General features: G+C 46.8%; 5 protein-coding genes across 12 annotated transcripts; 1 reads left to right on the top strand and 4 right to left on the bottom strand.

The window, feature by feature from the left end:
- Positions 1-9,444: 9,444 nt before the first annotated feature.
- On the bottom strand, positions 9,445-56,288 carry LOC126517872 (calcium-activated chloride channel regulator 1-like). Of its 2 annotated transcripts, XM_050167685.3 has the most exons (9): positions 56,102-56,274; positions 53,371-53,975; positions 50,293-50,447; positions 40,483-42,053; positions 31,567-38,517; positions 27,343-27,497; positions 21,015-24,925; positions 12,543-12,706; positions 9,445-11,014 (listed from the first exon to the last, which is right to left on the bottom strand). In XM_050167685.3, the coding sequence occupies exon 5, from the start codon at positions 36,421-36,423 to the stop codon at positions 33,583-33,585; it is 2,841 nt and encodes a 946-aa protein (XP_050023642.2). In that variant the 5' UTR covers positions 36,424-38,517; positions 40,483-42,053; positions 50,293-50,447; positions 53,371-53,975; positions 56,102-56,274; the 3' UTR covers positions 9,445-11,014; positions 12,543-12,706; positions 21,015-24,925; positions 27,343-27,497; positions 31,567-33,582. The 2 variants fall into 2 exon arrangements, with proteins under 2 accessions (XP_050023642.2, XP_072141489.1); XM_072285388.1 differs by having other exon boundaries at positions 31,567-42,053; positions 56,102-56,288.
- On the top strand, positions 45,406-47,339 carry LOC126517873 (ubiquitin-conjugating enzyme E2 Z-like). Its single transcript, XM_050167686.3, has one exon. It carries the CDS (start codon positions 45,686-45,688, stop codon positions 46,529-46,531), a length of 846 nt encoding a protein of 281 aa, XP_050023643.1. The 5' UTR covers positions 45,406-45,685; the 3' UTR covers positions 46,532-47,339.
- Positions 56,289-58,759: 2,471 nt separating the features above from the next.
- Positions 58,760-73,738, bottom strand: LOC140214288 (uncharacterized). Its single transcript, XM_072285669.1, has 4 exons — positions 72,236-73,738; positions 68,671-68,828; positions 67,977-68,144; positions 58,760-59,648 (listed from the first exon to the last, which is right to left on the bottom strand). The coding sequence occupies exons 1-4, from the start codon at positions 72,405-72,407 to the stop codon at positions 59,370-59,372; spliced, it is 777 nt and encodes a 258-aa protein (XP_072141770.1). The 5' UTR covers positions 72,408-73,738; the 3' UTR covers positions 58,760-59,369.
- A 4,283-nt stretch (positions 73,739-78,021) lies between these two features.
- On the bottom strand, positions 78,022-92,902 carry LOC126518051 (uncharacterized). Its single transcript, XM_050167908.3, has 4 exons — positions 92,795-92,902; positions 83,533-83,691; positions 82,233-82,369; positions 78,022-78,364 (listed from the first exon to the last, which is right to left on the bottom strand). Exons 2-4 carry the CDS (start codon positions 83,663-83,665, stop codon positions 78,143-78,145), a joined length of 492 nt encoding a protein of 163 aa, XP_050023865.1. The 5' UTR covers positions 83,666-83,691; positions 92,795-92,902; the 3' UTR covers positions 78,022-78,142.
- A 4,376-nt stretch (positions 92,903-97,278) lies between these two features.
- On the bottom strand, positions 97,279-129,795 carry LOC140214138 (uncharacterized). 7 transcript variants are annotated; one of them, XM_072285493.1, is made up of 5 exons: positions 129,217-129,752; positions 127,975-128,266; positions 124,298-124,315; positions 103,977-104,104; positions 97,279-99,266 (listed from the first exon to the last, which is right to left on the bottom strand). In XM_072285493.1, exons 2-5 carry the CDS (start codon positions 128,192-128,194, stop codon positions 99,186-99,188), a joined length of 447 nt encoding a protein of 148 aa, XP_072141594.1. In that variant the 5' UTR covers positions 128,195-128,266; positions 129,217-129,752; the 3' UTR covers positions 97,279-99,185. The 7 variants fall into 7 exon arrangements, 2 of the variants coding, with proteins under 2 accessions (XP_072141594.1, XP_072141595.1); XR_011891085.1 differs by lacking the exons at positions 124,298-124,315; positions 127,975-128,266 and adding an exon at positions 108,838-109,088 and having other exon boundaries at positions 103,977-104,113; positions 129,217-129,795; XR_011891086.1 differs by lacking the exons at positions 124,298-124,315; positions 127,975-128,266; positions 129,217-129,752 and adding exons at positions 108,838-109,088; positions 110,038-110,712 and having other exon boundaries at positions 103,977-104,113.
- Between the last annotated feature and the right edge of the window lie 13,842 nt (positions 129,796-143,637).

The raw sequence follows: 143,637 nt of genomic DNA, 5'->3' as shown, positions 1-143,637 counted from the left end.
TTTGTATATGGGATCCACACCTAACGAAGTATAAAATTACAAACCGCTACGTTGCGTATGGGTGTAATGCTTACATACCTCTTTTTTCAGCGACAGCAGCGGCACAGGGTTCTTCTAAAGTGTTTCTCCAGTTACTCCTTCATAGCGCGAAGATTTCTCGGAGATAAATAGAAGTGACGCTATTTACCACATTAAACGCCTTACCTTATTCCATATGTTTGACTATGAAAAACATAAGTAAGGGTAAAACTTGAAAAAGCCCCATAGTTTTAAGTAGCTTTCCTTTTATTTGTCGTACGTTCTCGAGCTTCTCGAGCTTTTCTAGCAATATCGTCTTTTTGAAAATTTTCAGGTGATTTCTATTGCGAACCAAAACGACTCCTCAGACGGTGTTTTTCGCAAAGCAGTTCTCTCCTGAGGAACGAGATGGCGCTTTCGGCGACGCGCTGCACCTTGCCTCAGCGAAAGCGCGCGAACACGAAACCATTACAGCTTCTACCCTGCTTCTATGTGATCAGCTGCCGAAAATGCAAATGAGCGTTCGCTAACGCACTGTGCTTCATTTGTACCGAAAAATGCAGAGTGACAGAGGGAAGACGTTTGCTGTAGTAGGCTTCAAACAGATAGTGACTGGGTTATTAAGAAATTAAATGAATCTGTGTGACTATGTTCACAGACCGCTGGCTACATAACAACTGCAAGTGTTGCCGGCCATTCGTGATGGTTACACTAGAGGCATAGTGCGGGAAGGATGCACGACAGAAACTAGACAGGACGAGCGCTATTACGCTTGTCCTGTCAACCAGCCCAAGCTTATACCCTCCTGAAGACCATGCATGATGCACGGCGTTCCCCAAGGACAAAAAGAAAATTGCACTCGTCCGATAGAGTTGTATAGCTTACCTCCAGAGAAAGGAATTCAACGCCTGAACGTCGGCAAGAGTGAGTACCGCTCGTTACGCAGTGACAACGGGTGTAACGCTGTTTCTTGGCACAGTAAGTTTGTCGCACTTTAACAACACACAATCCACCCCAACTCACACGCAAGCTTGCGCTCACTCTATCGCCAACGTGTCAAGAATAAGTGAATGGACCCACACCTGAATGAATCCGCCGAAGCATATGAATGACGTCGTGCACCGACAACACACGAACGTTCGAAGGTGAACGTTTCGTCATGGTTCACAGAGTTAGTGGGCGAATAGCGATTATACGTCGTTGCCACACGCTACTACAAAGTACAGAACAGTTCTGGAGGATTCGATTAACCACTTCACGATAGTTTCGCTTTCGCATAGACCCCAACGTGTGCGTTAGGTGTGTTTATTTTTTTGTAGTCTCGATGTTCGCTGCACGTGGTGACCAAACGCAGGACGCCGAGGCGTACCTCGACGAGGTGTCCGAACCCCGGGTTTCCCCGTGCGACGACTTCTACGGTCACGTGTGCGGCCGCTGGGGCGACAGGGCGCCCTCGTTCGAAGCTGCGCTGCTGACCGGGGGACGGAGCGCCCTGCGGAACAGGCTGGCCTCCTATCCCAAGGGATCCCACAAGCACTACGCCACCTTCGAGAAGCTCGCCTCGTACTACCGCTCCTGCTACCAGGCGAGCGCTTTGTCTTTCCCTGTAACCCCGCAATATTCCCGACGCATCACACATGTCACGCTACTTTCACACCTGCAATTTCTAGTTGATGCGCGGGAAATGTAGCGTATAGCCTATAGTAGCGTTTTTGATATGCTCGAGAGAGTTTTCTGCTTCGTATAGTTCAACAAATCATAGCTGATTAATTGTGTAGTAATGAAGGTATAACGCAGAAAAACGTATCGCCGATTCTTTTTGCCCAAATCTACTCTAGAATACCAAAAATTAAGGCGAATAAGTTGTTCTCATTTTGCTTAATATAGAACAATATGAAACACACAGTTGACTGCTTCTTTTTTTAAAAGCTGGACCTTCCGTCTAACGCGAGAAATGCAGTTTGGAACGGATACGCTTTCGTCCGACGCCCGCACGACGATTTGAACGACGATGGGGAAAAACGCCGTGCTCGCAGGACATGGAGAGTCGTCACGACATGGCCTACTTCGTGGAGCGCTTCGCGATGACCACCGGTCTCCGCTGGGACACCCTGGTGGCCAAGCGTGGCAGCAGCGAGCTGGTCGACGTGCTGGTCGCCATGAGCGCCCGATTTGCCGTCTCGGTGCTCATCAGGATCGTCACGCTCGAGCTGAAGTACAGCTTCGTCGTGAGCGCTCTCGGGAACGACGAGCTCATCGGCGCCTCCGAGATGAGCGTCCTCCTCGGAAAGGTGATCAGAGCACGTGATGTGTAGCGCACTTGACTAATGGGCTAGTTTGCGCGCGATTGAAGTTCAAGAATGCAGCAAAAGAGACTTGGACGAGAAGGACAGGGGGCTAGAGAAATGCCTCAGCTAGGGTCCTCCCTACACTAAAATAATTGTTAGCGCCAGAAATGATAGCAAGCGTGCCTCTGAAAGCAGTTGATGCAAATGGCCTATTGAATGAAAAAAAAAAGAAAAGACGGGCGTCTGTAACAGTGAAACGGCACCTGAATTCCCATTCGCTGCGACGTCGTGTGAAGCAGTCACGTGACGCGCGTGTGAGTGAGCCACCGTCTGACTCTCGGAACATTTCTCGCACAAACGAACATAGCACCTAGCAGGGTTACAGTGTACTGTGTGCTGCCGCTTTAAAGGCGACAGGGCACGGAAGCAGGCGTTGGCTGCGCGATATACGCCACCGACGTGCTTCCCTCGTGGCGGTTCATGATAGCGATAAGCAAGCGCAGTGGCAGGACACCCGGCTAAATGCTATGTTCGTTTGCACGCGGAGTGTTTGGGAGCGCTGAAATCACGGCGCGCAAGTGGACATGTCACGTGGTATTTTCTTTCTTTCTATTTCGCGGGCATCTGCAGTAAGCGGGAAAACACTAACACTTAGTAAATAGAAAGACAGAAACTGTTTATTTGGACGTTTGCAAACCTCTCTGCAAATTTCTAATTGGATTTTTTTTTCCTAGCTTCATTGCATCAGAATTTATCTTGGCTTCTTTACTTCCTGACAGAATTAATCTTGACTAATTATCTAATTAAGCAAAATACAAAATATAGCGCGACACACTACTTACAGAAGTGAGCAACGTACATTCGGTCGCGTCGCATTACAGTGCATCGGAATGTTTTTAAACTCTGGCTAAGGTTAGATGAAACGCCCTGTATGTACGCCCTGTATGTCTCGAAATGCGGCCGCCGCTGCGGCAGGGCTCCAACCGGCGACATCGAGCTCGACATTCGCAAGGCTCAGTCTGTGACTCTTTTAGAGTTCAATATACATATTCTATCTTCACCGAAGAAAAGAAAACTAGGGTCGAGCAGCCAAAGCTAAAGATCCATGACATCATGGTGAGCTGAGAAATGACCCTCGAAGGCGGCGTTTCCTTTTTTCTTCTGTCCTTGCTCACAAAGCACTCAATGACGTAAGAGTACCGTTTCCTTTTTTTTTTTTTTACTCTAGGAGAACATAGTTTACTAATACAGCTTAAGTGAATTTTCTCTTCCGTGCGCCTTTAAACTGCGACCGTTATGACGTTTTATTATTATTACTTCTTTTACTTGGGTTTCTTCCCTCAACGTCGAAGGTGAGGGCCCTCGCGAACCACTCCGTGGAGGGCTGGCCGCGCGACGTCGTCGGCCGCACGCAGGATCTGCACCAGAAGGTGCTGGAGGCGTACCGAAACCGCGAGAGCAACGAGTCCCGGATCCTGGGGGACGCCAAGACCGTGCTGCCCGTCCTGGGGCTGGGCGACACCCGCAGCTGGCTGCAGGCGGTCAGCCGGCACACGCGCCTCAACGTCACCGAGGACTCCGCGGTGGCCCTCGACTCGCCCAAGCTGCTCACGAGGGCGTTGCAGCTGTTCGCGCTCGCCGACGACCTGGCGCGATCGGTCTACCTGTTCGCGCACGTCATTCACGCCGTCTCGGCCGTGCACGACCTGAACGTCAAAGTAATCGTTCGACGTTGTGGTTTCCAAGGATGCGCTAAACTGTTTTGGCGAAGTGATTTCTGATAAAACAACAAATTAAATTACGGGGTTCTACGTGCCAAAACCATGACTTGATTATGATTATGATTATGATTATGATTATGACGATTCTGAAGCACGCCGTAGTTGGGGTCTGCGGAAATTTGGACCACCTGGGGTTCTTTGACGTGCACCTAAATCTAAGTACACGGGTGTTTTCGCGTTTCGCCCCCATTGAAATGCGGCCGCCGTGGCCGGGATTCCATCCCGCGACACCGTGCTTAGCAGCCCCGCACCATAGCCACTAGGCAACCACGGTGGGTTGTGAAGTGGTTTCTAAGGAGCGGAAGTGTTTTTGCGTTTGTGTAAGAATATCATTCATGGCAATATCAGACAAGTTTTCTTTGCGGGTACATATCTAAGCCTTTTCGTCAGACGTACCCCAGAGAAGTTCAGTCTGAAAATGTGGGCCTAACTTTGTTCACGGCCCTCTTCAATTAAAAAAATAAACCCTTGAAAAAAAAGTGTCGGAATCCATTCGTATACTTGGATAGTTATACTAAATCAGTTTTATTTTAACCCTTGAGGTATCTTGACAACTCCAGTACGTCATAAGCAAGCATTGTTTTTTGGCGATGACGAGCCCAAATAGTGATGGGTACTTTACTCCTTTCCTGATGGTTTCGTGCGTGTAGAGAACACCAAATGGTGTTCTTTTTTTTCAGGGCAAAGGCTGCGGTATGCATTCTATTATCATCAATTCTTTATTGAATCAGATCTTTCGCTCTATTTACGCTGATATTTTGCACTGAGATCTCTTGCTCTATTATTTTGATCAGAACACGCAACAGAAGTCATTATACAGTAAATCAATGTGCAGTAGTTGTTTCTTTACGTACTCCGTAAGTATGAGCTCTCGCTAGAAAAATGCACAAAGCGTCATCCTACCACGATGTTCTCTTTTTTTTTTTTTGTCTTCTTTCAATGAAGTATGTGTGCCTTCGAAAACAAATGTATGTAATTGCTTGACACAATTATCGACCGTCCATTGTAATTCTCAACTGAATGGGTTGACTGTTGACTGTCCGCTCTTGAAAATACGACGTGGGCCCACCGCAGTAGCTCAGCGGCTACGGCGTAGCATCGTTAATCTAGAGGTTGCGGGTGCCATCCCAGTGGCGGCGGCCTGCATTCCGATGGAGACGGAAAGCAAAAAAAGAAACTTATATACCGTGCATAGTGTGCACGTTAAAGGAGCCCTCGCGGTCAAAATAATCCTGAATCCCCCACCACTGCGAATCTCATAATATGATAGCAGTTTTGGCACGTAAAACCCCAAAATTAAACTTTCTTCCTGTGCTTTTTATTGCCGTTGTGTACCCTTAGTTACCTGATTACTTGTATATTGAAGGGAAGGTCTTATTAGCTGACTTCACGTAGATTAGGCTTATCCGGGATATTGGCACCTTTGAACCAGTAAAAAAGAAAATGGCCTTTTAATGCCTCCAGAACGCCTTAACGAGTCACAAGAGGTATCGAAATGCACGTTCTAACGAAAAAAAGTACGTGAAAATTAGTCGCAGAATAGGTAAGGTTAAAGGCACGGGCGTAAGTAGCGTCAATTTGGTCGATAATTGAGCACATTTCGCTATATCACTGTAAAGGGTGCACTGCCGCAAATATAGACATGATGAGGCAAAGCCGCCACACGGTGCCCTTTTGCGAAGTGGAGCGAGATCGCGTGGAATAAGCAGGACTCGTGCGAGGTAATGGTGTCTGGAAGGGGCCTCGAATGCCCACACGAAGCGAGTAGTAGTCGCGCAGAGTAGGTAAAATTATTGGTACGGGAGTAATTAGTGCCAATACAATCGAAGACTTGCCAGATTGCACCGTAGACTGCACTATCTCCGGAATCGGCCCACCTGTCCGTTGGGTCAAAAAAGAAAGGGTCAAGGAAGGTGTCGACGCTAAGCAAAATAAGGTCGACGTACTTACACACGAAATACGATCCGAATAACATGCGAAATAACTGAGTAATGGATATAAAAAGGAGTCATGATAGAGAGATGTAATCATCATTTCATGATCGAATCATTTGAACCACCAGGTACGTTAGGCTTGTCTTCTTCAGCGTCGACACTTGATGAACCCTTTCTTTTCATTCCTTTTTCTGTTATCCTCCTATATATTTTCTTTATTTATCTTCATCCGTCATACCACACTGCACTGTTGCTCCGTATTCTTCAATTATGTTTTTGTCTTCGGTATCAGCAGGTCCTCATACGGCCTCGAGCTTTGAGATCTCCTGTGTACTCGTATAACATGTGTGTTCTGTACACATTGTAGACGTTGTATAGATAAAGCGTTGATTGACTGGCCTGGCACCCCTGTCCTAGGTTGACGGAAGGCCTGACGTCGCCGGCGAGGAGTGCCTGCGGCGACTGGACGCCAAACAGCTGTCCGCTGCCAAGCGCGCGTTCGCCGTCTCCACGCTAGCGCCCGAGCGCACCGTGTTCCGGGTGAAAGAGATGATGTCCCTGGTGACTCTGCAACTCGTCAAGGGCGTCTCGCTCAACAGTCGCCTCGAGGCGCCGGCGCGCATACTGCTCAGCCAGATGCTGCGCGCCTACTCGTACAAGAACGTCTTCTCGGGACCCTACCTGAACATGAACCGGCTCGAGGTCGCGTACCAGGCGTTTCCAGCAGCGCCCAACCTGTACCAGGTCGGAATCCCGCTATGTGTTCATGCAACGTTAATGAAAAGGAAAATCGACATCGACCACTCTTGTAGCACGAAGCTACAGATGAACCCGTATGGGTTTCCTTTGTAGCTTCGTGCTACAAAACGAGTGGAGGTCAGTTTTCCCCTTTCGTTATATATATCAAGAGGCAACGCGTTCTACCTGAAATCTGTAGGCAATCAATATGTCATCCACATTTATTTTCCCAGTTGAACTCCACCTTGAATTAGTAAAGGCAAGGTGCAGAATACCAGGACTCAAGAAGAACACAAACGACAGGACCGGCGCCGGTCCTGTCGTTTGTGTTCTTCTTGAGTCCTGGTCATCTGGGCCTTGCCTTTACTAATTCAAGCATGACCCAACTAGCCAAAGCAAGAGTTTTACTTGAACTCGACCGCCCTTCTCACACACCCCGTGTTGGTGTACAGGATTTGGCGTTGCCCCGCTAAGCCCGACGGCACGGGATCGGGCCCCGGCCGCTGTGGCCGCATTTCGATGGGGGCTAAACGCAAAAAAATGCCCGTGTACCCCACATTAGGTGCACGTCAACAACCCCACTTGGTCAAAAGTAATCCGGAACCCTCGACCCCCCCTCATACCTACATAATCGTATCGGGGCTTTGACATGTATGACCCCAAAATTTAATTGGGATTTCAACCCATAGTTTCGCTGAAAACGTCTCTCTCGTTTTCTCCGCTCACCAGGAGCGCCTCTGGCTCACCCGCTTCCTGGTGCCCGAAGAATTTCTGGACACCTGCGTCGGCAAGGAGTGGTCGCTCGCCGACGTCGATAACGAGGTGTGCGTGTCCCCTGGGGTCCTCCTGCCGCCCATGGTGTACCCGGACGCCGACAAGTACGTCAACTACGCCTCTCTGGGCTTCCTCATGGCCGCCCGCGTACTGCACGCGTTCCTCTCGCCCAAGGCGCACACCGACGAAGAAGAGCGCGCCCTCGCCACGCTCCTCGCCACCGCCGGCGCCTGTCAGCGGAGCACGGGAGACGTCCGGGTCGCCGAGGACGTGCCCGACGCCATCGAGTTCGCTCTGGGCCTCCGGTCGGCCCTCGAGGCGTACCGGTCGTGGGCAGCATCGGCGTCTCGGGTGTCCGAGAAGCCGGCCCTGCTGAGGACCTTCTTCCGCAGGGCCTGCCTGACCTTGTGCGCCGAGTCGCCTACCCGCCCGCCCCACCCCGGATCGAGGTTCAGCTCGAGGCACGCGTGCAACATGGCCGTCAGGAGCATGCCCGAGTTCTTCACCGCGTTCCAGTGCAGGATCGCCACGAAGATGACGATGAATGGCATCTGCACTTTGTTTTAGCTCCCCACGTTTTTCGCTTGCTTGTCGCGACCTGGAAATAGGCCACAGGAAATTTCGTGCGCAGGTATTAAAGCACTTCCAACGTTCATAACTTCAAACGAGGTACATACTATTTTCGCGCAAGCCGCCATGCAATTGCTTGCTGTCACGTTTGAACGTATCAGTAACCGTATTCAAAGCGATGGAGAACGTCAGTGGTTGAAATTACATGCGCCCAGAAAACTTGAATATTCGTTCATTATGACCCCTAAACTAGATATGAAAGCATTCAGGCCCTATAATTGGTGACCCGCCTATCTATGTGAGCAGATACGGTTCGATGAAGTCTACCTTGGTGAAGTTTCTGACAGACGTTTCCTTTTAGGACTATTGTTCATAAAAATCTGTCTTCGGTCACAGCTTCACCGTGATCGTAATTCGCCGTCGGCTTCCTCGAACGTTCTCAAAGACAGCAACAAACTCATGTTTGACGTCGTTTACGGTGTGCCTTGTCAAGGACAATCGCGACAAGAAAGTGTTTGTCAATGTTTGTTCGTGAAAATCTGTCTTCGGTCACAGCTTCACCGTGATCGCAATTTGCCGTCGGCTTCGTCGAACGTTCTCAAAGACAGCAACAAACTCATGTTTGACGTCGTATACGGTGTGCCTTGTCAAGGATAATCGCGACAAGAAAGTGTTTGTGAATGTTTGTTTTGCCTGGTACATATGAGCATGTTTATTTTACAGAGACTATAATTGCGTTCAACGGGAGTTCATCTCGCTCTTTATAAAAGTTGTCAAATATTTTGTGACTTTCGAAGAAAGAATGTCAGTGCTACTATAGCTGAAGCCACGGTGACCGCAGGTGGACCTTGAGAACGTTCTGTTGGTTCGACAAATTTCTGCGCATGTTCAATAGCTGTTTGCGCGAATGAGAACAAAATGACAAGGCTGTATTTTACAATGATTCATTTAGTGTTCTCTTTTGTTGTCGGTTATGCTGAGAGGGCAGGTCTGAGCGGTAATTGAGATGCGGTGAAAACCAAGCCATTGACATTACCTCCACTACCTTGGAGGCAATCTCCTTATAACGGTCTATTTCATTTTCTATTCTTTTGTGACGATACGGCATGCCGAGGAGCCGATACCAGCGATAACGGTGGTGTTGCAACAACTGAGCCACTGGCGACTGAAAAGATTTGAAGATAAAATGATCCTTACATAATAGGTCCCAGACATTGCGCTTATAATTATCCATTTCATTTTTCTTGTTGCGATGGGAGTGTTCTAAACATTGCACCACTCATTTTTTTGCACGCTAAGGAACCACAGATGGCTGGAAATATGGAATTTTCCTTTTTCTTCTTTTTCTTGTATTCCCCGCACTGCCTGAGGAATTCACTGCAGAGAGGGTTACATTTTTGCAGAAACCACATCTTCATTTACACTTGACACTTGTGTATTTGGCAACCATTCCAATGCGTTGTCTGGCTCATCACGCAGGCTTTCTCCAAACAGCGCTATATTTTATTCGGATGAGAAGGCTCCCTACCCACGAGTTGCTTTAAAGTGACGATGACGGTGATGATGATGATGATGACCATCATCATCAACAACAACAATCAACATCTGCATATCTTATTTTCTTTCTCTTCGCATTCCCTCGCTGACTCCGACGTCGTTGCCTCATCATAAGAATCGGGATTGTCCAGACGGTGTTACATATACGAAATGAGAATAGACTATCAAATGAAGGGTTACCAAGTACTGCACCCACCGGCACTGTTTCTGCCAATGCTCTCTTCCCTTTCGTTGCAAAACTCATTTATTCTGAGACACAATTAACAACTCGTTGACACGTTCACATTGTAACAGCTTGCGCTGCACACGAAGCACACTGCGGAGCACATACCTGCGACGCGCTTTGCATAGTTAGATGCAGTCTTGCGCCGAATATCGACCGGCATCGTTCGCGGCAGGCTGCGTATTTGTCAAATGCCTCGCATGCGTCAAAAATCTAGGCAGTTGTCACAACCAGAATCCAACAACCTGACCAACCTTTCCCTGTAGACCAGCTCACACTTTCGTAATTATCGCCGCCTGCCGCATGATTCTGCGCACAACCTTCGGACACCATTAATCACTAGCGACTAAGCAGCACCCAGTCGAATACGATGGTTTCGAAATCGCCAACGAAGTCGTTTAGCATGCGCCGAATTTTATATGCACCGGCACTTTTCGTAGTTATCTTTTCTTTTTAAACGGTTGCATGGTTTCGAGATCGTAGTTAGAAACTGCGAATTCTTGCGCAAACTAAGAACGGCTATGGGCCACCGCGGCGCGTGCTTGAGCACAACACCAAGCTAGAGGCCAAGTGCGTTGACTTGTCAGGCGACAACAAGAAGCAACTACATCACGATTACCACTGAGCATCCCGCAGCCGGTGCAGTTTGTGTCACACAGCCCGGTCGGCTTTCGTTACGGAAGTCGGCGTGTTTCCGTTGACAATATTCTCCTGCACGGGGTGACGAAAGGGCGTTGATTTTGCCAGGCGACAACAAGAAGCAACTACATCAGAATCACCGTTGAGCATCCGCAGCCGGTGTAGTTTGTCTCACACAGCCCGGTCGGCTTCTTCCGCTACGGAAGTCGGCGCGTTTCTGTTGACAATATTCTCCTGCAGGGGAGTAAACGAAGGCCTGAACGACAGAGGCTGTCTTTCCAAGGTTGACTAACCGGGCGTGGTGGACGATTGTGCATCCGCGGGCTCGATAGTCTGCTGCAGACTTGGTGAGAAATTCTGGACATCGTACCCCGAAAAACGTGTTCCGGGCTCTTCTCTTGAGCAGACTTCGGGAACTTCGTTGGAGACAATAACCCACGAGTCTCTGCTGTTCACATCGCTTGCGCTGGAGCACCTCCTCTCTTCTGACGCCTGCATACAGGGAGAAAACAGATAATACGTATTTTTTTTTTTTTACACACGTCGTGGTCTCCCTCTATTGTTGACCTTGCCGCCTCAGAGGAAGAAAAGGAGAAAGCAGTGAGAGGAAAAGCAGGGAGGTAAGAAAGACGAACGTCCGGGTTGCTACCCTACAGTAGAGGTATAAGAAAGGGGAAACAGAGAAATAAAAGAGGGAGAGAGTTAACAATACATGGAAGCGTGATGGTTCACATGACCCCATTGGCTCTGTTGTCACATGTGTAGCGCTGATTTAGCATGTCGCTCTGAAGGTACTTCCGCAGTTTGTAAAGCGCCGTGCAAATATGCACAGCTGGATAAAACATGGCCTTGGAAATCTTCGACGCGCGCATCTTCGTTGCTCGCATAGAGCTTCGTTTCCCATAGTGAGAAACTCTAAGGTTGCTCCATGACAAGGGTCTCGGAGGCCCGTACCTGCTTTACGAAGAGTGGCTCAAAACGTTTTATTGCGACAGCAATTATATGGACCCTCAAGGCGCATTTCTGCCGTCGCCGTCCCTGCGAGGTTCCGTCCAAGGGTGATAACATTGTCCACGCGCGACGTATGGTGTATGTGCGAGTGAAAGCGTGCGAGGGTGAATCTGCGACCGCGGCTCAATCTCGTGCACGCAAGGAAGGAAAGCGCGCAGTCTTCCGTCGCGCGCGAGGCTCCGGGGGCAGGGTAGAAAGGGGGGGGGGGGGGGGGCGTTCTACTCTGGGCAGCCCGTCTGGGCCACCGTATCTTGAAAGCCATCTGAGACAGAGACACAGTTCGTCGTGCACTGTGCTTTCGCGGCTTAGTGAGCGCAGATGCGGAGGCCTCGCAAAGGTCAATTCGCTCGCTGCCACTGCCGCGCTTCCACACTCCAGCGTTTTGACAGCGACTTTCCGCGGTAATCGAGTGCGATGTGTTGATGTTTGCTTGTGCGCGCGTGGCACCGTGCTTGTAAATTTAGTTAGTATGCCTTTGTTTACAAGTTTATACGGCCGGTAAAGTGACTATCCTTACTGCGTATAGCTGTCGACTAATTTGCTATGGCAATTGACGCTTAGCCTTTCGGGCGAAACTGCGACGTTTCTTTGTTTAATTCGGGGGATTTGCCGCAAGGCGTGTGAGGTAAACAACATGAACGCGGCATCAAATAAACGCATGCAGCAGACCTGTGTGACGCAGGTACTGCGACAGCTGTTGTTCGCTATCCAGCGGGTAAAGTTATATGTAACAATCGGCTTTAGTTTGGCTTCCCCGAACATATTGTGCCTAATATCCTCAACATTCGCTAGATGTCAAAGTGTCTCTACACAAAGGCGCACACATGCTTGTCGGCGAGTCGCGCAGATGTCAGCAAATTTAGAACTGAAGTAAATAGGACCAGCCGATAAGCGCACCTCACACATTTCTCGACGAAGAACTTTCAGATCTGAGGCGCCAAAAATTTTATGTTACGGAATATACACTAAGACAAATAAAAATCTGGTGTCAAAAAACTCCGAAACTTACCCTCTTCTTGACGAAATTGGTCAGGATAGATATCAGAACGAGCGCCACCGAGGCCACCACTGCGATACCCACTATGCCATAGATGAGGGACGTTTCCAAATGTGTATCGCCGTCGTCGTCATGATGATCTTCGACTTCGGTGGCCCCGACGCTGAAGATTGCAGCTGAAAATGTATAGTCAATACTGTAACACGTGTTATCTCCCGTAAACTCTCAAACGCGGAGAACGTGCCTCCGAAGTTTTTTAAACGCATGGCCGCATTACAGCCTCGTGAGCGCGGGAGCATATTGGCTACAATCGCCGCGTCAAAGATGTGATTGAGACACGATCTGTCCATCGCAAAAGCAGTTTACAAACTCACGGATCACCAACCCATGCACTCTAGAAATGTAATAAAGCGTGTAGGTGATAGCATGGCCTCTAAGATAACGCGCTTTGAGATATCTGAAGCCTTGTTGATACCATAAAGCTTCCCACAAAAATCATTAGAGTGAAATCTGGCTCTAGTGTCTACGGGAGTTGCAAACAGGGTGGTTAACCGTGCTTGGAAATTATGGATAGCACATGGATTTGCCCATGAATTTGCCAAAATTTAGTCCTTCTGGCTTTAAATGACTTGGTGACTTCGTAAACCGGTCGTCTTGAGCAAAATATTGTGTCATACAAGCAGCGATTTGCCATTATTATGCCCGTGCGCGGAGATTGATTACCGTCATGCGTTTCGAATATTGTGATTACTTGGAAATTTAGAAAAATAAAGCGTTATCAGTAACGAAACAAGAATGCCTGATGCCGGAAGCAGGAATATTGTACAAATTTATGTGCCACTCATAATTTAAGTGGCGTCCCCTTCTTTCACTTTGTCGTTGGTGGTCCGCGTTTTAGTTACAGAAGCGTAAGCGTACTAGATTACTGTATGCTAACTTATAGGATAGATTAGTGAAATCTGGCAGGTCACTTTGGACGTAGTAGTAGTAGTAGTAGTAGTGATTTTAAGATGAAAGGAAGAGAAAAGTGCAGTGCCGTAACTGTCTCTCAAGGGAGGGCACCTCAACAGCACTGCACGGGGTAAGGGGAGTGGGGAGAAAAAGATTAGAGAGAGAATGAAAGAGAGCGAAAAAAAAAAAAAAAACAAGAAGGTTATCCCTGTGTCTTTAGGTACTGCGACAATGGGTGCATGCGTTGCTGCTTTGCATATATTGTGTTTGCTTGACGGCGGATGCCTCGTTAAAGTCGGAATTTCATAGTTCTTCCTTGGTATGTTTATTCCAGTATCAGTTAGCTTTTTCAGCGTCAATCCTTAAAAACTTTCTGGGAAAACCTTTCATACCCTGTCCGGGCCCGCCTATCTAGTTCCAGATTATTATTATTATTATTATTATTATTATTATTATTATTATTATTATTATAATTATTATTATTATTTGCCACGTTTGCGCATGCCCGCGTAAGCAGAGTGACGTTTGTGTTTCGAACCGTTATTTTTCAAATTTATTTTCCACCTCAGGGCCCGAAGGAATTACTGAGGGGTGTGGATGTAATTGGGGACAGCTTCTTTGAATCTGGTGACGTCATTGATGGTAGCCGGAATGTGAACCGTTACCGCCGTTAGCAGTTCTAGGAATAAAGGAGTTAGAGCGATGCTCGACGGGACACCAACTTTGTATCAGTGATCGGTGCGGGTTGACACGTACGATGAAGGATGGATGGTGGTCTCTAAGGACGGGGTTAGGGAAGCATACCTTGTGGAAAAGACGCAGACGCAGTAGTAGTTTACGGCGGGAAGCTACTTTTAATAAGCCGAGGTTGTATTTTTTTTTCATTATTGATATACCGGAGTGACGAGAATAATTCGAAAAAAAAAATAAACTAAGTGAGCTGCTTGGTTCTCCACAGGCTCAATATCTGTAAACGCTGCCTGGATTGAATTCCAAACTGAACACGCTCTTTAGCTGTCGAGTTAATGCACACCTGTGCAGCGTATCTATGCGGCCGATTTTCAAACTTTCGTCACAGGTTGAAGAGGCGACATGTCCAGTAGAAGCGCTGTAGTAACCATGTGCAAATTTTGGCGGGAACTTGATGCTCGCGCGAAACCTTCGGTAACAATGAATCAAAGGCTACAGGGCGGAGCTTCTTCACGTGTGTTATGGCGCCAGGTGGCACGGCATGAGTGTGACAGCGCTTCCAGCATCTTGGAGCAGAGGCTGAATCAGGGTAGCTTCGACGTGCGAAGATTTCGCATTAGGCCGAACGCGTATAAGATAAAAGCGAAATGTAAACCAAATATAAAACTTAGTATATGTGCAATTTCCGCCTTATTTTAACAAAGTCGCAGTAGCAAACAAGACGCTTATGTTTTTGTTCTCCAGCTTAAGCTAACGCGAATGAGACATTGAACTACTTTCAGAATACTGCGCTCTTGGCCTCCGTAGTTTTCACTTCATTGCCGGGGAAGGCTAAAACAACAAATTATGGGAGCTTACGGGCCAAAACTACGATCTGGTTATGAGGCGAGCTCTAGTGGGGGACTCCGAATTAATATTTAACCCCATGGAGTTATTTAACGTGAACCAAATCTACGTACGCGAGTAATTCTACGTTCTGCCCCCATAAGAATGTGGCTGTCGCGACCGGGATCGAACCCACGACCTCGAGCTCAGCAGCGCTACGCCATATGTTATCGGAGAGGTTTGTTGGAAGCGTCGTCACCAGATTACGAACTGCTGTACGGCGTACTCCACTGGTAGTCTCGGAGCGCTCCTGCAAGCGCTTCAAAGTTCGAGTAAGACAGTGACTAAGCTTTACAGTGAACGTGAATGCACGCAGCCGAAAAATAAATTGAAATAAATTTGTATAGGGCTGTCCAAATGTGACCCGATCCTATTGATTTACTGGAAATTATTGAGCAGGGCTATCAGCCCCGCACATTCGCTAACAAACTGCAGTCAAGTCTTGTTATAACCAAACTGGAAGTAACAACATAATGGATATAAAGAAATAAGTGAAATTCCCCTTGATATCACCACACAGAGATCCGAAATGCAGTGCACACAAAAATGAATATAACGAAGTAATGAATGAAGAAATTCTGGCTCTCCCTTCAACTTTGTGATAACGTGACTTTACTGTAATGCCCTTGGGCAAGAACAGTGGTTCTTCTGCGACATAAACATATAGAACACTCCTCACTTCCATTGTTCTCTCTCCCTCGGGCATCCAGTAAGTGCTGTTATTCGTTGTATGTGAAAGAAAAATATATTCTCAATTTCAATTAGTGAATTCTCAAATAGAATACGACTAGAAAAGCAGAGACTATTCTATTTGTATTCGATTCGAGAATTAACTATTCCAAATTGCCGAATTTTTTTCATGTACAACAAATAGCACTCAGCGGATTTGAATTCGAAATTTCGAATATTCGCACATGCTTACCGACTTTCTCCTCATAGAGTTTTCTTAAAACAAATGCGAGAGTTCTCAGGTTCAATACTTACCAGTGGTTGCCGCATTTCGAACACAGAATGTATGACACAAACACGACCGTACACCGACATTTAGAGACATTGAAAAAAGTGATCAAAGCTATATTTGGGAAGCTTATAACTATGGTGTCGCTCATAATGCAGTTATATCTAAGACACGTGGTGATAACGGTAACAAAAAATGGCTAATAAACCATCGTAATACTTACGCGATGTCGTCGTGGTTGCAACCTCCATCGAATTTCATGCGTTGCGCGTAAAATTCAGCACGTCGTCTGCGGGAGGGCGTTGGCTCACATTACTTTGTCAGAGCACTCTTCCAACAAATGGCGCACGGATCCGCCAACGTGATTTGCGGGTATGCTAACAGCATATGGGAACTCCTATCGCTAGTTTTTTGCTTGTTTATTTAATTCGCTTTCGTTCTGCCCCATCGAGAGTCACGCCTGACGAGGTCGCAACGTAATCTCACGTACGAATGCCGCCAAAACATTGATTAACTCACGCAGTTTCCACGCTACCCAGGCCTTCAACGAAACCGATATACGGCCAAATGACTGCGTGCCTTCGGCGTGACCAATTTACCGCTGGGGGCTTCGATAAGCGATAAGAGTGATACTGACATAGACCTTATCTTTTTTCGCTGCACAAATTCAATACTGCAATTTCGCTTCCGCGGCTTCATAACTAGGCCGCTATATTGTACACGTTCGAAAAGCCGACGTTCGATTTCGCCTCGCGCGATTGTCCAGGCTGCCCCGATATCGCGGCCTCGGCCAATCTAGTCCAATCGCGTGAGGCCAATTCGAACATCGGCTTTTCGAACGTGTGCAAGATAGCGGCCCTAGTGTCCGAACGCTCGTCTTCTCATCATGTGGCGAACATGTAAAAAACTTTCTCAACTCACCGCATTCTGCTATCGCATATGAATAGAGCTTAACGCTGCATAAGCACATTCTGACATAATTGCTCGTTCGAGGTGCTAAACAAAGCCTCATTATACTGATTCCAATGGCTGGTCGGTTTCGTAGCCGCCTAAAATTTGCAAGCGAGTGCAGTGAAAGCACTTCGTTATCTCTTGTTGGCAAGACCTTCTGTACGTAACGTAAAGGCGCGCGCGTCAACATTCGTGTCGTTCCCTGCGAAATTTGTTTGTCGTTTTTGGGTACTGCTGATAAGCGCGATGGCCTCGCGGGGCCAACTGTAACAAACAGAAATGTTGGAGTGTCAGTTAGAGGGGCTTAGTTGGGGGCGGGGGGTAGGGGGGAGGAGGTACTAGAGTAAGATCTGAGAGTTTTTTTCTATTTACTTAATTATTTGTGGTACCCTCAGGGTATACAAACGTGTACATTTCAGATGGGAGGCAAAATGCAATAAATAGAACAGTACAATGAACAGTACAAGTAGAACAGTACAATGCCCACAAGAAAACATCAAAATAGCGACACATAACGTGATTGCCAACGGTGAAATTAGGTCAGTAACGGCGTTTCTGAGAAGGCCTTGATCAGACATACCGGTGCAAAAGAAAGGAAGACTGTCCCAGTAACTACCGCTTTTTATGAAGAATGAGTTGGTATAAGTTCTAGTGTTGCTACGAGGTATATTGACTTTGAGGGGATGATCTCGACTTGAAGTAATACATTAAAAGCTACTGGCTGCCTACAAAGAGAGTAGAGAGTATGACGTTACACTATTCCGTGATACAAGCATGCACGAGCAATTATCCTACGCCTTGACAGTAGTTTCATATTTAAAGCCGCTTTCATTTGCGTAACACTGGCTGTTCTGTTATAATTATTCAGTTTAAAGTGTGCTGAACAGTTCTGTACTGCTTCCAGCTTATTTATTAAAGTAACCTCGTATGCATCCCGCACTGATGACCCGTATTCTAGTTGCGGATGAACGTAAGTATTGAAAAGATGAAGGCTTAGCTAAGAAGGCGCAACTGTAAAATTTCATCGGAGATATTCTACGGTACTGTTTGCTTTGGATGCTATATTCTCAGCGTATTGATTCCAAGAAAAGACATGTTATGAAGAGGCCAAGGTAGTGGTATGATGCCACAGACTGCACCGGTGAACTACTGGGGATTTCCGACTCCAAGCAACAGTAAAGGACATACAAGTTGAACAGGTGGGACAAGTGGAACGAAGCGAGGAGAGAGATAAAAAAAGAAGCCACGGGAAGTGGTTAATGCAATGTTTTACAGCTAACTGCGATGTGTATAATTTGATGGTCACAGGTGTATGCACAGGAAAGTACGGCAGGCATCAAGCAACATTTAACGATTCTGCACCTTCGGCGCCACATTGAGATATAACCATTGTGGACATTCAGGACGACGTCGCCTGCCTGTTTACATAAATTATGTTTACTACTCATACCTCTACTTCTAACTACTACTACTACTACTTCTAACTACTACTACTTCTAACTACTACTACTACTACTACTACTACTTCTAACTACTTCTAACTACTACTACTACTACTACTACTACTACTACTTCTAACTACTTCTAACTACTACTACTACTACTACTACTACTACTACTACTTCGAACTACTACTTCTAACTACTACTACTACCTCTAACTACTTCTAACTACTACTACTACTAACTACTACTGCAGAAATAGCAAGTAGCGCGTAGTATGCAAAAGCACAACGGCTGCACTTATACCTACAAGGGAGGCTTGGAAAGCTGGGGTTTGAAAACCAGTCCATGCACTTTTTGTTACGGAGAAATTGCGTGGCCTTTGAGTCGTCGCTCAAGTGTGCGTTATAAGACCAATCTACCAGGAGCAGTACAAGTTTTCATGGCGTACCCATTAATTAACTACTTACCGGGTACAAATGCGGCCAACCAACTCGTCTGTGAAGCCTTAATGCACGGCGCAGTTTTGAATGTGTGAGATTCACCGCGATCTTTCAGCGGACTAATTCGTGCACAGAAAAGCTTATTACCGAAAAAAAAAAAAACAAATTCAACGCGCGAGACTAGTACAACACTGAAAGCAACGCTGTGCAGAAGGAAGTATACTCCAGGAGGCCTACTCTACACTGTTATTGGATGATGTTATTTGCACGAACAAGAACGCGGCATTATTTAAGAGCATTTTTAACCAGCATTACGTACTTATTGCGCCGCCAGTGGTGTTTCCAGGCGGTATCGCACGACGTGAGACCGAAGAAAAAAAATCGTCGGCGTCTGTAACTTAAGCTTTATTGTCTATTCCGCTTAGACCACGCACTGTACACGCACAACCGATCAGCAGTAATGCCAGTGTGTGCGTGTGTACAGTGGCACGCCAGCATTGGAAGGCGGACAGCTGCTCTGTATCTGCTGCAAGGTCAATTGAGCAGGCTGCAACGATACGTCCCCACAGTAAAATAATATACGCCCTTAAAAGTGAACAAGGGTGTAATCGGTCTATAACTCACATATTCAGACGCAATAAGGGTGTAAGAGTGTGAGTTATATACAGAAGTGTAATAAATGTATAAATCGGTTTATAATTCTTACCCTTACACCTTTTTGGATGAACCAAGAAGAGCGTAAGTGTGAGTTATAGACAGAAAATTCGTAGAGGTGTAAATTGGTCTATGGCTCTCCCCCCTACGCCCTTTCTGGGTGTAAGAGTGCCAGTTAAAAATTAAATAATGGGGTTTTACGTGCCAAACCCACTTTCTGATTATGAGGCACGCCGTAGTGGGGGGACTCCGCAAATTTTGACCACCTGGGGTTCTTTAACGTGCACCTAAATCTAAGTACGCGGGTGTTTCCTCCCCTATCGAAACGTGGCCGCCGTGGCCGGTATTTGATCCCGCGACCTTGTACTTAGTAGCCCAACACCATAGCCACTAAGCAACCACGGCGGGTAAGAGTGCCAGTTAGAAACAAAAAGTAAATAGGATGTAAATCGGTCAATAACTCACTCTCTTACACCAAAAATTGGCGTAGGGTGTTAGTTATAAACAGAAAAGTAACAATGGTTTTAATAGGTCTATAATTACCACTCTTATACACAAAAAGGCGTAATAGTGCGAGTTATGAGCCTATTTAGACCCTTATTTACTTTTAAGGGTGTAAATAATTTTACAGCTCATTTTATTTCGTCGTTTCTGCAGCCAAAGGCATTGCAAGTGTGTGTGCCGTCTCTGGAAGCCTAACCCTCCACTCGCGATTCGCGCATAGACTGTAACAGCACGGCGGCAACGAGGACAGAGACTGCGAAAGCGGGCCTCCAGTGTCTGTATAACTGCTAACGCAATAAAACTTAACAAAACGAAACAAAAGCAAGAAGAAAAGATTTTGAGTTTACCATGATGCTCTGATTTCGCTCAAATTTCGCAGCAAGATTGCATTTTCGGGGCCCCCGATTGTTCGCTCTCAGAGTTGACACTGTTACTGACTGATTTGTCGAGAAAAAAAATCATAATTTTGCCTGTGCTTCTCGGGGTGCTTACATCGCAGCCCCCCCTCGGCGATTAGTGCAGACCAATCACGAAAGCCACCCATACTTAGCCGAGCTGACACGCTGAAAGCAACCAGGAGATGTTATCCATATATTTTTTTGTTTGAGCACTACTTGCGATGAGAGGCGCACAACAACACAACTTTGCTTTCTTTCACATTTTCATAGACGTTCACAGATATTCACAGATATTCTTTTGCACGTTTACTATTTGATTGTCCGAGAAGATATAAAATGCGCGCGCTGTGAATTTTGTATTTACCACAATTGCTTGTGGGCTAGCATTCTCAGACTTCTGAGCAATAATTTAGTCGACTGCTTAAGACCTGGTATGACCAACATTAGTGATTAACTAGTGTAGCAATATAACCAGCATATGCGGCATAGATAAGCATATAGCATACTTATCCCTAAATTTATGCGGAGCTTCAGAGCGACGGTGAAAATTCACTTCGATTGTGCATTCAATTGCTATTGCAATAAAACAAAACTGTATTTGCACTTACCGTGAAATCGGTTCCAGGACAGCAATGAGGGTCCCGTTCATGTAATGATCAGCACGGTCGATGTACTCTGGTTCTCATCGTTGTTATGCTGGTCGTTGGTGCCATGTCATTTGTCTAGCTGACGTACTATTTTTTATCGTCTTAACGCTTGCGTATTTATCGTTCTTGGCATGTAGTAGCATGTAGTTATCGTTCTTGGCATGTAGCTCTTGGCGTGTAGTGCTGTTATGGATGGCGCACTAAGTGACTTTCTTCAATAATATTTTTTTTTTCACAATCAAAATCGTTTTATTTAATAGCGTATGTACCGCTACATAGGAAGCGGTGTCCCGTCCCGAGATTGAGCAAAATTTTCTTGCATACGATAAATAGGGATTTGATAAAACAAAACGTGGGGTCCTGTAACGTAAAGCTATTCCAATCTGTTTTCATTCCAATCTCGTGATGTGCAATTTACGTAACCGCAAGTATCGAACGGTGACCCACGGCGTTGTTGGAACCGCCCAATCAAATATTGTCCATGTTTATACGAAGTCACTTTCGTTTGCTTTCGAAAGCTAATAACATTGATCACTTTGGCAGGTTTTTCTTGCCTAAATGGCTGACAACAGGCGAAGAATGAGCAGAAGTGGAGAGAGTTTAGGTGGGTCTGAGCTAGCACAGTGAAAGTATATAACCGGATGAGGAGGGTGGCGCCGGCATCTGGGATTGGCCCGCTTCCCCTGTCCTAGCTTGCGGTGGCTGGTCGAAAATTGCGGCGGCGTGACACCGGAAGGTTGAGAAGTGCCACTAAAACGGATCCTCGTCGAAAAAGAGTTGGCAAAGCGTTGTCGAATACGTGCCGAAAGGGCTCACTAAAGTTATGCTGCCACCTAAAAATTATAATATACGCAAAAAAACTCCGTTCTCTCCGACAGCTCCGAATAGCCAGGGCTAGACTGATCGGTGGGTAGACGTCTTCTATTCCTTTCATAACGGGGCATTCTCCGACTATCACGGAGAAAGCACAGTCTCCTTCGGTATATTAATGCATCTGCAATGCGTACTTTGACGTGTTGAGTTGTCGCTGTGTTGCGACGTCTCGTGACGGAAAAGCGAAGTGGGCGCAGCGAGAAAGCTTGTGAGAAGTAGCGGAGGGTTAGTGGCGAAAAAGGTGTTGAATCAGGAATAATTATTTTTCGTTTGCTCGGTCTAATCATGCATAATCAGTGTGCACACGTAATATCGAATTGGAAGTTTTCGCGGTTTTCGTGACAACGTGTGACAGACAGGCGAAGCACGACAGCCTGAAAAATGTTTGACCAATCGTGGAGGGCTGATTGCAGAAATGGAACCGAAACAGTTTAGAATAGCTTTACGCTTTAGCGCCCCATGACATGTATTGCGGGAATGAAAATATTAAACAATGAATAACACAACAATAAGATATACAAGCGCAAATACGTTCTGGGACATACGTTACAGTAGGTGTAATTGCTTAAGATTGAGCTGTCGACTATCATCAGTGCAAACTGAAGGCACGAAACAGGTGACGCGTGCAAACGTTACGATACTAAATGCGAAATACGGAACCTTCACAAGTTTGGCGAGTCTGATGCCGTTCATTGCGAAGGACAAATATAAACTAAAAGAAGAACCGAGAGATGAATTGATCACTGCAGAAGAGTGCGGAATTGAGCCGGTTGGTTCACGATTCCGAGCAGTAAACAGCGCTAAACAACAGGATAAGAGAGGGACACAGACCACAACACTGACTAACAACCAAGATTGGTTGTTAGTCAGTGCTGCATGTGGTCTGTGTCCCTCTCTTCGTCCTGTTGTTTAGCGCTGTTTACTGCTCGGATGTGACCACGTCCCTTTTCGTTTCTGCAGTGCATCCGGAGACTGGATGTGCTGTTCACACTGGTAGCTCTCGCATCCAGAAGAGGGGCCCACAACACAATCCCTCGAGCATGCCCTCATTGCTCCGACCATTGTCCGCCAACGTCATCCGCACCGGTTCCAGAACGCCACGGGCGGATCGCGAGCGCGGTGTTTCCCTGGCGTAAATACTGGCAGCTGACCCACAAGCCTACACCGTAGGGCCGACACTTCGACGTGCGCCCTTGTCGCCTCCTGAAATTTCTAGATGCCATCGGATCACCCGCCCTAGATTAATCCCTCTCTCTCTCTCCCTTTCTTCAAGCATGTCGGACCCATTCAGTTTAGAAATTAGCACCACATGCGACCTATTTTTTCTCGCGTGGTTCTCAGCATGGTTTAGTTCTTGATAATCTAGTGACCAATGAACACAGTAGCAATCACAAGGCAACGGATGCCGCAATGAGAAGCTCAAACTGCAATAATAAAGAGACAAAGAACTAGTATTGGGACGCAATTGGTTCGAGTCCCATTATGTACATAAGTATAATGCGTGGAGTAGTACACAATGTTAATATTGATTGTCGCAGCTCAGTTAACGACCCAAGACGATAAGAACCCAGCACTGCATCGAGAACAAAGACTAGAAATATTCGAGGGGTTGGAATTTTTTTTTTTTTTTAGTTACAACTACATGAAAAAAAAAAGGAAGGCAATGAAACCAGACAAAGCCTATAGGAGGAATGAATTGTTATGCACGTTTGAAATGTATATATAATAGGGAAGCCAGACGAAAGTACAACTTGCAGTAAGTGGGCAAGCCAACTTCAACAGCTTTCAGCTGCTGAGCGCGAGGTCGCATGTTCTCTCTACCGGCCACCTATTGATGAGGGTAGAATGCTGAAACATCCATGTGAGATTATTGTGGCACGCTTTTAGTAACTACAGAAGTTCGACATCATTCCGGAGCCCTGCCCTTGCATAAGTTTTCGACGTTAGTACCCACACAGTCACTCAAACACTCCAGCGTCATACGTTGCACCTTCACGTCGTGTGACTGATCTGCAGTCATCAACTTGAAAGTCCCACATATTGCCAAACTACCAGGTTTTCTATAATACGCAGTGTTGACACTCATCACTATGCATCAAAGGCAAAATAGAATATAATAGCACGCATTACAAAAGAGCTCAGAAAAGGACAGAGAACAGAGAACAGAAAAACGCGGCACGTGACAGCCAGGCGCCAATTTCACGGAGATCAAAAGTTCGCTTGCTAGACGATCATGTGTCGAGTTCCATGAACGGTGTCTTAAGCATTTATTCAACTCTTATGCGACCTTTCTTCAGTTTTTCTATTGCTTTTTGACATACATTTGTGCATTCTTTCCGTCTTGTACAATTCGCTCTATCTGTTCCTTTCGTCTCTCTCTCTTTCTTTTTTTTTCTTTTTTTTTTCTTTTTTTTTTTTTTGCTCTGGCATCTTACCAACTTGCCTAGACTACAATCTATCCAAGGGACGTGGGCGAATTAGTTTCAATACTCCTTCCTCTTCCACAAAACTTCTTCCTCTGGCGTAGCTAACGTTTATGACCCTCCAACCCAGCCAACGTTTACTGGTATGTGACGCTGTCGACATGCAAACAAACATAACAATTTCAGAATACCGAACAGACTGGCAAACACGTTTACGACGAAGCGAGGACGCCTAATACCCTCACTGCTCATACGCATCACCGTTCAAACGGCCGTCTCGTTTTCCGCAACAGCGGCTTTTGGTGCGGTCCCAACGTCACCCGCTTTCTCCGCCGTGGCGGCGAGAAATGCGCTGAGGGAAGGTCTTCGACTTCCTAGCCGCCTCGAGCCCGCCACAACGCACGGAGGCTCTCCAGTGTCTGACCGCGAAGGTGCAGCTTCGCAGTCGATTACGTTGTTGTCGAGCGAGCCGGCTGTTGTCGAACCTGCCTCCTGGTCTTCGTGACAGAGCATCACCCACGAGTGAGCCCGCGCCGAACTGGTGTTGGTGGAAGAAGTCCTCGCCGCTCGTTCTGCCTGTACACACCGCGCAGCAGTCAACAGGTGAAACCGGCAAACTAAAGCAGAACGCAAAGGCGAGAACTTTGGTGTCACCGTCAACATCTGTTATCAGGTAACTGTTACTCCGTTGCATCAACCACCGCGAACACGACGCTAACCTCGCTGACATGAATCGTAAAGGCAACTATTGTTTTCTTCTAGTCATTACACCGGAGTCATTGAGCTTCGCACTTGGCGCACGACGTTAAAAAAAAATTATGGGGTTTTACGTGCCAAAACCACTTTCTGATTATGAGGCACACCGTAGTGGAGGACTCCGGAAATTTCGACCACCTGGGGTTCTTTAACGTGCACCTAAATCTAAGTACACGGGTGTTTTCGCATTTCGCCCCCATCGAAATGCGGCCGCCGTGGCCGGGATTCGATCCCGCGACCTCGTGCTCAGCAGCCTAACACCATAGCCAGCACGACGTTACGATGTGCTGGGTAACCGAGAGTGATTGGTCATGGGCGCCGCGCCGGGACGAGAGGCAGCATTGCGAAACCTTAACAATTCATTTACATTATTAGGGATAGCATGATGAGAAACAATATAGAGACAGAATAGGGCGGAGCCGTTTATACATCCTTCAAGACGCCTTAAAAGCCCTTAGTTCTCGAAACTTGGAAATTACATTCTTTTCGCGGGTGTAGGCCGTGCCTATTCTACGGATCGGTGGTCAAGGGGCCATTAACGTCTGTTGGGGCCCGTTGCTCCTCTCTAGTTGGGGGCAGAGTAATTACCTCACCCGTGGCTAACACTCTGGTTGCTGAGGGGTTATTTTCCCCTTTCTTGGTGGGCAAGTGGCTCTTTCTTTTTTCGTCGGGGGTAGTCGATTGTCGTCAGTGGGCATCACATCCCACCCAAACACATGAGACACGAGTCATACACCAAAAATGTTGTCGGCATAGGAGCGAGTCATAACATTAGTAACTTAAAAGGATGAAAGTGTGATCCGCTACGAAATAAGCCAGCAAAAAAGCACAGAAAGAAAATCTGCAACCCACCTTTGTATATGAGGGAAATAGAGCACACACCTATCGTAAGTAAACTTGTGCATATCTTGTCTACCCGCTCGCTGTGGTTGTTTGTTTGCTACCTAATACCTTTTACCATATTATCCCTTCAACATGTATATCTGCATGATTCAGGCGAAGATTAGTTGGACGAAAGTGTTTCGCGTAAATGCCTGCGTGGTTTGGGACGTGTTTGCACCGGTTGCCTACCGTGGTATCGGTATTCCAACTCGCCAAAATCAATACCACATCCACCTGTTCCTCTGCTTGGCGTATGCGAATGCTTGTTTTCATAGCCAGCTGTTATATATATCTCGACGTTGTGATTATCTTTTTGCTAATGTCACGGATTAGAGCGTACTTATGCGAAGCTCTATAGCCAAGTGGTGACACAGCTTCCGCTGCTTGAGTGAGCACGTACCTATAGCTTCTGCTACCGTGCATTTCAGAGTACTTCTCTAAAGCTGCTTCGAGCGATGTATACATGTGGTATAGTTAGTGTGCCCTTCTACTTATCTGTTTGTCGCATTGTTTACAAGGCAGTCGTGCAGGAACGCTTCAATTAAAAAAACGTTTTCTGGGTGTCATTACGCCTCCTTTCTTGGGGCTTTTCGAATTATTCGTATTACGACAACACTGTTTACGACGCCTAACATAGAACTCAGATTTTCGATATTCGCGATATTCCAGTAAATTCGACTGCGCAACGATTCTTCATCAGGGTGGACACTTACAGTCCTCACGCAGGTACACGTGTAAGTTAGGTTATGGAGGGTGCGTATTAGGTAGCTAGGTTCGCTGTGCGACTAACGGATGTACAACGTAGCTACATGTTAGGTGTCGAAATAATTCGTATTGTCAACATCTGCAGTTAACGTGCTCCCCTGAGCAACGGCATACAGACCAGGTATATATCCCGATAAATCCTATTTTCTTCGACGCCCGTTGAATGTAACCTGAAATCGAGGGCTGCGGTTCAAACTTGACTTAGCGGACATTTCAAGTGCACTCGTCAATTTCAGTTCGTGCGTCTGAACTGCCAATATATTCAGTTTTCGTTTTCGGTGAGCCATTGACCCGCCTACTTTCTTTTCTCACGGATGGGGTGTACTGCAGTGCTCAGCGATGATTCAAACGAGATAACCGGTCCGCATGACAGTCAGCGTTTTCTGCGCCACCAGACAGCGCTGGCTGGTAGCCGAGGGGCAGTATGCAGTCACATAAAGCGTCACAAAGGCTCTCACTTTCTTCTGCTACCACATCGCGCCATCTCGGCCTCCCCAGCATCCACTGGTGGCGCGGAAAGCGCTGGCAACCACGCGCTCCGACTATCATGTTTCGATCGTTGAGCCCTGTATAGGTGCAATAAAACTTACCTTTCTTTTAAGGGCGTGAGCCGCAACGGCTACTAGAAGAACGATAAGCGAGGACGCCAGCAAGACGCTGATAAGCCCATAGATAATGTAGGCGTCGACATACGTGGTGAACGTGTCATTCTTGATGCCGCCGTCTTCAAAGCCGGAAATGGGCGCTGAAACGATGAAACGTTTTATGACACCTTGTTCCATCTTTCTATATGAATCATCGGAGGCTCCAAACATGCTGCACGAAAGGGTACCGCGGAGATATCAGTATCCTGTATTTTGTTCCCGCGCTAGCTAGACGCCCCAAGGAAGGTGCGAGAAGCAGATGCAGTGCTCCTTATTAGGCCTTATTCAATCAATCAATCAATCAATCAATCAATCAATCAATCAATCAAAACAACTTTATCTCGCAACTTTAGAAGACAAAAAGGGTGGTCGAAGAAAAAGCTGCTACACTGCAGCTTGACTGGGCTCCAGCCACCCATCAGCAATGGAGACGAAACATATTTAGCATTACTAAACCGTCATAAAAAGGCACTGTACCAGACATACAATGAATCCAAGATTACAATCAAACACGCCTCTCTAAGGACATGTAAGAAGTAATAATGAAACAGAAGGGCTAACCACTCATAATATGCATACATAGTACAATGGCAAGACACATGCTACACATTCATCCGTCCTGGTCACTATCACTGCACCTGCGTCTGTAAGGGCAGACAGAGCCTTTCCTCGCCGGTTTCTTCTTAAAACGGGACACCGGTTTCATTAGCCCACGCTCTCAACGTCACCGCCGTACAGTTCTTGGGGAAAAACCGACGAGAAAAAAGATATCTTCTTACAGATGCCGATGACGGCTGTGCGAATCAAGCCTTACAAGCAGGGGAGCTGGACATCGGGCCAAATCTACCGGTTGCAAGGATTCAAGGTCGCGGATTATTTTTCGTTAATTGGGTCAAACGGAACAACAGGCTAAGTTGGCACGAATCACGAGATGACAGAGTCGCACGGGTCGCCATCGCGCTGGCTCACGTAAGCACATCTGCCGTCGTTTCTTCTTTCTTATTTTTTTTTGTTCCCCCTTTGTTATGATGATCACGCGGACATTGTTTCTCCGGGAAGGAAACCTTTTCAAGTGTGTAAGTCCATATTACATTTTGATCCTCAAGCAGGATTAAAACTTCTGTATCGATCTAGCGTGTTTCAATTAACTTGACCCACGCCTTTTTAAAGAAAAAGCAGGTGCGCGATGAGAGAATGCTACCACCTGAGTTTTGTTTACTGTCGCGCTGAACGGCTCAAAAGTTACATATTTACCGATGAGTCATAGTTGGCTACAAAAGTATTAATTAGCTCTCTCTTAGCGTATCGATTTAAACGCGACACCCTCGACGAACAATTTGTAAACCGCGTCGGCAAATATGGAACAAATCAATTTGCGTCCGCGAATGCAATTTGTGCGTTTCATTTTTTTTCCCCGAGCTTCCAAAAAAGCGGCCGAAATCTGATTAAGTCCCTCTCGATCAGGCGCCCGCGCATGGCGATGTTAGCGCCATCAAACAAGTTTCGCACGAACACTCCATTACCAGCTGCGGTGGCTAAGCACGAGGTCACGGGATCGAATCCCAGCCACGGCGGCTGCATTTCGATCGGGGCGAAATGCGAAAACACCCGTGTACTTAGATTGTACTTAGATTTAGGTGCCCGCTAAAGAACCCCAGGTGGTCCGAATTTCCGGAATCCCCCGCTACGGCGCGCCTCATAATCAGATGGTGGTTTTGGCACGTAAAACCTCATAATTTAATTGTTAACCAGCTGCGGTGGTGCTTTAGTTGCTATGGCGTTCAGCTGCTGTTCACGAGGTCGCAGGTTCGTTTCCCAGCCTCCGGCGGCCTCATTGCGATGAAGCTGAATGCAAAGAAGAGATCGTGTACTTGTATTTAGGTGCGCGTTATATGTACCGGACGCGCAAGCTCTCCATATACCAACAGCAGCGCCAAATCACACAGCCTACAGCGAGCGGGGGAATCACATCTTGTAGGAAGCGGTTGCGCATTCACGATGGCATCGCGCCAGCGTTTATCTTAATGTGAGCGTTCACGCGTTCCACATAAACACGTTCCACGTAACATCTTCTACAATGATATCAAATAATATTTAACAACGTAGCCGTTCTGAAATAAGAAGACGGTTCCTTCGGAGACGTGCCGTCAGTGGCGGCGACCACAGGGTGAACGGGTAATACGCGGTAATTAGTCGCTAATTACCAAAATTTCAATAATTGGCTTCTGAACTTTTAGCTCCAGCAGGCTCATTGCAATTGATAAATTGAAGCGGGCATTAGCCGTATATTAGCCGTATCAACTTTTGGATCTGCAAAAAAAAAAAAAAAGATGGCATCACCGCCGAATTGCGCACGACGAATTTCGGCTATAACAAGCGCGCGAAATTAAAATTAAATTGTGCAAACACCAACGCTCTGACTATGAGGCAGGCCGTTGTGCGGGGGGTGGGGTCAATCCGGAATAATTTGCACCACCTGGGGGTTCCTTAAGGTGCACCCAAATTTATGCTCCTTGCTGTCGCAGCGCGCAGGGTATACGCGCTACTGGATGACGTTCTCGATCGAAAAATCTGTATTTGATTCCATCATTCGAATACAATGTATTCCATGTACGCCGATAAAAAGCAAACATTTAAGTAGGCCAGAGGAGTCGACGTCGGTATCCACGACACCAGGGATAGCTGTCGCAGGAACTTTAACAGAGTACCATATCGGGCAAGTTGGTGCATATATTTTAAGAAATATGTGTCAACAAGTTTAACCTAGCGCCGCGCACCAATTCTAAGCTGTAGAAGGAACTTCAAGGTGGTTTCACCACTTGTATTTTGTTGTTTGCGTCGTTTTCTCGCTCACTAAGCCTACTCTCGCGTTAAGAAGAGATTGCAGACGCGTAATTTACTAATCCAATTCATACCAGGAAATTGGTGAATTCTTCCAAGTTATAAGCTTTTGGGGCTGCTATAAAGTAAATGCTACTGTAAAGCGGAATCGCATGCGTATTGAAATTAGAAGAACAAAGGCAACAATAATCAATAATAATAAATTAAGATTAAAGAGAGCGATAGAGAAAGGAGAGTTAGACATTTACTTTCGGTTTCATTTACGAATTGCCTAGTGCAAGAATTTATATCTATTTTTATACCTATATTTTTAACCACTTGGAAAGATGCTGCCGTTGCGATCTAACAGAGACAACTCTTCAGTTTATTTTTATTTAAATAAAGAAGTGACTCGCCATCCCGACCCTGCGAAAGTGGATGTCCAACGAAGCTGTTCCAAAACCATCACTACTGCTGCTGAGGGGGGGTATGCAATGCTTTAGATGCTTCGGATGCTTGGTTTGAGCTTACTCTTTATTGAAACGTATGCTGTGCTGCGTGTCGTGTGGGTGATTTCAACGAATGTATGCACTGTTCACTTGACTTTGCTGAATGCTTGTGGCCTCTGCATTATGAGGGGGATGAGCAATTGCATTTTTACTTGCTTAGGCAGAGTATGAGCTTTTGCTGAAGACGACAGATACTTGGTTTGAGCTTACTCTTTATTGAAATGTACACTGTTCTGTACGTTGTATGCGTGATTCCAATGAATGTATGCACTGTTCGCTTCACTATGCTGAATGCTTGTAATCTCTGCATTATGAGGGGGATAGGCCAGTGCATTTTTGTTTGCTTAGGTAGAGTATGAGCTTTTGCTAATGATGATAATTTTTATTGACGGACGAACATGAAATATTCCGACCACCGAGAGGCAAGTAGCTTCGCTGTAAAAACGTCCCAAGCTAATGAACAACGAGAAAATTATTTCTTAGGCTCTGAAATTCAGCCACAGGGACGCGGAAAACCGCATTGTGTTCGACCAACTTCCCTGTTAAATATTTATCTTTTCTCTTTTTTTTTTTGTACGTTTAATATTGATTACCGTTTGTGGCAGTTGCTATTCTCCTAATTGGAACATGTGGTGCCGCATTTAGGTCTAGACGAAGTTTGCAAAGAGACAGTTCCAATATTATTTTTCTTGCATTAGTAAAGGGGCGACGAGATAGGAACAAGTGTTTAATTGTTTCTTCTTCTGTGAAAAAAAAAAGAAACATTGGAGTGCACCAAACCTGACCTTTGGAAATAAAAATTCAGGAAGCGAAACTTTCGAGATAAGAACGGCCTGCTTACATGCAGAGGTTGTTGTCATCGGCAACTCCATGGTCACTGGCTCTTGATATCCCGTCTGCGAAACACACTGCTTTCCGATGGCCGTCAGCTTTCTGCACACTTCTGGCGCATTCGGCGCTAAACTCACCATCAATCCAGCAATCCGCTCAGCGGCATGTTTCAGCAGCCTCTGTAATGTCGGAGCGCCTCTTTAATTGCCCTTTGTCTTGCCTCACCGGCGGTAATGCTTGGCATGGTTGAAGGGAAACCTCACCTACAAATTGCCTGATGTTATATATATTTAAAGGACGCAATAATGCTTTACACGGACAATAGATACGTACACAGTGTTCAGGTTGCGCCGGACGAGATTATTCTGAAGGCCGTTCCTCTAATCTGATAACAGGTGCTACGCATATGTGCCTTCGGTTCCGCTGTTTTGTTATCTGTGCCTTCGTTTCCGCAGTATTGTTATTTGCTGGTGCCAGGGCCCCCCACTTGGCGACGGAACTGTAGTTCAAAAATTCAGGATCAAAAGTACCTTTTTTGGTCAGGAAAAGCCAATGGAACTGTAGTCAAAAATTCAGGATCAAAAGTACCTTTTTTGGTCAGTAAAAGCCAGTGAGCGTTTGAATAAAATGATACAAGTTTTCTGAAAGTGGGTTTGTGAAATTAAGGTAATTTAAGGTACCACGACCTCGCGCTTCAAACCGGAACTGTGGTGCCAAAATATGCGCTCAAAAGTATCTTTGTGCTTAACTATATTAGGTAACGTCGTTTGAAAATAGTCACGCTTTCTATACGTCGAAGTGTCAAACTAAGTCGTCGAGCTGCACAAGATATTCTCATTCGTTCACTCGCTGCTGCTCCTGGATTGCAGAATTCTGCACGACATCTTACCGAAGTAAGTCTTCAGTTGCTTTGTCCCTTGTTCTCATCCGAACCCTGAACTTTTGTCATACGATAACCGCCTTTTTTTTGTGATGGTAATGTTTCATTGTGTCCTGACAAGACATAAAACTTATTTGAACTGTCGCTTCTAGGGAAAAAAATCAGATAGTCTTAACCAAATCAAACAAGAGAAATGACAATTTACGCTCACTCACTCTTCCTAAACGGTCGTTCTGATCACGGGCCGCCAACAACGCAATCACTGGAGCACATGATCTCGCTTATTGGGGCGACTATTGTATTTCCCGTGTGAGCTATTGGCCGAGAAACTGAGAGTCAGGAGAAACGCAAATTCCCTTTAACAACCCGAAGCCAACGACATCATCAGCAAGAATTCTGTCGCAGTTTCAATCCAGCGGCAAACATATTTAAACCGATTATCATTCTGAGCCTACATCAGCAATTTTGTCTCTATCTAGTTAGCATCTTTACACCGCTCTTCCCAGTGGCCAAAGTTGTCTACTGCGTAGCTTGGGCCACTAGGCATGTATCGGCTGCTCTCCAGCCAGACAACATGAGCAACTGGGTATGCGCCCGGACATACAACTTGCTGCTGGCTGCGGTCTGCCAAATGCATGGGTCCCTGAATATGTGCCACTGAATATGTGCTCGAGCAGACAACGTATACTCAATAACACCACTTGAATGCTAATCGCATTAACGGAGATAATTCTCAAAGTATGCGTTGTCTGTTTGATTGTTTGCTTGTTTGCTTTGCTTGTTCTTGCTTTGCTTCGCTTCGCTTTGCTTTGCTTTACTAGCTTGCTTGCTTCTTTGTTTGTTTGTTTGTTTGTTTGTTTGTTTGTTTGTTTGTTTGTTTGTTTGTTTGTTTGTTTGTTTGTTTGTTTGTTTGTTTGTTTGTTTGTTTGTTTGTTTGTTTGTTTGTTTGTTTGAGTTTACAACAAACAAAATTGTCTTTGCTATTGTTCCGCGCTGCGCCGGCCGACATGGTACCCCAGTGACAAACGGCCATAATGCAGGCCTCAGCAGAAATCTGCACAAAGAAAGAAGAAAAAGAAACGATAAAGTTTTATCGAATCTGGGAACCATGCAAGTCAGTGTTCCACGTCTTTCGCCATAGAACTTCTAATAAAGGCGATCGGATTGACCGAGGTTGGGTCTCGGTCGCAGAACAATGGGTCTCGCTGTATTTCCCGGCTTCGGCTTGTCCGCGCTCGGTCGGCTTTGCGGCGGCCGTATGCCGGGGTGCGTAGCTCTCGCCACGTTGGACAGCGGCGACTCGCGACCTTGCACGTCTTGGGTGCGCACTGCCAGGTACAAGGTGAAGGCACCACCGTCCGGAGGAAACAGGCGGGCTGGTACCTGTATGGCGACGCGGTGTTGCTTCCGCGCTGCCAGCGGCTTCAGGCTGCCCCGCAGGAGGTCCGACTCCCGGATCTGAACGGCGCGCCGGAAGTTCTCCTCCAGCTCGCTCCCGCGTCGACTGCAGCGCAGCTCCACGTGCTCCACGACGCCGGCGTCCAGGTGCGAGCCCATGGCCGTCCACGAGAGCTCCAGCATCCACCGCGCACCCCGCACCGTGGACGCTTCGACCAGCAGGTCGGAGACGGCGCCTGGACCGATGGGACTGCGCTCGCGGTAGCCGACCAGCTGAAAGGAGCCCGCGTCCACGTACCGCTCGAACATGGCACAAGGCTCGCCTGCCTGGGGAGCCTGGGACGCCCACTCGTCCTGGGCGCTGGTGTCCTCGGCCAGGTCGATCAAGCGGTACGCCTTCTTGGGCAGCACCATCAGGTTCTGTGGCTTTCGCGCCAGGTCGGCGAGCGAGCTGCGGCAGACGTGGGGCAGCGTGGCGCGAGCGTTACTCTCGTCGCCCGCAGCGCGTACCACCAGATGGTACCGCCCCGCGCCCGAGTGGTCAGTGAAGAAGGCCGAGTAGATGCCGTCGCCGGCGCTCGTGTCCGCACCAATGCCGTCGTCGTAAAGAGTGATGACCACGTGTCTCCGGCGGGGCCGGCTCACCGAGGCCCACACCGAGGCTCCGAGGACCACGTTGTTCCCTCTGGAGAGGCGCGCGTGCAGGCTGGCGACCACCGGGTAAGTGACCCACGACGCCGACGCCTGCGCACGTAGTTGTACCGCCGACTTGTCCCGCACGCCACGTGACGTCACCAACAGCGTCACGCTGGATGTCGTCGTCTCGCCTCGGCCACCGCCGACGATAGGCGACACTTGAACCGTCCATCGGCCAGGTTTCATTGACGGGAAAGAGAAGACCACGGACTGCGTCCGCAGCACGTCCTTGGTGCACTCGGCACTCGCCTCGTGGTACAACTCGTCATCCGGGTCGCGAACGCGCACGGCGAGGAACTCGACCGCGCTCCCCACGATCGCCACGCGGCTGTCCGCGCCCAGCGCGGCATCGACGACGAAGGAGACCTGGCGCTCGCCGCGCACCCGTAGCTCCTCCCGGCGCACGATGACCTCCCGGTGGTCGGGCTGGGTAAGCTGCTGCGCCGCGTCGGCAAGGGCATCGTCCAGGAGACTGGCGTAAGCGTCCCCGTCGCCGGGAACCCAGAAACTCATGCCGCCCATTCTGGCGGCGAGCAGCTCCAACGCCGGGTCGGCGCGCGAACCCAGCGCCACCGTGCTAACGATCAATCCCGTGTCCCAGGGTCCGGCTGCCGTTTCATTCTTCCCTCCCAACACCGCTTCGTGCGTGACAAGCACCGCGATGGCGCCCGCAATGTGGGCGCCTTTCAGGAGCTGGACGGCGCGGTTGAGTCCTCTGACTGCATGCACACCCGGCCGGCCGCAGCCGTAAGGAACGAGAAGTCTGAGAGCCCTCCTGGAGCGCGCCTCAAGCTGCGTCAGGTTGGCGAGGATGTGAGCCTCGCCTCCGGCGAGCGCCATCAGCGCAAGCTGCGTGCCGTCCGGCAACCGAGACTGGATGAAGCGGGACACGGACCGGTGCACCTGACGCATCCAGCCGGCGCGGCACATCCCTTCCGAGGCGTCCAGTAGGAGCACGACGCGAGTGGTGGCGTTCTCCCTCGGCCGCACGAACCGGAAACGGGGCTCGTTCGGCGGGCGGTTCCACTCTCGGTTTAAGGTAAAGTCTTCGTGAGCGTAGATGATCTCCGACGTACTTCTCCGCTGACAGAGGACGTTGTGCTGCGTGGGAAGGTACCTCGCCGTGAGCGGGTTGTTCGCCGCCGCGTAAGGCATCCGCAGTAAGCTCATCAGCGTCTGTCTGCTGTTGAGCTCAAGGAACAAGTGGCAATCAGGCCGAACCATGCCCGTCGGCGTCACCGCGCATCTGGTCCCGTCGGGTAGGGACAGCACGCCCGCCAGGCCCTTCGACAGGCTCACCGGAAACACCGTGTCGTTGTCGGTCACCGCCATCGGAAAACGCCTGCTGCCTGGAATACCGATCTCGTCAAATATTCCGTAACGGAACCGTGGCCAAAGATGCACGAACTCGTGCTCGGGAGCAAGGCTGTCGGGCGCCGTGGAGACGGGCCGGGTATGCTGTTGGTGCATGATGGCGGCGTCCGGAACGATAAGCATTTCGCCGGGCATCCCGCAAGGCAGAGGCTGCACGACTTCCATGCGCGGCTTCACGTTGTCCTCGGACGGCACCACGCGCACCTGGGCGACCTGGTAGAAGTCGGCGTCCAGCTCCCCGTAGTACCGTCGGCGGCGCCAAGAACTGGGCACCTGTACGGTCACGCTGTCTATCCACGCGCGCCCTGTCACCTCGCGCAGCTGCCGGGAGGCTAGAGTCAGGAACCGCTGCAGGTTCTCCAGGAAGAAGTCCTGTTCCGGGACGTTCCTGTGTATGGCTACTAGCAGGTGCACCTGGCTGGCGGTGCGCTGACTCTCGGTGCTACATAAGCTGATCGCAAACGACAAATACAACAGAGTACACCGGCAACGTCCCATTGGGTTGCGGTCTGCTCGCATTGTGGTTCTGCCGCAACTGCTGCTCCTTCTGACCTCAACTGATCGCCGATATCGATTCCTTGAGTCTTATTGGTTCGTTCGTCGGTTTCAAGTGAAATGGTAGACCCCACTACGGAGGGTAAGCCATGAATCGGGCGGTAGAAGATGACAAAAATGAAAGAAATGTTAGAAAAAGAAAATACTTCAGTAATAGTAGCAGTAAAGGAATATACATATAATGTAAACTTAACGAAGTATCGTGGTGTGTTGAGCTATTGTAAAGTGAATATTGATAAATAGAATAAAGAACAGATTATATACCCACTGTTAGTGCTCGCTAGAATAGAATACGAATACAATTGACATGACAGCCTCTTCCTGTCACACAGAAAATTGACAATGGCATCATAATTTTCTGTGGCAGAAACTCAGTGCCAACGACCCAAGGGAGAACTTCACCTGAAAAGCAAGGCCCAATTCCCAGTCATCTGCCGTGTCCTGTCCGTGACGATTACGAAACGCGGATGATGACGACTATGTGAATTAAGCCTAAAGCCACTAAGGCCCAGCCCATACTGACGACGTAGGCCATCTGAAGGCGTTTCCCTTGTAATGAAAACATACGGCACGGTGAAACGAAGCGTTTTATAGTTTCATTTCGACTACAGATTATCACATTAAGCCCTGCGTTTGATGGTGATGTTGATGATGATGAACCTTCATAATATGGCTCGCACCCACTACGGGGGATGGGCCAAGGATCGGGTGTTTATGCGCACAGTTAATGAATTCAGAAAAATGAGCTTGAAAAGATAAAGCAACGAATAATAGTAGCTTCTACATAGTCTCTTTCTTCCCGTGCCTACGTGTCGGATTGCTACCAAGACGAAGTCTGTGCTTGCTATTCCTTACTTCTTTTGCATCCCTGAATCACACATTTCTTTTCCTTGCCACCTCTTCTCGTCAAGGGCAATAACTTTTTCAAATTTTACTACGTAAGCTTAAGCTTGCCTCTTTTTTTTCATTTTACTGTGTTTTATGCTTTCATGCTACATTCCTTTTTTTATGTACGCGTGTCCTCTGTGCCAGAAGTTACCTTTTCTTTACTTTACATGTTGCTATATCCATTTATTTGTTTTTTTTTTTCTATACAGGCAAACCTTGATTTAGCGAAATTCAATGTTACGAACATTTTTCTCAAACACCCCACCATCGGGCGAGCATGAAGCGAGCGTGATCGCCGCTTGATACGGACACCCGCTTTATGCGATACCCGACGGCGACGCGCGAGCACGCACTCCACCCTAGAGAGTCTGCTAAGAGTATGGCATTTGCACTGTTCAGCAGATTCAGTTTCGGTTTCCTACATGAAATTGGTCAGAAATTATTAACGCTACTGAAATTAACAACGTCAACTTCTCGCGTCTCCTAAATCAGTTGCGATTTCATCAGATAACGGGCTTCAAGTCTTGCATTAGGGTCAATCTGCTGACTCTTTCAGCTCAAGATCTAAAATAAAAAAATTAATTAAATTCTACTGTTTGACGTGCAAGCACCACGATCTGACATGAAGCATGCCTTAGTGGCCACCTGGGGTTCTTTAACATGAACCCGATGCACGATACACGAACGTTTTTTGTCATTCCGTCCCCTAGGGAATACAATTGAAAGATTAGTCTAATGTACATAATTATCTGCCTAATTACTTGGGCGAGTAATTAAATGTGTGCGTCACTGCTGTAAAGTAAAACTTGAGGAAATTGGTTAGCCATCGCATCTTTCCTTTCTTTTATTGAAGTAACTTTGGAACGCCTTTTCTTAAACGCCCTGTATATTGTTCCTTCGAACTTTAAAAACATCGTTGCTATACTTCCAACCTAACAAAATATAATAAGAACAATTTACCCTGTGTTGCTTTCGCTGTTATCTCGACAGAAAGAGCCGCGATTACTCAGGAAAATTTCAAAATTTTCAACCTTTACAAGTGCCGAGTTTCTGGTCCACCAACCGCTTCAACTGCACGCTGCAAGCCGACGCCGGACTGTTGTGACCCGTCATTGTCTGTTAGCTTACAAAGCGCCATGTTCAGCAGGCAACCTGTCGGCAATGCTTGCACTGAAAGGAGGAAATTAGATTTGTGCATGCCACCCTATATTTCCATGCTTGTGTTTGTTGTTCTAAGAACTAAAGAAAGAGAAAACGTTTGACATTCGATTCGGACAGTTCCCGGTTTGAACACATCCCCCAATCTTTGCAAAGTAGCACAGCTTTTTCAGTTGGCAAATTCTACCTTTCCGGCATCACAGGAATGGCACCACACAGGAATAGTTGTGCACGAACTTCCCAGGACCCTCGAAAACTCTGACGAAAGCGGTGTCAAAGAAATTTACGTGTCGGCTTCCACGCAGAAGCCTCACTCGTGTAAGAGAAATATAGGGTGATCATTTCTTTTAAGTTCTATGAAATTTTTCTTAAAAATCACCTGTGGCAGCTAGATAGCATAATTGGTGTCCTTGAGCTGCGTTATTCGAACAGGCGGACTTTACTGGCACGGGAAATGGAAACTCATATTCAACTATTTACGCGAAAGTTGGCTAATTAACTTAATATTTAATTACTCTACAGCACGTATTATAATTTACGAATTGTAGCCGGTGAGTTTGCGAGGCGCATCCACTTGCAATAAATTTCCAGAATGACCCCAGTTTGACCACGAGAAACTGGTCAGCGGAATGTTCTCCAGCGTAACGACTTCGTGCGTAAATAAAATTGCAAGTTTTTATATATTGCTGGCAAAAAAAAATGAAGACCAACCGCTAACATATAACGAAGCGAAATTTCTATCGGCGCGTCAGATAGCATCAATCGGCTCAAGAGCAATTGTCAACAGGTAGCTTCGGTTTCTAACAACACTGCGAAAAAATGCGCCGCGGCAAACCAAAACGATGTTCGCTGGAACGAAACCGCGGAAGATGTTTCGCTTCGTCCTATAGATTCGTTAGCAAACAGCGCGAATAACGGGACTCAGAAAAGAGACACACAACACAAGCGCTGACTTCCAACAAGTATGTTTCTGCGCGAGTGCAGAATATATAGGCAGAGAAGTAATAGCAAAAACATAAATGGCATGAAAACACGAAAAGAATGACTTGAGATGGCATGTGGGCGGAGATCGGTTAAGTTTACGGGTACGCGATTTCCTTGTCTAATAACTGGATGGATGGTGAACATAGGCATGAAGGACCACGTTGGGTGATGGCAAATGCTTAGATAATTTCCCGCGTGCGCTGGTCAGCGTGCTTTTGGATGAGAGTGACTTTTCTAAAATAGGGGATGCATTTGCACAGCTTGCAACGCAGAGCGAGATTGCTGCTGTAATTTTGTTTTATGTTGTTGGCATGCTCCCGGAGGCGATCATTGAGGCAACGTCCCGTGTGTCCTACGTAGGGGCCCCCCCGCACTTCACGGGTATTTCGTGAACGACTCCTGTGATGCTCCAGCAGAACTTTTTGTTGGGCTAGTTGGTGCATGTTACTGAAGTACTAAAGCGCCAAACAGACGACACAAGAAGAGACACGGACGAGCGCTGTGATGCGGCTGCTGAGGGGCTCCTGATGGTTCTTGTCGCAACCTTTTTTGTGGGGGTTGTCTTGGTTGACCCTTCTGTACAAGGTGGTCAGCTTGCCTGGGGCTGAAAAAACAACCGAAACACCCGCCCTTCCCGCAGCCTTTTTCAATCTGTGGGACACCTCGTGCCCATGGGGAATGACAGCCGTGTTCGAATTATTGATCTCGGTTTTGGGTGTCTTCTTTCTTTGGTGCATTTCCGCTAACATGTCTTCCGCTAGCTGTACCAGGAGCTAGCTGCCTATTTATTCTGCGCTCCCGCAATAAACATACTTGTTGGAAGCCAGCGCCTGTGTCGTGTGTCTCTTTTCTGTGCCCCGTTATTCGCGCTGTTTGCTAAAGAATGTGTTCGTACCAACAAGCCCGGCTAGCCACAGTTCTGAAGACCTATACATGTTTTGATAAGGATAGCACTCATTCCCTTTATTACTAGTACTGAAAAGGTGTGCTTACCTCTCGTTCACTGAGAAGCGGAACATTTCGCGCTGCTGTTCCTCCCCAAGTTGTTACACCACACAGCCGAGCTGCACGCCTTGTGCCCTTTCCTCGGTTTTTCGACATTGCCGGAAGATTCGCGCCCGCAGAAAGGAAATCTTCAACCGCAAAGCACAAGAACAAAACTTGCATCTGCATTGAAAGCGGCAGGAGCAGACAAACAGAACGGCAGCCGAAGCGATAGCAGAGACAGAGCCGTCCGTCGGCGCAACAACTGAAACGACTAAATGCAAATATCGGCTGCGAAAATAGAAACTAGGCAAAAACCACAATTTATTTCTACATATAATCGATTCACCGTATTTTGTTACCGTGTATGTTGAAACGATAGAGCCAAATATTCAAAATAATTTGACTTTTCTGCTGGCTACCAGGAAAATGGCGACGCTTTATTGCCGATGCAGAAACTAGCCCAACTGTCCACCCACTGCACCCTTAAAAACAGTTGCACCCTTTGGGGGGTATATTTGCCACACAACAATAATCGTCATCTGTCTTGTCCGCCTTTCCTTTCTTTAACGCGGCGAGCCCGCTACTTTCCAGTAACGAACGGCCTGCGCGTTATCAGCGTGATATAGCATTCCCGACAGGAAAGTAACAAGCGCAGCGTTTTCAAGAAAGGAAATGCAGGCAAGACAGATGACGATTATTGCTGTGTGGCAAATATACACTCCAAAGGGTGTAAACGTTTCTTAGAGTGTGATGGTGGTACACATCCCCGGCGCGCCCAAGCAGTTTTACAGACGACACGAAGCGACGCCTCTCAACGTTGCTAGACTAGGTCTAGACTACTAGACTAGACTAGTAGCTTTCACGCCTCTAGGCGCCAGTGCACCGCCGCGGGTTTGCTTCGTTCGATGGGTGGCCGCCATGTTTGCACCGGCGCTTTGCGGAGCGAGGCCATGCGCTCACGTGCTCATCCTAAGAGTTGACGAGCCTTCACTTTACATTCTGTAATTTTAACCCGTATGCCAGAACGTTCCTGCAGCCAACGTTCTGCCTCGACTCAAGAAAGTAGAGATAGCAGCGCCATCCCTCGATGGAAATTGTTACTGCGCTATATGATCATACACGGCAATTCTCAAGACGCGTAGTTCCTTCATCGGTCTAGGGGTGGCGCATTGCTCCACTCGGTGGAGCGGAGGACGAGCTTTCGAGTCGAGGATCGTTTGAGAATACGGGGTTACGTAAGTTGACGAGTCCGCCGTGTGCCATTGTGGATGGAAAATCCGCGCGCAAACATCACTATCGTCATGAGACAGTCATAAGCGAGGAATTTCGGAGGCCGTCTGTGGTGGAGCAGGCGACGACATGGAGGCATCGTACGCAGGCGGCTGGTCTGCTCCCTGCGAAGGAACAGAGCTGTTCGGCTGCCTTGTTCCGATGCCGTGAACTGAAGCGGTTGTCGAGTCGATGACGCTGCCGTAAGGGGGCGGTGGGTCGATCAGTACACTGTGCATTCCTCCGAACGACCCGCCTTTCGTTGCAGTGTACGCAGGCGGCGGCGTCCGTGTTGCCAGTGGATTATCCTGCGAATGGAAAGCCTTTCTATATTCAGCAATTCCATGACGCAGAAAGAACTTCAAAAGAAACTTAGCACCTCGCGATCAGCGTTAAAGCGAACGATCGTAAGCGTGACTCCACTTCAAAGTCTGTTTCCTTCATGTGGAAGAGGAACAGGAAAAGAAGGAAGGAAAGGTAGGGAGCTCGACCAGACGCATGTCCGGTTTGCTACCCTACATGGGGGAGTGGCTTAAGGGATGTAAAGAAAGACAGGAGATGGGGGAAGAAAGTACTCAGTGTGAACACGTGTCGTTGTCCATCACTTCGCGCCTATAATCGGTCACTGAGTTATCAATATAACAAATGTACTATAGAGAGCTCATTCATAGCCAAATGGTTTTTGCGCTAGAAGATGCGGACAAAGAAAGGGGTAATGGAATGTACGGTGTTGCCCGCAATTTGTAGCGCGAAAACCGAGGTTGAACTGCGGTTCTCTTCTGTCGGTGCCCATTCTGTCACCCTAATGGTCCAACGGTTATCTAATCTGCCCATTACAGGCTGCCCAGAGCCATTTTTTCCCTTAATGTCAATTAGAATATAGTCTATACCCATTTGATCTCTGACCTTTCTGTTTCTTAAAGTTATGCCTAGCATTCTTCGTTCCATTGCTCTTTGCGCGGTCCTTAACTTGTTCTCAAGCTTCTGTGTCAGTCTCCAAGTCTCTGCCCCATATGTCAGCACCGGTAAAATGCACTGATTGTATACCTTCCTTTTAAATGATAACAGTAAGCTTCCAGTCAGGAGCTCACGATGTCTGCCGTATGCCGATCCAACCCATTTTTATTCTTCTGTGAATTTTGTTCTCATGGTCAGGGTTCCGCGTGATTAATTGACCTGTAAACGTACTCCTTCACAGACTCTAGAGGCTGACTTGCGATTCTGAACTTTTGTTCCCTTGCCCGGTTATTCATCATTATCTTTGTCTTCTGTATATTAATCTTCAACCCCACTCTTACACTCTCCCTGTTAAGGTCCTCAATCATTTGTTGTAACTCGTCTGCAGTGTTGCCGAATAGAACAATGTCATCGGCAAACCGGAGGTTGCTGAGGTATTCGCCGTCGATCCTTGCTCCTAAACCTTCCCAGTTTAATAGCTTGAATACTTCTTCCAAGCACGCAGTGAATGACATTGCAGAGGTTGTGTCTCCTTGTCTGACCCCTTTTTTTATAGGGGGTTTATAGGGGATGGATTTACCTAAAGAAATGCATCATGTAATTGTTGAAAGCAAAGTGTTGCAGCCTTATTTTGAATACTCATCATCAATGCTTGCATTCGCTATCGATACATAAAATGTAGAAATGCTACCATCATCAACAACTCAGCGAGATTAAATAAGTTATATGTTTGGTTTACTTTTAAATGAAGTTCTTGGCAAAAACAAAAAAAAGATATAGAAAGGTAAGTAGGTGGTCGATTAATTCTCATGAAAGAACACCTCCCACAATGACTTATGTGTTGTAGTATTTGACACGCAAGTCCAAAAGGCTGCTCGAATTTTCTGAAAGCATTATTGGCAGAGCTATAATGTTCTCACAGCAATGCGCGTGGAGAACATCCAGAAACTCTTCAGCACCTTTAGCATGGACGAGCAAGGTAATGTTAAAGTCTCCTTGCACTGTTACTCGTTGATGGGTGCTGTCTGCGAAATCAAGCAGTCGTTCAAGAAAATGTATGTTGGCACGGAACCCACTGGGATGGCGATAAACCACAGAAATGAGTACATTAGAAGATGAAACGGTTAGGGATACAACATATGGTTTGATAGCCATGAAGTCATTAGTACGGATAACTTTACTCCTGGGTTGATATAACCCAAAGCCGCCGCCCCTTTAGTTATCAAGGTGCAATCTGAGAGACTCGCCACTTCAGCTTCCGAACTGTACCATGTTTTGGAAAAGCAATGGCGTCAAATTTATGACCCAAGCTGTACAAAAACACATCTGGGACACTGTCATGTTTTAATCGGATACATCCAGCGTTAAGATGTAAAGATAGCCTCTTATCAGAAGACGATGGTTCGGCGCGTGTAAATAGTCGAAATTCCTGAGGCGTGACGTAAACGTTATTAGCGCTCATGCGCGCGAGATTCTAAATGTGGGAGCGTTGGTTCAGGACCATTTGAACGTTAAAGCTTAAAAAGTAAAATTTTTTGTGTGTGAAAAAAGCAATCAGAAGAAAACCGTGCATGAAAATTAATAAATAAAAGATAGTGGGGAGGGGGAAGAGCAGTCTACCACGGTAATCGATTGGTTTGAATTACGTAATCTTGGATTGCCAAGCAAACACTTCTGTGAAAGATAGGATCACAGGCGCAGATAAATTACGTCAATATAACCGAAACACGCCTGGAAGACAACAAAAAATGGCCTATTGTCTCCGGTTCAGCACATAATGAGCATAATGGTGAGGGGACCAGACCAGACGTGTGTAGATAGAAGTTGAACGTACCTATACGGCAGCACAACTTCGTGGTGGAAAGCTCAATTTCTCGTGTTTGGCAAAAATTTCTGTGCCAAGGGTATAGAAGATGTCAGTAATCAGTAATCCACAGAGCTCGTAATTGCGGAGCCTAATACTGCCTGCGTAATGAGACTCCTGCGAAATCTAGCAGCAGTGACATGAGTAGCCAAAGGGTATTAGGGAAAATCGAGCCACTCATCGTTGTCTTGGCTAGAGAATCTGCAATTTCATTTATAATTAGTCCTTTATGCACGCAAACTAAAATCACTTTTCTCAAGTACCCAGGTACCAATGAATGAAACGTGCTCATTACGCGAGAATCACGAGAAGCAGCAAGGGATGAGCACAATGATAATGAATCAGTGATTATCACGGCTGACGTAATTGATGGTCCTAATTTGCGTAATCCCAGCACCACTGCCATAAATTCGGCTAAAAAGCTCGGTATAGCATATGGCATCCGAAGAGAAGATGTCTTGTCTTGTCTTGTGTCCCAGACAGTGGCGCATACCCACTATGGGGGACTGGCCAAGAAGCAGGCGGTTTTTCGTATGCTTAGTAGTAAATCCAAACTAGATTTAAATTGTGGAGCGTGATACTAGAACTGTAATTTAGACGTATGATGCAACTATTGTGAAGAATTTTGATAAAATAAGTTAACGTAAATAAATGAAATAATAGAAAATATTGATAATTTTTAGAAAGTCAGCAAGGTACTCTTTTTGTATCTCTAATAAAATTGTGTCCAATCAAGAATCTTTCTTGGTGTTCTTCGTCTTCTTTCAATTTCCGTGCGAGTGCGGCTCTGATAAACTGATCATTTGCTTTCACATTTTGGTAATGCTCACGACTCACACGTAAACAATCGAGGTTGCTTCCGAGGCTTCTTAATTTGTGGCCTACAGAACAAACCTTCCTTGATCCTGCGACATTCTTCGAGGTCTTTCGACACGAGGTTCGCGCTGGGGATAGGCACGTGACCGCTGACGTCGTAGACGAAGTGAAGCAGCTCGCACACTGCGCTTCAGCGTCGGACGTCCGAAGGGCCGGGATCCGGTTTCGCTCCCCCCCTCCCCAAAAAAAAACTCGCCGATCTGCTTCGCCCGCGCCCTTAAAGAAATCTTTCAATACGCCACAATGATGGCCAGCAACTGGGACCCGCTGGAATACCAGCACGAGGTGCCGACCCCGCAGTGCTTGGTCAGGGTCAAGAAGGACATCGCCGAGTTCAACGCGCAGCCGCCGGCGAGGCTCTTCATATCGCCCGACGAAGACGACATCACCAAGGTCCACGTCCTCATGCTGGGAGCGCCGGGCTCACCGTACGAAGGCGGATTCTTCCAGTTCTTGCTCAAGTTCCCTCAAGATTACCCGCTGCGCCCACCCCGCGTACGCTTCCTGAACACGGACGGCGGGAGACTGCGATTTCACATACACCTCTACACGAACGGCAAGGTATGCGTGTCCACCCTGGGCACGGGAGGCGGCCCGTGCAACTGGAGCCCAGCCCAGTCGCTCTCGAGCACGCTCGTCTCGATCCAGTCTCTGCTGAGCGACAACCCGTACTACGACGTGTACCCTCAGGAAAAGGCGCCGGGTGACTCGGAGTGCTACAACATCTACATCCAGCACGAGACGATCCGGGTGGCCGTGTGCGAACAAGTGGACGCGGCCCTCAGGGAGGATGCCCAGTGCCCGCCTGCCTTGAGGAAGGTCATCCTCGAGTCGTTCCTCGAGTCGTACAACAAGTACGAGGAGACAGTGAACGCGCGACTCCATCAGACCGGCACGACGCTGAGGGACACGCTGATGAACGTGACCAAGACAGCGCAGTACGAGACGCTGCTGACACGATTGCAGAGCCTCAAGGACGAAATCCAGAAGAAGAAAGAGGCAGAAGCTGCTGCTGCAGCGGCTGCGGAGGCGGCAGCGGCTGCGGAGGCGGCAGCGGTTGTGGCTACTGATGCGAACGAAAACCTGTAATGGTCCAGGCCGCAACACGTCCGACCAGCTCAAGAAACCTCGAGGAGGTGGGCACCACGTGGATCGGCGCAAAATTTTCCTAACGAAGATCAAGACCTGCGGTGAAGGGAAACGTGCACGCCTGCGGGAAAAAAAAAATCTTTAAAATAAACAAGAAATTGGGAGCGTTACTGACACAACCTGCTTGTTTGTTTATTCCCTGTGTGTAACACCCGATAACGGTCTGCGCCTGCTAGGCGCTTTCCAGAACACTGCGTCCTTGCGTGAACAGCGTGGTGTCCCCTAACTTCGGCGTGGCTGATGTTGTTGGTGTCGGTCTTACTCACAACTAGACTGCTTCATCATCGTTCCATCGCATGAATGTTGGTTTCACTTGCCTGAGGCAAGCTCCCTCATAAATGCAGAAATGCGCGTGTGATAGCAGTTGTTGTTTCGGCATGCAGGCGCAGCCTATCGAACCACCGCCGTTATGGGCGCGATCTGAACATGTTGCCCACTCGGCTACCGGTACGGCACAGCACGGGTGGTAAATTTGGTGACAAAACTTACGTGGCTCTGTCCGATCGCGGCAAGTCGTTATAGCGTGAAAAGAAATGTGATGACGAATTACACACATGTAATTCTCGAAACGCTTCGCATTGCCCACAGCGCTGTCGCGAAGCTCCTCTGGTTCGCATTGCGCGTTGCCTGGATGAATTACAACACGCGTGATCATCAAAACGCAGTGCATTTTGATACCGCCGTAATGTTTGCAGCATCACTATGGACTCGTTTTAGCACTTCGATTGCATTCAGTCATTATCTGGCAGAGTCATATCTGGATGAAAGAATTACTCATGAAACATGGCAGTTTCTTGAAGGTGACTGAATGGAATGGACGTAGGGTTTAATGGTCGTACCTATATTTTCATGTTTATATGATTCTTTAATGTTGTAATCAAAGTTGCGAAGAGCGCAGCATATATACGGTGTCCTTTCTTCGGAAATCTCGGGTACCTTTCGAAATAATTGCCTGCGGCAGTTCTGCTCCTTTAGCTGACTAACTCGAAGAGGCAGACATTACTTCAACGAGAAATTAGAATTCATGATTCATAAGTAGTCAATATTTAACTAAGTAACTTTATAAGTAATCCATATTGGACTCATACTGCGATTCACGAATTGCGGCAGGTGAGATCGCAAGGCACTTGGAAAGAATTCTGAGGCTGGCATCCGTTTCAACAATCGGACTCCCAAATTGTGCGACTCGGTGCATTGGTGACGATGCATCGTCATCGTCATCATCATCATCATCGTAAGGTTAGCATTGTTTGTGCGACGACAGCGACCAGACCACGGCGCGATGACAATGATGATGACGCATGATGACGCCGACAAAGTCGAGGTCATGACGACTATACGATCGCTACAATATTATAGTTTGATGAGAAAGCGGCACTTTTTACCTTAATTTCAGGGAAGAGCCACTCGAGCTCCCGTTCATTGGTTATGTTTTGCATTACTCTGGGTGTAGCATCGATGATACATCCATCGAATCCTGTAGAATTCATGTAGAATGTGGATGTAGCAACGACATCACTCAAATTTGCAGGAACAATGTACAGTGCTCAACGATTGAAACGCGATATTCTGAGCGCGTGGCGGCCGGCGCTTCTTACAGCGGATGTAAGCACTCAATCATTCCCCCCCTCCCCCCGTAAACAAGTAAAAAATCCAATGGCTCATAGCCCCATAAGGTTCGTGGCTACTCGCTTTGCGTGGGTTAGTTGCGATGACACCACCCCCGTGGTCGTTGTCGGTGATTTCAATGTGCATGTGTTGGGACCGAAAAGGGAGTAGTTTACACATTTCGTTTGGCACACATATCGCTTGCTATGCCACACCGATCCGGCCCAACTGACCACCCAGCGGCGTACGTGCATCGATGTGACATTGTCAAAGAATGTGTCAGCAGCCGCGAGTGTGCCGATCAGTCTATATCATAACGACCACAAAGTCACTGTGACCGTCGTTACTAAGCGACAATGAATTACGTAACAATGTCTTTACCACAAGTTCTATTACCACGATGTTTACAGCTCCGCTGGCCACCCACCTTCGCAGGGCGGAATGGCCTTGATTTTTTGCACCACCGCTAAAACGCTGGGAGATCGCTGAGAAAGAGAGAGAGAGAGAGAAAATTTGTTTGTAATGAGATGGGATGCCTTCCTCGTAGGGTGGAGCCGTTAGTTCGGGGCCCCATTGGCTCGCGCCCCTCCGCGTGCCCGCCGGATCAGCCGTCGCTGCCCTTGCGGGTCTAAGCTGGTCAGCGCAGTCTCCCAGGAGGAAGGTGAAGGTGAAGGAAAGGGGAGTAACCCGGAGGGTGTGGGCACTCCCAGCTGCAATGATATACTGTGGGCTTTGCTCCACAGTAGGGACAGTATCAGGGATATTGTGTGGGATGGAAGAGGTGAAGATAAAAGAGGCAGGGAAATGAATTAGTTTGAAGCTGTCGCAACGCGACGGCACCTTCTCGGTTAAAGGAATTATGTGGCGGGGGGAAGTGTCTTCTGCTACCTCTGTAATGTTATAGAGCTTCAGTGCAGTTCAGTGGTTCTGTCGGTGTGTCGTCTGGGTTGCACAGCTCTTCCAATAGCGTCCGGTTAGCGAGCTCTTGGGCTACCGCATTAACGCGTACATTACCATGGAAAGAAGCGTGTCCAGGTGTCCAGACGATACGCACCCTGTATAACGCTGTTGGGTGTAATGATGTAAGGATGCGGTGTGTGCAGGGTGTCACCCTCGCTTGTGCCAAAGTCCTGCAAGCGGTCTGTGAATCAGTGACCACTGTGGATGGGTCCATCCGGTGCCGGTATGGTTGAATCATGTACGATGACTAGGGCGATAGTAGCCCCTTCCGCCGTGCCACTGTCCACAGTGTTGAGCGTGGCCAAAGCCCTCAGAATGCCTGTACTATCTAAATTAAATTAAATTATGGGGTTTTATGTGCCAAAACCACTTTCTGATTGTTACATTACCATTTTTTGCGCAAAAGCAGCGGTTATCCACAAAAATGTAAATGGGTAAATGTAGAAGCAGCACCCACGAATTCGGAACAAACCTGCGAGAAGCGGCCTGGCGAATTTCGGCGCATCACGTGAGAGTTATCCGTTGGCCAAAGAGCATTTCGTCGCGCGCCACCAGAGATTCGATCTGAACGCGCCCATTCTGCCGCGACAATCGCGCGGCTGCTCGCGCGGTGTATCGGTGTGAACGCTTCGTTAAAGCGTAGCCGCGCTGCCTACAACGACAAATCCGGTATCGCTGCAGTGGAAGAGCCCCAATAACGGCGCTTTCGATGACGAAAGCACGATTCTGACCAATCACGCAAGAGCAAGCGCTTTCCGAACCGTCATAAGATTGCTCCCTCGTGTACCAAAAAAAAAAAATCTGCGTCGATTTAGCGGTAAACGCGAGAAAAATGCGTTAGCATTACTTCGCCACTCTTTGTAGTCCAGGATTCATGATTTAAGCCGCGTTCACCGCAATGCAATATCTTATTCAGGAAGTCACTCGATACACGTCCTGAGCGAAGTGCAACTGACGGAGGTACGGAACAGACCAACATCTGTTGCACTACATATATGTCACGCGACTCGCTTTCTACACTTCACACAATGACGCTTGTTTCCACTTCGACACTCCCAATGGTAACGCGTTAATAGGCGAACAAGAGCACCCAGTATGCTATATCATTCTGAGAAAAATGTACATTGCCATACCTCTTTCTTGGCGCCCCGGCAACTGCGGCAAAAGCACCACACCAAGGTGAACAGGGAGGCCATGACGAGCAGGCTGGTCGCGAGGAAAACGGTTCCCAAGACAGCTCTGCCCAATGCCGACGCTTGGACGTGCCACGAGCGCACCGCCACGAACTCTGCGATGCACCAAAAAGCGCGTCGCGCAACGCAGCGTTATTCTTCACGAACGCTTCGCAGAAACTGTTAAGCGAGCACTGGCACGACGCTTCCGACTTTCCCATTTATTGACTCAAGTGAGGGTAGTGGACTTCGCGCGAAAGCGCTGTCATGTGCCCCCAAACTGCCACGATTAACTAAAGACGCAATCAGCAACCACTTTCGGGCGGTCCACAAAACTCCGCGAACGCTCTGTGTGGTCAAAGTATGTACTCTTGTACAGGCTATCTCAGTGTACCGCGCAAGAACTATAGCCATGGTAAATTATTTATGCCCACTCTGAGAGCGCCATAAATAATCTCACCGTTGCCCGTGAGCCTCGGTTTCACCGCTACGGACGACGGCTAAAAGTGAGCTCAAATGGCGACTCTCAAGCCCTTGCTCCTGCAGTGTCGTGCTTTCAAGGCATCGCTAGATGAACTCCCGAGCTGCTACCGGCGCGCGCGGGCGGCTGTCGGACGGCGCTATTACGGCCACGCGGTCCCCTCGGGCGCGGGAGGCAGATCACAAAAACACCCTGTGTGGCTTCCTCGAGCAAATGGGCCTTGCCAACCGGCTGCTCTTCGTGCACCTAACAGTACATGGAGCAAATTCTCTCGATGAAGTCACTCCACAAGGAAACTGTGGATATTTTTTTCACCTAGTCGCTCTGTTGTAAAGGCGTCTAAAGCCTCAGTCCCTGCGGTTTAGTGCGCATGCTGGAGCTAAACGCGCGCTGCATTTCTCCGCCGCTGTCCTCATAGCAGCAATGACGCCGAAGTAGGTGTAAAACTCTTGTGACGTGCGTGTTTTGCTAGCGTGAACAGGGAGCGGCGGGAGCGTGCGCAGGAAGGTGCTGATAGATAGTTAAATGGTGCAGTGTGATCGGTGCGCATGGTCGTTTCCCGATAAGAGTGTCTGAATGTCTAAACATGAGGCAACAGTCATGAGGATTCGAACGTGGGACCACTCAAGCAACAGCCGAGTGCTATACCGCAACGCTATGATGTCCTGGTCAGACTTTACTGATAGCGAAGTTCAACAGCTGTGGAGCTACTACGCCGCTTATTTCCTTAAGAAAAGAAATTTCGATACTACAGCATTCATATCGCATCGCACGCTGTTTTGAGGGTAAAGACTGCCGTACATGCGTTTGCGCAGTCTTGTGATCGTGACTCCATCTGGTGAAGGTACGTCAAACCGTACAGTTAACCATATCGCAACCCTGCAGATGGCATTGCCAACGCAAGCACACCGAACGTTTGCTCGTGTGTTTTAAGGGCTCAGCTATCTCGTTCTTATGCGGGCTGATCTTCTTTTTTATAAGTTTCATTGAATTTTTAAAGACATCCTGTTGCAGATAACATAATTCTTGTCCTTGAGCTGGATCATTCGAAGACGCGTACATTACTTACACGGCAAATAGAGACATGTATTCAACAAATTAAAATTCACTAATTCTTAAGTAAATTACTTTATGGCATATATTGCAACTTACGAGTTGTAGCCGGCGAGCTTCCGAGGCATATCCACTTGGAAATAATTTTTTAGCATAACCCCAGTTTCGAGATATGTGTCATCAAACTGGCCGTAAGAATTCGCTGTTATTCCACTTGCGTTTTTACAAAACGCTCTTTTATGCGTCGAAGCACAAAAGTAACTGGAACGCCCATGTATTTCGTCCCACACTTAAGGGAATATCTCGAAACTGGTGTAATCTTGGCAATTAATTTCAGGCGGATACGTCTTGCAAGCTCACCGGGTACAATTCGCAAGTTACAATATGTGCAATAAAGTAAATAATTAAGAAGTTCTTTAGTGAATTATCGTTGGTTAGTTGAATATGCGATTCAATTGATTGTGCTATTTATCTCCGCCTCTTCGAATAATACAGCTCAAAGGCAAGAATTATGCTTTCTGCCACAGGTATTTTTTTCCGTAAAACTTAAAAGTGATCACGTATAGTATTTAGAAGCAGAAAAAAATAAAATGGCCAGGCTTAGCTTGGTTAAGCCAAGAATGCGTTGCATATTGCGCGCGTTGCATATTGCGCGGTCCGTGACGTCACGCGCCGGCGCAGCGCCCCTAGCGGGAGGAGCGGGAGTCAGGTGGTGGCTGCGGCCGCGCGCGACCGCGCGAGTTGGGGCCCAGCTTTTCCTCCGGCTGTCATGACGTCACGTCACGTGGTTGCGCTAAAGGTCAATGGTGGCTGCCCGGTCGCGCCCAAGGGCTGAACTGAGTGATTGCAATATGCAACGCATAAAAAGCCCCCTCCCCCCGCATCTGTAATACGCTGATCTGACATGCCACGGGTGTCTTAAAACATTATATGTATATCTCATTTGTTATGTCTATGTACCACCTAGTGAACCACTACTAAAGTTACTGCTAATGCCTCAAAGAGACTCGATATAGTTTTCACACCTATTTACAAAGTTAAAATACTTTTCACTGGATCACTCATTCAGTGAGTCATTGCAATAGCGGCATTAGAGGTTGCATTCTTAAAGGTATCGAATAGACATAACTCAGACATACATATACATATAAGACACACAATGCTGTGAAACCGCTCTTTCCCGTTCGCGCCCATTTTTCGCTGTCTCCCTTCCAGACATTGAACTCTGTTGTCTCAATAAATTAACTCGATTTGAATTTAGCAATGTTCAACGGCCCACAGGGCACAGCTCGGCTTTCAAGAACGCTACGTAGAAACGGTTCCAAATTAGTTTCCGCACTTTCTACTCCTCTGAGGTGAAATGAACAGTACGTGAACATAGTACGCGCCTAGGACTAAACTGGTATTTTCCTTCCTCCAAACAATGCGCCACAGCCGCTGATTTACCACACGCTTCCGCTTCTGCGACTTCACAGTTAATTAATTTCCTAGCTTCATAAACTCACTTTTGGATATGTGGCGTAAGCAAATCCACCTAGCACACGGAAGCACTCCATCGCTCTCGTTGCGCACTCGAGGCCTGAGCAATGGCGCAGCCGGTGACGCCATCGCGTGAGTGGCGAGTGACCCGCCGCCCTGGCGGTGATCACTGGTAGGGGCCTCGCTGTACTTCCGGTTTCCGCCCTCGCTTCCGTCGGGCGCATCTTTTGAGTTCGCTCGAGGCCTGAACGATGACGCAACCAGTGACGTCATCGCGTGAGTGGCGAGTGACCCGCCGCCCTGGCGGTGATCACTGGTAGTGGCCTCACTGTGCTTCCGGTTTCCGCGCTCGCTTCCGGCGGGCCATTCTTTTGTGTTCGCTCGAGGCCTGAACCATGACGCAACCAGTGACGTCATCACGTGGGTGGCGATGGACGCGCCGCCCTGGCGGTGACGATTGTAAGCGCTAGTGCCATCTGTCACGGCGTACTCGACGTCCTTGTAATGGACGCCCTGTTCTGTCGAAGAGACCACCGTTCCTGTGACTTCAACCGTGAACAACCCTGAGGCCGCTAACGCCAGGCAAGTGATTTGGGTTACGAGGCTCCATCTTCCGCGACGGTGCATCCTCCTGCGTGGCAGATGCGTGCCGGTCAGTTTCTAACAGACAAAACATTTGACTCATTTTTGAAGTCAATCAATCAATCAAGCAAGCAATCCTATTTTGCCAACTACACAACAAACAGACACATAAAGGTCGGACCCCACAACCAAGAGGCTGGACTAAACACCTGTATGGTATCTTTCATGAGCACGAATTAAAGAAGTGAAATATTCACAAGATGCAAGGTAATGCATATTACGCAGTTACATGATTACATATACGTAACTGTATATAATAGATAAATTATGCAATACATAGAATACATTATCAGGAACATAAAACATACTCTGAAAGTACAGAATCGTCGAACGTGAACCCTGCTGATTTATTCTCGCGTATACGATTGGTTAATTTACTGATTGATTTAACGTGACGCATTAATTGCGGCGGCTTCTGAATTTGAGCCTTTATTATACCCTTATGACTAGTTTTTTTTATCTTCGCGCTACACTACTGTAATAAATGTCATTGTTTTACTTTACGCTTCGCGAACTGTCATCTCGTTCTTCATTTCTTCAACTTTCACGTTTCCATCTCTTCCTTCTTAAAGTGTAGGTAAGCGTCATATATATATATATATATATAAGTTGTGTGCGTGTGTGCGTGCGTGCGTGCGTGTGTGTGCGCGCGTGTGTGTGTGTGTGTGTGTTTGTGTGTGTGTGTGTGTTTTCAAGCAGAATAATAATAATAATAATAATAATAGCAAAGCTCAGCTCATAAGAAATTTCATCTCACAGCTTAATTGCAGCGGACATAGGAAAACATACATCTCTGGGCTTTAGAGCTTGAGTAATAGCAAATTGATATATCATTGCCCGAGATTGCACAAACTTGCACAGTGTTGCACGAGGTCTGTACTTGCACTTCTAGATGAACGTATTTTGCAAAACAAAACAAAAATGAGTGTTCTGCTAAATCTGCAGCACAGATATTCGAGCTATGAACATGCCCAGCCTCAGCAGTCGCCCTCATTACAAGTTACCATTGCTAACGTAAACTTTCGAGTTTCGTATAGGAATGAAGGACACAGAGCACAAATGAACCACGTTGTTCACTGAATGTGCGCCCCTTAGCCTAGCAACTGAAGTGCACAAACACGAATGATAAGTAGTGAGATTTTGACTTTTGTCATTTCAAATTGCAACATTCTGTCCCAAGGTGAAATATGCTTCAACGCGCTCCTAAAGCGCTATTTTCTTTAGGCTTCTTTCTTTTTTTTTTGACCGATTTGTATCCTTTTTCGACACGCATTTATTGGCGAAGCCAGCGGAACTGGACATATAGTCCAGATCTGACAAAAAAAGTGCCATGCGTCCCGGCGTAACCCTCATTTTGGAGCTCAGTTACAGAAATTGCAGAGTCATTCCTTCAGCTGACCGGACCACGCCATTCTGTTTAGTTTGAGTTGGTTTACTGAAAAGCTGCCAAAAGCCGTTCTCGAAAACAACAGTTTCACGAAACGTTGCAAACACAGTCGGCCAGCTAGCCATGCTAGGTCTCATTAGCATTTGGCAATGAAGCGGAAGCGAGAGCTCTCCTCAGCCGAACAGAATCTCGTCCATGGCAATGGCCGCGAAGCGTGTCAGTCGGCGTCAGATTGCCGTATCCTCAGTCTCAAGCAAGATTTGGGGCGAAAGCTCAAGCACAGTATCACGTGTAATCTCTCAAGTACAGTCTCCTGGGTAGGCTCACTTGTGTTCCCACGGTTATCCTCATGTGCAATCTCTTGTGGAGTCTCAAGTACAGTGGCATGTGCAGTCTCAAGTGCAGTTTCATGTGCAGTTTGAAGTCAATCTTCGAGTGAAGCTTCAAGTGCACTTTCACGTGTATTCTCATGCGTAGCCTCGTGTTAAGTCTCGAATGCAATCGCAAGCGTAGCCTCATGTGCAGTATCAAGTGCAACCTTGAGCACTAGAGCATGACTCGTAGCCTCCATTGCACCGCCGGAATACTGCGAAATGGAGCGCCGCCCTTGTGGCATCAGTGCAGCGAGCAGTTTTGAAATCTGTCTCTTACGAGTATTATCACATGGGATGCCTTTCGAAGGGATGTGTAATACGACTATACTGAAGTACTTGAAAACGATCGGTTACCTTTGATGAAGACGGCGAGAAGTGCACCGATGGCAACGCCTCGTCTCTGGAACTCGCCTCTTGCCGCAGGTGAACGCGGTTCGACTTTTTCCCAGACTCGCATGGGAGCACGCACTATCGCCACCCGGCATGCGGCGTGTTTGCCGAGAGCAAAGAACGCCGCTCTCTATCTGTATGTCACGATAGCGGGAAAAGGACCGCGCCGGCGGTCGGGAGAGTGTATCGCTCGCCTGGTGAGATCCCTTTCGTGGCCCCTTAAAAGCGCGAGAACGTGAACGCGCGCCTCTTAAAGGGGTGCTTGAGCTTCGCGACGGGGATCTTCGGCGACTCGGAACTGCCTCGGCGTTCCACCAAAAGAGGCGAAAAGTTCCGCATTCCCAGTGATTGTTTTAACCAGGCCTTTGTGTAGCAGCACACGTAGTCTTACCGGACGAGCGCCGCTTTTTCTTAATCCAATTAGTCTTATTTTCAATTAAGTAAGCGCTTTTCGTAATTTTCTGTGCGCGTGCACACACGAACGAACGCACATCCTTTGTTACAAATCATTTGTGCTTAAGGACATGAATCCTTCAATGGCAGCGGTCCTTCAGATTCCTTCAATCAGCGGCTTTGAGTGTTCATGCAGCCTGTTTACGCGCATGTGTGCGTGTTTGTGAGGCGTTCAAGTACACGTAGGAAAGTTGGAGTTGCATACAAACGACTATCTGAAATAAAGTACATGTGACTTGCACTGACGTCATCATAGCCGCCATGTTCGAGGACCAGCACGCTGAGAAGCCGTGTCTGTTGGCGTTCCCCGCGATGGTTCTGCCACGCTTCTGGTACAGACGTCAGCAGCGCGTTCCGATCGCATTTGTATGACATTCGGAGCAGATTACCCGTGGCCATGACCCGTGGCAGTGAGTATGACACACTAGCCGCCATGTTGGAGGACCAGCGCTGTGAGAAGCTGCGTCCGTGACGTCACGAGCAACCTATCTATAGCCGGCGACAACTTACCTCAGAATGCAGTGGGAAACACACCAAGCTGTACAACTCGATGGGAACTTGTACAAATGCACCGGCCAATCAACGTTCGCTGGTTTACGTTGCGTCAGCGGAGGCGAACTTATTTCAATATCCGTATCCTCAGGAACTATGTTTCTAAGCGCGGAGTCACAGATGGCAAGCGCAGTGCAATTTTCTCGACGGACATGTCTGACTGAATTGTTCAGTTGGTCTCCGAATATAGTTGAAACTTCGCGATTCGTGTTATCGCTCGCATCCCGCATAGGTTGTTCCCCGCTTCGTCTGTCATTCGTCCTCAGACTCAGTGTTGTTCCCAACGTGTGTTTAGGCGTTGCGTTGTATCGCATGTTTGCTAACGCAAACAAGAAATAAAATCTACGCTCCGACCATCAATGTCTCGCTACTCACTGTTTCTGCGACACAAGTCCAGCACCTGTTCCTTGTACAGATATATTGACACATGGTTTCCCGTCCTTACGCAACTGCAAGCAACAGGGTCCCGAGTATGCATAACTTCCTTGTGGCGCCGAAGCCTGAGAAGCTATCTGTGCGCGGCCTTTCCAGGCACATTGCTTGTAGCACAGCCGTCGCGTATCGGGTCGCGCACTGATACGGTCTCCGTATATTCGCGCCTTATCCATTTGGCGGCGCGTAACAGCACCCGCTTCCGCCTCATTACGCTGAACTGCGACGGCTGAAATGCAGGTGTGCGCAGTTTGACGAAGGCCAAATCACTTCCTTTTTTAATTGAAGCAGATCCAAGGAGTTGGAATCTACATACAGCGAAGTTTTGCGTGAATGCATAAAGAGTCGAAACACGAGTACACGCAAGCACAAACACACACACAAGCGCGGACGCACACAATTTACACCGTGCATTTTGTTAGGGGGAGTTGCTGACTACTAGCGAGCACGACGGAAGCCTTGAACGAATTATGGTTTCAGAGGCAGCAAGCTCATATACGTACGAAATGCAATTCGAATCCATTCTATCCGCAAGAAGCGTTTACTTCCTCATCACCGTGCAGCCGCGAATGCGCGAAGAAGAGCCTTCTAGTTCTTTTATGGCGATAGCAATTATATGGACACTCCAAGCGAGTTCTTGACGTCACCGTTGCCGTGAGGTTCCGCATATATTTAGGTATAAGCCTGCTATATGACATGCAGTATATGCACAACATTCTATCACTAATGCTGATACCAGGTGTTACATTCGTGACAAAATTACTAAACGAGTTGCGGGGCGCTCGGCGCCGAATGCCAACTAAGCTATTTGATACGCACGCGCTGTCGCGCGAAAGTTTTGAAGCGTTTGAAGGTTTAGATGCTGCGGTAGAAGGCCCAGGAAGGACAGCCCACTCCTATACCACTCCTAGAGAGAAAGAGAGAGATCCTTGGTTGTGGGGGTGGGTGAAAAGGGGGGCTGAGTACAGCGCGATAACTGTCTCTCAGAGAGGACACCTCAACCGCACGGCACAAGGGAGAGGAGAGAGAAAGGTGGGGCTCCGAGTGCCTCTCCCCCTTCCCCCTGTGGCGTCTGCGGGAGAGGGCAACTGCAACAGGAGAGCAAGATGTCAGTGGCCGCTCGTGCCTCTGGAGACAACACAGACATGACGGATAACTTATACTTCTTTTATAGACGTGCTCATTACGCCTCTATTCATTACGGAATTGCGCAACGAAGCAATAAGCACTACCTTAATATTCTCATTTCAACATATACCTATAGCTATGCGCCTTCAGGCGCATATCGTTCATTTACTAAATCGAATAGCTTTCTAGAAGCGAGGGGCTATTCGCTTACATTCACAAGTGAAATCATCGCCGTTGGCTTTTGCGCAATGTTTCCTTGCGCCAGTGGTCATGTCAGTCAAGTAGGACGATGCCTGTCCGATGAAGTCCTCGCTGAGGCTGTTTTAATCAAAACAGGAAGGCCTTTGAATAAAACCGGAAGTCTTCGAAACATGAACAACAACCCAAACAAACCATAAGTCGCCACAAAAAGGAAAGATCGTCCAAAGGTAAAACGTCACAACTAAAACCGCGTTATAAGAAAACTAACGCCAGCGAATAAAGAAAGGAAACACTAAAACACTTCCCCTGGGAATAAAATGTTAGTAAAGTAGAACAACAAAAAAAGAACCAGTTTACTGCACTTTACTGCAATATGCCCGTGCAAAAAAAAAAAGTGAGATGGCGTGCAATAACGTGCGCTTATAGCCCATCGCTGCTGCCGCAAAGTGGGCGAGATTCGTGCACGTTACTGCTGGTAGCCCTGGAATGTGTAAGGTGGAGGCGGGGATCTTGGAACGCCCATGGCCGCCGGATGCTGCGGACCCGGCCCTGGCGGGCTAACCGGGAAGGTGGTGCTGCTGGCAACGGTGCTGTACGCCGGTGGGCCTGCGGAGTAAGGCTGTAGCGTTTGGGGCTGGTACCCGAACTCGTCCTCTTCGCGGTGCGGCTCGAGAACAGGCGACCAGGTGCTGGGGGCTCCTCCGCGGCTACTCTGCGTGGCCGCAGGTACGCCAGGTGGCCCGACCTGCGTCAAGTTAGAGAAGCATCTGTTTAGAAAAAATAATTATGCAAATCCGATGGTGAGGCACATGCTGGAATCAATGTAAAACGATTTTTTACAGCGAATTTGTTAGCCTCTAGTTGGTTGGCATTTTTCTCCGCGTCGACCTCGCGCAAAAAAAAAAATACCTTCAGCGATTGAAGCGAAAAGTGCATAATTATTTGGTGTCACGCATAGACCATACAGCACATCATTCGTTTAAATAAAGAACAAGCACAAAACAAGCATCCAGACAACATCATTTCCCGGTAAGATTTCGACGTCGCCCCGTCGCAAGCAGCCGCGTCGACGTGGGGAGTGACGTCACTAGCCCGTCATACACAAAAGAACCAACCTAGCAACTGATTTCATTGTTGCTGCAGAACCGCTATGGGTAGGCAACGCATAGTTAGGGCTCCCGAGGAGCAGCATGAGTGCGAGGAGCGGCAAAAGGAAAAGAAACGGCAATAAGACCAGTGACGCCGTGCTGCGACTAGTCTTATCGCCATGGATTTCTAGCACAGGGCCAGTCCGTACGCCCACATTCGCCAGTGGCTGAATGCAGTTGTATGGTGGCTTCCAACAGCTTCGCTGGACATCCACTTTGGCAGGGCCGGGATGGCGGGTCAATTTCTTTAAATCGCTGAAGGTTGTTGTTCTTCTTGTTCTTGTCCTTGTTCTTGTTCTTGTCCTTGTTGTTCTTCTTCTTCTTGTTCTTGTCCACGTTCTTGTTCTTGTCCTTGTTCTTGTCCTTGTTCTTGTCCTTGTTCCTGTTCTTCTTGTTCTTGTCCTTGTTCTTGTTCTCGTCCTTGTTCTTGTTCTTGTCCTTGTTCTTGTCCTTGTTGTTCTTCTTCTTGTTCTTGTCCTTCTTCTTCTTGTTCTTGTTCTTCTTCTTGTTCTTGTCCTTGTTCTTCTTCTTGTTCTTCTTCTTCTTCTTGTTCTTGTCCTTGTTCTTCTTCTTGTTCTTGTACTTCTTCTTCTTGTTCTAGTCCTTGTTCTTCTTCTACTTCTTCTTGTTCTTGTCCTTGTTCTTCTTCTTGTTCTTATTCTCCTTCTTGTTCTTGTTCTTCTTCTCGTTCTTGTTCTTGTTCTTGTCCTTGTTCTTGTTCTTGTTCTTCTTCTTCTTGTCCTTGTTCTTGTCCTTGTTCTTGTTGTTCTTCTTCTTCTTCTTGTCCTTGTCCTTGTTCTTGTTCTTGTCCTTGTTCTTCTTCTTGTCCTTGTTCTTCTTCTTGTTCTTGTTCTTCTTCTTCTTGTCCTTGTTCATCTTCTTGTCCTTGTTCTTGTTCTTCTTCTTCTTGTCCTTGTTCTTGTTCTTCTTCTTGTTCTTGCCCTGGTTCTTGTTCTCGTCCTTGTTCTTCTTCTTGTTCTTCTCCTTGTTCTTGTCCTTGTTGTTGTTCTTCTTCTTGTTCTTGTCCTTGTTCTTCTTCTTGTCCTTGTTAATATTGTTCTTCTTCTTGTTCTTGTCCTTGTTCTTCTTCTTGTCCTTGTTGATGTTGTTCTTCTTCTTGTCCTTGTCCTTGTTCTTGTTCATGTCCTTGTTGATGTCGTTCTTCTTCTTGTTCTCGTCCTTGTTCTTCTTGTTGTTGTTGTCGTTGTTGTTGTTGTTCTTCTTCTTCTTGTCCTTGATCTTCTTCTTCTTGTTGTTGTTGCCCTACTTCTTCTTGTCCTTGTTCTTCTTCTTGTTGTTGTTGTTCTGCTTCTTCTTCTTGTCCTTGTTCTTGTTCTTGTTCTTCTTCTTCTTCTCGTTCTTGTTCTTCTTCTTGTCCTTGTCCTTGTTCTTGTTCTTCTTCTTCTCGTTCTTGTCCTTGTGCTTGTCCTTGTCCTTGTTCTTGTCCTTGTTCTTCTTGTCCTTGTTCCTGTCCTTGTTCTACTTCTTCTTCTTCTCGTTCTTGTTCTTGTTCTTGTCCTTGTCCTTGTTCTTGTCCTTGTTCTTGTTCTTGTCCTTGTTCTTCTTCTTGTTCTTCTTCTTCTTGTCCTTGTTCTTCTTGTTCTTGACCTTGTTCTTCTTGTTCTTGTCCTTGTTCTTGTCCTTGTTCTTCTTGTTCTTGTCCTTGTTCTTGTCCTTGTCCTTGTTCTTCTTCTTCTTCTTCTTCTTCTTCTTGTTCTTGTTCTTGTCCTTGTTCTTCTTCTTGTCCTTGTTCTTGTTCTTTTTCTTCTTGTCCTTGTTCTTGTTCTTCTTGTTCTTGCCCTTGTTCTTGTTCTTGTTCTCGTCCTTGTTCTTCTTCTTGTTCTTGTCCTTGTTCTTGTCCTTGTTGTTGTTCTTCTTCTTGTTCTTGTCCTTGTTCTTCTTGTCCTTGTTGATGTTGTTCTTCTTGTTGTTCTTGTCCTTGTTCTTCTTCTCGTCCTTGTTGATGTTGTTCTTCTTCTTGTTCTTGTCCTTGTTCTTGATCTTGTCCTTGTTGATGTCGTTCTTCTTCTTGTTCTTGTCCTTGTTCTTGTTGTTGTTGTTCTTCTTCTTGTCCTTGATCTTCTTCTTGTTGTTGTTGTTGCCCTACTTCTTCTTGTCCTTGTACTTCTTGTTGTTGTTGTTGTTGTTCTTCTTCATCTTGTCCTTGTTCTTGTTCTTCTTCTTCTTCTCGTTCTTATTCTTCTTCTTGTCCTTGTTCTTCTTCTCGTTCTTGTTCTTGTGCTTGTCCTTGTCCTTGTTCTTGTCCTTGTTCTTCTTCTTCTTCTTGTTCTTGTCCTTGTTCTTCTTGTTCTTGTCCTTGTTCTTCTTCTTGTTCTTGTCCTTGTTCCTGTCCTTGTCCTTGTCCTTGTTCTTCTTCTTCTTCTTGTTCTTGTTCTTGTCCTTGTTCTTGTTCTTCTTGTTCTTGTCCTTGTTCTTCTTCTTGTTGTTGTTGTTCTTCTTCTTGTTCTTGTCCTTGTTATTCTTCTTCTTCTTCTTCTTCTTCTTCTTCTTCTTCTTGTTCTTGTCCTTGTTCTTCTTCTTGTTCTTCTTCTTCTTGTCCTTGTTCTTCTTGTTCTTGTGCTTCTTCTTGTTCTTGTCCTTGTTCTTGTTCTTGTCCTTGTTGTTCTTCTTGTTCTTGTCCATGTTCTTCTTCTCGTCCTTGTTGTGGTTGGTCTTCTTGTTCTTGTCCTTGTTCTTCTTCTTGTTGTTGTTGTTCTTCTTCTTGTTCTTGTCCTTGTTCTTGTTGTTGTTGTTGTTCTTCTTCTTCTTGTCCTTGTTCTTGTTGTTGTTGTTGTTGTTGTTCTTCTTCTTCTTCTTTTTGTCCTTGTTCTTCTTCTCGTTCTTGTTCTTTCCCTTGTTCTTGTTCTTGTCCTTGTTCTCCTTCTTCTTGTTCTTCTTCTTCATGTCCTTGTTCTTGTCCTTGTTCTTGTTCTTCTTCTTCTTGTTCTTGTTCTTCTTCTTCTTGTTCTTGTCCTTGTTCTTCCTCTCGTTCTTGTTCTTGTTCTTCTTCTTCTTCTTGTTCTTGTCCTTGTTCTTCTTCTTCTTGTCCTTGTTCTTCTTGTTCTTGTTCTTCTTGTTCTTGTTCCTGTCCGTGTTCTTGTTCTTGTTCTCGTCCTTGTTCTTGTCCTTGTTCTTGTTCTTGTCCTTGTTCTTCTTCTTCTTGTTGTTCTTGTTCTCGCCCTTGTTCTTGTCCTTGTTCTTGTTCTTCTTCCTGTTCTTGTCCTTGTTCTTCTTGTTCTTGTTCTTCTTCTTCTTGTCCTTGTTCTCTTGTTCTTGTCCTTCTTCTTCTTGTTCTTGTCCTTGTTCTTCTTCTTGTCCTTGTTGTTGTTCTTCTTCTTGTTCTTGTCCTTGTTCTTCTTCTTGTCCTTGTTGTTGTTCTTCTTCTTGTTCTTGTCCTTGTTCTTCTTCTTGTCCTTGTTGTTGTTGTTCTTCTTGTTCTTGTTCTTGTTCTTCTTCTTGTTGTTGTTGATCTTCTTCTTGTTCTTGTCCTTGCTCTTCTTGTTGTTGTTGTTCTTCTTCTTCTTCTTCTTGTTATCCTTGTCCTTCTTCTTGTTGTTGTTGTTCTTGTTGTCCTTGTTCTTCTTGTTGTTGTTGTTGTTCTTCTTCTTCTTGTCCTTGTTCTTCTTCTTCTTCTTGTTCTTGTTCTTCTTCTTGTTCTTGTTCTTCTTCTTCTTCTTCTTGTTCTTCTTCTTCTTGTTCTTGTCCTTCTTGTTCTTGTCCTTGTTCTTCTTCTTGTCCTTGTTCTTCTTCTTCTTGTTGTCGTTGTTCTTCTTCTTCTTGTCCTTGTTCTTCTTGTTGTCGTTGTTCTTCTTCTTCTTGTTGTTGTTCTTCTTCTTCTTGTTGTTGTTGTTCTTGTTGTTGTTGTTCTTCTTCTCGTTCTTCTTCTTCTCGTTCTTCTTCTTCTTCTTGTTGGTGTTGTTGCTCTTCTTCTCCTTCTCCTCCTTCTTCTTCTTCTTCTTCTTGTTCTTCTTCTTGTTCTTCTTCTTGTTGTTGTTGCTGTTGTTGTTGTTGTTGTTGTTCTTGTTGTCGTCGTCGTTGTTGTTGTTCTTCTTCTCCTTGTTGTTGTTGTTGTTCTTCTCCTTGTTGTTGTTGTTGTCGTCGTCGTCGTCGTTGTCGTCGTTGTCGTCGTCGTTGTCGTCGTCGTGAGGACGCACCGCGAAGAATCCCAGCCAACTAGAGGCTAACAGCTTCGCTGTGAAACAAAAGCAATATACGCGCGATAACACGTTGCACTGACGTCATCGGAGTCGGCATGTCCGAGTAGTAGCACGGCGAGAACCATCGTCCGTGACGTCCCGTGAAAACAGCATCGGCGACATCATTCGAAAAAGGCTTTCGATACAAGATAGGCGTATCGTGCGCCGATCGATAACGTTCGTGACGCACGTTAGCCGCTGAGAAAAACAGCACAGCCACCGGGAGAACGTAAACACTGTGCGCGTGTCAATATGTGCCTGGGGGTTCTGCTCGTCTCTGACTAAACGCTGTGTTTATGATCGGTCCGGACGGCCGTCCAGGCCGGATGGGCGTATAGCTAAAGAATGCTTTTATTTGTAGCAATGACGTCCATTTTCTCAAACGCTCCTCGACTCGAAGCTCTTCTGCCACCCCGAGTTGAGCAGAATGCCCACCCTTCGTCTAAAGAATTCGCTACGCTTCTCAAGAATTGCGGTGTTGTGTCAATAAAACGCAGTGGCCATTTCTGCCGAGGAGAGGCGCTGCTACCCAATTTCTCTAAAACTAAAAATTCGCAAACGGCTATAGGGGATGAAGGCGGTAACATCTTCGAAGAAGACGATGCACTGCAATGCATCACACACGTTATTAGGGATACATTCGGTATGAAAGAAAGCGTAGCTGAGACTGGAACAGATCCCGCCACAACGGAGAAGCTTCAGAAACAAATTTAGCATGGAAACATCTACTGGAGAATAAAAAAAAGCAGAGGAAGATGCCCCTAATAACACGGCCGCAGGACCCGATGTAATTCTAATACAGGTAATAAAAAAACCTGTGTCACATGAGCAAAGCCCTCGTGAGTAATGCCATAGAGCCATAGAGCAATAGAGCATGTGATTAAAACAAACAATATTCCGGTTGGATGGCGTGAAAGCAAGCTGAACCTCATCTACAAATGCAACGGTGATAAGGATAGGACGAGTTCGCACAGGACGGTTATGTATACAGTAACGTCGGTGATATACCGAATGGCAATGCTAGCAAAATTAGAACGGTCTAAGTGGGTGGAGAAAAATAATGTAATGGTGGAGCTACAGAATGCTTTCATGCTACGCAGACGCTTAGAGGATAAAATGTTTGTACTAACTGGGTGGGTACAGATATCAGTAGCTCATCATAGACGTTTATGGATAGCATTTCACTACGGCGCACCTCGTAAGAAGATTGTGGTTTCGGCACGTAATACCACAGAATTTCTTTACTTTTATTTATGGATAGCATTTCTAGATATTAAGGGAGCCTATGACAACGTAGACAGGGAATTATGGAATATTCTCAAGCAAGAAGGCATATATGAAGGTTTCGTGGAGCTGCTGAGGGAGGTGTATAGAGACAGCCGAGTACAGATTGTATGGGAAGGCCGAAAATATAATGAAGTGGTGGAAATTCACCAAGGGCTGAAGCAAGGATGTCATCTGTCTTCATTGTTGTTCACGCCTTAAGAGGAAGCTTTAGCTCGGGCCCAACTCCGACGCGGCCTATTCAAATACATGTAAAAACGCAAAAACGTTTTTCTGAGATAACCCCTGGACCTATTTTAATGAAATTTGTTGCATTTGAGAGAGAAAGTTGAATTCTAGTGACTGTTGGAAGCGGAATGTTGATTTAGGGCTTGAATTTTGTTAAAAAGATTTTCGAATATTCAGAAGTTCGAAAAGAATAGAAGCACGAAGTTTACAAACTAATAGCTCTGCATCAAAAACAGATATCGCGATTCTGTAAACGTCATTCATTAGACCATTCAAAGCGCACAAATTTGATATGTCATTTTACATCTTACGTGAATTTGTTACGTTATTTACGAGGGTTTTGCAAAAGTTGTAATAACACATTGACACATTTTTTGAGGGTCATGTGTAACATATCAATTTTGTCCGCTTTAGATGTGCTATCAGATACAATTCACAGAATTGCTATATCATTTTTTCTTGCTGGGTTACGGAATTGTAAACTTCATAGTTTCGTCTTCTGAAAATTAGCGATTTTTGCCAATTTTTTATTAAAAAATGACAACCTAAATCGAAAATTCAAAACCAACAGTCACTAGATTTTAAGTTTCTCTTTTAAATGCAGCAAACCCCGTCATATTTGGTGCCGTGGTTGCCGAGAAAAATGAATTCTCCTTTTACATGTATTTAGATAGGAGCACCCGAGCTAAAGCTTCCTCTTAAGTTAACGGCGTAGAAACACGACAGAGAAACAGTGAATTAGGGTTTAAGTTATGCTACATGCGTAATGGGCAAAGTGTACAACATAAGGTCCCTGGACTGATTTACAGACACTTGTCAATATGTGTGTCAAAGCAGCGACAAATCTAGGAATGGAGAAATCTAGCCCAGAGAAATCTGGAATTCTGATTTTTTTTATGAAGAAATGGGTAATTACGTGGTATCGATTCAACAGCAAATTACACCGATGGCCAAGCAATATAGATACCTATAGGCGTATGCATAAACGAAGGAAAGGTTCAAGCACCCGCCAAGATAATCTGAAAATAAAAGGAAAGCGGAATGCAGCAATAATGAAACAGAGCACTTTAGGGCCACAATAAATATTAGGTCGTGTGTGGAATCTGGGAAACCGCAACGGTGGTAGTTCTAACGTTCGCAAATGCCATTCTGAGCCTAAAATCGGATGTCTGTCAGGGTTGGAAGTTAACCAGAGATCGGTAGGACGGTTTGTTTTGGGAGCCCACGATAAAACCACGGATGAGGCAGTGATGGGTGACATGGCTTGGGCCTCTTATGAAGTCAAAGGAGTTTAGAAGAGAGACCTCAGGGACCATGGATGAAAATAAATGAACGGCTAAAATACCCAAGTATCTGTACCTTAAAAGCGTGAACACAGATTGGAGGGAGAGGTCAACAAAGTTGGCAACAGGGTAATTGAAAGTGTAAATAGACAACAAGAAGTCATCGAAAAGAAAGTGAAAGAAACAGAGACGGCGAATCGGATGCAAATAATGGAAACAAAAAAAAACATGAAAATTTACAAAAATGGGAAGAAAGAAATTAGGAGGAAAAATGTGTATAACACAGAAGGTAGTGCCTTCCTATTTGAGGCGCGAGCTTGTTGCCTGAAGACAGAGACATACCGGAGCAAATATTCGCAAGAAGATTAGCCACGTGTCCGCTGCAGCAAAGATCAGGGGACCGCTCAGCACATCCTAATGGAAAGCGAAGGTATTTAGGGTCAATAATGAGACTCGTAGTTAACGCACACCTTCCAGGAGCGCTTGGATTTAAAGTCGACGGAAGCATCAACCGGTCAGCAGTCGAGATAAGCAAGAGACGTTTAAAGTATTGGCGGTAGAAAAAAAGCAGACAGAAAGCTGATACCACCGGATCCGTTACAGGGATACGTAGCGGTTTAAGCTAGGCAGAGAAGTTTTGAGGAAGAGAAAAAAACTAGATGTACACTAAAATGCTATAGTTAAAATCCTGTATAGCTTAACTGATTAACTCAAGCAGGCTTGGTGACGATTTGTCACCATCCCCTTTCAAGGGGGACGCCGATAGATCATCATCATCATCATCATCGTCGTCGTCGTCGTCGTCGTCGTCGTCTTCGTCGTAAAGCTTTCCTTCCTCGATAGAGGTGAAGTGTGGAGTGTGGGAACGTTCCAGAATACGGGAGTGAGTCTGCGTCAGTAAATTCGCCGCGCAACTTAGTAACGCGGTGCATACCTGTGGCGAACCGAATGTTGCCAGGCGCGGGAAGACGCTGGCGTAGGTGGTTGACGTGGGCGCCGTTCCGGACGCGTTCCCGGCCCTCACGCACAGCAGTCGAACGGGGCTTCGGCGCTCGCGCTGGTCTGTCCCGTCGGTCGCCGGTGGTAGCAGGCGTTCTCGGGACTGCGAGGTTGTGGAAACAAGATTCGTTATAAACAGCAGCTCGAACGCTATAGGCGTTCGATCGCGGACCCTGTAGCCAACACACGTGGCAATAACGTACAGACGCATATTAGGTGTCTCGAACCTCTCTTCAGTCGCTACAACATTGATGAACGGTTGATGAACGGTTGATGAATGTATCGAAGTAGCACAGTTTACTCCCGAAGCACTCCGGACTCACTTATGAAAGAATCCAGGCGGTAAGATCGTTTTCGGTGCACTTACTAGAGAGTTTTCATGATTGCAGAGTAATTAAATCTCGGCAAGGCTGTTGTAGTCAGACATGTTGCGTTATTTTTATAAAAAAAGGAATTCAATCCGCGACTTACAGTCTATTCACGAGTAATACACTCGCAACGGGCATTAGGAGAAAGAAAAAGAAAACTTATCCGCTGTCTTTACTGACGGGAGGCATTACACACTCTATACAAACAAGTGTGATTAGCACTGCACGTGTACCGAAGAGAAACCAAGCAGGAACACTAACCCTCGAAGACCGATCACGCCGCCGCAGTCTCACCGCTCGGACGGGTCCGCGCGAGAAGCAGCAGAAGTAGACGGCCGTGGCGCACAGGGTGACCATCAGACCGACGGTGCCGAACCAGAAGGCCAACTGTGTCAGCAGCGACGTGTTTTCGAGCCAGCCTGCGTGTCGGCAGACGGCACCACAGTGCCCCACATAGAGCCGGGCGTCTGTTCACTCTCAGTGGCCAAGCAGAAGGCGGCGACGAGGGCGGCGGGCGCCTCCGTCTCGGCGAGCAACAAGCGATTTCAAGCATGACTTTTTTAGGCTTGTAGCGCAGCTCAGAAAGAGCAAAAAGGAAGATGGAAGGGATAATGAAAGAGAACGGAGAACAGAGTGAGCGCCTACTCTGGTCTCCGTCCCCTTTCGTTACCCCTTCCACTTTCCTTTTTGCTCTTTCTGAGCTGCGCTACAAGCCTAAAGAAGTCATTACACACCAACTCGCCCAAACTGCCACTCTTTCGATTTCAAGCATGTCACTACGATACAGATTTCGCTACTAAGAACAGTGGTGGCGTCTACAATAGAGTTTCGAAAAAAGAAACAATGACTAGAGGGAACTCGGGCGTCCGTGTCTACTGGAGCTGTAACTGTCGCGGTTCAGCCACGACGGGCATGATGGACGGTACGTGGATTTGCGTAAATTTCGTCCTGCTGGCTTCAAACGGCCTTGCGACTCTGCGATTCGATCATTTTCGACAAACTGCTAATTTGCGTCATAAGTGGCAAGAATTCGCAATGATTACGCCTACGCATGTGCCCAACGACTATGGATGCGTTTAGGATACAATAAGTGGTCAGAAATTTAGCGAGATATATAACCTCGCAAGAACGTTTGAAGACAAGCGCGAAGATTATAGACAGCTCCATACACTAATCATCATATCCCACACCGTACACCATTAATAAAATATATCCAGAGAGGGAGATTAAGATGGACTGCAATGATTGTAATGGCATCATTGGAATCAGACATATGCTGGTGGGGTGTCCCGCGGCTCTCCCCAACCTCGTTGAAGAATGGACACAGTGGGAGAAAAGGATTCAAAGCCCATTGTTTCAGGACCAACTAAGGGCAGTCCAGAGGGCCCGTGATGTCGCTGAAAGGCTTGGCCTGACAGTGCCAACGTGGGAGCGGCCCGCCTTGGCTTGAGAAGTCGAGCCTCCGGACCTCATCACAATTAAAGTTTGCACACACACACGCACTAATCATCATTCCTATGGTAGCCGAGCGATCGCAGCGCAAGAGTTCACTGTTGTAATTTTTGTACGAAACTATGCTATAACCTCATCACCCCCCCTCCCCCTCTGAGCATGAATAATATAAACCGATATCGAAGGGCCATGGTTTCACCGCACAACGGATGGACGAAAGGACCGCTAACGTCGTGGCCGCCAAACTAGAAGAAACCCGGACGCTACACTATAGAAAAATTTGCCCGTTTTGGGGCTTATCCTGTCCGTAATAATATTCGTTGTCAATATTGCGTGCGTATCTTTCCTTCAACCACTGTCCATCAATACTTGATAAAAGTATTGAATGACCCTGCTTTAACGCCGCACTCCCAGTACCGCCATTTCACGATTAGCAGGCACGTACCAACGTGACATCACGCCCTTGACAGTAAAGGATATAACATGCACTGTTAAAGAAGGAAGACAGATAAAAGAGATATGTTAAAGACAGATAAGGGACCAGATAAGTTCCAGATGGCGTCAGAAATGTTTTAAGCTATAGTGGTCCGCACACGCCGCCAGTATGTAACTTCATCCAACATGAGAATATTGTGGGTAGGTCATGAATAGGTCGTATTTAAAACGTGGTAGGCTTGGAATGCTTCTGGTTCCGCATTCCCTTCCTGCGCATGCAGCCAGCAAAGGCATCGCCTTTGGGATTTGGTTTGTTCCTGTTACCCAGGGGCAACCGACACTGGAGCGTGGATTTGGGCTGCACGTGTTTGTTGAAATGTTGCTCCTTCTGCTCTTTTGGCTCCGAATAGCCTTCCATGCATGAGCCCATGTGAGCCTGTCAGGCAAAAGACAGCTCAATCACATGATCAGGTTTCAAGTCGCTTGTCTTTTAACGACTAATACGTTATAACCATGAAAAAAAAAAGCTTTTTTTAATATTGAGTAGTGCCCAGAACATGGCGTGTATGACATTTTTCCGGATCCGCAATCGCTTCCGGCGCATGCAGTATAAAATCCATAGCCTTCGAGATCTCCCTAATCACATTGCATGCAAATGCTTGCATCATTGTATGAGTTATTAACCTGTGTACCGTGCCTCCTTCTTGAGGTTATGTATTTCCTCTATTCTTTGCGACCTTTTATGCACTCATATTCTTCCAATCATAAAATTTCCTGTATTAATTACAATATATATAGCCTTCTGTATACAGCATATTATTTACAGGGAACAAACTCTGGTGCTAGTGTACACGAAAGTGGCAAGTAAGGCAATTGAGGCAGCGATAAAATGGTGGCCAGTACATGCCTTTGCTAAACGTCATTCTTCCGACTTCGAAAAGTTTTGTGACGTTGGCAGATCGATCATTTTTAGCGTCACATTCGTTACGACTGCAAGCCGCGCAATGATAGGCAGTGTACAAATCCACGCCTCAACGATGGTCGCCTCCTAGTGAACAAAACAAATCTCGATGGCTACGCGTTTGCTAACTGTGTGCGCCGGAAGCAACTGCAGAGCCAGAAACGCGTCATAGACGCCATGTTTTTAGACACCACCTATTTAGCACGTGCGCAGAACCGTTCTGCCCTCATGCATTTACACTGCCTTCGGTATCGGCTCCGCTTGGCGAGGAACCAAAAGGCGTGCATCAAGCATCTAGTTGACTGACAGAACGAACGTCGCACGGAGTAGACAGACGCGCGGAACAATTTGATTTCGTGCTGCGAGGCACCACTCTATGTTAATACCACAGAATGCATACTGATGGCATGCATACTTTGTAGAAATGCGCCTGTAGGCTTTCTGTAAACGCGCTTTAAAGCTAGGTTTTCCTTACAAACACTCCCGGATTTTCCTGGCCGTGGTTGCTGGGTACTGCTGCCTTGGCGAAGAGCTTCTAATTAAATATACATACATAACTGAATTATCTGCTCGGTGGCGGAATCGAACCTCAGTCCTCCACCATAGGAACCCGATGCTCTATGCATTAGGTCACCGTAGCCCAGAATGATCACGCCAACGCCAACATCAACCAGTTCTTAGAAGTGAGGGCCTCGTGCTTCACATTGCGTAGCATAGGTGGGCGAGAGCACAGGGGCGCGCATCAGTTTCCTTTACGCCAAAGACGCAAGACTGAAATGGGCAAATTTATAGCATTTGATTAACCACTTCACGATGGATTCGCTTCATACAGCTTCCAAATTGTGGATCGGCATAATCTCTCTACCTTTTTTTATGGGAGTTATTGCTTCCCGTCTCGGTCCCTTCGTTCTTGTGTGAAAAGCGCACAAGTTTTATGCAGCCGCTTCTGTGGAAGTAATAACACACCAACACACTGACCATCAGGTTTTGGAGACGGCGCGCAGGTCGGCGTGGGACTTTGGCCACCGCCCTCCGTCGCTGGCACAGGTGGGAGACGCGTGACGGGCAGCCCGCCATTTTGCGCCATCGCGTCCCAGGCGAAGCAGGCGGCCAAGATTGCGATGATCGTCAGCCGCGTCTTTGCAGACATGTCTTCTGAACTCTTGCGAGATAACGGAAAGAGCGCGTTAAATGTGGAATGTGCGGAGCATTAAACACCGATGTTTCCTTAGTGAAGGTACAGCCTTCGTCAAAAGTATACGGGCCACCGCATGGCTTTCCCATACGTGTCGTTCGACTTCGCGGTACGGTTCCGGTAGCGCTCCTGGTACTCCAAGCCTCATGGGGATGAGTATCAGAGTTATTGTTCATTCCCAGAGCGTCGTAACATAGGGTATACCGCAGGAGCTCCCGTAAACAGCCTGTATATAGCCAGCCTCGCGATTGCAAGAAAATCAATCCGCACGCTATTAACAAAGATCGTACCTTACATGCATACAACGGTCATCGTACCACAATCGAGTACGATAATTGTACAAATGATAGAACCATGCAGTACCAAACTAAAATAGAGAGGTAGTTTCATTATATCTGCAGAGGTTATCATAGCGGCATGTTTGGCGTGCTACTCTAGAGGAAATGGTGAGGGATGAAATAAACGAACTGAGAAAGAAAACAAAACTAAACGCGCACAATACCAACAAATACGCGCGAGCGAAAAGCACTAACCCAAAAAGTTCGTTGACCTCACTGACAGCTGTACCTGCAGGAATGATACAAGCGCTTTAGTTGAGCGCAGCTCAGATCCAGGGCACTGCCTAGATGAGCTGAAGTAGGTTACCGGCGTTAACTCGACGCCAACGCTCTTGAAGTAATTAGCATACCGATCAATTCCAGGTCGCGATGGAGCCAAGTATAACATGAACCTTTAAAATATTATTTCTGTTCATTTACGTGTCCTGATTATCTACATGTACTGCAGAAGCATCAAACTAGGGTTGAAAAGCTGAAAAAATCAAGTTCCAAAAAAAAATAAATTGGAACGTGTGTGCACGTGCTAACTTACTTATTAGCACACCTGAAGTCGGGCTTTATAATAACGATAAACCAAATTATCACTCTCATTTGTTTATATTTTGCTAGTTCTTCTCGCAGTACGCCTGTCCACGACATTACGTGAGCTCACTTTTCCGATTCGTTCACTGCAAAAGTCATTCGCGGGCATCTTTTTTTTTTTTTTTTCTTGCATTCACGCTCTGCTATGTGCAAATCGCGAAACATACCAGCTATGACGCAGCTGTGCTTTGCAAGAACGCACCAGCGCATATAAGAGCATTTTAGAATGTCAATATACGAAAGAAATTGACGATCACCTTGAGTAGCAGCCCCAATAATGCTCCCGACTGCTTCTTATTCTTTTTTAAAGAACGCGTAAATATTATTTGATATTGAGAGTTGCGCGTAACGTGGTTAAGTGCCTTCAATTTCACCCGACAGGTTCCACTGAAACGCACCTATCATTGCCCCTCAACTAGGTCGTCAGTACGAGGACTAACTGACGATCAGCTTGAGTACCGACGCATTCACCTTCCTACTTGATTCGTTAGCTTAAAACCAACTGTGAAAGTTTTTGCCACATGAAAAATTGCACGCAACACAGACCAGTGTGACCTCAACCGTTCTACCAATATAACTTATTTATAGGCTGTAGAATAAAGAAATTGGAAAGAAGCAGTACTTACGCTTGCCCACTAGCGTCCAGAATGCCCAGCATTGACTGCACCGTGGAGCGAAGCCTTGTCTTAACTCTACATCGATAACCCCGCCTTGAGATTTCCGAAACACATTCTGCGTTTACAGATGGTAACGAAGACCTCGGTGCTATCTGTTTTGCACGCCTGGACTTCAGTATTTGAGGGCGCCAAGCGTGTGTGGATGTCTGGCGGCTACTTTGAATGCAACGCATTGAATTTGTTTCTCTCTCTTTGATACAGGACTTCCAGAACAAATTACGCAGAGCTATTGTTTGCAGAGCTTGTGTATTTCGCATTATACCAAGTTACTCTACATTTCAGCAGTGCTGCCATTTTGCTAAGTTCCTTAGCGAAATATAGAGAAAACAGCATGCGTGTCTGCTACTTCAAAGAGCTCGAAGACGCTGAATAACTTAAGTGGATATCTGAGCGAGACTAAGGAGAACAGAGAGGCTCGATTTTTTTTTTTTTTAATTTACAACCATTTGAAGAAAACAAAAAATGAAGCCAGAGAACGCAGAGGAGAAATTGACTGTTATGTTCACTTTAAATGTAGAAATACTAAGAAAAGAGAATTTGTCCTCGGGTGGAAGCCAAACCCACATCTACCGCATTACGCGTACGGTGCTTTACCATAAGCTACCGGCAGCAGCCACCTCAACTTTCATTGCTACTTGTGCATGTGTGCAAGGTTAGCCCTGATTATTATTATTATTATTATTATTATTATTATTATTATTATTATTATTATTATTATTATTTATTGGCATTCCCTTCGAAACAGGGACTTAAGTTAATCAGGTATGCTATACACGCTTCTCATTCTAGCATTTTTGTATACGTAACCTTAACCTTCTTTTTTTCTCTTCCTCAGAAGTTATCTATCTTGTACCGCTAACCGTGCCTGTAACGGATACGGTCGTATCTATGCAGCCAGCGCCAGAATTAGCATGTTAGCCGGCGCAGCTCACGACCATGGCGGCGGACGAGTAGAACAGGTGCCTGACTGGTTGGATTAGAATAAGAGATGCGCGCTAACCTGGAGCCCCCCCTCCTATTGCGCGCACATATCACCAATCCCGTCCTTGCCCGGGCGAGAAGACACCACCGCATCAAGCCACCATCCTTCTCGGCTGATCCTCGCAAGCTTTTCCTCGCACCTGCAGCATACAGCGCGACACCGCGACCTTATCGCACTTGGAGTTTACACGAGACATGACGGCAACGCCGACGGCGCAAATTCGCTTGCAGTGTCCACGTAATTGCTATAGCAGCATTAAGCACTAGTAGCTAGAGAGCGCCCGTATGTGTCATTGCGTGCCTCGCTCACAGCGCTTGTCTTCCGGCGCACCTCCAGCGCAGCGTGGATTACCACAACTCTCCCAGTAAGCGGTGCTGCGTTAGTTTGAGCGTTGTCTTCAGTGCGGGTAATGCAGCGGCGGTGACGGTGGTGGCGGCGGGTAAAGTTCTTAGCGTCAAAGCGTTGACGTCATTGTTGGCGCCATCTTGAGGTACTATAGCAAGACGAGAAGCCGCGTGAACGAGGAACGTGACAGCACGACAGGCGCGTCTTGCGCCCAGTGGCAAAATCGATAGCAGTGATAATTAGGTGAAAAGCGGACACCGTTAAAAAGCAAGAATGTGTACGCGTGATGACGTGGTGCACGTCGCGGCGCCCACGTTCGGATACTGGCCCGGCGAGAAGCTGCGCTAGTGACGTCACATTAAAGCTGTCGTAAGATGGCGAGAGTGAAGCACAGGATATGGCCTGACGACGGACTTATCACGAGGACGGCCGCCATCATCGAAAGCGACCAGAACAGGCAAAGCAAACCAAATTTCAAGCTTAGAATTCCTGTCGCACTGCCGTATTTGTTCGAACATAGGCTTATGGATTATTCGAAAAAAAAAAATTGTGAAGGAAACTGAGCTACGAAACTTCTACGTGGGCTTATATTGGAGGATTTTGTTAGAACTGGAAAAATGGCATGCCGATAACGCTAACTATATAACATAGTGATGTACGATTATTCCGCAGCAGCTCACTGTAACGGTTTGACATTTTGAACGCATTTAATGCGTGCAGTGCGGGCACAGTCATTGTTTTTCCGACGTTCGATTCCGGCGAGATGCTGACACTAAGCACGCGGTGTCAGTAAAATGGTGCCTACGCTGAACCCGGACAAGTCCGTGGCTGACCGCTGGGTCATGGGCAAAAATTGTCAGTTGCCTTCTGAGACTGTTTCCGCTTACTATATATCTTGGTTTGTTTGCATTCGAGGAAACTTCTTTTATTTATTTGTTTACTTTCTGAACCTCCGAACTTTGGGGCTCGGCTTAGAATCGAGGCTGGCCTAAATTCGAACAAATACGGTAAACAGAAACGAAAAAATAAATTAACACACCTACCTTATTTGTGGCGATCGGCTGCCTCCACTGCAATTTTGATGCCGCATACTGCACATGATCCATGGCATAATGTTTCATGGTAGAGTGTATAAGCGCGACTGAACGAGGACGTAGAAAGAAACAGATACACAGACACAGCGCTTCATAATGTTTCAACCGCGACGCTATACAGAGCACCATTTTGTATACTTGTCCGTGGGCGATCAACGTAGGTTCGCCGAGTTGTCATCCCGACGTGATGCGCCTCAATGAAACAGCAAGTCATCGCTTATAATACATCTCTTGGTATCGGCGTTGTGCGCGGAGCGAGAGGCGCCGCTCATGCGAACACGGCGAGGCGTGTGCGTGAAGGAAAAGTGCAATATTTCTCAGTTTCCAAGAAATAAACATTAACTATGATGCTTTACGTTCCAAAACCCCGATAGACTGCGGGGCACACCCTAGTTGGGGACGGCAGGATTAATTTTGATCACCTGGGAAAGAAACGGCGTGATAACGCAGCCTACATATATTCCGTCCGCAATTACACACTGAAATGTTTTAAATTATGGGGTTTTACGCACAAAATCCACGATCTCATTATGAGGCACGTCGTAGTGAGGGACTCCGGAATAATTTGGACCACCAGGTGTTTTTATACGTGCACCTAAGTCTAAGTGCACAGTTGTTTTTCGCATTTCACCCCCATCGAAATGCGGCTGCCGTAGCCGCGATTTGATCACGCGACCTCGTGCTTAGCAGCCCAACACCGTAGCCGCTAAGAAACACTGAAAATCTTTGACTTGAAACTGCCTGTCCCACGTACACTTAGTTTTATCTGATTCGCGCGCATTCGAGCATCGCTCGCAGGAAACAGAAAATACAAACCCCTTATACTGCGCTCAACTGCGCTCAAGATCACTTTAATGCCCTCGCCAACCGCCGAAAACTTCCAAAGCGCGCAAGTCATCGACTATGTACATCGTGTTCGTTTTCGTCCATAGAGTAGATCTGCGAACCCGAGGTCGCAGCGCTGCTGAGCTCGTAGGCCATGGGTTTGATCCCGGCCGCGCTGGCCACATTGCAACGGAGGTGGAATGCAAAAAAAAATTAAGAAAGAAAGAAAGTAAGAAATGCTCGTGCGCCTTACATTGGGTGCAAGTTAAATAACCCCAGATCGCTCCTCGGTCTATCGGCTAAGATCAAGTCTAAATAACCCCAGGAACATGGAAAGGATGTAGTAGTAAAGCGATGGCTTAGCGTTTTCTGTAGACTGCTGTTTTGCGGGCCACTGTTGATTTTATACTATACAGTGACATACCATAACAGAGCCGTCGCTACAGATTTTTGAGTATTTTATATGATGTGCTTTGTGTCTTTGTTTCCCATTTTTTTTTCTTTTTTACGTGACCGTTTGAAACCTATAAATTTTTTTTTTCACTCAAATGTATTTTCTGTTTCCTGTTTCTGCCAAGTAATGAGGCAAGCAGCCAGTCAAGCTGCAGCTTAGCAGCTTTTCGTGCTTGTCCTAGCATTCTTCTGTTTTTGTACAAAAGAAATGCTGAAATAAAATTGACTTGACTTGATGGTCAAACATCGAAGGACAACAAACGACACAAAGGAGCAGATCCACGCGATTCTTTATGACCAATTAGTTGTGCGTTCGTGTAGACGCGCTTCGTAGAGAAATTCACGTCGCGTGCGTCTCTGTACTCGAGCACACGCCGAGCGCTACGGTTCACGGCTAGTACTTCTTGGGCGGCACGTAGGCAGGCCCGGGCGGGTAAGCTGGCGGCGGCGCGCCATGGGCCTGTGGCTGGCTGGAGGGCGCGTGTGGCCCGCTGTAACCCTGAGGCGGCGAGGAAAGCGGCGCCCCTGGCGGCCACTGTTGGTGCATCGGAGGCGGGTACTGCTGCGGCGGGTACTGCTGGTTCGGGTTGCCCGTGTACACGACCGTGTGCGTCTCCTGCGTAGTTGATTCGACCTCATCGGAAAACGCACTACGTCTCTCGACGATGTTTCGTTTTCTTTTTTGTTTTAGAGGCAACGGGCTTTTCTTTTCCTTTATTAAATTGTAAACGAATTATTGTTTCTTTTTTTTTTTGCTTGAGACACGTTTATCGAGATACAGAATCTGACCTTGTGATTGGCGCATCATTGCCAGTTGCTTTTGCGCCATAAAACCTCGCGCAGCTAACTGTGTAGTTAAACCTTTTTGTTAACGTTTAACGCACGTCATTCAACGAGAGCGTGCAACAAAAACTCTGGGGAATTTTTTTTTTTTTTTTTGACGAACAAAAGTCGTGTTAGACGTTGGTCATTGTCTCAACTTCGAAATCTGACGCGGTTGCACTGCTGCACGCCATGTCCTTCCAACACTCTCACTTTACGACGCAGCACAGCAACCATGTCATTAAGAAGTACTTTTATCTGAAAGCTTAATCGAGGCCTTGGTTCATAAAAAGATTTTTCTGGTGCTTTATTTCCTTTGCGTCCCACTTCTACTGATTACACCCGAGTTCTTTCCGGAAAACCGCAGAAGTCTTGTTCAAGACCGTGGTAACTGGAGATCGCTGAGAGAGGATTATTTTTTTTCCAGTGGACATGGGAATAGACTGACGACGAGGATCGCGAGAAGTTGATTCCCTAAGTTACGCTGCCTAGGCAACACGTACAAGGACACCGACACTGAAACATGAAGCTTACACAAATGCACACCGTGCACCCCGGCTCAAGCTAGCCAAGCTCCTTAAAAGAAAAACAAATGTTTTAAAAACACGGCGCAAGATACGATTTTAGGATCGATGGTGATCGGTCGTCAAAAGTCTGGCAACCAAACACCGTAGCTCTTATAACCGTATTTTGCAGAGTGTTCTTTCACATTTTTTTTTTTTTAATGCGAATGCTTCAGATTGCTCACTGAGCGGAAAAACCGGCGTCCGCCGTCTGTAGCAGCGAAACGGCGCCTAAATTCCCATTGGCTGGGACGCCGCGGCACGAGAGCGCCTCAATGGGGAAGAGCCGGCGAAAGGAAACACCTGCTGTTGCACTAGCGCGCCCGGTGTTGCGTGAGGGGAGAGGGCATCGCTGCGCCGGTGGCTTGCTGCGTTAGCACCACAGGCTGCTGCTGCTTCCTGGCTCGGGCATCCCGTACCGCTACGGTGCATTACTCACAGCGCAAAACCCAAAGAACAGCTCGGCGGTGTTCAATTGGACATTAACGCTTTCGCATTCGCGACTCATAAGAAGTGCTTAGGTGTCTTCGGATTCTTTTAGTCTTCTGTTCTTTCTTTTCCTTATAATGCAATAAATAAGAAATGATTGCATGGTGCGTGACCAAGTGATAATATCTGTTTTACAAACAATCTTGGGGCTTGATTTTTTTTTTTTATCAAGAAGCTCGTGAAAACTCCAGTGGCTAGTCAGGCTTTATGTGGGCATCGCTGGCATTCATAGTGTATTGACAGGCTTGGCTAACGTTAGATGAGACACCCTTGTATATACAGGGTTTTTTTAGCTCCACCAACATTTTTTTACATTGTCGGTGACAGATAATACAATTATAACCCTTTGTCTAAATTAATCTACGAAAAATTACTTCTACGAGAAAAGGTTAGAAGTCTGCTCTCTGCCACAAGCAATGCTTAAAAATTTAGTGCAGCTGAAAAAGAAAACACTCTATATATTGTGCACATGTTTCTATAACTTTAAAACTGTTCGTGCGGTATTTTCGGAGAATTATTCATGGGACTAACATGCTGATTATTCAGCTCTAGCAATGCAGTTCGTCCATTAGGACTTCATTACCGTCATCGTGATGCAGTAATTACCAACGAAGATCAGCACCCCCCCCCCCCTCCCTTTCTGGTTTGACACTCTTCATTTGCGTCTTACATTCAATATTGTTTTCTCAGGTGGGCAACTACCACGGCTACAAACATTTCCAAACTTTAAAGACTGCAATGCAAAATGAAAATAGTAATTTCTAATACTGCCCCTGATCATCCCGCTCAGCCGTTGGTAAAGAAAGTTGGCGTCATTAGCGTCGACCATCTTGAGCATGTTACGCAACGTTATGTACTACGTAATGAAAAACACGATACTTGCTATTTATGTGCTCTCTAACTTAAACCTAAACACACATATGTGCGATTTTCTACACATATCTACAACGTATCTACTTCAGCACTATCTACATATATCCACAACTCACAAATTTCGGATGCTGGGCAATGCATACCAGCGAAACACTAAATGAATAAGAAGCGTTTTCCACTCATCTAACTTAGACAGTGTTATGCGTAGCACATGTATTATATTGTATTCTGTTCCTTTGTTTGTTTAGTGTTCCTTCATGCTGCGATAAACTGCGTAAATTTTTTTTTATCTTATTCTATTGAATGAGCCAAGCGAACGTGTCTACGAAATATGTATTGTAACCTTTCTATTTTTGTTTCTGTTTTCAGTGCAACTCTACATTTTGCACACTTGTGAAATTGAGTAAACTGTATGCAGTTCACCACGGGAGGCATCGCTTGATAGGTCTGGGAATTAAAGCTGATTCCTTTCCAAAACGCAGGGGGGGGGGGGGGGGGGGCCTCTTCCGGCTGCCTAAAAGCTGCCGGTTCTCTCGCTCGTCGTGTTCTGCATTCTGCAAATTGAAATAGTAAACTTCTACAAGCAACTGTTCCTTCGGCTCATAGTTTTCGTGTACTTGTTAGGTACATCTCGCGTATGCATGACGAGCACGAAGCAAACGATTAATCTGTTGCTAGTGCGTAAGGTCTGCGTGTTGTTTGATGCTTCGCTGTCACTATATCCTTACGTAGGTTATCCAAGCAGCGCGGTTTAATCAGGATGCGGTGTCGCACAGGGTCTCGGCACGGACTTCGACCGAGCACATGGAGCGTATAATTTATGCTTACCAAGATAACGGCCACGGTACTATACACCACCGTAATCACCTCGAAACAGACTCTGCGTTGTAATTCTCTGGGCAGGGAAGTTGTCCGAGCAGACGTTGATTGCACAAATTGCTAATCCCTACCGCGAGTGCACTTGACAACTGACGTGCCACAGCTGTCTGTACTCGTTTAATCCTTCTTTGACAAAAATTAGCACCACCTGGCCTCAACGACAAAGACAAAAGTACTGCAGACATGTTCCACGTGCACACACACACGCCACACTTAAACACACAATACAAAAGCTTCCCGGCAGTTTTTCAGCGGCCGGCTAATGAACTAATGGCCGAAATTTTTCACCTCTCCGCTACCACGTCCTTCATAGGTCACCACCATTGGGACGTAATAGACGTTCAGCTGTACTGTTCCACAAAAACACGTAAAACAACTGTTAAAAGAAAATTAAGCCGTAGCGGTGTCGAAACAGCCAAACTAGCGCGTAACATCTTTGGCGCCATTGTCGGTATCGGCAGACCAACTGCCTCGGTCTGCGGAAAGTCGGGAGGTTAACGTGAAGACAAGCATCCACTTTGCTACCCTGCAGTAGGAAGAGGTAAGTTCCAGCGGAGTACGTCTCGCGGATGAGCGGACAGGAAATGCGCAAACTCATTGAAGCACACAGTGATGCATGCGTTTATTTGATGACCTCCCTTGTTCATTTTTTTTTACTGCCTAAGTGCCTTCTGACAAGTCCATCTCCCCTCAACCCCCTCTCAAAAAAATATAATCAACGTTTGCGAGACGGTGACAATGGGAGGCGCGAGGTAACCTGGAAATTAAAGGTATCCATGCGAAGGGCGGCGATCGTATATATAGGGACTTCTGCGAAGCCTGCGATTATGTTATCAGAGTGCAGTTGGAAGCACTTACCTTTTTGCCTGCGCAAGCCCTGCACATGCAGACGCAGCAGACGATGATAAGGACGATGACTATGATGACACTAATGATGATGGCCGCGATAACACCCTTGGCGAGACCAACCACTGGAGCTACGACGACGAACGGATCTGCACACGTGGACAGAAAGGAAATTCACTGCTGCGATCAACCTAAGTCCGAGCCGAACTACCTGTCGTCTGAGGACGACTTGACTATAAGGTCTCCCTACAACGGTTTCGTCACTGTAGCGTGTAGCTTATACTTACAAACAGCACATGAATGAGGCAACATGATTTTTGTCATGCTACCTCTTTCATGCCGTGTTGCCTAAGTAGTTCAACAAATTATTGTAGGGCCCGAATGAGAAAATCCTACATAGGTTGTGTTGCCTCCTTCACGTTCTGCTGTATGCTACAGGTCCCCTTGAAGCGGTGCTAACGGTGATCGACCTGCAGGACACTTTTAAAATATCCTTACCATAACAAGCGTCGCTGAAAGGATAGCAGAAATTTTCGGCAACGCGGAGGACATTACTCGATGAAACATTTTTCTTCTCGGGATTCGAAGCACATCACCTATTCGCGTTTCTTTCTTTCTTCTTTTTCTTTAGCGATATTTTCACTGCGACTAGAAGAGCCCTAGAATGTGTTTCTAGACGAGCGACTCGCAAACACGCATTCGTGAGCGCATACGCTCACCAACCTGAATAACTAAATGTCGTACAGCGAAGTGTGATGCGTAGGCAACGTTACAAGCGTCGGAGGTGAATTAGTTACAGTGTGGATCACACTTGTCCAAATGTGGTCAATCGGCCGATTCGTTCGCTATCCTTGGCGTAAAAAAAAAGCGCTGGCCTACGCCGCAATAAGACCACGCATGGTCATATACCGCACGCTCGCCTCGTGCGCTATGTTAGCGCAATCAGGTTTCGAACCCATCCGCTACAGCCGAGTGGCTGCAGCTGACGCTCGCGCAGTCCGCATTGGCTATTCGACCGCGTTACAGAAAAGTGATTCGCGTTGCGTACCACGTGGGGAAACTTCTGATGTCCATTCTGAATAATTGCTTGCTTGCCCGGGTCTGTACCGAGGCTCTGTACAGAAACGCCGCGAGATAAGTCAGTGCATCGGCAAGAGGAGGACTCGTTAAAGAAACAGTTTTATACCTTTGAGCACGTTCTGGCGGAAATTTGAAAGTCTCTACGTTGTAACGCCCCGGTGCCAATTGTGTTCCAATGGTATACACACGTGCGGGCAAGCGATATCACACGACCCAGTCTATGTGTACTCACTAATGTCGTCGTTAGCGGCATGCTTGTCAACATCGGCGTTCAATCTTTCTGGCTCGTGGACGCCCTTGGCGGACGCTGCGGACACCAGTACCAGCGCTAACGCTATGGTCGTCGCTAACCGACTGCTCACCATCTCCGGTCCCGCAACAGACGCCGCACCTGTGAAAGACAAAAGAAACATTCAAGGAACCCTAGAGAAAAACACTAGGTCGAGCTACGTAGATATAGATTATTTGCCTAGTAGTCCATCACCGTTTTCGGTGTGCCACCGTATCACTTTGAAGCGTATAGGGAATGGCCGCCCACGTTCCCACACTATTGCGCCTCAATTCGAACCACCCGCGCCACAAAGCGCGCAAGTTGACGTAATCTCCACGTGAGGCTCTCTCTCCGTCTTTCTCTGTGAATAAGCTAGTGCTGACGTCACATGAGAAGTACTATGCTCCGCAACAGGTGGCGCCACTCCGATTTTGCACAAGCGTCATTTCCTTGCTTACAGAAGATCCGTTCTCACTTACGAAGGAATGAATTTGTTATTAGGAAAGCCTCATCTTTCAGTATAGCTCGACTTATATATGTTAGTGTCCTTATAAGTGGAAGCTTTCCGTCAAAGTGAACTGGGATTTCGCTATTTATTCAATTACGCGTCTAATGCGAAAATGATCTTAGTAGACAATCGCTGAACGTGGCTTGAACAAAGCTTTCTTGAAAAAGAAAACGCAAACATCACAAAACAGAACAGTGTGCAAATGGGTTAAACACGTACGAAAGAACATCTACTATTGTACAAGGATTCTCCAACCCTTTTTGTTTCTTCTAAATGTTTCGACGTCGCGCACTTCTTGTACTTTTTGTGGTCATGTTAGTACATGGCAGGCTCTTCACCAAAGGCTAAAAACTATAATGTGTATTCCTCGTTATTGCAAAGGCGTGAGTAATAGTGAAATGTTGATCGAACTTTGCGCCTCGACGCTCGTTATTTTATTTGTTATCATTCATCATTATTTGTTTCTTCTTTCTTTGTTTGTTTTCCTTCTCTTTCTTCCTTTTTTTTTGATGTAGAACAGAGAGAAATTGGGCGACCGAAGTATGCTGACTCAATCCCTCCACAGAAACTCACTTATAACAGTAGAAAACGGACTTCTTTCTGCGTTTGATCTTTTGTTTTTTTGTTTAGTTGTTTAGTTGCTAAGAAGCGCTGAAGTCCAGAATTACTTCCACATTTGTTTTTTGCAGAAGAAATGAGAGAAATTGAGTAACCAAAGTATTCTGACTCAATAACTCCACAGAACTTTTCGCTGTGTTCGGTCATTTTTGTTTCGCGTGTGTGTGTGTGTGTGTGTGTGTGTGTGTGTGTGTGTGTGTGTGTGTGCGTGTGTGTGTGTGTGTGTGTGTGTGTGTTTGTGCGTTCGTGCGTGCGTGCGTGTGCGTGTGTGTGTGTGTGTGTGTGTGTGTGTGTGTTTGTGCGTTCGTGCGTGCGTGCGTGTGCGTGTGTGTGTTGAAAATCGATGTTGTTCTGTAGACTCGCACTCTGGCCGTTTGTATGGTCGTCTTGCGAAACGCGCAAGCATATCTCTAATATCAAGAACTTGCTGGAAGTCAGGGTTGCTTATATGTGCGATAAGGGGCATCGGGAAAATCACTGCTCAGTAATAACATCACCTGAACTCGTATCGGTGATGCGTACGCGTGGACACGTAGCACACTATTAAATGCCGATTCGTCTCCAAGTAATGCGCGTTTTAGAAACAAGGTGCCTCACAAAAGAATATGGCATTGCTTCATGTCGGAGCTCCTGCAGACATGGAGATACCACGATAGCAGACAAACTTCAAGCTGCACTCGTTCGTTGGGACTGTGTTGACTGAACGCGCTAAAAAAAGTAACTCTATCGTCATAAGCAAGGTCTCACGCCCCGATACGCTAACGTTACTTCCTGTTTGGCTACGGGCACATAAACAGACTTAGTCCTGCACACGATTACGTGCACACCAGCCACCGTAAAGGCAAGCGAGTTCTCCTTTACAAGAGTCACGCGGAGTGACATTGCCAGGGGCGAAATCGTTTTATTCATCCCACCAACGTGGCAGGAATCTAGCTGTGCAATCCTTTAAAGCAAACAAATATGATACATCAGTGCACATATTCCGCGAAGTTAGTTATTTGCTATACGGTAAGCTATACTATGGGCCGTCCAGCAGGCCCGGGGTGCGCTCGAAAAGCACAAGCCTCGTGACCCACTACAAACGGGCCCAACGGGGCTAGTGCAGAGTAGAGTATAACCCCGGGTCGACGCTTGGCCAGCGTCACGTCTCGTTAAATCGTCGTTTGCCGGCACTTTATTAAAGTTATTCCTATCCTAAGCTTAGAATGGTATTAATTTGCAATTATTGATTAAATTCAGTGCGGTTTATAAAGTAGCCATGTTGCCCTGTGTAGATGTCTTAAAGAATACAGTTTACAGATTTGGGATATCCTTCTTACTGCAGAGTTCTAAACATAATGCTCCATTTATTTTTATTTTATAGCTGTAACGCCACTTTCGCAAAAACTTGAATATATATTTTGCTAGTGCTTTCTGGCTCCTACTCCTTGTTGTATCTTTCAGTAGGAACTGCATTCTGCTTCTGAGCCCCTTACTGCACGATTGCCTTTATTATGAAAAATCTACCCTAGTTGCGTTTCTTTAGGCCCAGATATGCCCGAACGAACAATAATTTTCCAAAGAAATGCTTAGTTGCAGTTGTATGGGCAGAAATTGTCACTAATCATATATGGAGCACGATGCAGTTCGAAGGTTCAAAGCTGAAAGGGGACTCTGTAGTCCACTTTGACGACATTTCAGCACGTCGTCCGACGCAGTACGAGCAGTAAGGGTTTGAGATTCGAACTGTTCGCCGAAGCAAAGCAGTTCGTCATTGCGTTTTTCTTTCAGCTGCAGCGCTGTTAAGTCAAGATCCGATCTGGAGTCCTCGAATACATTTATCAGCCTAGCTCGCCCGTCGGTACTTCAACAAAGGACCTGACAACTAAATAAAAAAACGATAAAAAGGCGTATCTTTCCACCGTGTTATCGATGCCCTTGTGTATCAGCGCCACTCCGAGTAGATCACAGACGCAATAGTTGGCTATCGCACTACTAAATTTTCTTCCTTTGTTCACTGACTACTGTGTGTACCAGAAACTATATCTTTGTGCTGGCATCGGTGGAACAAAATATTTTAAAAAGTGGGACCGCGGAAAGCTTTCTCTTCCCGGTATTTCGAGACAGCTTGGCTGCACTATTCGGTCACAACTTGCGACCTAGCATCTCCTGCGTGCAACAGGAGGTCGGCACGTGCCCGTGATCCCACCGGAAGGCACACCCACCGCCGAACAAGGAACGCGTGTGGATCCTCTGCCGCGGCAAAGCATGTCCTCCTCCCATTCCCGCTGAGGCACCTTGACCACGGGAATGGTGACTACTGTGTGTTCCAGAAACTATATCTTTGTGCTGGCATCGGTGGAACAAAATATTTAAAAAAGTGGGACCGCGGAAAGCTTTCTCTTCCCGGTATTTCGAGACAGCTTGGCTGCACTATTCGGTCACAACTTGCGACCTAGCATCTCCTGCGTGCAACAGGAGGTCGGCACGTGCCCGTGATCCCACCGGAAGGCACACCCACCGCCGAACAAGGAACGCGTGTGGATCCTCTGCCGCGGCAAAGCATGTCCTCCTCCCATTCCCGCTGAGGCACCTTGACCACGGGAATGGTGACTACTGTGTGTTCCAGAAACTATATCTTTGTGCTGGCATCGGTGGAACAAAATATTTAAAAAAGTGGGACCGCGGAAAGCTTTCTCTTCCCGGTATTTCGAGACAGCTTGGCTGCACTATTCGGTCACAACTTGCGACCTAGCATCTCCTGCGTGCAACAGGAGGTCGGCACGTGCCCGTGATCCCACCGGAAGGCACACCCACCGCCGAACAAGGAACGCGTGTGGATCCTCTGCCGCGGCAAAGCATGTCCTCCTCCCATTCCCGCTGAGGCACCTTGACCACGGGAATGGTGACTACTGTGTGTTCCAGAAACTATATCTTTGTGCTGGCATCGGTGGAACAAAATATTTTAAAAAGTGGGACCGCGGAAAGCTTTCTCTTCCCGGTATTTCGAGACAGCTTGGCTGCACTATTCGGTCACAACTTGCGACCTAGCATCTCCTGCGTGCAACAGGAGGTCGGCACGTGCCCGTGATCCCACCGGAAGGCACACCCACCGCCGAACAAGGAACGCGTGTTGATCCTCTGCCGCGGCAAAGCATGTCCTCCTCCCATTCCCGCTGAGGCACCTTGACCACGGGAATGGTGACTACTGTGTGTTCCAGAAACTATATCTTTGTGCTGGCATCGGTGGAACAAAATATTTTAAAAAGTGGGACCGCGGAAAGCTTTCTCTTCCCGGTATTTCGAGACAGCTTGGCTGCACTATTCGGTCACAACTTGCGACCTAGCATCTCCTGCGTGCAACAGGAGGTCGGCACGTGCCCGTGATCCCACCGGAAGGCACACCCACCACCGAACAAGGAACGCGTGTGGATCCTCTGCCGCGGCAAAGCATGTCCTCCTCCCATTCCCGCTGAGGCACCTTGACCACGGGGATGGTGACTACTGTGTGTACCAGAAACTATCTTTGTGCTGGCATCGGTGGAACAAAATATTTTAAAATGTGGGACCGCGGAAAGCTTTCTCTTCCCGGTATTTCGAGACAGCTTGGCTGCACTATTCGGTCGCAACTTGCGACCTAGCATCTCCTGCGTGCAACAGGAGGTCAGCACGTGCCCGTGATCCCACCGGAAGGCACACCCACCGCCGAACAAGAACACATGCACGCACGCATATGTGTGCGTGCGTGCATGTGTTGTAGAGTTTGAAACAAAATTCAACGCAGATATTTTGCTTCTTCAAGTCCGTCATATTCGCTGAAAATATATGCAATGAATCAATAAACATCGTTGCAAATTTACACTCAGCAAAACATTTCATCTCAGGTGCACGGCTGTCAGCATACTTATACACAGGGCATACTGCTTGCTACATCTAGAGGCGGAAAGGTGTACTACACCCAGCCCACGTGTTCTATTTATGTTCCCGGAAGTTTTGGGTAGCACCTCGCATGTATGTATGTATGTATGTATGTATGTATGTATGTATGTATGTATGTATGTATGTATGTATGTATGTATGTATGTATGTATGTATGTATGTATGTATGTATGTATGTATTCATCTCAGGTGCACGGCTGTCAGCATACTTATACACAGGGCATACTGCTTGCTACATATAGAGGCGGAAAGGTGTACTACACCCAGCCCACGTGTTCTATTTATGTTCCCGGAAGTTTTGGGTAGCACCTCGCATGTATGTATATATGTATGTACGTACGTACGTACGTACGTATGTATGTATGTATGTATGTATGTATGTATGTATGTATGTATGTATGTATGTATGTATGTATGTATGTATGTATGTATGTATGTATGTACTACTTTGCTTAATATTTATATACCTACTACACTGAGTGTCCCTGTGCATCCTCCGACACGCACTCAGTGCTCACTATATCTTTTCCTCTTTGTATTCTCACTTCCCCCGCACCCAGTGTAGGGTAGCAAACCGGGTGCTCGTCTGGTTGACCTCCCTGCCTTTCCTGTCCTTCCTCGCTCTCTTGACTTCCACTACCTTTTCAAGACTACAAGTTCTGGTGAACGCTTTCAGAACTTTCAAGCCGCTTTTGAAAGGATTTGCTAGCTGCAAACCCTCAACTCACCATTAAAACTGTCTCACCACTCCTTCGAATGCACGACTCAGTAATTTCCGACACCCAAAGCAAATAATTGCCTGCAGAACGTATTTCGCATCAAGGCGGTGTAAGAACGCCTGGATAGAATAAACTCCAATATATAATGTCAATATTTTACTGAAATTTATGTAAAGTTATGTATCGAGGGAGGGGGGTTAAAGGGGCGTAGAGACCCCTTGAGGCTTTACTCTTTTATCACAGTGTCCTCTTAAACCATAGAAATAAAGGGGAAGATAAGTCGTCCTGTTAATGCTAGTATTTAGAATTACGACAGCTCTAACTTACACCTCCCCCCCGCCTCCCTTCCTTCCGACAGTTTTAACTTCGGTACCTCCGAATATGTACTTGCACTCCACCTGTTTCGTTTATCGTAGTAAATTAAAATAAATGAAACGATGCCACAGGTTAAGCCTAGCGAGTCGCCGACCACAGGGACCACCGTCACAGTGTCAAGTTTCTTCCTATAGTTTATTTTATACCACAGATATCTGCGGGTATCCGGGCCCCTTTGATAGATAAAAGCGTACCATATCTTGTAACCCGAGCATTCTGTGGGATGGTCGAGTACTCTTGGCACCGGGCAAACTTTTTCAGTTACAATATACATATATATTTTTGCGTTAGCGCAATTCTTAGCAAGCCAAATAGGAGGCAAAAACGATGGATGAATGTGAACGGCTATACACTGAGAAGCCCACATCAGCTAACCATGACGTCATCTATTTTCGACACACTCTGCTCGGCATACGTTATTCGTGTTACTAGAGAAGGATTGCACTGCGTTCAAAAGTGAGAGATGCCTTGAACCGGCCACATTAAGGAACATACTCTGCACAACAACCGATGAAACTACGCACACGGACCTTTATATTACTGAAGTCACACTAATATCAATGGCGTGGTAGTTTCGAATGTGAATGCGAAACTGCGGTGTTGAGTTTATCGGGTAAAAACTGAGCTTTATATTATAAGGAATAGCAAATAGACAGAGAAAAAGAGAGAAAGGATGCATAGAAAGGCCGGTATGTTAACCAGAGGTAGTTCCAGTTGGCTACCCTGCACGGGAGCAAGGAGTAGGGGGATGAAAAGAGAAAGAAATTGGAAAGGAGAGAGAGAGAGAGCAAACCGCGTACACAATAGAGCGATAGGGGACAGCGTTCTTGAAGCCTGTCGTGAAGGCCCGTAGACCGCAGGCATATTAGTAGCGCGAGTAAGGCCTTGTACGCGCATGTTTTTTCGAGGGGGGGGGGTAGCATAGAGTTTTTAATTCTGATAGTAGACGATTGTCCATTTCGTGAAGCACTCTGAATATCACTTGCCTATCGGCACTATAGCGCAGGGCAGACACAAATAACGTATGCGAGCGTCTCATCACAGTTGCTTGTGCCGCACATGGGGCTGTTGGTCATTCCAATAGGGAAGGCATAAGGGTTTGTAAATGCTAACTCTAGGCACAGATGGTACAGTACTGTGTGTTCCCGTCGTAGTAACCCAGGCGGTAGATGCCTCTGTGCATCCGGAGACAACAAACGCAAACGACACATGGTGCAGATGTTCGAGTCCGACAGGGGCAAAGTACATTCACGGGACATCAATCAAAGGCCAGCCACCGCATCTGTTCGCGAAAGTGGAATCAACGCCAATAGAGACTTCACATAGCACTCTACCGAGCTTACGGTTGTGCAAATAAACGCAATCTCCCGGATGCCATATTGACGGCAAGCATAGAAGAAATATCCAAGCTTTTGAAGCGGGGAAGGTTAGGCGTGAGGATCAGCAAGAAACATCTCCGAAACTTGGTTTTCAAAGTGACATTGCCCAGTTCAGCAACGCTCGAGATGACGCGCAACAAATGATTCAGGACCTTAACAGGCAATGTGTTCGACAATTTATATTCCGGGTTGATATTCCATAGCCTGGCAAGAAATACAATATCATGTGATCGGTAGTCTTGTTCTCCAAGGTGTGCGATAATGTGTTCTCCTACGCGCCAATTAATCATAGGGGACCACGGGATCACGAAAAGAATATTTACTGGATAATAAAAATGAATCGGGCCACATATATGGAAACGCATTGCCAAGCTATGACCGGCAGCTAACCACTGCTGTTGAAAAGCAGAGGTATGAAAGGGGGAAACAAATTCATCCACAGGATTGTAGCAAGGAGCTACAAAGGAAACCCGGGGCAGGACGAATTTTTTCTGGCACCGCGAGCTTTTCTTTTCCTGAGAAACCCGCACGGACGTCCTTTGCAACGTTGTGCTACATTTCAGGGGGATGACAAATTTTGTTTTCCTTTCATGAACTTTCGTCCAGCTTGCGGGCTTCCACGGCACTGATTTGGCAAAAAGAAAAGGTAATAGCATATTGGGGCATAAGCTTGGACGTCAACAAAGAAGCTTGAGAAGAAGCTGAGGACGGCACAACGAGCGATGAAACGCAAAATGTTAGGCGTAGCTTCAAATTTGTAGGAAATCATAGTAATAAGGCCTGAAGTAATACGAAAAAAAAACTTGAGAAGCAACTAACCAAATGTTAACCAAGCGATGGAACAGAAACCAGTAGGCGAGACACGAACACAGCGGTGTAAATTAGACACCTGTAGGAGTAACTGATATTCTAGTTGACACTAACAGGAGAGAGAGAGAGAGAGAGAGAAACTTTTATTGACAAACTATTTACGTGCAGTGGTCGGATACCCTTTAGTCCAAGGCCCCGCTGGCCTCGGCCGCCTGTTTGACCTGTCTTATGAAGGACAGTTGTCCCGCCAGGTCTGAGCTGGTTAGCTGTGCCTCCCATTGCTCCATTGTGTGGTGTGTTTAATCAAACGGGTGTGATTCACAATCCCAAGTAATGTAGGCCCGACTGCCCGTGGTGCGGAGGCATACCAACACTACACTAACAGGAAGAAATGGAGCTGGGCTGGCCACCGTAATGCGCAGGGCAGACAACCAGCGGTCTCTTTAGAGTCTCACAATGGGTGCAAAGAGAAGTGAAGGGGCATTCGAGGAATGCATAGAATTAGGCAGTGCGATGAAATTCGGTAACTTACAAGCATAAGATGCAATGACCTGGCTCAAGACAACGATAACTGGAGATCGCTGTGCAAGGCCTTCGGCCCTCAGTCGGCATAAATAAAGTTCATTACGATGATGCATCTAAACTGAATAAATATTTATTTCTGGGGGCCCCTTCAGGACCCAAATTCAACGGAATCCAATAGCTTGGAGCGCAACTCGGTGTTTCCGTTAATAATGTCCAGGCCTGAACTTTAAATACAAAGCTGCATGAAATCGGCAATACTGCTAGATCTTAGGCAGTGCTTTCTATACCTGGCCTCGCCCTGGTTGAAGTGGTACATAGGCATTTCAAACGCAAGACCTTTTGTCTTTGCAAAAATCCAGAACCATGCTTACCCTTGAACGAACCCTTTGGTCAGAATGCGACGAGAATATCCGCCCACCTGCGAGCTCTCGCGGACGCTTAAGAGGCACCTCTCAGACTACCTCGCGGTAATAATGCGGCCATTATCGGCCTTGGCTCGCGGAAACGATAAAGTGTCGTCTGCTATCGGCGTCCTCTTCCGAAAGGGCTCTATTGGCCCTCGCTGCATGCGCAGCGTAGAGCTATAGGTTCTTATCGATTCGGCAAGGCCACCTTTCGCAACAAATCGATTTCATCAAACGATAGTAGACGTGCGGTGCACACCGTCCAACGCGGTCGCAGTCCGCGGGATGTTTTGCGGCTCGTGATAGTAAATTGGAAATTTATCTTTTCCCAAGCTCGACAGTGGGTTATGAAGAACGCGGCATAGAGGAGGGTTCCGGATTAATTTTGCCCAATTGCATGATCTGTTAGATCATTGAATCATTGTATAATTGATAGTTCTGACTAATCAAATAATTGGATAATTCTTAACGTGCGCCGAAAGCGCAGTACATGAGCTCTTTTTTTTCATACTGGCCCTATCTGAACGTGGGCTGCGCGGCCAGGAATCGAGCCCACGACCTCGTGCTGAGCAGCATTGCACCATAGCCACTGAGCAACCGCAACTGGATCCGGCTCACAATTAAGCTGCATTCAATTTGCGTTTTAGGTGGGAGGGGAAATGGGATGCAAAGTTTCCAGAGGGGAGTAAAAAGAAATAAAAATCATAAGCCATTCCACTCTGTGAAGGTGGATGATCGACTAGCGAAGCTGTTTAGCACACGACACAAAGGTGACAGAATCTTGAACAAAGGTATGCAAGAAACAAAATAATTATCCACCTGAGAGTCTACTGATTGCACAGTATGAAGCGACTTAGCATCAAATTCCGGAGCGGAGTTCTTGCACACGCAGATTTGGTGACGGACATGAAAAATCCACGGAACCCTAGCCGTGCGTGCGTGCGTGCGTGCGTGTGTGCGTGTGTGTGTGTGTGTGTGTGCGTGTGCGTGCGCGTGTGCGTGTGCGTGTGTGTGTGTGTGTGTGTGTGTGTGTGTGTGTGTGTGTGTGTGTGTGTGTGTGTGTGTGTGTGTGTGTGTGTGTGTGTGTGTGTGTGTGTGTGTGTGTCATTGGAAGTAGCTGGGTTGGGCAATATTTGTGAAGCTCCACAACTTTCCTATTGACGCCTGAACGTTTCCAGCTATAGTTAAAAAATTAATTTATTTATCTCGGCTAATTACTCAAAAAGAATGACGAGCCAGGAAATGGTACTGTAAGTTTAGATAAACGCTAACAACATCCACGACATTTCTGTTCTGAAGAACGCATAGGTTTCTTCAAAATCTTGGTCCAAGTTAGCTGGAACACTCTGTATATATATAAATATATATAGTGTTTCTGAATCTTGGAGTTGTATTACTGATGCTTAATTTACTTGTGCGTAATTGCAAAAAGTGTGGAACTTGCCTCTTTGTTACTCTCTTATCTTTTAAAAAAGTTCTATTGACTTCAATCTCGTCCGTTACGCATCAGCCATTTATCGCTTGTGGAAAAGCTGGTGGTGAATTAATTACTAACATTTCCAATCTCATATCAATCAATCAATCAATCAATCAATCAATCGAAGTGTGCTGACGCTTGAGCGCGTGTGTGCGTGGGCGTTTCAACATGTTCTTGCTCTGCCCCTACTCGCTTTTCAGTTTCCTAGAGAAGGGTCGCTGACCAGGCACAGCTAGATAAATCCCTTGCTCCTTCCCTCATCACATCTCTTTCTCTTTCCACGGAACAGAACAGGTCGAGCTGATTTGAGCCACTGCGTTGCAACAGATGGCACCATTACATTGTCCGGGATGCATTCAGAGGCAATCGCGATTTCTAGAAGGCAGGTCAAACGCCATCGGCGCGTGATTTCGAAGTTCCGTGTCTTATCACGAACAATGGACACGTATAAGAATTTCTGTACTTGAAGTAGCGGGAAAAGGCGGCGTCTGAGACACCTAAGATATGTCCGTCTTATGAATGACTTTTCTGTATTACAGTGCTCGACGGGCTAACGTTCGCAGCTGACTAAAATAAATGAAATAAATATATATACAAAGGTGCGTGCGCAATTTAGTTCAGTAACGAGGAGCTAAATTTAGACGCCGCACACTGAACAGCAACAAACTTACAACGGCAAATTATGACAAGCAACAGCCTTTCTTCTATATCACAGTGGCATTTTCAGCTACTTCGCTGTTACCAGTTTCATCTGCTTCAAGAACTTACTTGTATAAATTTGCTCGAAGAAAGTATCCCTCTTGGATCCCTTCGCCATCGGAAGGCATGACGTGCGAACACTTTAGCAAACAAAACTGCTTTTCTCTAAACCTTGGCGCAGCATTCGTAAAATTGCAGAACGGTACGAAATTCGTAAACTTTACGAATAAAAAAAAATTGGAAGAGTTGGCAAGTATGCTTAAAGCAACTAGAATTTCAACGAGTAATAAGAACTCAGAATAAGACAAAAGTATGCGAAGTGTTAGTGCACGAAGTTTCGTCTCATTCTATATGCGTATTTGCCCTGCGTCAGCGTTTCTCAGCTCTACGATCCCTGGACCACCGGCAGTATTAGAGAACGTTCAGAAGGGTCGGCTGGCACCGCACAAGAGACGCGTCTTACGATGGCTAATGTCTATCAAAAGAGCGAGAGAGATGTTCCGGTTATGGTTTCGTCGCGCGTGCGCCAGACAGCTGGCGCTCCTCAAAGGACCGCTGATGTGACGCCAGGCCGTTTCACACGTAATGCTCGCATTCTGAGAGATATCGAACAGATTGACGCACGGCGGCACACTTTCGTGACCCGGGAAGAGACGCTCGGGCGGAATCACTCCCTAAAAGATATCTTTCTTGCCGCAAGTTAAAACGCACACAAAACGATGACACATAAAGACAACACTTCCTTTTGTGTGTATTGCAACTTGCGGCAAAAAAAAACATGTCTTTTAGCAAGCGCCAACTAGGCCAACAAGCAGTTCTGTTGGAAACACTCCCGGCGTAGCCCCCGCTGCCAGATTAGCCCCTACTGAAAAAGCAGAAGTGCCACCACGACCATCCACCATTCCTACATGCAGACAGTCAGAGGTTAGAGTACCGAATTTAACTATGAGTCTCAATTCATTACCGCTTGCGCAATTCCTCTTCGCAAGCTATTCGATATATTGAGCTCTCGCCTGTTGTGAACAGATGAAAGCAAGTTTTTGTGAGGAGGGAGCAGGAATAGACGGAAAGACAGAGAGAGAGACAGAGAGAGAAAACATTTATTTATCAGGAGTTTGGGCGACATCCTCGCAGGGTGGAGCCCTTAGTTCAGGGCCCCATTGGCTCGCGCCACTCCGCGTGCCCGCCGGATCAGCCATCGCTGCTCTTGCGGGTCTGAGCTGGCCAGCGCAGTCTCCCAGGAGGAAGGGGAAGGTGAAGGAATAGGGGAGTAGCCCGGAGGGTGTGGGCAATTCCAGGTGCAATGATATACTGTGGGCTTTGCTCCACAATAGGGACAGTATGAGGTATATTGTGTGGGGTGGAAGAGGTGAAGATAGAAGAGGCAGGGAAATGAATTAGTTTGAAGCTGTCGCCACGCGACGGCATCTTCTCGATTAAGGGAATTATGTGGGGGAGGTAAGTGTCTCCTGTTATCTCTGTAATATTGTAGAGTTTCAGTGTAGTTCAGTGGTTCTGTCGGTGCGTCGTCTGGGTTGGACAGCTCTTCCAATGGCGCCCGGTTAGCGAGCTCTCGGGCTACCGCATTAGCGCGTTCATTACCATGGAGAGAGGCGTGTCCAGGTGTCCAGACGATACGCACCCTGTGTAACGCTGTGGGGTGTAATGATGTAAGGATGCGGTGTGTGTAGGGTGTCACCCTCCCTTGTGCCAAAGTCCTGCAGGCGGTCTGAGAATCAGTGACCACTGTGATAGGTCCATCCGGCGCCGGCATGGTTGAAGCGTGTACGATGGCTAGGGCAATAGCAGCCTCTTCCGCCGTGCCACTCTCCACAGTGTTGAGCGTTGCCGAAGCTCTCAGAATGTCTGCACTATCTAGTACGACTAGGCATAGGGCACGTTTCTGTGGGTAGCGGGCCACGTCGGTGAATAGGACTGGAGTGTTTGATTTGTCAACGCCAAATAGGCGAGCGAGGGCTTGTGCTCTTGCCTTTCGTCGACCTTTATGACGGTCAGGGTGCATATTCCGGGGAATTGGCAGAGCTTAGCCATGTTTTTGTAAGCGTCCGCAAAAGTTAACGGGCTGCGGCATCCTGTATTCGGACACGATGGCTACAGAGGAGGCAATCTGCGTCACTTCCCCCCTCTCCATTTCATCGACACCGTCTATGCGTGCCCTGAGCGGCCAGCCCGAGCCTCATCCTGCCAGACCTTGTCCTTCGGGGCAGTGCCAAGGATGAGTGCTATAGCACTTGAGAAACACAAAAACAAGAGATGAGAGAGACATTCTTTAATGAATGCTGGAATGCTTGCCTGACCATACGTCTAGCGTGCTTTACTGCACATGAAGAGGGTGACATATGAAATGACACATCTGTTGAACGCACCTGCACAACGCACTCAGTCATCATCATCATCATCAGCCTAATTTTTTTTTCCACTGCAGGACGAAGGCCTCTACCGGTGATCTCCAATTTCTGCTGTTTTGCGATAGCTGATTCCAACTTGCGCCTGCAAATTTCCTCATTTGACCAACCCACCTAACTTTCAGCCGTCCTCGACTGCGCTTCCCTTCCCTATTGGCAGAGTACACAGAATGCGCAGTAACAAGTAGCTAGAATGTCCACTTGAGGCCAGTCTCTAAAAAAAAGGCTAAGAGTACCTTAGTTGAGCGCAAAGCATTACAATAGTGCGACAAGGTATACAAGAACATGGTACATCTTAATGGAGCCGCCGAGATTTGAGATTATCTATCGTGGCGGCAAATTGCGTGCAGGTGCACGAAAAAAAAATATGTCATGACAAACATTGCGCGTATTACGCGGGGAAGATCGCGTCCACTGCAGTTTGTGCAAGTAGTTTGTAAAGGGAAAGACCTTGGCATCGCACTGGAATGTCTGCTCCCTTTGTTCGCCGGTATATCTTGTGTGAAGAGCGTTAGTTTTGTTTCGGCTTATCTTTAGGATGCATCGCCCCAATCCCACATTATGGGGTAGGTAGCTTGGCGTTATTACGCTTAATCAATCTGCTCAGTCCTCCTCTCGCCTTCAATCAACAAATATTTTTGACCTTCATAAACACTCGAACATCTGAATGTCAAAAGAGAGAGAGAGAGAGAGGAAGAAATGCGGTGAGGAACATGCGAACGAGAATAATTAGCGGCCTGCGTAAATCTGCCCACTTACAGGCATGCGTGCCGGAGTCCTTCCTACGTGCAGCGATGGTATGCGGCTGATACAAAAACCATGAACAATAGGTCCACAAGCCACGGCAATAACCCATACGCGTCCTTATTACACAGTGTACGCGATAGACACGACGTACTTCAAGTTCAACGATCACCACTACTCCGATAGGGCGCGCACGGCGTCGTCATACGAACACACGTTATCTGCGCATAGAAACACGCTGCTGTTTCATTGCATAGCCTTCAGCAGCCTTATCTGAAAACCTTTCTTCGAAACGCCCGCTGTGCACTTAACCGATATACCGGTGCGTCAAAAAACAGCACGTTCAGAGTTTATTTCATACGATTACACACTCGTCTTTTTTCTTTTCGACTCGTGTGTCAGAAAGACAAGGGAGCTCGACCAGTTGTCTATTCGATCCCAAACCCTGCAAACATCAAATACTGCATCAGGCGGAAGCGCAACTGCGGGCAATGCCGAATTCTACCTTATTGTATAATTCCGCCGTTCTTGCTCCTTCAAGCAGACAGGCGAAGACGACATCGGCCTTTCAGCAAAACAAAGAAAGCAGGCAAGATGGCGGAACTTTGTTCGGCATAGCTTCGTTCGGCATGCCATGACGTCAGCTAATAACCCCTATACGAATCCTGGGCCGGGATAATGTAGCGATTCCATTCCAACGCTATTCCTTTCCGCGTTTCACTAGTGGTCTTGGCGGCACTCCGCATCATCGCCTCCGAGATAGCGCGCGCGCTATGCGCGAGATCGCAATCTCGGAGGCCGTGTACGGTATACGTTCATTATTCCCGCGATCACCTGCGCGTGAGTGGTGTACTATAGCAAAGGTATAGAATCGCGTGAAAGGAATCGTTACATCATACCGGCCCTCCGCTCAGCGAGAAATCAACAGGCTGTGAGCAGCGTTTCCAAATATTTGAGAAGTCTTCCCAAGCGGAGGCTTGTGGCTTCCACGGGCGAAGATCCTTGCAAGGGCTCAACTCTTGTGTCCCGCTTCCGTTCCGGGGCTAACTGGGTAAGGCGGTGGTCCTGCCTGATAAGCGTACGAGGTGCCCCCCTGCGAAATAGAGCAGAAAAGAAGAGAACCGTAGACAAGGAAGTTACGTATGAAGAATTACACCAGCGTATAATGTGAAACCGCACTTCCCAAGCCTATACATATTAATCGTGAATTTGAGCTCACGTGTTTATCGAAGTATATTTCATTTTAAGAAAGAAATGTGTTTGTTTGTTTGTTTGTTTGTTTGTTTGTTTGTTTGTTTGTTTGTTTGTTTGTTTGTTTGTCACTAGTTCAAATATCTAAATACATGAATTATTTTTGAAATTATTTGCTTTAGAGTGCAATTGAGAATGCACAATTGAGCTCTGTGAGAATAAAGAAATAAAGCGATTGCTGTATGCGTGTGCTTCCGTATCTTGCGTTTTGTAATTGACGTTTTGTAATAGGCGCGTCGAGACTGGGCTGCTTAAAGGGGTGTGCAGGCCGTGCAGCATCTTCTAGACAGCACACGGCCTGCGCATGCACGAGCTATGACGTCACACAAGTAGGTCGACAGCCCCTGCACCTCAATGGCAGACTCGGCCGGTGTCACGGAGACCTTTCCTCTTCATTTCTGAAGCGCGGCTTGCAACAAGACCAGCGGTCTACCTCAGTCGTAGCACACACACGCTGACGTCAATACACAAGCGTTTGCGGCAGCACAAAGTGCAGTAGTATCGCTTATTGGCCTTTTCCGTCCTGCCATTGTGTGGAGGAGTCAATTTCATCACAGCGACACCGGCATCTGTCGCAAGTGCTACGTGTTGCCGTGACGACAAACTCTACACTGTCGGAAACGACCGCATAAATTCTTTCCTAAACATGAACGTACAACACGATACTCTTGTATTTTGAGGCAGCGTCGCTTTTTGACGCTTTTCACATATTCAAGTGAGTGCTGTTATCAAGAAGGTCCTGCAGCGCTGCACCGTTACAAAGTGTAACGACTGTCTCGCCTCGCCACAGGGCACCACAGCCTATCTCACCGCAGAAACTGTTTTTTATTTCTCTGCGTCTCCTGCAGACGTACAGCCGTCAGCACGCTTAACACGAACGCTCCGTAGCGTGGCCGGACCGGCTTGGACTGACGCCAGTGCCGCGAATTGTTGTGCTCTGTTATCTCTGTATGTTTGCGGCGGCTTACTATAGCTGGAGCGCAGCTCGATTTCACTGCTCGGCTCGTCTCTCGCTTGTGCCTGAGCGGCGGCGAGAGTGCGCTCACTTGACATGCCCGTTTCGCCACGTTTCGCTCGTGGCTGCGGTGTCACGCGCGTCAAGAAAACACGCTGCGGTTTGCTTATATCGGCAAAGCGATATGGCGGGCGACAGCACTTTTCGGGCTTGGCCTCAAAGCTGGCGCTTTAAGGAAATGATAAATAGGAAAAGAAGAGCAAATGCAGGTTTGTGGCGTTTGTAAAGGTAGGACAATGAATAAATCTGCGAATCTTGTGGCGTAGTTGTTCATGTTCTTCATTTCTTCTATTCTCGCGCGCATCGGAGTGCTCTAGTGGAGTGCTCTCGCAGGTGCAATTCGCACCAAAATTGTGACGCAACCGTTCGTCGTACAACGTTCCGGGTGATGTCATACACGCGAATCTGTGTGTGTGCGTAGGGCTTAAAATTCGAAAACGTCAAGACTGGCCACCTAAAAAGCAGGCATATCCCTTGCTTTGTGGGAATCGATGTTATGCAAAGCAGTTCGCGGGGAGCCTACCACGTTAACTAAACGACCATGAGAGCCCCAAGACGTAGGCGGCCAGATAGATAGATAGATAGATAGATAGATAGATAGATAGATAGATAGATAGATAGATAGATAGATAGATAGATAGATAGATAGATAGATAGATAGATAGATAGATAGATAGATAGATAGATAGATAGATAGATAGATAGATAGATAGATAGATAGATAGATAGATAGATAGATAGATAGATAGATAGACAGACAGACAGACAGACAGACAGACAGAGACAGACAGACAGACAGACAGACAGACAGACAGACAGACAGACAGACAGACAGACAGACAGACAGACAGATAGATAGATAGATAGATAGATAGATAGATAGATAGATAGATAGATAGATAGATAGATAGATAGATAGATAGATAGATAGATAGATAGATAGATAGATAGATAGATAGATAGATAGATAGATAGATAGATAGATAGTATCGCCACCTCGATACTATCGAAGTGGTAAATGTTCACCAAGAAATGCATTGCATTTAATTAACTCAATTCGTAAACCGCAACCTAACCTATATGTCTTCCCTAAATGACGTGTTTTCGCATTCCCATACGTAAGCCGTCTTGACTGCCTCTACCGGATCTTTTTCCATAGGAACATACAGCCATTTAGAATATTAACTGCAGTGTGCCTTTTCGAAAACTAGCGAAAAGAAACATATAAGATACGCGCATTGCAAAGTGTCAAGCATGACACTGTGAATAAGATCGGGAACCCGCTGTTTAAGTCACCAAGATGTGACGGGGGTGTCGAGTTAGCTTATGTGCAGTTATAGGCTATAAAATGCTACCTTTCGGTACATTGCATCTATGGCCAGAGTCTTTCTGGTTACTAAAAAAGTCAGTTTCTTATCCAACATGAGGCCACTTAGCGCTTTTCGCCAATAACTTGACATTAAAAGTTTAGTTTGAATCGCATCCACGCGCCTTTCTTGCTCAGGACACGAGCATCTCTTAACGCCCCGACGCTGGATCTTCAGTGCACCGTGGACTAAACAGGAAGCCAGACACTAACCTGCGAGAGCACTCCGATGCGCGTTGTCAGAGAATATAAGAAATGAACAACTATGCCACCGGATTCGCAGATTTATCGCCCAACCTTTAAAAACGCCACAAACCTGCATTTGCTTTCCTTTAATTTCCTATTTATCCTTTCCTTAAAGCGCCAGCTTTGAGGCCAAACCCGAATTGCCGATATAAACATACCGCAACGTGTTTTCTGGACGCGCGTGACACCGCAGCCACGAGCGAAACGTGGCGAAACGGGCATGTCAAGTGAGCGCACTCTCGCCGCCGGTCAGGCATAAGCGAAACACAAGACGAGCAGTGAAATCGAGCTGCGCTCCAGCTATCGTAAGCCGCCGCAAACATACCGAGATAACAGGGCACAACAATTCGCGGCGCTGGCGTCAGTCCAAGCCGGTCCGGCCACGCTGCGGAACGCTCGTGTTAAGCGTGCTGATGGCTGTACACATTTTTTGGGCTAATTGGCTCGTTGCAGTAATAAGCGGTCATAGCGCTGAATTCACGCGTTCCGCAGACCTCCGTTTTACGGAAATTACGTCGTCGACCGACATGCTTCAACACAGGACACCATTCGTACCACGGCCATTCTAGCATGCCTCTCCACTCCCCCTTCGACTCAAGATTCTTATGTTGATGACAGCACCGTCCCTACCCAGAAATGGTTATCGCGCTTTATACACTAGGCGGCAATTTTCTTTAGAAAACGTAGGGACTTCTCCAATCGAGGGACGGCTCTGTGTTCAACTCGGTCAAGTCCTTAGCCAATAAGGTCGAGTCTTTAGCCAGCTCCTTGGTCACTAGGAAGGCCGAATGCATCTCGAGATGTATTGATCTGAGCCATGTCACCTGCTCACCGCCACAGTTTTTCGCGGTATACGGCACGCGCGAGCAAATGTCCAAAAATGACACGTATCCCTGCAAATGACGGTAGATTTGATGCAAAGGAAGGAAACAAAACAGACCAAAGAGATTTACAAAAGCGGTAAGAGAGATATCAGGAGGGTAAAATGTCGCAGTGTGCCCGAAAGGCGTAGCATCGATTGCGATAGTAAACTAGTAGACAGCTATACGAAGTAAGGATAGTAGTTTTATCGGCCGTATAAACTTGTAAAGATTCGCTTACTAGCAAAATTACCAACCGTCACACGCGCACAAGCAAACAAGAACACATCTAAATCGATGACCGCGTAAACTCGCTGTCGGAACGCTGGAGTGAGGAAGCGCAGTAGCAGCAGCCAGTGGGCTGACCTTCGTGCTGCCTCTCGCTTCAACGCGAAAGCGGCGACAACACAGCGCACACGAAGCTATCAGCACTCAGCTTTGTGCTGCGGGAGGATATCACAGGCGTAAGCCTCGTACAATGCTGCGAACGACTTATGAGATGGAGTATAGTTTCGTAGAACTTGTTGGTGGGCGAGCTGGTTGGGATCTAATAAATACATTGTTGCGCCAAAAAGGCCAATAACGACTTAGTAGGGAGAGTATGAAACGACAGATCTAGCGCTGAACTTCAACTCCAAGGTTGAAGTTCAGCGCTCGATCTGTCGTTTCATACTCTCCCTCCTAAGTCTTTATTTTCCTTTTTGGCGCAGAAACGTATTCATTGGAGTATAGTTTGTATCAGAAACGAAATACCCCTAACTTTCTTTTCTTATTAAATACAACAGAATAAAATGTTTTTTTCTATTGGATCACGCAATATCCGTCACAACAGCAATTTATCTAACATAGTGACAGACGTTACTGTACTGCGCGGTTTGTGTACCCGTCACAACAAAGTGCTGTCCGTGGGTAGAATTTTCTGTTGCAACGTCCACATCAGTGGTTGTCACGACAAGGGACAGTTCCGCCGTTACAAGAGCAAAAGCTCGCCATCGTGACGAAGCGGCAGCCTTTTGACAGAAATTTTCGTCGTAGTAACGACAACATTTTTCTCTCGTAATGTACCTTTCGCCCCGCGCAGGCTCTGCAGACGTATACCCGGAGCACGACGATTCCGATCACCACAACAAGAGGAACGATGACGATGACAGCGATCATCCAGCCGGAGAGCGAGGAGCTTTCCTTGTACGTGTCGACGGTGCCTGCATGTGGTCCGAAAGCCACGAAGCTGGTTATTCGGCTGCGCCATAACCAATCAGTTCACGTAGCAAGCGATCTCCAAAACTTCCTTCACAGTGCTTGGTTCGGAGAACAGCGAAGCCGCTGTTCTCCGAAACACTCAAAGAATACCGGATGTTTCAGACACTACTTCACGGGATGCTTTTTTCGAAAACACAGCAGAAGCGCGTTCTTTCCGCTAGCGGACATCAGAAATTTAGGCGACAATCACCGATTCTCGGCTTGTCTACAACACCAGCATCGTAAGCGGCGTGGAGGGCTTAAATGAGCACTGACATGAGGTTTCGAATTTGCCATTCTTCGCGTTAAACAAAGGTGAAATCACTCTAGAACTAAAAAAAAATGCTGCAATGCATCAGAGCACCCTAAACAATTTATTAAAAGCGTGTTTCTATGCACCAGTTTCGGTTTCGGTACCGCAGGAAACGGATGAATTGTGACGTCATGATACACCAGCTCGCTCAGCTCACGTGATCGCAGCGGCTGCCACACGCTATCCAAGCAAACAAAGTATGCGCTCAGAAATTATCGTTTCCTTTACGAGCAGCGTAACCATACGCAGTATGCAGAAAGCTACACGACTGAAGCAAATTCTGATCCGCGCCGTAACGCCTTGATAGTGTCGCGGACGCCAAAGCCAGAAATAGAAGGTCCAACTTAACTATCAAACTAAGACCATGGATGGTTCGCATTGACGTCATCGTGGCCGCCATCTTGGAGTATTAGCACATCGAGAAGCCACGCAAACCAGGAGCGCGACAACAGCACTGGCGTGTATTCAGCCAAGCGAGAAATCTATGTCATTGATAATCCGGTGACAAACGTTCACCGTCAAAAATCAAGAAGTTCATAGTCACTTAAAGGGACACTAAAGGTTACTATGAAGTCAAGTTATAGTGATAAAGCAATGCTCTAGAACGTCTAAGGCGTCAATATAATCGCGAACAGAGTTTTAGTAACCGAGAAATCGAGGTAAATGCATGACACGATTTGAGAACCCCCAGCGACATTCCGGTACTAGCCCGATGACGAAGGCACTCCTCATCATAATTTGTCACTAGTGCTCAACTACTCCCATTAAAAAGATAATTTCATTAGATTATAAGACGGAAGAAAATGCTACTTGTCTACTTCTATTCGATTCTAATAAAAGATAACATTTTGACGTTACCCTTGAGTAGTGTGGGTGATCGAAAGGTTTCGTTTTCGCTCGACTCTGCGCGCTCGACTCTGCGCCGCGCGTGCTTCGGAGTTTCAGTTGTTTCGTTATCGCGTCGTGCTGCGTTGGTTATGCTGGCTCGCGAAACTTTCATTTGGAACAAGCAGCGAGAATACTACGTCCATGTGATGCCGTGGGATGCACGAACGGTCCGCGGAAGTTGGCCAAGGGAAGTTGCAGCGGCGAATCCAACGTTACTTATCACTGTGTGCCAACGAGTGAACCTCTCCGTTCGAAGTAGTTAAGTGCCGTACCTCTGCCACAGCGCGTTGGCAAAGAGCCGAAAAATCGCATAGTGTGCTCGCTGCACTTTCGCCCGGAAGATTACGAGTTAACGCCGGCTTACTGAAGTCGTGTGGAGTGCATTTCAAAGCAATGCTTTCCTGTAGCGATGTTCCGTTGGTCTTGCCTGCATTCTCTGAAGCGCAAGAACAACTGCAGGCCGAAGGGCGGCATTTGGTTTTCACGAAGGAAAAGCTGCAAATGTGCGAATATGTACAGCCATGATACACAGTTGCCGTCGCAGTAGTACGACGCCGGCAGCGCGAGCCCTCAGCAGCAAGTCACGTTCATCAGTGCTTTAATCGCTGAAGTCGAGCCCAGAATCGCGAGCCAATGTGTCGTTGTCAGGGTCGTCCATTGCAACGAGCGTCGAAGTTGGCGTCATAAAATAAAGAACCAGCTTATCGTCGCGCGCTTCCCCTTCCGCTAGCCACCATAGTTCCGCTTTCGCACTGCCGTCGGCTCTGTCTTGGCTCTGTTTCTGGCCGCGCGTTTGCGTTTTGCGCAGAAAAGCCGTAGCGCCGTCTGCGGGAGCCGTTTTACTCACCGACGGCGGAACTTCACTGTGAGACCATGACGTCACCACTCCTCGATCGGAGGGCGGGCAATATGAACTGCGCTAAAGGTATGCGGACGCTTCAGAACGCATTTTCTCTAAAATAAGTCTCTTCTTCGCATGCAACAAGTGTTTCGACGTTTCTGGGATGGTGTTTCAACAGTCCACGTTGACTTAATATTAACCTTTAGTGAGCCTTTAAGTACCTTTGCATGACTCGAATGCGAAAGCAATATGACCTCTCTAAATTATCACCTTAAAATAAACTCTCCCTTAATCCACCTCGATGTAATTCGTACCAACCTTAATTCACCTTAGACCACATTCTCCACTTTATATCACCTTAATGCACTTTAATCCACGTTAATGCACTTCAATTCATCTTCACTTCTTTAATTCGCTTTAATTCATTCACTTTGCCTCATCGTGGGTTTTCGCAGTGCGAGCCGCAGCAGGTCCGGCGCCGGGAACGTGACGTCATCACTTGGTCACGTGGGTTTTGGTACCATCGGATGTTAACGCCGGAGGGACACTGGATTTTTCGTTTCATGTGGCATATAAGCTTTGCGCCTTAATACAATGCACAGTGCTAACAGCGCTCAGCGATTCAAACGCGACAATCAGCCGTCATGGCAGTGGTAGGGGGTCGGCGCTTTTTGTGCCACCGCTGAGCGCTGGGTGGTCTCTGGAGAAGCAGGGGAGAGGATGGGGTGGAGCGAAAATGCAATCACAGTGCGTCACAAAGTACTTCGCTTTCATCGTATACGTATCACCGTTCGTTCATGTTTTACAATAAATACGCGTGAGCCGAATTCCTCGAATGAAAAAAAAATATATAAAAGATCCACGTGTTACTTGCGGTTTAAAGTAAAGCGAAAGTTGACAACCATAAGGAAACGAAAAAAAGCGCTGATCACGCTTATTTATTAAATTATGGGGTTTAACGTGCCAAAACCCCTTTCTGATTATGAGGCACGCTTCAGTGGAGGACTCCGGAAATTTTGACCACCTGGGGTTCTTTAACGTGCATCTAAATCTAAGTACACGGGTGCTTTCGCATTTCGCCCCCACTGAAATGCGGCCGCCGTGGCCGGGATTCGACCCCGCGACCTCGTGCTCAGCAGCCCAACACCATAGCCGCTGAGCAACCACGGCGGGTACACTTATTTATTCCTCAGCATCGGCCGCCAAATATGTAGAAAGCACGGAAAAAATTGAAAAAAAATTCACCGAAGATTACGATACTCCGTAATGCGAAATTTGAGAGCAGCTTTATAAGTGTTTTTATTTCGTGATATATTGGCTGACGCAGGCAATCTCTCGTGCGGCTCGTTGGACACGGAGAGAAGCGTTGCAAAACAAGTAACACTCAAGCACAATAGCGGCGAGCAGAGTCGGCGCTAGTTGAAAAGCTGATCTTCTGGTCAAGCGCATAAGTCAATTTCACAGAAGGATTTACGTGCCGCCATCTTGGGCTGTTGACGCTGCTGTTCTCTATGTTTAACGAAATTGACTCGTTTCGTTACTGCAGTCCACTGGCAAGCATGAAAATAGTTGTAGAAATGCGTTCAGCGCTTCGCGATCATGTTACGCGGCTTCACTTCTCATAAAACTTTGAAAATGTTTGTGTAACAGCCCAAGATGGCGGCACCCATGAATCGAATGTAAAATTGTCGTCGTTCCAGTGCAATCGCGTGGCTTCCGGAAAGTACTACACAAACCGCGTCGCGCATACAATCAGATTACAAATATTATAGCGCCATCTCGTACTCTCGTGCCGCACTCAGCTTTCCTCCTGACCCTCTCGCCATATTCTCCTCCTCCACTTTCCTCCTCGCGCTCTCTTCTTTCATCTCCCGCTACGCTCCGCGTTCGCTTTCATCTTTCGCTATGCCCTTTCGCTCGGTTACGCCGAGGGACGACGCCGAGGCACGCCGACGCTCAACGCAGGAACGGACGCCTAAGTGCTGCGCCCTAAAAAGAACAGCACGTGCGCAAATGAGGGCTATCACGTGGTACATTACTGTACGTGCGTGTCCGGAGCAGCTATCTCGGTACTATTTTACGGGTTGGTCGACGAATCGTCGACTCCAGCTCTCTCGCATTTTGATACGGAGATTGTGAAATTTCGCCATATATTTCCAACCGCATGTATGTCTAACGCACTAGCCTAAGACACGTTTTACTTGTGTGCTACTTTGGCTGCCGGCGTAAATGCGACGGCAGTAGTATAATGATTACCGTATAGCGACTCCTTTCTTTTAATTCGACGAGGACAGTAGCCCCACAAACATGTTTCTAACGCTTTGAGCTTGAATGAAGCGCCGCTATATATATATATATATATATATATATATATATATATATATATATATATATATAGATATAGCTGCTGCTGAGCTTCTGCTGCTGCTAACTTGCTGCTACTGCTGCTGTCATCCGTTTCTACGGTGTTACCGCATTCCGTAAACAGAAATACTCTCTCTTCTCTTAAAACTGTCTAGTCACGTATATAGTACGCTTCAGGCTTGTATTCGTGAATTCAATAATTCGTGCGAAACGCTCGCAGTATTGATTCGCACTATAATACGAGTATATTACCGTACACTATACAATGCTTCTACACTTACGGTTATACCCCAATCTGGTGCTTCTCCCCCAGTTTCTGCCCCGAATGCCAAGCCGCGTCCTGCGCTCTGCGACTTGCGCCCCGTCGGCAAACTCCGGACCCTCTGTGATGCTTGCGCAGTGGACGAAGCCGAGCACCGCTGCAGTCATCGCAGCCGCGATCATTGCCAGCCCTGTCATCTTGCTGGTTCACGGCGGTGGGGACGCTAAAGGTAGACGGCTCAACGTAATGGAAGCCGCGGCTCTCGAGATGCTGAAATAAGAATACCAGTTTAAATATGAAGAAGAAAGAAAGAAGACATTGGAAGAAAGGATGGGAGATCGCAGGAAAGAAGAAAGGAAGGAAGGCCATGTTGAAATTTTGTAACCTGCATTTCATCTGACAGATACAAAAGGGTGGACGGGGGGGGACAGAGGTACATTGTATACTGCTGTCATACTGATATTATGACGCGTTCGATATTGGCTTTTTGACGATGACTGTTCGATACGTGACTCACCGTTTGGCAGTGCTTCTTTTACTCAGTGCCGCTACAACGTGATGATATACGTCGATGTTTGCGGCGAGAAAGCTTAGGAAATGAAAGAAGAAACGAACAAAGAAAGTGCGCCAACTCGCAACGAATCTTATTTGGTGAAAACGAGCGCATAAATATCCAAAGAGCATAGGAACAAAAATAAACAAGCGACCAAAATCAAAACGCGTTTACGCGACCCGTAATATGGTAATTATTTACACAATGATAGATCGTGGCCAAGAGAGAGGAACCGTAATGAAAAAATTCCGGATTGATTCTGACCACCCAGGGTTCAGTGACGTGCACACAAATCTAAGAGCACGAGCGCTATTTGCATTCTGCTCAGACTTGAATACGGCCGGCGCGGTTGGAAACCGAACCCGCGACCTCGTGCTCCGCAGCAAAACCCCATAGCCTCCACGCTGGTGATGCTTCACCGCAATGCATGCCTGCAATACAGCAGAGCGCACAATTTCGAGGAAGGGCGATGAATTTCGCTCTTCGTGTATCGCAGCGGGCGCAATTCGAAGAAAGTTTGCGATACGAAAGAATCTAACTCTGCAAAATTACTCTCGATTTCTCTTTTTGCTTTAGATCACACATTCCACAGCGTCCTGACGGACGTCTGCTGACACGAGCCTTTTTCTCTGTATTTTCCTTTTACGAGTCAAGGAGCGTACTCACGTTCAGACGATCGTTGGGCGCTCCTTCCAACCGGGTTTTTTTTCTGGCTTCGATCCCAGACACTCGTCCACAGTCCACAGAAGCAGGGTCTCGAATGCGGTAGACGCAGAACGTCGCTTGCACGCATCGACAAAGTTTGCGCTGGCCGCTTATCTATACCTCCGTTCGTCGTGTCTTGCCGCCTCTTCCTGCAATGTCGTCCTCTTACCTTCCAGTGACTCAAATACGTCTTGTAAAGTCCTCCGGACCAAGTGGAATGACGTCAGCTACTATCGAGTAGTTTTTTTCAGTCGGCATCGATAACACCGCGTGCGTTATCAAAAATGTTATGCGACTTTTTTTTCTTTATCTTTCTATTTTCTTTTATTTTTTTAAGCTTGGCTATGCCCGGGTTTCGTGAGCGATGCAGAAGGGTTGAAATCCGGGCCAGTTGGTACATAGTTCAAGGAAGAAAACCAGTCAAAAAGCGATATCGGAACGCAGCGGAAATTCGTGCCCAGCATACGCCTCGCTATCAGGCTCGCTATCGGTGTTGTCACCGATAGCAAGGCGTGAGGATCAGCAAGAAGCACCTCCGAAACTTGGTTTTCAAAGTAACATTGCCCGGTTCAGCAACGCTGGAGATGACTCGCAACAAATGATTCAGGACCTTAACAGGCAATGTGTTCGACAATTTACATTCCGGCCTAATATTCCATAGCCTGGCAAGAAATACAATATCATGTGATCGGTAGTCCTGCTCTCCAAGGTGTGCGATAATCTGTTCTTCTACGCGCCAATTAATCATAGGGGACCGCGGGATAACGAAAAGAATATTTGCTGGATAATAAAAGTTAATCGGGCCACATATATGGAAAAGCATTGCCAAGTCATGACCGGCAGCTAACCACTGCTGTTGAAAAGCAGAGGTATGAAAGGGGGAAACGAATTCATCTACAGGATTGTAGCAAGGAGCTACAAAGGAAATCCGGGGCAGGACGAATTTTTTCTGGCACCGCGAGCTTTTCTTTTCCTGAGAAACCCGCACGGACGTCCTTTGCAACGTTGTGCTACATTTCAGGGGGATGACAATTTTTGTTTTCCTTTCATGAACTTTCATCCAGCTTGCGGGCTTCCACGGCACTGATTTGGCAAAAAGAAAAGGTAATAGCATATGGGGGCATAAGCTTGGACGTCAACAAAGAAGCTTGAGAAGAAGCTGAGGACGGCACAACGAGCGATGAAACGCAAAATGTTAGGCGTATCTTCAAATTTGTAGGAAATGATAGTAATAATGCCTGAAGTAATACGAAAGAACACTTGAGAAGCAACTAAGCAAATGTTAACCAAGCGATGGAACAGAAACCAATATGAGACACGAACACAGCGGTGTAAATTAGACACCTATAGGTGTAACTGATATTGCCGCGACGCCATCTGTGCGCAACAACGTTGACGATGAAGACGATGCCCTCGTGTGTGCAAGCGAGGGTGCTAGAGAAGAAGAAGGTAAACTGAACGCTTGTTCTAATTGTCTGGATTAAATACTGCTCTCCGCCTTTGTCTCAAGTGAGCCGTGACACTGGTGGAGGTGCTGGGTATCGCATCATCGCCTAATGATATGGACGACTCCTGCGAGTAGCCCTGCATCCAGCCATTCAAGACATCCACGCGTCGAGACACCTGTGCACCGCGCAAGCCGCCGCCTGCAAGGTCTGTGCCCGGAATTCGGTCTCTTGCAACGAACTTCGTCAGCGACCTCACCGACTCGGGAAATGGCGCTAGCAAGTCCAACACTGGTGACTGTCCAAAGTAATCTAGTCCCCACAAGCTTCCACGGTGACGCGTACGAAGACGCCGAAGACTGGCTGGACCAGTACGAATGCGTATCTGAGGTCAATCAGTGGCGTCCGGACCAGAAGCTTTCCAATGTTTACTTCGCTCTTGAAGGTAGTGCAAGGACGTGGTTCCGAAACCGCGAGGCACATTTCACAACGTGGGACGAATTTTGCCGTCGGCTACTTGACACCTTCGGAAGCACTGATCGCCGAGATAATGCACAACGCCTTAACGAGTTGCGCATTCAGAGGCCCAACGAAAGTGTCTCCATGTTTGCTGAGGACATGTCTCGTTTGTTTCGCCGCGCGGATCCCAACATGCCGGTTTCGAAGAAGCTGAGCCATCTCATGCGCGGCGTCAAAGAACAGCTATTCGCTGGTCTCGAGCGTAACCCGCCTACAACAGTGGAAGAGTTCATTAAGGAAGCCACAGCAATCGAGCGGGCGCTCCAGCAGCGTTGTCGGCAATACGAACGCCTGACTAACGATGCGCCTGCAGGAGCCGTAGTACTCACAGTGACAGACGAAACTTCGCTGCGTCAACTATAAGAGACATTGTGCGTGAGGAGATTGCGAAGCAAACTGTGACACCGAAGGAGTTTACTGTTGCTTCGGTCGCTGAAGTTGTTCGCCAAGAAATTCGGCAAGCATTAGCATCTCCTGAGCCACTCCCCGAACCATGTCCCGAGCCGCGCTTCAAGCCGTGCTTCGAGCCGCGCTTCGAGCCACGCGCATATAGCTACGCAGACGCTGTCCATCGCCCGCTTTCTACCGTGCCGGTACAGCAGTACCACCAGCGGCCACCTATTGCTGCCTGGATACAGAGGGAGCATTTCAGGCGACCCCAGCTTCGCAGGACCGACGTATGGCACACTGCTGATCGCCGACCAATTCGTTTTCAATGTGGCAAACCAGGGCACATTTATCGTTTTTGCCCTCATCGCCAGGGTGGCATCCAGGAAATGTCACCTGCCACTCCGCGACAGTTTCCAGAGAGACATCGACGCTTCTACGACAGTGTCACTCGGGAACAAGGCAGCTCAGCTACCCTCCGGTCGCGCTCGCCGTCTCCGTTGCGTTATTCTTCGCCGAACCATCGCAGTTTCGCCGACGTGGTGAGAGGCCGCTCTCCAAGCCCACGGCGAAATCGGGGACCTCCGGGGGGAAGGTTGCAAGTCGTCGAACCGCCGAAAGTCCCCCAACATTACAGAGAAACGAGCAGGGCAACCCGGAGAAACGGAACGCCGACGAATTTGTGAGCGCCGACCTACTCTTAACGATTGATGGGCACGACGTGACAGCTTTAGTCGATACTGGCGCAGACTTTTCGATAATGAGTGAGCAGTTGGCATACCGGTTTAAGAAAGTCAAAATGCAATGGACGGGCCCTTATATTCGAAATGCCGGGGGCCAGATAATGACACCTACAGGAAAATGTACTGCACGACTCCAGATAGGAAATACAGCTTTTGTCGCCACTTTTATGATTTTAAAAGAGTGCTGCAGATCACTCATCCTTGGAATAGACTTCTTGCGGGAGTACGGTGCCGTGGTTAACATACGGGACGGCGAGATAACCTTGTCAACTAGTACAGAGACGAGCCACTACGAAGAGCGCCAACGTACATCATTACATGTCGCCGACGACGACGTCTGCATACCACACTATCATGCAGTCTTGTCTCCGTCAGCTGCGGAGAACAGTTTAACAAGGACGGTGTAGCCGAACAACTAACTGCACTTCTGTTCCATCAAGGTGTTGCCATCGCTCGCGGTATCGTCAGCCTGATCGGTGGTAGCACAGAGGTACTCCTGACAAATTTCACCAATGAACACCGGCAGATCAGTAAAGGCACCGCTGTGGTATACTTTGATGAAATTGACCACGTTCAACACTACTTTGCTGTAAAAGAGGAATCGACCACCGATACGATGCCACATGCACCCGTCGTCGACGTTGAGCCAGGTTTGGCGCCGCAACAGAAACAAAGTCTCAGGGAACTGCTTGACGATTTCAAGGACTGCTTCTCTACAACGTCCCGATTGCGTCAAACACCGCTGACGAAACACCGCATCATTACGGAGGAATCATCAATACCCATCCGACAGCATCCGTATCGCGTGGCTGAGAAAGAGCGTGAAGCAATACAGCAGCAAGTCAAGAAAATGCTAGAAGATGATGTCATCCAGCCGTCAAAAAGCCCTTGGGCATCGCCCGTGGTACTCGTTAAGAAGAAGGATGGTAGCCTGCGGTTTTGTATCGATTATCGCAAGCTCAATCGGCTTACAAAAAAGGACGTGTATCCCTTACCACGCATCGACGATTCCCTCGACAGGTTACGGCATGCACGGTACTTCTCATCGATGGACTTAAAAAGTGGATACTGGCAAATAGAGGTCGATGAGCGGGATCGCGAAAAGACTGCTTTTATAACGCCTGATGGGCTCTATGAATTCAAAGTTCTCCCTTTTGGTTTGTGTTCCGTCCCAGCCACGTTCCAAAGACTAATGGATACTGTTCTCTCAGACCTTAAGTGGAAGACTTGCTTAGTCTACCTAGACGATGTCATTGTTTATTCTGCCACATTCGATGAACATCTCAGACGGCTACGGTCGGTTCTTCAAGCCATACGGTCCGCTGGGCTTACCTTAAAACCTGAAAAGTGCCACTTTGGCTATGAAGAACTACAGTTTTTGGGCCACGTAGTATACCACACAGGTGTCAAACCTGATCCTGAGAAAATCGCAGCCGTCGCAAAGTTTTCAAGGCCTACGGACGAGAAGGCAGTCAGACGTTTCCTGGGCCTATGCGCATATTACCGGCGATTTATTGCGGGTTTTGCACCCATCGCCTCGCCGCTCACCTGCTTAACCAGCGATGTCACGTTTGTGTGGGGCGAGGAGCAGGAGGCGGCATTTAGCGAGTTGCAGCACCGTCTACAAACTCCGCCTGTTCTTGCCCACTTTGACGTGGATGCGCCGACAATGATCCACACCGATGCCAGCAACGTAGGTCTTGGCGCGGTCTAGTTGACACTAACAGGAAGAAATGGAGCTGGGCGGGCCGCCGTAATGCGCAGGGCAGACAACCAGCGGTCTATTTAGAGTCGCACAATGGGTGCAAAGAGAAGTGAAGAGGCATTCGAGGAATGCACAGAATTAGGCAGTGCGATGAAATTCGGTAACTTGCAAGCATAAGATGCAATGACCTGGCTCAAGACAACGATAACGGAAGATCGCTGTGCAAGGCCTTCGGCCCTCAGTCAGCATAAATTAAGTTCGTTACGATGATGCATCTAAACTGAATAAATATTTATTTCGGGGGGCCCTTTCAAGTCCCAAATTCAACAGAATCCAATAGCTTTGAGCAACCGCAGCTGGATCCGGTTCACAATTAAGCTGCATTCAAGTTGCGTTTTAGGGTTGGAAGGGGAATGGGATACAAAGTTTACCAAGGAGAGCAAAAATAAATAAAAGTCAAAACCCATTCCATTCTGTGAAGGTGGGTTTTCGACCAGCGAAGCCGTTTAGCACACGACACAGAGGTGACACAGAAGTTTGAACAACGGTACGAACACATTTATTGTCCTGATCGGTGGTCATCGTGACGATAGGTGCGCACGCATTGTCGTATCACCTCTGTTATAAAATGCTTAAGCCTTTCTATGCCTGCCCAACGAGAAATTCGTCCGTCACGTAAGATAATGAGTGGCTCATATCCCCGTAAGCAAGAAACAAAATAATTATCTAACTGAGACTCTACTAATCTTGAAAATGGTGCGTATTGATAACTAATCTACTGAATATGCATACACAAGAGATGAGACGTATAAGCTTTTGCACAGGTTGAAGAGATTTTGTATCGTATTCCGGAGCCGAGTAGTTGCACACGCAGATTTGTTGACGGACACGAAAAATTCACGGAACCCTACCCATAAACAGCTTCTCTGTAAAAGAAAGAACAGCGTGCGAGTAAAGCTGTTAACAATTACGAATGAAACACTGGCAAAAAAATGAGCCTTTCTACATCGAGAAGAGAACTGTTTTCCGAGAGTGCCAATCCATGAAAGGCACACGAAAAAAATGAATCCATGAAAAGGCACAGGGCTTTAAGCTGACACGTATACGTCATTGGAGTGGGACAAATCACGTCCACCAATCACCTGCGGGTACAACGCGAAGTAGAGAGGACGGGCAGATGTGAGACACACAGCGATGGCTCTCAACAAAGTTCACGTTGTCGAGCGTCGGCGCTGTGTGTGTCTTCTTCTTACTTCTCGCTATACGCACAGACTGAGTAACCAACAAGCCCAACCTTCTGCACTTCTGCAACTAAATCTCTATTCGCCATGCGTGGGGCATTCGATTAATGTATGTTCCATGGTCTCTAAAGGTTATCACTGTACTGTCGATGGCCTACACATTGTATTTATTTTAGTCACCTGGCGAACGTTAGCCCGTCGAGCACTGTAGTACAGGAAGTCATTGATAAGACGGACATATCTTAGGTGTCTCAGACGCCGCCTTTTCCCGCTACATCAAGTACAGAAATTCTTATACGTGTCCATTGTTCGTGATAAGACACGGAACTTCGAAACCACGCGCCGATGACGTTTGACCTGCCTTCTAAGAATCGCGATTGTCTCTGAATTCCTCCCGGACAATGCAATGGTGACATCTGTTGCACCGCAGTGGCTCAAATCAGCTCGACCTGTTCTGTTCCTTGGAAAGAGAAAGAGATGTGATGAGGGAAGGAGTAAGGGATTTATTTAGCTGTGCCTGGTCAGCTACCCTTCTCTAGGGAACTGAAAAGCGAGTAGGGGCAGAGAAAGAACATGTTCAAACGCGCACGCACACACGCGCTCAAGCGTCAGCACACTACGATTGATTGATTAATTTATTGATTGATTGATTGATTGATTGATTGATTGATTGATTGATTGATTGATTGATTGATTGATTGATTGATTGATTGATTGATTGATTGATTGAGATGACATTGGAAATGTTAGTAATTAATTCGCCACCAGCTTTTCCGCAATCCATAAAAGGCTGATGCGTAACGGACGAGATGGTTTTGCCAAGAAAGCAATTTTCGCAAACGGGTGTTGGAAGTCAATAGAACTTTTTTAAAAGGTAAGAGAGTAACAAAGAGGCAGGTTCCACACTTTTTGCAATTACACACAAGTAAATTAAGTATCAGTAATACAACTCCAACATTTAAAAACACTATATATATTTATATATATACAGGGTGTTCCAGCTAACTTGGACCAAGATTTTGAAGAAACCTATGCGTTCTTCAGAACAGAAATCTCGTGGATGTTGTTAGCGTTTATCTAAACTTACAGTACCATTTTATTGCTCGTCTTTTTTTTTTGGTAATTAGCCGAGATAAATTAATTAACTTTTTTACATATAGCTTGAAACGCTCAGATGCCAATGGGAAAGTTGCGGAGTTTCACAAATATTGCCCAACCCAGGTACTTCCAACGAGATAGACTTACGCTTGGCCGTTTTTATTCGGGAAAAACGAAAGCCTGCGGAGTTTAAAAAAATACTACGTGGCGTGTATATATATATATATATATATATATATATATATATATATATATATATATGCACACTTGCTAATGCATTTAGTTATACGATCGGAGGGGTCAGACTTCTTCCGAGTCATAGCGAGTCGCAGTGTGAAGTGTACGTGTGTGGCGCGTTAGTTCGACCATGCGAGCACGTAATGCACTACCTAAAGGCGCAGCATGCTTGTCGCCAGTAAATGTTACAAATGTGTAACACAAGCCGAGAGCAATTACGTTGCATGCTCTCAGCAGGGGAAAGCAGCCCTCGCGTTCTTACGCCTTGTTCCCGCCGCTTCGCACGTCCGACCTCGTTTCTCGCTTGGCGAGCGTCCTGGGCCGTGGCGTACTTCCGCTAGTACTCGGGTGAGCGTCCTCCAATCCGCTAGTACCCGGGTGAGCGTCCTCCATCGCTGTCTCTCTCGCTTCGCAGTCGCCTGTAGCCGCAACCGCTGCCGCCGCCGCGTGACGTCATCGACACAACACCTGTTTTTCTGTCTGCGTGCGCCGCTCGGTCCCCTCCTCACCACCCGCTCGCTTGGGGAAGGTCACGTGGTTTTCTTTTTCTTTGTACCACTCGACTAGACGCCGCGTTTATTATTTTTCTTTTCAAGGCGAAGTGGCCGCGCAACGGGCCACTTCAATCTCTTCTTAAATATACGCACAAAAAAAAACATTACGCCCACTCACCGCATTTCACCACAAACATCGTGAAGTGGAGTTACGCCTGGTTGTTAACATGAACACAATGTAACCACTGAAGCCTTAAAGCATACCTTCCAACGTGTGAACTTTGCAGTTCGTAACATCCCGGGCAAAGCGAGCGAGTAATTAGTGGGGCGGGTAGAAGGGGAGGTAGCACGCATTATTTTAACGCCACCCTGAGCATACTTCTATTCAAGGATACGTGCACAGTTTAGTTTAGTAATGAAGAGTTAAATTTAGACGCCGCGCACCGAAAAGCAACAAACTTAGAACAGCAAATAATGACAAGCAACAACCTTGTTTCTATATCACAGTGGCATGTTCAGCTACTTAGCTGTTACCAATTTCATCTGCTTCAAGAACTTACTTGTATAAATTTGCTCGAAGAAAGTATCCCTCTTGGATCACTTCGCCATCGGAAGGCATGACGTGCGAACACTTTAAGAAAGAAAGCTACCTTTTTTCTAAACTTTGACGCAGCACTCGTAAAATTGTAGAACGGGACGAAATTCGTAAACTTTACGAAAAGAAAAAATTGGAAGCGTTGGCAGGTATGCTTAAGGCAACTAAAATTTTAACGAGTAATAAGAACTCACAATAAGACAAAAGTATGCGAAGTGTTAGTGCACGAAGTTTCGTCTCATTCTATATCCGTATTTGCCCTGCGTCAGCGTTTCTCAGCTCTACGATCCCTGGACCACGGGCAGTTTTCGAGAACATTCAGAAGGGTCAGCTGGCACCGCACAAGAGACGCGTCTTACGATGGCCAATGTCTATCAAAAGAGCGAGAGAGATGTTCCGGTTATGGTTTCGTCGCGCGTGCGCCTTAAAGCTGGCGCTCCCCAAAGGGCCGCTAATGTGACGCCAGGCTGTCTCACACCTAATGCTCACATTCTGCGTATCGAAGTGCCTGACACACCGCGGCACACTTTCGTGACCCGGGAAGAGACGCTCGGGCGGAAACACTCCCTAAAAGACATCTTTTTTGCCGCAAGTAAAAACGCACACAAAAGGAAGACACATAAGGACAACACTTCCTTTTGTGTGTGTTTTAACTTGCGGCAAAAAAAAACATGTCTTTTAGCAAGCGCCAACTAGGCCAACAAGCAGTTCTGTTGGAAACGCTCCCGGCGTAGCCTCCGCTGCCAGATTAGCCCCTACTGAAAAAGCAGAAGTACCACCACGACCATCCACCATTCCTACATGCACAGAGTCAGAGGTTACAGTACCGAATTTAACTATGGAGTTTCAATTCATTACCGCTTGTGCAATGCCTCTTCGCAACTTCTTCGATATATTGAGCTCTCGCCTGTTGTGAACAGATGAAATCAAGTTTTTGTAAGGAGGAAGCAGTAATAGACGGAAAGACAGGGAGCTTAGCTAGTTTTTGTAAGCGTCCGCAAAAGTTAACGGGCTGCTGCATCCTGTATTCGGACATGGCTATAGAGCAGGCAATTTGCGTCACTTCCCCCCTCTCCATTTCATCGACCCCGAGCGGCCAGCCCGAGCCTCATCCTGCCAGACCTTGTGCTTCGGGGCAATGCCAAGGATGAGTGCTGTAGCACTTGAGAAACACAAAAACAAGAGATGAGAGAGACATTCTTTAATGAATGCTGGAATGCTTGCCTGACCATACGTCTAGCGTGCTATACTGCACATGAAGAGGGTGACGTATGAAATGACACATCTGTTGTACGCACGTGCACAACGCACTCAATCATCATCATTATCATCATCATCATTATCATCAGCCTAATTTTTGTCCCCTGCAGGACGAAGGCCTCTACCGGTGATATACAATTTCTCCTGTTTTGCGCTAGCTGATTCCAACTTGCGCCTGCAAATTTCCTCATTTCACCAACCCCCCTAATTTTCAGCCGTCCTCGACTGCGCTTCCCTTCTGGAACTATTGGCAGAGTACACAGAATGCGCAGTAACAAGCAGCTAAGAGACTCTGGTTGAGGCCAGCCTCTCAAAAAAAAAAAGCCTTCGTTGAGCGCAAAGCATTACAATAGTGCGACACGGTATACAAGAACATGGTACATCTTAATGGAGCCGCCGATGAAGGTTTGAGATTTGAGAATATCTATCGTGGCGGCAAAGTGCGTGCAGGCGCACAAAAAACATATGTCATGGCAAACATTGCTCGTATTACGCGGGGAAGATCGCGTCCACTGCAGTTTGTGCAAGTAGTCTGTGAAGGTAGTTTGTAAAGGGAAAGACCTTGGCATCGCACTGGAATGCCTGCTCCCTTTGTGCGCTGGTATGCCTGGTGTGAAGAGCGTCAGTTTTGTTTCGGCTTATCTTTAGGATGCATCGCCCCAATCCCTCATTATGGGATAGGAAGCTTGGCGTTATTATGGCTAATAATAACGCCCCTCTCCCTTTCAATCAACAAATATTTTTGGCCTTCATAAACACTCGAACATCTCAATGTCAAGAGAGAGAGAGAGAGAGGAAGAAATGCGGTGATGAACACGCGAACGAGAATAATTAGCAGCCTGCGTAAATCTTCCCGCTTACAAGCATGCGTGGCGGAGTCCTTCCTACGTGCAGCGATGGTATGCGGCTGATACAAAAACCATGAACAATAGGTCCAAAAGCCATGACAATAACCCATACGCGTCCTTATTACACAGTGTACGCGATAGACACGACGTACACGCGGCTGTTTCATTGCATAGCCTCCAGCAGCCTTATCTAAACACCTTTATTCGAAACGCCCGCTGTGCACTTAACCGATATGCCGGTGCGTCAAAAAACAGCACGTTCAGAGTTTATTTCATACGATTATATACTCGTCTTTTCTCTTTTCAACTCGTGTGACAGAAAGACAACGGAGCTCGATTAGTTGCTTATTCGATCCCAAACCCTGCAAACATCAAGTGCTGCAACAGGCGGAAGCGCCACTGCGGGCAACGCCGAATTCTACCTTATTCTATAATTCCGCCGTTATTCCTCCTTCAAGCAGACAAGCGAAGACGACAACGGCCTTTCAGCAAAACAAAGAAAGCTGGCAAGATGGCGGAACTTTGTTCGGCATAGCTTTGTTCGGCATGCCATGACGTCAGCGAATAACCCCTATACGAATCCTGGGCCGGGATAATGTAGCGATTCCATTCCAACGCTATTCCACTCCGCGTTTCACTAGTGGTCTTGGCGGCGCTCCGCATCATCGCCTCCGAGATAGCGCGCGCGCTATGCGCGAGATCGCAATCTCGGAGGCCGTGTACTGCATACGTACATTATTCCCGCGATCACCCGCACGTGAGTGGCGTACGATACGAAAGGAATAGAATCGCGTGAAAGGAATCGTTACATCATACCAGCCCTGTACTCAGCAAGAAATCAACAGGCTGTGAGCAGCGTTTCTAAATATTTGAGAGGTCTTCCCAAGCGGAGGCTTGTGGCTTCCACGGGCGAAGATCCTTGCAAGGGCTCAACTCTTTTGTCCCGCTTCCGTTCCGGGGCTAACTGGGTAAGGCGGTGGTCCTGCCTGATAAACGTGCGAGGTGCCCCCCTGTGAAATAGAGCAGAAAAGAAAAGAACCGTAGACAAGAAGTTAAGTATGAAGAATTACACCAGCGTATAAGCTGAAACCGCACTTCCCAAGCCTATATATATTAATCGAGAATTTGAGCCCACGTGTTTATTGAAGTGTATTTCATTTTAAGCAAGAAATGTGTTTGTTTGTTTGTTTGTTTTCGACTGCATGCGCAATCAAAATATTACTGAATTTGACAAGCCAGTTTTATAGCGAAGCGTTTGGCTAATTAAGTAAAGCTTTTCAGTAGCGATAAGTATCTCTCACTTACACATTATCCACGGCGAGTAAGTACCCTATCTTTTTCAATGCCACTAACCAGTTCAAATACCTGAATGCATGAATGACTTTTGAAATTGTTTGCTTTAGAGTGCAATTGAGAATGCACAACTGAGCACTATGAGAATAAAGGAATAAAACGATTGCTGTATGCGTGTGCTTCCGTATCTTGCGTTTTGTATTGAAGCTGTTTCGATCGTATAGGCGTGTCGAGACTGGGCTCCTTAAAGGGGTGTGCAGGCCATTCAGTATCTTCTAGACAGCACACGGCCTGCGCATGCTCGAGCTGTGACGTCACACAAGTATAGGTAGACAGCTCCTGCACCTGAATGGCAGACGCTGCCGGTGACACGGAGACCTTTGCTCTTCATTTCTAAAGCGCGGCTTGCAACACGACCGGCGACCTATCTTGATGACCTCAGTCGTAGCACACACAGGCTGACGTCGATACAGAAGTGTTTGCGGCAGCATAAAGTGCAGTGGTATCGCTTATTGGCCTTTTCGTTCTGCCATTGTGTGGCGGAGTCAATTTCATCGCAGCGACACCGGCATCTGTCGCATGCCCTACGTGTTGCCATAACGACAAACTCCGCACTGTCGGAAACGACCGCATAAATTCTTTTCTAAACGTGAACGTACAACACGAGACCCTTCCCTTATTTTGAGGCAGCGTCGCTTTTTTACCTTTTTCACATCTTCAAGTGAGTTCTGTTATCAAGAAGGTCCTGCAGCGCTGCACCGTTACAATGTGTAACGACTGTCGTGCATCGCCGCAGGGCACCACAGCCTATTACACCGCAGAACCGGTTTTTTCTTTACGTCTCCCGCAGACGTACATATTTTTGGGCTAGTTCGCTCGTTGCAGTAATATCAGGTCAAGCGCTGAATTGACACCTTCCTCAGATCTCCGTTTTACGGAAATTACGTCGTCGACCGACATCCTTCAACGCAGGACAGCACGCGTACCACCGCATTCTAGCATGCCTCTCCACTCAACACTCCCCCTTCGAATGAAGGTTCTTAAGTTCATGGCAGCACATCCCCTACCCAGAAATGGTTATCGCGCTTTATACACTATGCGGCAATTTTTTCGAGAGACGTAGGGACTTCAGCAGTTGAGGGACGGATACCGCCACAGTGATTCGCGGTATACGGCGTGCGTGCGCAAATATCCAAACATGACAAGAATCGCAGTAAATGACGGTAAATTAGATGCAAATGATGGAGACAAAATAGACCATGGAGATTTACGAAAACGGTAAGCAAAAAAACGGGAGGGGAAGAAGTCGCAGTTTGCCCCAAAAGCCGAAGCATCGTTTGCGATAGCAAATTAGTAGACACCTATACGAAGTAAGGATAGTAGATTTATCGGCCGTATAAACTTGTAAGCATTCGCTTGCTCAGTTACCAACCGTCACACGCGCACAAGCAAACAAGAACACATCTAACTCGATGACCGCGTAAACTCGCTGTCGAAACGGTGGAGTGAGGAAGCGCGGCAGCAGCAGCGAGCGAATTGACCTTCGTGCTGCCTCTCGCTTCAACGCGAAAACGGCGTCAACACAGTGCACACGAAGCTATCAGCACTCAGCTTTGTGCTGCGGGAGGATATTACAGGCGTAAGCCTCGTACAGGTAGTGCTGCTAACGACTTATGAGATGGAGTATAGTTTGTTTCAGAAATGAAGTACCCCTAACTTTCTTTTCTAATTAAAGAAAAAAAAATTATCTATGGGGTCACACGATATCCGTCACAACAGCAATCTATCTAACATAGTGACAGACGTCATTGTACTGCGCGGTTCGTCTACCCGTCGCAACAAAATGCCATCCGTCGGTAGGAGAGAGAGAGAGAGAAAGGCAAAGGAAAGACAGGGAGGTTAACCAGAGATTATCTCCGGTTGGCTACCCTGTACTGGGGGAGGGGCAAGGGGATGCGATAGGTGAGAGAGAGAAGGATTTTAAAAAAAACTACACACACACGCACGTACACACAAACTGTTTCTGTGGGCACTGTCACGTAGCCCGCAAAGGCGTTCCTAGTGTTATGCAGTCGGTAGGATTTTCCGTTGCAACGTCGACATCAGTGGTTGTCACGACAAAGGCAGTTCCACCGTTACGAGAGCGAAAGCTCGCCGTCGTGACGAAGCCGCAACCTTTTGACAGAACTTTTCGTCGTTTGTAACGACATTTTTCTCGCGTACTGTACCTTTTGCCCCGCGCAGGCTCTGCAGACGTATACGCAGAGCACGACGATTCCGATCAGCACAACAAGGGGAACGATGACGACGACAGCGATCATCCAGCCAGAGATCGAGCCGCTTTGCTTGTACGTGTACGTGTTCTTGACGGTGTCTGCGTATCGTCCGAAAGCCACGAAGCTGGTTATTCGACTGCGCCATAACGAATCAGTTCACGTAGCAAGCGATCTCCAAAACTTCCTGCCCACTGAGCGGTTCGGAGAACAGCAAAGCCGCTGTTCTCCAAAACACTCAAAGTACCGGATGTTTCAGACACTGTACTTTACGTGATGCTTTTTCGAAAACACAGCAAGAAACGCGTTCTTTCCCCAAGCGGACATCAAAAATTTTGCGACAATCACCGCTTCTCTGCTTGACTACAACTTCAGCATGCTAAGCCGTGTGGAGCGCTTAAATGAGCACTGACATGAGGTTTGGAATTTGCCATCTTTCGCGTTAAACAAAGGTTAAAGCCCTCTAGAACTCAACAAAATGATGCTGCAATGCATCAGAGCACCCTAAACAATTTATTCAAAGCGTGTTTCTATGCACCAGTTTCGGTTTAGGTGCCACAGGAAACGGATGCAGTGTGGCATCGTGATACACCCGTTCGCTCAGCTCACGCGATCGCAGCGGTTCCCACACGCTATCCAAGCCAGCAAACAATACGCGTAGAAGTTTTCTGCGCGTATAGCAGGAAGCTACGCGACTTCAGCAAATTCTGCTCCGCGCCGGAACATCTTGATAGTGTCGCGGACGCCAAAGGCAGAATTATAACATCCAACTTAACTATCCCACTAAGATCATCGATGGTTCGCACTGACTGACGTCATCGTGGCCTCCATCTTGGAGTATTAGCACGTCGAGAAGCCGCGCAAACAAGAAGCGCGACAGCAGGACTGGCGCGTATTGAGCCAAGAGAGAAGGAAGGAAGGAAGGAAGGAAGGAAGGAAGGAAGGAAGGAAGGAAGGAAGGAAAAAGTGGAGAAGGAAAGGCAGGGAGGTTAACCAGTTTAGCTTAACCGGTTTGCTACCCTACACATGGGAGAGGGATGGGGGAGATGAAAGATGGGGAAGGGGAAGAGAGAGAGGGAGAGAGCACATAGCACAGCACGCACACATCGTCCGTTAGAGTCCATCAATCTGGCATGGTACGTGAGCCAAGAGAGAAATCGATATCATCGATAATACGGTGACAAACGTTCACCGTCAAAAATCAAGAAGTTGATAGTCACTTAAGTATCCTCGCACGACTCGAACGTGAAAGCGCTATGGCTTCTCTAAATTATCACCTTAAATTAAAACTACCACTTAATCCACTTTGCTCTAATTTGTGCCAACCTTATTTCACCTTAAGGCTCATTCACACCGGCGACTGACAGTGGTCGCGCGACCAAGTTGGTCGCAAAGCGACCAGTCGCAAGTGGTCGCAAACGGTCGCTTTTCTCGAAAAGCGATCATCTTGGGCCAATCGCTCACTGCTCGATTCTTCAGTCGCGCGACCGTGGTCGCAAAACTGATCAACCAATCAGCGGCGCACCGGAAGTGATCCTTCATGTGTCTACATCCGGCCTTCTCCCGCGTCGCGGCAAATCCGCGTAGATCCCGAGAGTTCTCGCTGAGAATGATAATCTCCGGGATTGCGACTTGCGGGTCGCGCTCAGCCGGGCTTTCCGGTGTGAACGTCAGTCGCCTTCGGCCGCTTTTTGGTCGCCAGTCGCAAATGGTCGCCCGACCTCCTCAAGTCGCCGGTGTGGATGAGCCATTAATCCACTTTAATTCACCTTAATCCACTTCAATCCACCTCAATGCACTGTAATGCACCTTCATTCACTTTGTTTCACCGTGGGACTTCGCAGTGCGAGCCGCAGCAGGCCCAGCGCCGGGAACGTGACGTCATCACTTGGTCACGTGGGTTTTGGTACCATCGGATGTTAACGCCGGAGGGACACCAAATTTTTCGTTTCATTGGGCATATAAGGCTTTCGCCTTAACACAATGTACAGTGCTAACAGCGCTCAGCGATTCAAACGCGACAATCTGCCCGCATGGCGGTGGTAGGTGGTCGGCGCTTTTTGTGCCACTGCTGAGCGCTGGGTGGTCGCTGGAGGAGGAGGGGAGAGGAGGGGGTGGGGCGAAAATGCAGTCACAATGCGTCACAAAGGACTTTGCCCTTTCATCATATACGTCTCGTCTTTCGTTCATGTTTTACTATACATGCGCGTGAGCCGGATTCCTCGAATGAAAATATATATATATATATATATATATATATATATATATTAATAAAGGATCCGCGTGTTACTTGTGGCTGAAAGTAGAGTGAAAGTAGACAATCATAAGAAAACGGGGAAAAAAACGCTTACTTATTCCTCGGCATCGGCCGCCAGATAAGTAGAGAGCACGGAAAAAAGACACAAAAATTCGCCGAAGATTACGATACCCATTAATGCGAAACTTGAGCGCACCTTTATACGTGTTTTTATTTCGCGATACATTGGCTGGCACGGGCAATCTCTCGTGCGGCACGTTGCAAACGCAGAGAAGCGTTGCAAAACAAGTAACACTCAAGCACAACAATAGCGGCGAGCAGAGTCGGCGTTCGTTGAAAATCTGATCTGCTGGTCAATCGCATAAGACAATTTTACAGAAGGGTTTAGGTGCCGCCATCTTGGGCTGTTGACGCTGCTGTTCTTTATCTTTAACGGAATTTACACGTTACTCCAGTCGACTGGCAAGCATGACAATAGTTGTAGAAATGCGTTCAGCACTTCGCGATCATGCTACGCGGCTTCGCTTTTCATAAAACTTAGAAACTGTTTGTGTAACGGCCCAAGATGGCGGCACCCATGAATCGAATGTAAAATTGTCGTCGTTGCAGTGCAATCGCGTGGCTTTCGGAAAGTACTACACAAACCGCGTCGCGCATACAATCAGATTACAAATATTATAGCGCCACCTCGTAGTCTCGTGCGGCACTCAGCTTTCCTCCTGACCCTCTCGCCATATTCTCCTCCTCCACTTTCCTCCTCGCGCTCTCTTCTTTCATTTCCCGCTACGCTCCGCGTTCGCTTTCATCTGCCGCTATGCTCTTTCGCTGGCTACGCCGAGGGACGACGCCAAGGCACGCCGACGCTCAACGCAGGAACGGAATGCTGTTCTGAACGAATGCTGAACGAATGCTGTTCGTGCTGTTCTTTTAGAGCTGTGCCCTAAAAGAACAGCACGTGCACAAATGAGGGCTATCACGTGGTACATTACTGTAAGTGCGTGTCCGGAACAGCTATCTCGGTACTATTTTGCGGGTTGGTCGACGAATCGTCGACTCTAGCTCTCTCGCATTTTGATTTCGCAATAAATTTCCAACCGCGTGTATGTCTAACGCACTAGCCTAAGACACGTTTTACTCGTGTGCGACTTTGGCTGCCGGTGTAAATGCGACGCCAGTAGTATAATGATGACCGTATAGCGACTCCTTTCTTTTAATTCCACGAGGACAGCAGCCACACAAACATGCTTCTAACGCTTTGAGCTTGAATGAAGCGCCGCAATATATTGCAGCTATATATAGCTGCTGCTGTCATCCGTTTATACAGTGTTACCGCATTCCGTAAACGGAAATACTCTCTCTCCTCTTAAAACTTCCTATTCACTTGTACAGTACGCTCCAGGCTTGTGTTCGTGAATTCATCCATTCATGCGATACGCTTGCAGTATTGATTCGCACTATAATACGAGTATATTACCGTACACTATACAATGCTTCTAAACTTACGGCTATACTCCGACCTGTACGTGCTTCTCCCCCAGCCATGCTGGTCCTGCCAGTTTCTGTCCCGAATGTTCAGGACGCCGCTCGAGGCGGAAACCCGCGTCTCGAGCTCTGCGGCTTGCTCGCCGCCGGCAAACTCCGGGCCCTTTGCCATGCTTGCGCAGTGGACGGAGTTGAGCACCGCTGCAGTCATCGCAGCCGCGATTATTGCCAGCCCTGTCATCTTGCTGGTTCACGGCGGTGGGGACGGTAAAGGTAGATGCCCAACGTAATGGAAGCCGCGGCTCTCGAGTTGTTGAAATAAGAATACCAGTTTAAATATGAAGAAGAAACAAAGAAACAAGACATTGGAAGAAAGGATGGGAGATTGAAGGAAAGAAGAAAGGGAGGAAGGCCATGTTGAAATTTTGTAACCTGCATTTCATCTGACAGATACAAAGGGGTAGGGGACAGAGGTATATTGTATACTGTTGTCATACTGATATTATGACGCGTTCGATATTTTGCTTTTTGACGGTGACTCCTCAATACTTGACTCACCGTTTGGCAGTGCTTCTTTTATTCAGGGCCGCTACAACGTGATAATATACGTCGATGTTTGCGGCGAAAACGTTTAGGAAAATGAAAGAAGAAGCGAACACAGAAAGAGCGCCAACGCGAAACGAATATTATTTTGTGAAAACAAGGGCATAAATATCCAAAGAGCGCAGGAACAAAAATAAATTGAACAAGCGAACGAGATCAAAACGCGTTTAAGCGACTCATAATATGGTATATTTACGCAATGATATATCGTGGATAAGAGAGAGGAACCGTAATGAAAAAATTCCGGATTGATTCTGACCAGCCAGAGTTCAGTGACGGGCACACAAATCTAAGAGCACGATCGCTATTTGCATTCTGCCCAGACTTGAATACGGCCGTCGCGGTTGGAAACCGAACCCGCGACCTCGTGCTCCGCAGCAAAACCCCATAGCCACCACGCGGGTGGTGCTTCACCGCAATGCAGGCCTGCATTACAGCAGAACGCTCAATTTCGAGGAAGGGTGATGAATTTCGGTCTTCGCATATCACCGCGGGCGCAATTCGAAGAACGTTTACGATACGAAAGCATCTTACTCTGCAAAATTACTCTCAATTTCTCTGATGCTATAGATTACACATTCAGCTGCGTCCTGACCGACGTCTGCTGACACGAGCCTTTTTCTCTGTATTTTCCTTTTACGAATCAGGGCGCGTACTCACGTTCAGCCGATCGTTGGGCGCTCCTTCCAACCGGGTTTTTTTCTGGCTTCGATCCCAAACACTCGTCCACAGAAGCAGGGACTCGAATGCGGTTGGAGTCGAACGTCGCTTGCACGCAACGACAAAGTTTGCGCTGGCCGCTTATCTATCATGTTTCCGTTCGTCCTGTCTTCCCGCCTCTTCCTGCAACGGCGTCCTCTTATCTTCCAGTGACTCAAAGACGTCTGTGAAGTCCTCCGGACCAAGTGCAATGACGTCAGCTACTACCGAGTAGTTTGTTTTTTTTTTTTAGCCGGAGTCGATAACACCGCGTGCGTTATAAAAAATGTTATATGCGACTTTCTTTCTTTATGTTTCTATTTTCTTCTATTTCTTAAGCTTGGCTATGCCCCGATTTCGTGAGCGATACAGAAGGGTTGAAATCCGGGTCAGTTGGTACATAGCTTAAGGGAAAAAAAAACACTCAAAAAGCGATAATCGGAACGCAGCGGAAGTTCGTGCCCAGCATACGGCTCGCTATCAGGCTCGCTATCGGTGTTGTCACAACGGTTGTTTCGTCGAACGCTGCAATTCCTAAACGGTTTGCAGGAAGTTCCGGGAGGCGCGTTCTTTCTTTTTAAACGCGATGGCATTTCTGTGCTTACTCGCGCCCGCTTACTTTGTTGCGAAAAGTATAAGAACGAAAAAAAAAAACTCCCTTCTTTAGTTGGGCTCAAAGAGCTCCTAACTGTTATACCGACACGCTATCACTTGTGTTACAGCTTAATATTCTTAATTCCCAAAATCGTCTTAGAGGGCCACGTAAACATGGGATCTTAAAATATGGAAACCCTTCTGTCGTGACGCCAATGAAACCTCGCCCCTAATACGAACCACAAGGACCGCAGGACGTATTCGCAACAGGTATGACAATATTGAAATTGGGGAGATATGAGTCATAGCTTGGCATACACCGTCTCACACTCCCTGTCATAGGTGGATGAATGGTCTACGGACCTCCAGTACACTGTGTGACGTAGGACTGTACGGTGACACTGCGTAAGACTAGGAACGCCTTTGCGGACTGCGTGACAGTGCCCACAGAAATAGTTCGTGTGTACGTGCGTGTGTGTGCTTAGTTTCTTTTTTTTATCCTTCTTTCTTCCTCACCTATTGCATCCCCTTGCCCCTCCCTCAGTACAGGGTAGCCAACCGGAGATCATCTCTGGTTAACCTCCCTGTCCTTCCTTTGCCTCTCTCTCTCTCTCTCTCTCTCCAGAATCATCCCAGACGTCCTACATCCAGTCGCAATAAACGCGGACACAGAGGTGTCATTTTTTTAAAGATTGTCATCTATCTGACTAGCGCGAAGCTACGAATGAAATCCCTGAAAGTTTGTCACGCGGAAAGCTTCGCAGTTGAAAAAAAAAAACGTTAACAGGCCGAAGGAGCGAAACCCAGAGCAGTACACTTTTCCGGGACCGTTGCTTTACCATCTGAGTTAATCATGAAGCTCGCAGGTTGCAGACTGAGGCCGATTTAAAGGATAACTCGAAGCATACTGACATTGAATGTGGCAAAACAGTTCTGCGGAAGCATAAAAGGTGGCGGAATCAATCATTAAAGGGATGGTTGTCGGAGGCCCAATAGTAGCACTGAGCTATATGCGAAACCCATACGGCTTTCTTCGTAAAGCCATAGCTACTGGATTCCGTTTATACAGGATATCCCAACTATTACACACCAAGACATAAAAATACGTAAATGCCACGTAGCTTGACGGAAGCAAGGTAATGTTTTTGCCGTCGCTGGGAGATACTCAGATTTTTTTTGCATACTACCTAATAACAAAGTCTTAATAAATTGATCAACTTCTCAAACATTATAATTATACAGATGAAAATTGTCAATAAAAAAGTTTTACAGCAACATGAAAAACTCCCGATACAGCTTTGTGTTGCTCAATACGTGCTGCATAAAAGTGTTTTTCCAAGCATGAAAGAAGCCCGTGTATAAGGCAAAGTGTTTCAAGCGGCCAGTTGCATGGCAATAAGTAACCGCCTCCTCGTGTTTCTTTCCGCAAAAAGCCGCTTTTTCTTCCTTAAACATGTTGCGTGAAGCCGTAACATCGTGTGGAAGGATGGCATATTGTTGCGATATCTTGGAATTTTACTGTCGATTCGCAGTATTCGATAAGCACCTCACGGATGCTTTTCCTCGTCTGTGATGACAAAACCGTACATATCAAATTTTTCACCTTTAGCGAAAGCTGACGGCAAGTGTATTAAACAACTTTTATTCAGTTCTGCAGAATTGTTTGAAGAGTTGCTTCAAGGTCATACTGCTATCCGCAACGATATTTCAGAAATGAAAGTCCAACTGTCTAACATAGAAACATTGATAAATAACCTTCAACAGACGTACACTCAACTTGACAAAAGGTTATCTGAATCTTCTCCGACGGAAGGGGATCAGGTTCAAACTTCTCTCAAGTCTATAGAAAATGTTATTGGCTTCCAGTCAAAGAAACTAACTGATCTCGAAGACAGAATTGGGCGGTCAAACGTAATTATTCATGGCGTTTCTGATTGTGACGACTAAACGGAAGCAGCCCTCAAAGAAAAAGTTCTCACCGAGGTAATGAGGAATAAGCTGCAAGTACAGTGCAAATCAATCGGCCGCATTCATAGGCTCGGCCGACAAGGCAGCAAACGACCGGTCATCATCTATCTGCAGGATTTTAACGAAAAGAAACTTATATTTGAAAACTGCAGCAAGCTCCAAAATTCAGGCATGTCTGTACAAAATGATTACTCGCAAGCAACGCTAAAAAAACGGAAGCTTCTGTGGGAAAGCACGAAAGATGAGAAACGAAACTTCAGGGTAAAAAAGTACGCCTACTTCATTTTAAACTTAGGGTCAAGAAAGATTTGTTCTTTTGGGATGAGGCAAAGAACATGCGCGTCAAGATAAACAATCAATGCCCTCAGCAGCCCGAGCCTTGACGCCTTTCCAAAGAATGTGACGAGCACTTGCGCATAATCACCCTAATGCTCGTAGTGTAGTAAACAAAACGGAACCCCTTGAGGTTTCTTTACTAGAACATGACCCACATATTGCCGTCATAACCGAGACGTGGCTGCGGACTGAAATAGCCGACGAGGATGTCTTCCCTAATTGTTACCAAGTTTTTCGTAGGGATCGGCCTTTCAGGGGAGGCGGCGTTGCAGTTGTAATTAAAGGCCACATACAGGCTATTCTCTTGGAAGAAATTCTCGGCCTTGAATGTTTGTGCATAAAGATCTCATGCTGGGGCCATACCTTCATTCTATTTGCCATTTACAGACCTCCTGATGCATCAGCTGATTATCTGTTAAAACTGGAAGAGCACATGTAACAAATTGCTACTTATTGGTGACCTAAACCTGGCAGGCGTTAATTTGGAGCATTTTGAATCCCTTCCTCAAAACAGCAATAGTTTAAACAGTGTACTTAACAAAATGTTAACACATGACCCAATTCAAATAGTTCAGGAACCGACACGTGTACAAGGAACTAGCAAATATGTACTGGATTTGGTATTTTTGCCAAGAGGATTACCTGATTACACTATTGAAGTTGTGGAAGGCTTCTCTGACCACCTGCTTGTCAGTGTTCACTTACTCATTGTCGCTTGCACTCTACCTAATAACACTGTGAAACATTGTTCTTTCAAAGATTACTCACGTGCAGATGATGCATCCACTATAGAACATTTGGAAACATGCCTTATCGATTTTAATGATACTGATTTGAACACACTTTGGCGCCGTTTTAAAGATATGTGCCACTACTGTATAGATAAGCTTGTACCGAGCAAACGTACATTTTTTCGTAGACAAACGCCGTGGATGACGCGTGAAATAATTCCCTTAAAGCGAAAGGTAAAAAGGTTAAAGAAACAGCGCTTGCATTTAGGTCATATAAAGGATTTAAAAGAAGATCTTGCACATGCAGTAGACTCCTCGAAAGAACATTATTTTAATACAGTGCTGCCAAATTTCATTGTAGAGGAACCAAAAAAGTTCGGGAATTATATAAGTGAAAAAAAAGAAACCGGTGTCGCAAATTTTGGTTGATGGTTCTGTGGTTACCGATCACGGGGATATTGCGTGATCGGTAACCAATGACTTCAATGACTACTTTCACAGTGTGTTTTCTAAATCCGGTGCTTGTCCATCCAATGACGCAGTGTTTCACCCCTGTGATGTAAATTTTATTTCATACCCTGGCGTAGTTTCTATGTTTCTAAATTTAAAAACCAAATCATCATGTGGTCCCGACAACCTTCCTAACGTGTTTCTAAAGAGATATGCGGAATCTGTTGCAAAGTTTCTAGTTATTTTATTTCGTACTTCATTACTTCATGGACAATTACCAAGCGACTGGAAGATAGCCAGGGTTGTGCCAATACACAAGAAAGTTGACCGCACATTATTACAAAATAATCGTCCAATATCACTTACATCATCATGTTGTAAACTAATCGAACATATTATTGCCAACCAGATTAATGAATTTTTAGATGCACACGCAGTCCTCTCTCATTTCCAGCACGGGTTTAGAAAAGGATACTCAACCATTACACAATTAGTGACAGTAATACATTCACTCCCTTCATATTTCGATAGGAACGGGCAGATTGATGCAATATTTCTTGACTTCAGTAAAGCTTTCCATAGAGTTCCCCATGACAAACTAATTTTAAAACTCACGCGCATTGGACTCCCAGAAATTTTAATCATATGGATATCAAGCTATTTAACCAATCGCTACCAATTTGTAACAGTTAATGAGCAGCAATCAGGTTGCCTTCCGGTCGGCTCTGGCGTGCCCCAAGGAAGTGTGCTGGGGTCATCATTGTTTTTTTTATATATATTAATGACATTACTGCTGAACTTGATCCGAATGTCCAAATCAGGTTGTTTGCGGATGATTGTGTGCTTTTTCAAGAAATAACTTCAATTAACGACCAAATCCATCTTAACTCCTCTCTTGCTAAAATTTTTGAATGGTGTGAAACGTGGGACATGAAACTTAACACTGATAAGACCGTCTTTCTTCGCTTCTATCGCAAAAAATCTCCGCTTTCTTTAAATACAGGCTTGGTTCGTCACCTTTGCTGGAAGAGACTAAATATAAGTATTTGGGTGTCACACTTACTAATACTTTATCATGGAATTTACATATAGATAACATCTGTTCTTCCGCATTCCGTAAACTGTAATTCCCCCCTAGCGTAAAATTACTTGCTTACAATTCACTAATTAGACCTAAACTTGAATATGCATGCGCTGCCTGGGACCCATTTAATAAACACAATATCACCCGCCTAGAAAAGGTACAGAGAAAAGCTGTAAGGTTTATTTACTCTAAATTTTCCCCGTATGACTCACCCTCTGAATTAATGCAGATTAACGGTATACAATGTCTTGAACAACGAAGAAAAAATTTACGTTTGCAATTTCCTTTCTTGCTTTGGAATCAAGATCTAGCTATCAACCCTTCTCCATATCTGTCGCTTTCAACGTCAAGGCATACACGCCACCATCATCCTAATTGCCTGGCGCCGTATTTTGCGCGAACAGATTTATTCAAGGTTTCATTTTTCCCTCACACTGTAACCCACTGGAATGATTCCTTATTGCCTTTCACCACACATTGATGTTGTTTTTTTGTTTTTATTATTGTTTATTGTTTTGCTGCCATTTGACCCACCCTGCTTGGACCTGTACAAGGTTTGCAGTATTGAGTAAATAAAAAAATATAAATAAAGGTGTCCGAATTTATAGCTGGGTTTAATACTGCTACGTAGGAAGACGCAGACGAAAAGCTATATACAAGTATATATACAAGGCAATACGCCGCAGTTGGCCAAGGGGCAACAGCCCGCGCTAGCCTCCAATCGTCGTCGTCGTCTTCTGACTGCTCGCCTCTTCGTCATTGTAAACACTGTTCCGTAGCACTACCCCCGGCGGCAAAAGCACCGTCCCGGAGCGACTAAAGGCCGGACTCGGAAGCAGTGTAGTAGGCCTTGAGCCTACTGACGTGCACGACATCACTAGATGCCACGGTAGATGACGAGGTTGAGCTCACAGGAGCAATTTCGTACGTCACAGGCGTCACCTGGCACAGCACGCGGTAGGGCCCTGCGTATCGCGAAAACAGCGTTTCTGAAAGTCCGACGTGACGAGAGGGCGGCCACAGGAGCACGAGCGCACCAGGCGAAAACTGAACGTCACGGTGGCGGGCATTGTAGTGACGCTGCTGAGTGGTTTGCGAGTCCGTCAGTCTAGCAGGGGCAAGCTGGCGTGCATGGCGTCGCGCGCACACTCGCTTGTTGAGATCGCAGCAGGAGGAAGTGCCGTGTCAAGGAGCAAGGTCGGTTCGCGACCGTAGAGTAGATAAAATAGAGAAAATCCGGCGGTGTCGTGCCGGGAAGAACTGTAAGCAAATGTGACGTAAGGAAGGGCAATGTCCCAGTCGTGGTGGTCCTTAGAAACGTACCTGGACAGCATATCGGTAAGAGTACGGTTTAACCGCTCTGTCAGACCATTGGTTCGAGGATGGTATGAGGTAGTCAGCTTGTGTTGAGTGGAGCAGGAACGAACAATGTCGGCGATAACTTTCGAGAGGAAGTTACGACCACGGTCAGTAAGCAGCTGTCGCGGGGCGCCATGAGGTAAGATAATGTCACGTAAGCGAAAGTCCACGACGTCAGTGGCGCAACTGGTAGGGAGAGCCCGCGTGATAGCATATCGGGTGGTGTAATCAGTTGCGACGGCTACCCATTTATTCCCAGAGGATGACGTGGGAAAGGGACCGAGGAGGTCTAATCCAACACGAAAGAACGGTTCCACCGGGACGGTGATCGGCTGGAGATGACCGGCAGGAAGCACCTGCGGTGTTTTCCGACGCTGGCAGGGATCACAGGCCGCAACATAGCGTCGGACGGAGCGAGCGAGACCAGGCCAATAGAAGAGGCGGCGGACGCGGTCGTACGTGTGGGTTACCCCAAGATGTCCTGCAGTGGGTGCGTCATGCATCTCGAAGAGCACAGTCTGTCGTAGATATTTTGGCCCGATAAGAAGATCAGATCCTTCAGGGAGGAAGTTGCTTCGGTACAGAATGACGCCCCAGTGTCTATAAGTGCAGACACAGAAACACCGTCGACTTGCACGTCAAGAAGGTTCAGATGAGTGGGCAACGTCAGTAGAGGATTTGGCGGCGCAGGGAGCAATGCAGCGTCACCTCGAGGCGCTGCATCGTCCAGTTTCCCGGCTGGTAGTGGCGTCCGAAGGGAGTCGGCGAATAGGAGCGACGGGGCTGGGGAGAGCGAGATTGTCGTCGTTGGGGCGAAGGCGAACGAGAATAGGGGCGGTTCGGCGCAAGAGAATCAGTGGCGGCATTATCGGAGCGTGCGGCATAGGGACGAGAAGGGCCACCTGAGGGGCGCGAGTGGTCAGTATAAGTAGACCGGGTCGGGGAACTCCAGCGACTGCGACAGTACCGAGTAATGTGCCCGATTCGACGGCAGTGAAAACAAATGGGCTTGTCGTCAGCAGTGCGCCATTCAGAGGGGTTGCGGAAACGTGGTGGGTAATAAGATGCGGGACGGGGCGGAATCGATGAAGCCGGGTGGTTATCAGGGCGATGAGCCGAGCAGATGGTGTGAAGACCCATGTTTGCGAATTCCTGGCAGACGTCTGCCTGGATCAGGGAAACCATGACCGCAGGTGCATTGGAGGTGCTGGAGTCGAAGGCAGCCGGATAGGCAGCCTCGATCTCACGCCGGACGATCCGTGTAACATCGCCAGTGTTGGTGGGACGAGGAGTGTCGGCACAGGAAGATGTCGCTGGGGTGCTGGGCAGACGGGCAAACTGCTGGTCAATACATCGGCTTTTAGCGAGTTCCAGGCGGCGGCACTCTTCTATAACTGCATACACCGTCGCCTCGTTGTTGAAAACGAGCAAGTTGAAGGCGTCATCGGCAATGCCTTTAAGGATGTGGGAGATCTTGTCGGACTCAGTCATGTATGCGTCAACTTTGCGGCACAAAGCCAAGACGTCCTGAATGTACGTGACGTAGGGCTCCGTTGACGTCTGCATGCGGCCGGATAACATAATCAGTTTGGAAATAATTTTGAAAATTATTGAAGGCAACGTGAGTTATAGTGTCTGAGATATTGGACAAGGATATCTGCGACAACTCGCAATTAATATGTATTCGCGCACAGTTTTATTAGTCTAATGCCTTCGTAAAAATATTATTGCTTGAAAATTTAGGCCAATGAATACATATAAGGCATAATATATAAAGCTACGAGACCGTCTCAAGCCACAATTGCAAAGAACAGACAAATCCATGTACTATAATGTGCAAAACTTCCGCTAGATTAGATTAAGCACTACATTGACGAAGGTAAATATGCTGGAGCAGTGTTTCTTGACCTCACAAAAGCGTTTGACTCAACTCTTCATAATATATTAATTGCTAAATACGGTGCGATCGGTGTTGTAGGACCGGCACTGGCTTTTGTTCACGATTATTTAAATAACAGACAACGGGCTTTTAGAATTTATAATAACCTCTAAATTCAAATTAATTGATAGGGGCATTCCTCAAGGGCCAATATTGGGTCCATTATTTTTCACTATGTACATTAACGACCTAACTGCCCACATCTTTCGCATTGTGAACCTTATACCTATGTGGATGACACTATGACTCTGACTGCTGACTAAAAGCCTAACTTCTAAGCTCAATACTGATCTGGAAAATATTATTTGCTGGTGTCGTCGTAACTCTTTAGAAATTAACCCCAGTAAAGCAATCTTCATGCTATTTCACCCAACACAAAAGGTCACAAATATTTCCACTATAACTAGCGATAATTGTTCCATCAAAGCTTCTAATCATTATCGATTTTGGGGAGTTGTCCTTGATTCTAACTTAAAGTCTATTACCCATATTTCACATTCATAGCAAAAAATTGCATATGGCATCCGGATTCTTATGAAAGCCCTCCCATACTTTGGACTACAAACCTTGGTTTCTCTTTATCACGCATTCATTCATAGTCATTTCACCTGCTGCATTGTGTCTTGGGGCAACACATATAGCTCTCATCTTGCTCCTCTACAATACGTTCAGAACCAGGCCATCCGCAACATTATTTTCCAGTCACACCGATGTAGCGCATCTGCTATTTTGCAAGAGGATCGATTTTCACAATTCGCAAACTATTTAAATTAAATATGGTAATCCTTGTTTATAATTCACTTCACTCAAACATTCCCCCAATAATTTTTAACAGTGAACTTGCTAATCACAATAAAACTCGATTTGCATCAGCTAACAACTTTTTATTGCCTAAAATTAGAACTAATTATGGTAAATTAACTTCCACGTTCACAGCGATGTCCTTCTGGAACTGTATTCCAACTGTCATAAAGCTGTCTTCTGGTATAGGTCGTTTTAAAAAGCATTTATTCCCATATTTACTCAACTTGCGACTGCTCTCATGTAATTTAGAATGCTTTGTTTGCTTTAGTTACGTGTCAAACATTTTATCTGTGTAATGTTTCACCATATCTCAGTTCACTTGCTTTTTCTTCACTTCATTTCACTTTATTATCTTAAATGCCCCCAGGATTGGGGGTATTACATAAGGGGTGGGTAGCTAATAAAATAAATTAAATACACAAGGAAAAAATGTTTAGGTACAAGTTTGCTCGCTGGTAAATATGTTAATTATACAGTTCAAAAACGTGGAAGGGCAGGTGATTGCGGCAATGTCGTGTGGAAGGCCTTTCCAGTCCGAGGCTGAACGTGGGAAGAATGATGTGGCAAAAGTGGTAGTGTGCGCACGTGGACGGGCGACTTGAAAGGGATGACCAATGCGGAGTGAAATGCGTGCAGGAGGACTGATGTAGGTAGAGCTGAGGAACCTATGAGGAAGTGAGCTGTAAAAAAAACTATGAAATAAGTACATAGTAGCGATGCGACGCCGACAAGCCAGGGTTCTTAAGCCTGATTCTGCTTTTAACAATGATATACTGACATTAAATGAATAGCATGTATTAGCATGTATGTATGTATTAGCATGCATGTATGTAGCATGTATGTATTTCTGTATTAGTACTTGTTACAACTCTATCTCTTTGTTGCATTATACCTAAACCTGATTTGTAGCGCTGTAGCCCATGAAAATGCAGAAGCACAATAAGAACTACAACCGAATCTTGTGTGTGGCTCCAGAGGTCAAGAGCAGTTGAAGCAGGACCTAAAGCCAACTCGTCTCGTACTAATATCCCCATTATACTTGTAACACTTCTGTAAAGTCACACATACAGATTAACACTGTATCAAAGATGGAAGCTCAACGAGTACAAAAAACATGCATCCACATGCACCAACAGCTGGTGCAGTCCAGAGCTGTAGTGGACACATCTGATATTCACTTAAATAACACATTCAGAAATTACCGATACCTTTATAGAAGCATTTTGTACACTGAATTAGCAAAATCTATAAGCTCCAAATTGGCAAAGACACACGCAATACAGGAATGCTCCCCCTCCCCCCCCCCCGAGCACATGTAGCTAGAAATAAAACTTTGTTTGCATATCACACTTGCAGCAGCACCTCTCTAGAAGTCGATTATACTAAGTGGCTATACAACGCAGCAACTGCAACTCAACAACGTATATACATACGCCATAACAGCCAAAAATTGATACACAGTAGGATTAAAAAATTAAAAATGTCACATCACTTTACATATCACAGAATTAAATGCACAAGCAGCAGTGGTGGTCTGCAGTGACTCTTGCTAAAAGAACACGTTTCGAGTAGACAGCATGTAGAATCCTTGCATGCAGAGATAGAGTGTAATGAAACTCCTTATGTGCGTACACAGACTGAAAATAGAGTTATATGATGACAAATATATAGCTCCTAGCACAAACTTAGTATGGCATTTAGTTTGCCATTTGGCAGAGTTCAAAGATGGAAGTGTTGCGAGAACCGCAATGATTGGTCAGTGCAAGGAAATTAACATATGCATGCAGTCGGCTTCCAGCTAAAGTCCCGGGGATCACATTTTCGTTTGATTTATCAGAAGTTCAAAATTATTCAAAGTTAAATAAAATATGGTTCATAGTAGAATACTGAGTACCACATGAATACATAGATACACATATCCCATCGAATTTGAACACGCGTACAAAGAGAATAGGTATGAGTCAGTAGCATCATCTCATAGTGGCACCCATCAACATAAACAGCAGCCTGAACAAAAACAGGGGCCTGTTTTGACTATTCATGCCTTATGATTGCTCTATTATCAGCAGTTTATGGCTGAGCTGCATTAACCCGGAAAGCCAAGAAGTTTGAATTAGTCGAGAGCCTTGTTTATAACAAGCATATTGCCACGGCCTCGACACAGCTGACAGCCACTCGGTGCGATTCGGTGCCACATGCTAGGCATGTTGGGTGGCTCCCAGAAGAAGAGAACGACGAAGGTGCCAGGACAGCGATATCTCACCGACTCCCTCGTTCAGGTGCTGTCCTCACAACTAACTCCGTGGCTTCAACTAACTAATAAACCCAATATTGTTGATCCGGTGTCGGGTCTACCGCGGAGTCCACCTATTGAAATATCGACCGCGCAGCCATTCACAAATAACGATTCACCAAAGCCATCAACTCCTGAGAAAGCCGACCAAATCTGTCTCTCCGACACAGATGGGCTGGAAAATCAAGATGTAGACATGGACCCCCGATCTCTTAAACGAACAAGGTCACCGACAGAGAAAAGATCTAGCTCTCCCATCAACTCCAAAGCAAAAAAGTACGTTAGAGAGACTCCGACTAAGAAGGACTTCTTAAAAGAGAACGTTTTAGACCAAGCAGTCTCTACTGCTCGGATTTATTCACCATAGGAACTTTAACAGTAATTCTGTGGAACTGTCGTTCCATACTTTCGGCCGCAACAGATTTATTATATCTTATTTCTACATACTCTCCAGATATTATTATTTTACAGGAAACTTGGCTTGCTGCTGGTCAATCTTTTCATCTAAAGAATTTCAGATGTTTTCGATTGGATCGCCCATCCCGAGGCGGTGGTTTAGTGTTGTTTGTGTCATCAAAAATCTGCCATAGAGCTACTATAGCATACCAGATAATGTCCCCAGACTGTGAAATCCTAGCACTGGATATAATACTACCTGGTTGCACACCTTTTTCTATAATAAACACGTACTTCCCCATTGGAGTACACGATACCCGTTATCTAGATACCTCTATTGCTCGCAGTCAGAAGAACATCATACTAGTGGGAGATTTTAATTCTCATCATGTATCGTGGGGTTTCCGAACGGACACTTGTGGCAAACGCCTGTGGGATTGGGTCTTAATGAATCATTTCTCCTGCTTGAATTCGAGAGCACATACCTTCGTGCGTGGTCAGTCGCGATCTGCCCTAGATCTTACGTTTACTACCCCGAGCATGACAGTCACCTCCTGGAAGACTCTAGATTCCGGAACTAACAGTGATCACCTTCCTATAATTTTTGAACTGCTTACTCCGTTAACTAGTTTAAATAATAATATGCGTACTTTCGTTAACTACGAAAACTTTAAAAATGCTTTAAAATCAGCTTTACAAGCCCAGGAAGGCATGGAGATGGATATAAAAGCAATGAGCCTATGTTCAATACTAAAACAGTCATCAAAAAAGCTAAATTTGCTGTGAAATCTTATAAGGGTGGATCATATTGTCCCTGGTGGAATTCTGAGTGCGAACGAGATTTTAGAAGTAGAAAAGCTGCATGGAAAAAGCTTTTATACAACCAGTGTCCTGTTAATTGGGCTGATTATACATATATAGCTACCACATTTAAACGAACAGTCTCAAAAGCTAAGGAGGATTACGATTCCAGGCACTACACATACCTTTCGAAGTCTAGCAATAAAAAAGCCCTGTTTAAATTTCTTCGATCTCGCAAAGCTATACCGGCCCCCTGGGAACGTCGAATCTGTTGTTCTATCAACAAAAGAATTATCAGAATCACTTGAGAAAATTGCTCAAGGACTTGCGCGACGTTTCACAAATCAATTGCCGATAGGAGTAAAGAAACCTCCCTTGGTAGACGACTTTATAGCAGTAACAGCGACAGAGCTTGAAGGCATTATTAATTCTTTGCCGGCGTCAGCCCCCGGTCCAGATGAAATTACAACAGGAATGCTAAAAGTTTTATTTGATTATGCGCCTCAGGACCTACTAAACATAATAAATTTCTCTCTCAAGAATTCATGGGTTCCAAGAGAGTGGAGAGTAGCTAAAATTATCCCACTATTGAAGAAAAAATCATCAGGACTTGACTTAGAAAACATAAGACCGATTTCTCTTACCTCAAATGTGGTAAAATTAATAGAAAGGGTTCTTCACGGCCGTATAAAAAATTTTATGCAGGATGATAACCTTCTCAGTCCTTGTCAGATTGGATTTCGTCCGGGCCACTCCATATGGTGCGCTCATGTAGATTTAGAGAGCCGCATTAAACTTGCTCACCGCAAACGAGAGTACGCAGCTTTGGTGACACTAGATTTAGCAAAAGCATACGACTCTGTAGAACTTTGCATTCTATACGATAAGCTTCACTCTACGAATTTCCCAAAATATATAACCGCTTGGATCTGCGAATTTATAAGGGATAGAGAATTTTATTGTTACCAACACGGTATTTCGACGTCTAAAAATCAGCAGACAAGAGGTGTACCACAGGGTTCCGTTCTTTCCCCTGTATTATTTAATATTTTGCTAAGCACCATTCCTTTGTCTCCGGAAGTACATGTTTATGTTTATGCGGACGATATCGCATTTTTTGCCTCCGCAAGCAATATACATTCCCTACAACAGTCGTTGCAAAATTACTTAGGAATGCTGGAGACATGGCTAGAGAGATTAAGTATGTCATTAAATATTAGCAAAAGTTCGCTCTTAGTCTTCCCATTAACTGCACAAGTGCATATATCTTTGCAATATCGACAGGAAATCATTCCTCAAGTTGACGAAGTCAAGTACCTTGGTGTTATTTACGATGCCAAACTCACCTGGCGCAGTCACATTGAACATATTAAAACAAAGGCAGAACGAGCCGTAGCTATGCTCCGCCGGCTCAGCCACCGTCGCTCTGGACTACGCAGGGATACCCTACTGATGATCTATAAAATGTATGTTCGGCCCATATTAGAATTCGGCTGCGTGATACTTTCCGGTGGCCCCGCCTACAAAATTAAACCTCTCATACTTTTAGAAAGAGAAGCTCTACGGTCATGCCTCGGGCTTCCTAGATTTGTTGCCAACGCTGTTTTATATCAGGAAGCCCATATAC

The sequence above is a fragment of the Dermacentor andersoni genome, chromosome 11, assembly GCF_023375885.2.
Source record: "Dermacentor andersoni chromosome 11, qqDerAnde1_hic_scaffold, whole genome shotgun sequence".
Classification (NCBI taxonomy): Eukaryota; Metazoa; Arthropoda; class Arachnida; order Ixodida; family Ixodidae; genus Dermacentor; species Dermacentor andersoni.
The sequence above is the reverse complement of the archived record's forward strand: the minus strand, read 5'-3'. Positions and strand labels throughout refer to the sequence as shown.

Excerpts from the sequence above, each read along its gene's own strand:
- LOC126517873 (XM_050167686.3), top strand. The coding sequence starts at position 45,686 with ATGATGGCCAGCAACTGGGACCCGCTGGAATACCAGCACGAGGTGCCG.
- LOC126518051 (XM_050167908.3), bottom strand. The coding sequence starts at position 83,665 with ATGGTGAGCAGTCGGTTAGCGACGACCATAGCGTTAGCGCTGGTACTG. Across the intron at positions 82,370-83,532 it reads TGCCGCTAACGACGACATTA|ATCCGTTCGTCGTCGTAGCT; the intron begins GTGAGTACACAT and ends CCACGTGTGCAG. Across the intron at positions 78,365-82,232 it reads GGGCTTGCGCAGGCAAAAAG|GAGACGCACACGGTCGTGTA; the intron begins GTAAGTGCTTCC and ends TCAACTACGCAG.
- LOC140214138 (XM_072285493.1), bottom strand. The coding sequence starts at position 128,194 with ATGACAGGGCTGGCAATAATCGCGGCTGCGATGACTGCAGCGGTGCTC. Across the intron at positions 99,267-103,976 it reads GAGCCTGCGCGGGGCGAAAG|GGGGGCACCTCGTACGCTTA; the intron begins GTACATTACGAG and ends TCTATTTCGCAG.
- LOC140214288 (XM_072285669.1), bottom strand. The coding sequence starts at position 72,407 with ATGTCTGCAAAGACGCGGCTGACGATCATCGCAATCTTGGCCGCCTGC. Across the intron at positions 68,829-72,235 it reads GCCGTCTCCAAAACCTGATG|GCTGGCTCGAAAACACGTCG; the intron begins GTCAGTGTGTTG and ends GCCGACACGCAG. Across the intron at positions 59,649-67,976 it reads CAACATTCGGTTCGCCACAG|GTCGGGCCACCTGGCGTACC; the intron begins GTATGCACCGCG and ends AACTTGACGCAG.
- LOC126517872 (XM_072285388.1), bottom strand. The coding sequence starts at position 36,423 with ATGCGAGCAGACCGCAACCCAATGGGACGTTGCCGGTGTACTCTGTTG.